Source organism: Felis catus, chromosome C2 (genome assembly GCF_018350175.1).
Source record: "Felis catus isolate Fca126 chromosome C2, F.catus_Fca126_mat1.0, whole genome shotgun sequence".
In the NCBI taxonomy this organism is placed as follows: Eukaryota; Metazoa; Chordata; class Mammalia; order Carnivora; family Felidae; genus Felis; species Felis catus.
Genome location: NC_058376.1, coordinates 79,821,793 through 79,964,973, shown reverse-complemented (window position 1 = coordinate 79,964,973; position 143,181 = coordinate 79,821,793). Strand labels below are relative to the sequence as shown.

The 143,181-nt window shown below is 46.4% G+C and overlaps 3 protein-coding genes and 2 long non-coding RNA genes across 9 annotated transcripts; 2 read left to right on the top strand and 3 right to left on the bottom strand.

Moving 5' to 3' along the window:
• Positions 1 to 5,467: 5,467 nt before the first annotated feature.
• On the bottom strand, positions 5,468 to 6,972 carry SST (somatostatin). The gene is made up of 2 exons (XM_003991805.5): positions 6,730 to 6,972; positions 5,468 to 5,833 (listed from the first exon to the last, which is right to left on the bottom strand). Exons 1-2 carry the CDS (start codon positions 6,865 to 6,867, stop codon positions 5,621 to 5,623), a joined length of 351 nt encoding a protein of 116 aa, XP_003991854.1. The 5' UTR covers positions 6,868 to 6,972; the 3' UTR covers positions 5,468 to 5,620.
• A 19,928-nt stretch (positions 6,973 to 26,900) lies between these two features.
• RTP2 (receptor transporter protein 2) lies at positions 26,901 to 45,687 on the bottom strand. The gene is made up of 3 exons (XM_011286029.3): positions 45,625 to 45,687; positions 30,860 to 31,029; positions 26,901 to 28,212 (listed from the first exon to the last, which is right to left on the bottom strand). The coding sequence occupies exons 1-3, from the start codon at positions 45,685 to 45,687 to the stop codon at positions 27,696 to 27,698; spliced, it is 750 nt and encodes a 249-aa protein (XP_011284331.2). The 3' UTR covers positions 26,901 to 27,695.
• A 9,323-nt stretch (positions 45,688 to 55,010) lies between these two features.
• Positions 55,011 to 107,291, bottom strand: BCL6 (BCL6 transcription repressor). 4 transcript variants are annotated; one of them, XM_045037156.1, is made up of 10 exons: positions 107,148 to 107,291; positions 67,880 to 67,918; positions 66,866 to 67,037; positions 64,433 to 64,654; positions 61,797 to 62,768; positions 61,079 to 61,263; positions 59,484 to 59,651; positions 58,455 to 58,585; positions 58,200 to 58,337; positions 55,011 to 56,234 (listed from the first exon to the last, which is right to left on the bottom strand). In XM_045037156.1, the coding sequence occupies exons 3-10, from the start codon at positions 67,024 to 67,026 to the stop codon at positions 56,091 to 56,093; spliced, it is 2,121 nt and encodes a 706-aa protein (XP_044893091.1). In that variant the 5' UTR covers positions 67,027 to 67,037; positions 67,880 to 67,918; positions 107,148 to 107,291; the 3' UTR covers positions 55,011 to 56,090. The 4 variants fall into 4 exon arrangements, with proteins under 4 accessions (XP_044893091.1, XP_003991853.1, XP_006936252.1 ...); XM_003991804.5 differs by lacking the exon at positions 107,148 to 107,291 and adding an exon at positions 78,519 to 78,654; XM_006936190.5 differs by lacking the exon at positions 107,148 to 107,291 and adding an exon at positions 70,579 to 70,786.
• Positions 71,111 to 73,022, top strand: LOC109503525. Its single transcript, XR_002162554.2, has 2 exons — positions 71,111 to 71,217; positions 72,633 to 73,022. It is a non-coding gene; the product is annotated as an uncharacterized LOC109503525 (long non-coding RNA).
• A 22,329-nt stretch (positions 107,292 to 129,620) lies between the features above and the next one.
• LOC102901789 lies at positions 129,621 to 140,846 on the top strand. Of its 2 annotated transcripts, XR_006585171.1 has the most exons (3): positions 129,621 to 129,746; positions 138,311 to 138,445; positions 138,909 to 140,846. It is a non-coding gene; the product is annotated as an uncharacterized LOC102901789 (long non-coding RNA). The 2 variants fall into 2 exon arrangements; XR_002745314.2 differs by lacking the exon at positions 129,621 to 129,746 and having other exon boundaries at positions 135,005 to 138,445.
• Positions 140,847 to 143,181: the final 2,335 nt, after the last annotated feature.

Genomic DNA, 143,181 nt, shown 5'->3' with positions numbered 1-143,181 from the left:
AGTAGCTTAATGTATTCCTTCCTAAAGTGTGCCATTTGACCTTAATGTAGCGTTACAGCTGAAAATGTACTTTTATATTTTTTATACAAGAAAGATATAATTAACCAGCAATTAACTGAGAATGCATTATCTTCCTAAGCTATTTGAACTCTACTTTGAAAGCTTGAATTTCTTTGAAATATTTCTTATTTTAATAGAACTGTTTCATATCTGGAGAACAATTTTACCGTCTTAATGGATCCTATTCCAGAGACATCTGAAACATGGGAAGAAGAGAACTACTTATGTGACCTAGAATATTTACCTGAGACCTTGAGAGCTCTATCAGCTTCGGTGGCATAAAAGCCTACTTAGCACAAATTGACCTCATTTATACTTTTCAATGAAATTTCTCAGTTCTGAAAATCCCAGCCTCAAGACCACTTTTCATAGGATATACATACAAGAGCAGAGAGGGGGAAGATATGGCCACTATCCAGTCATAAGTGAGGCAGATTCCATGGCCTGTAGAATAAAGACTGAGACTAATAGCTTGTATTTGCTTCAGGCTAAAAATGCCCAAGCCTGAGTCGTACTGAAACCTGGGTGTGAGAGATTAAGCAGGGAAAGGGGTGCTTAAAGCGGAGGTTATGAATTCTATTTGTTTGTTTATTCGTTTACGTAGCAAAACTGAAACGATTATATTAAGTACGTGGAAGGAAAGATTACAAACAGTTCTTTGGAAATAGTACCCCTAATCAGGTCACAAAACCAAATCTCAACCCCAGAGCCTAAATCCAATTCTCCTCTGACGATAACAGAGAAGTAATACCCATGTGTGTTATATACAGAAGAGCTAAATTAAGATGGTCTGGAGCTGTTCTGCTCTTAATTTTCCAGCAAGTCACAATTTCCCTCTAATTCACTTCTTTCCCCTAAGATACAGTGGGGAGTGCACTAGATTGGAAATCAGACGACCTGTTTCCAACACCACACCGGCTGGTGACATCTTTGGGCGAGTTATTTAATCTCTCTGATTCTCAGCCTCTTCATATGTAAAAGGATATTAACACTTTCAAAGCTAACTGAGATTATGTTGCAAAAATGTATCCTACGTCATTATACCTATAATTTATTTGTTCTACCCAGAATAAAATAACTGAGGCTTACAAGCCAAATTTAAATACTAATGAAAAGAAGAAAAGAAAAAAAGAGGGAATTACTGACACCTCTCTTCTTTCCTAGTAGTCTATAAAAACCTCCGTTAGAGCATTTGATGATTTTTAATGAATATGTCTTATCTACTAGACTCAGTTCCCTGAAAGCAGGAACCTCGTCATACAAATTCTCTCCCAGTCTCCAGCAAGTCCTTGACACTGAAGCACAGTCTAGGTAATGAAAAACTGAACTCCTCAAATGAAAGCACTCATTTTCACTTCTAAAGAATTCCAGATGGTCACTGATGTATTTGCTGCCTCGTCCTGTGGGTATGTATCCTGATTTCTCTGAAAACGATCTCTCCAGGTACTACTGTTCCATCTCCTTGGCGTGAAAGTCCCTCTGCTTGCTGGGACAGCCCCAGCACCTCCATTCCAAGACTGAATCATTCTTTGTTTCTTGGGTCTAATTAAGTGAAAGACTATCTCCACTGAGTTTTTTTTTCTTCCTCATAATCAATACCGTTAACTGCTTCTTCCTGTCTTTCTATAATTATGGGAAGCTATTTTGTATCAATTGTCTTGTTCTCTCTCGGATGCAGACCTGTTGTGTAGTGGGACATGAAGAAATTTCAGGGACAAAATTAACATTCACATCAGGTTAATGAAACACACCAGTTATCTAGAAGAGCAGATTCCTTGGGGCAGTGTCGTAGAATAAGAGGTAAGAGAGGGGAGTTAGGCTTTGCCCTATCTCTGCCCCATCTCTGCACCTTTGCTACTCACTGGGTGTCTTGGGCAGATGGCTTCACCTCTCCATATGTCAGCCTTCAGAAAAATGAATAATGAGGACCAGATGATCTTTGAGCCCTCTTCCATGTCTGATATTTGCAATTAAAGGTATATTTTACGTCACCATAAAACAGAATTGTCTGTGTATTGAGAATAGCATGAGCCAAGGCCAAGAACAATGGTCCTGCACTAGGATCAAGAGTGAATTTGCATGATCTTGAAATAAACAAATGTGAAAGAAGTCTTAGTGAATCTTTTTCTCTGTAAGTGTGAGCCCCGTGGTTGGTGGATAGCAAAGCAAGCCCTACTGGGGCTTACTTCATAAGATGGATAAAGAAAGCTGAAATGATTGAAGCTTCCAGTATAAGTGAGTCTGATCATCACATGCTGCCGTGGCAATTAAAATCCAAACCATGTGCTGTATCTTTCTGGTGTCACCTACGCCTGACATAGAATGGCCACTGATGTCATTTTCCCCCGTCAACTGCGGCATTAAGAAAGAATGTGGTCACCAAGTAAATCGAGATTTGTGCCATTTGAGACTACTCACAGACCATTCGTTTATTCTTCAGTGAGCACTGAGAACCTACGCTGCTGCATGACATGCTGAGTGAACTATACCTATGAATTGGATGTACATCTACTCATTGGAAGTTTACACGCAAATACTCTCTTACATACATTTATATAGCTATAATAAATGTTAGGGGGTGGTAAATAAGCACTGTGGAGAAAATGCAGAGTAGGTACTCAGAGAAGACAGCTCTTCCCATTGAGGATGTAAAGAAAGAATTTTATGAAGCAAGAAGAATGTAAAATAAGTCTTGAAGGCTGGTTTAGATTTGGGCCTGTGGAAGTGACAAGACATAGCAAAGGCAAAGAAAGAGAGGCTAGAGGGGCACCTGAGTGGCTCAGTCTGTTAAACATCCAACTCTTGATTTCAGCTTAGGTCATGATATCATGGTTTGTGAGATCGAGCCCCATGTCGGGCTCTGTGTTGGCAGGGCAGAGCCTGCTTGGGATTATTTCTCTCCCTCTCTCTCTCTGCCCCTCCCCTGCTCATGCTATCTCTCTCTTTCTCTCTCTCTCTCTCTCTCCCTCTGAAAAATAAATAAACATACATTTTTAAAAAAGAAAGAGAGGCTAGAAAGCACAGCATATGTGACAAGAAAATTAGTACCATTAATATTCAAAGCTTACCAACTACTTACCACGTACTAAAAACTTGCGAAACAAGGTCTATTGAAGTCTCGTAATATTAAGGGCTTGGTTCCATTAGTGTGCCTATTTTTATTTTATTTTTTATTTTATTTTATTTTATTTTATTTTATTTTATTTTATTTTATTTTATTTTATTTTTTAATGTTTATTTATGTTTGAGAGAGAGAGAGAGAGACTGAGCATGAGTAGGGAAGGGGCAGAGACACAGAGAGACAGACAGAATCCAAAGAAGGCTTCAAGCTCTGAGCTGTCAGCTCAGAGCCCGACTCGGGGCTCAAACCCAAGAACCGTGAAATCAGGACCTGTACGGAAGTCAGACACTTAACCGGCTGAGCCACCCAGGCGCCTTAGTATGCCTATTTTTAGATGGGGAAACTAAGGCCTAGAAAAGAGGAGTTCCTTGTTCAAGCCCTCCCATTAAAAGAAGTAGCAGGTTGTTCAGGATTGCTGAGGTCTGTGGTTGTGGCAAGGAGGAAGGAAAACATAATCTACATGGTTATTTTTGGCTAGATGATAGGCTAGAATGCTACACTCAGTGAATCAAACGTAGGAAGAATGCAGATGAACTAACCAGGAAGTAAAAAATAATACCTTCCATACATTAGAAAAGAGCTATGCTCCATACGTTTATTAAAATGTGAAAAATCAACATTCCTCGGTCACCTTTGTCAGTGTTGAAGTGCAAATTGTCAGTCAGATCTGAAAGGGATATCACTCTCCCTCCCAGTACAACCCCCTACTGATGAAGGTGGGCAAACTGAGGCTGAAGGATAATTAACCTTGACCAAATGCTCCATTCAATTTAGGCTGTAAGTAAAGAATAAATATATATGTGGAGTCATGACTACATAATTCTTGCCAATTATTTTCATACTGCTATTGGGGACTGACAACTGAAGATGATACTAAAAAGGTAAGATCCCCAGGCACTCGTACAATCTATGCACCGCACAGAAAACAATTAAGTTATGTTCTCCTCTGTACTTTAATCATAATAATGTGATTCTATTACTTCACTGAGTTGACTGGTTACCAGATGTCCACAAGGCATTTAACACTGACAGATCCCCTAAGTGGACACACATTAATTCCCTCATAAATGTCTTGTAAATAAAAGGTGCACCAGAACCTCGAAGGATCTTCTGTTTTCACAGAGATGGGTAAAGTGGCTTGGATTTTCTCTTGTTTGATCAGCTGTTCAGGAATTAAATTCTACTCAGCCACGTTCAGATTAAAAGGTATATTATCTAACGCAAATATTTTCTATAAAAGATGAAGTTCCTGTTAGATGTTTTATATACTGCTTGCAGTAAGCTCACACTGTGGGGATTTGCACTGAGTTTTTGTACTTATATTGGGTTTATTGTTCTAGCAGCTCTTCAAAAATGTCGGTGATAGTTGGAACATACATCCCCAACGGGGCATATATTTAGACTCTCTGAGTTACATCAGCAACGTTCTTATCTCTATCTTGAATGGTACTATTTAGTATGTATTATAATACTAATAATAATAGTAACATGTATTGAGTGTTTTTATTATAGTTTGCATTTTTATCTGGTTCTTGCTGTAATCAAATCAAAAGAAGGCTTGAGATCTCTCCTTCATTTATTCTGCAATTACGAAATCGTGCTCTGATACCTTCATTTGGATAGTATTCACTGAGGCGAACCGACATATGTTATTTGCAACCCATACTACTCTCCCCTGGAAACTTATGGTACAAGTAATATTTTTCCCCTGAGAAACAAAAAATTAGGAGCTTGCTTTTAAAACATAGGCACTCTTTTGGCCACATTCAGTTACAGAGAGGGTTGTCAAAGAAGATAGAAAAGCAAAAGTAGTTCTGTAGATAAATGTCCACAAACAAGAAACACATTTTAAAGGCTCAGAATTTCATTTTAGCTTTTAAGCCAGCTTCTTTCCTTCCACTCCCAAATGATATTTCCTTTCCACTTTTCATATATTTTACAGATTAGCCTGGTGGATAGTTGGACACTCCAGTCTGCTTACCCATAAATACTCATATCAATATACAATTTTAAGTGTATGTAATGTGTAATTGATATTTGTGGCAGCCTTTCCCAGTAACGTCCACTGGATTAAAGTTAGCATTCATAGAGTTATCTGAAATTATTTCTGTTTGAAATGACCCAAACTATGAGAGTTTCCATTTAGGACAGAATCTTTATTACCACAGGAAATTTTAAATCATATGTCTGTGAGATTTGGCATGCATACCTCAAGTAACTTGACCGAAATCACAACTGCTAATCACATATTTTTGAGCAGAAAGATACACAATGAGAAACAAATTCTTGTGTTTCATAATGTCATCATAATTTTATTTTGTATTTACAGTCTCCAATTTCTAATGCAAGGGTCTTGCTGAGGATTGGGGAGTTAGGGAAGAGGGATGAGATTTGGAGGAAAGGAACCAGGTCTTATATGGACAACAATAATTAATAAAGCTAACAGGAAGTGAAAGTCTTCCAGAAGAAATTCTTGCAGCCAGCTTTGCGTTCTCGGGGTGCCATGGCAGGGTTTGAGTTAGTGGATCTCTGCAGTTCCAGCCTCATTTCATCCTGCTCAGCCGCCTGGGACAAGTCTTCGGGTTCCAGGGCATCGTTCTCTGTCTGGTTGGGTTCAGACAGCAGCTCCGCCAAGAAGTACTTGGCCAGTTCCTGTATAGGGTAAGAGACAGAGAGAGAAAGAGAGAGAGAGAGGGAGAGATAAGGGATTAAGATGATGGCGATGGAGAAAAAGAAATGGAAAAAACCCTAATTTGGAAAGCAGATTCAGCTACACCCAAAACCCAATGTTCACAGCTGTGCACTTTTGTCACACTTAAAATCAGCTAAGGATGTAAAAATAAGGGTAGATGTTATAATCATCAAGTTACATAGACAGGCTTGAAAAGCTCAAATGTTTCTGCAAGTTTTCTGCCTTTATAGCCTTAACACACACACACACACACACACACACACACACACACACACACAGAAATGGTAGATTGTTAATACAGTTTTGCAAAGATAAAACATGTGCCAACAGTTTGTTTAATTCAATTTCAATTTCCAGCTCAGGAGCTACAAACTGGAATTGTTCTTACCGTTTTTGTTAAGTTAACTGTGGGGAAGGAGACCTTTCAGAATCTTAAACATACTGTGTTCTGTCTGTAGACTGCCCTTTAGGAGCATGGGAAGGAGGCACTGCTGAGGAAGGTAGTAGCTTCAGAGGTCCGCGCTTTCAGCACCTGGGCCAGCACCTCCATGTTTAACACTGGGGGATGCCTCTTCCTCTAGCGCTCAGCTACCCAGGTCTTGAAATTTTCTTTAATGCCAAAGAACTTACCTGAACTGTGGCCAACTGCGCTGATCAGAGGGGAAAAAAGAGGTAAGAGGAGATTCTGGACTTCGAAAGTTTTCCTGAGAGATTTGGGAGCGGAGGGACCCAGAAAAGCACCGACACTCTGCAGGGCCACCTCTTAAATCTACCCCAGGGGGGAAAGGCAAAGCCTGAGAAAAGACTGGGGGATTCAGAAGAGGGGGAAAAAAAGACGTCGAGGAAGTCTCCTTACCTGCTTCCCCGCGGCAGCAGCCAGGGACTTCTGCAGAAACTGACGGAGTCGAGGATCGGAGGGCGCGCCGGTGACACCGCCCAGAGCCAGGACGATGGACAGCGCGGCCAGCGCGCACTGGAGGCGGCAGGACAGCATCTCAGCGGCGCTGGGGAAGCCGAGCCAGACGGTTGGTCAAACTCTAGGAGCGGATCCGCAGGCAGCAGCGATGGCTCTGAAACCCGCGACTCCTAAAGCGGCTTGTGTTCTCTCCACCGGCTCCCCCCCTTTTAAACTCTCTCTCTGACGTCAGACTAGGAGGCGCCCCCAGATCTCACCAGCGCTTTTACGCACCATTACCCTCGTGAAATCAATCACAGAAGTAAGAGGAGGCTACACAATCCAAAGTGGCTTACTTAAAAAAAAAAAAAATAATAATAATCCTGCACACCCACAGGCCCACATGATTTTACACTTGCCACACTATCTATACCACCTTTTATATTCAGTCACTGCTGCTCACATACACATTCCATGATTTCACTCATACACATGCCCATGTATACACTAAATCACACACACACTCAAACACTCAGCCTTGGAGGAGACAAATGCTCCATCATGCACAGCTGCAGAATGTACCCAGACAGCTCTCTCACCATATTCAAACATTTTAAGAGGGCCAGATAAATGCAAAAGTGTGTGTGTGTGAGAAGTGGGGATTCAGAATCATTCTTCCAAAAGCAGATTTGCAAATGGAATGTGGATATTAGGAGTCAATCATTTCTTTCTCCATTATCTCTGTAAAAAGTCTTGTCGGTCAAGGTGAGATGGGTTCTAGCAGCACTTCACTTATCCCTGTACTAGAGGAGGATAAATACCTTAGCCTCACCCTCCATGTCCCTCTTTCTCAGTAGCTGAGAGATTTCCAGTCTACTTGCCTTTCTACTGTGACAAAAAGTACCAAAAATTAAAAAAAAAACTGAAACTGATTTCATCTTGGTGCCTAGAAACTTGGAGCTGGAAGGTGATTTCAGGAACCATCTACTAAAGCTCAGAGCTTGAGCCACTGAGTCTAATAATGGGTAGTAAAGTGCTCTGGTCCATATACTGCACAGCTATATCAGGGCAAGACCTCCACATTTCAAGACTGAGGTTCTTTTCACTCAACTCTAAATCATCTGTCGGATTCCTGGCCAGTAGGAGCAGTTTTAGGTCAGGAACCCCCCAGTCTGGACATGCAAAAGTCCAAGAACCACCTGAACAAATGTTACCATTATTGTTTGTCTATGTGAGCAAAGAATCAACAGACCCTTGGTTAGATCCAGTACTCCCCTGCTCCCCACACACAAAAAGGAAGGTTAAGAAATGCTGTCCTAGAATTCTGTTGTCTGGTTAGATGTTTGGTGTCCAAATCAGAGTCTCAACAGTTTGTTTTTTTTTTTTTCTAAAATAATGTGTTATCAGGGTGCCTATGTGGTTCTGTCGGTCAAGTGTCCTACTTCTGCTCAGGTCATGATCTTTTAGTTTGTGAGTTAGCCCCGCGTCCAGCTCTGTGCTGCCAGCTCAGAGCCTGGAGCCGGCTTCGGATTCTGTGTCTCCCTCTCTCTCTGCTCCTCCCGCACTCAAACTCTGTCTCTCTCTCTCTCTCTTTCAAAAATACATAAATATTTAAAAAAATAAAATAAAATAAAATAAAATAAAATAAAATAACGTGTTATCAAGGAAGGATAAGCTAAAGCCTTGGCATGGACCAGATGATCTCTGCAGGCTCTTTAAGGACTGGCATTTTATGGCCTTCAAGCTCACAAAAAGCTTAAAAGATATTGCATGTCTCCAGAAACCAAGTGAAGCAGAGAACTTGGCCAATCCTGTCACCAGCCATGCATCTTGAATATATTCTCAATGCTTAGGCCATAACCACAATGTTGAGAGGCAGGAGGGGTCGAGAGGTGTCCTGAATGGCTTGGAGAACTGTCACCATTTCCTTTTGTGTCTGTTAACGAAGGCTATGAGAGAATGCACAGCAAGGAGTGTTAGAGCTTCCGGGTTTGGCACGTCCAGGCAAGGCTAACCATAAATGGGGCATTACAAAGTCACTCACATTTGTTGGAATAGTCTGGGAGAGCAATGAATCTGGGCCAGAGGAACCCAACCTAAGTACTACATGTTATTTTCTCTATATATCCTGGAACCTCCTTGGTCCCTGACAAGAGACTCAGAATCTAATTATACCCGCTCAACTATCCACAGGCATTCTCAGGAAAGAACCTCGCATCTCCCCCAGCCAAGACTTGGCCCTTGGGGGCCCCACTTAGTAGAGAAGGAGAGTTGTCCTGTAAGAACAGCCAGCCAAGAACAAATAGCAGTCCCACTCCCTGGCTCTGTGCTCTGGGGCCTCTTGGACCTCCCCTCCCCAGACCCCTGCTCCTCCCCTCCCCTCCCCTATCCTTATTCTCTTCCTTTACCCACACTCCTCATTCTTCCTTCTCCTTTTGCCTAACTTTTCTCTGAATTTCCCTCCAGGATCTTTCTCATTCTATCTTTTTGCCTTCTCTCTGCGCCCCCTCTCTTCATTCCTCTTTGTTGTTTCTCCCTCTCCTCAGTTGTTTTCTGACTTCAGCCTGGTTTGATCTGGCTCCTTCTCTCTTTTGCGGCACTTCCTCCCTTCCTACCCCACCTGGCCTGGCGGAACTTCTATCCCAGCCTCTGCTCTAGTCTTTCCTTCCCTGTGCGGCTCCCTCCTTCTTAGCTGCTTCTCAGGACAAATAATCAAGATCTCTAGCTATTTAAGTACTTTACTTGGGAATAGTGAGGTCTGGGTTGCTTCCTTTCACACCTCTCCTGAAGTACTGGGGCTGTGAATGAGGTGACTTCTGGGGTTTGTTTTTGTTTTGTTTTGTTTTTATAATCCTTGCATTGTTAGGCATCTAAGAACTACCGGAGAAGCCGAGGCAGGACCAAAGGGCAGAGGAATTCTTCCTTAAACCCCCCATGGCTAAGTTTAGCATAAAGGTTGATTTAGCACAAAGGTACCTCTCACCTCCCCAACCTAAGCTCTCTGCAGCTAACCCCCCAGGGCTTCTCTCCCAAGTTCCAAAGGCGGGGAGCGGGAGAGGTTTGTGGTTACAATGGGGAGCTATTTCAGACCTTGGTCGCCAGGAATCACCTCTCCCTCATCCGTATGCAGCCTTCTGTGGTTTACAAAGTACTTCCTCATCTGCACTTGAGGGCCGGCTAGCCTCATCTCCCAAGGAAGAATACTGAAGTCCTGAGAGCATAAGTGCCTTGCACAAAGGCACGCAGCCAGGAAGTGGCAAGGTCAGAGGGACGGTGTTACTCCATGTTAGAAATTTTCACTCTCCCGCCCCCTATCCTTACGATGCCAGAGATACCTGGTTGAGCAGCCTGCAGCCAGGATACAGGTGTCTGTAGAAGGCATCCGGGCCTCGTTCACGCGCTAGGTACACGGATTCCCACCACCCTGTGAAATGTACATTTGAGGGTGATTACCTGCCAAAATGAGGCGTAGAGACTCATCTTAATGAGAACAAGTGAAATTGTGAGCAGATACAGATGGTCAACACCGAGGACTGGAGGGAATTAGAAAGCGTCTGTACTGGCGGTTGAGAGACCTAGGTTCTAATTCCCCTTCGACCACAATCCAGCTTCCTCTCTGGTCTTGGCTTTTCTCTTCTGCAAGATAAAAGGCTTGATAGGTAACTTTTGTGGTTCCCACCCAGCCCTGATAATCCAAGAGTTTAAGTTTGAGGAAGTAAAGGGGCAAACTAGACTACACTTGTAATATGAAAATGCTATTTCCTTCTGAAAATGAGGACTTTATACGGGAAAAGAATCGGGCTTTTTTTTTGTCATACGAAGAAGGAGGCCAGTGCAATGGATATTTCACAGGCCTGTTAGAGAAAAATTGCTCTTGAGTCGTGCTTCTGCTACTGACCAGCCCTTCCCACGCCGGACCTCAGTTTCTCCACCTGTACAATTGATTCACTCAGATTCTTTTTACGAGTAAGTACTGAGAATCTGCACCGCTTGACAGGCCAATGATTCAGCAGTGAACTAGATAGACTAAGTCCTACTGCAGGAGACAAAACATAACCACATTAATTAATTAATTAATTAATTAATTAATGTGTGTTCAAATTGATAAGGATTCAAGCAAAGTATGATGGCTAAGGACCACCCTTCTGAGGAGGAACTGTTTAAGCGGCTATGGGAAGGAAGGGAAGGAAGCGAGGGAGCTAACCACGCAAATATTTGCATAAAGACATTTCCTTGTCGGGTGGAAGGACAGTCACTGGAAAGGCCCTGGGGTAGAAGCATGCTTAGTACATCCAAACGTGAGCAACAAGGCAAGGGAACGAGAACAGAGCAGGTGAACCAGAGAGGACTAGATGAGGCCAGTAAGGCATGCAGGACCAGATCACTTACAGCCTTAAAGGCTCTATTAAAGAAACCACTGGGATTAGGAAGGGGGCGGTTGACTAAGGGACTGGCCTGATTTGATATTTTAAAAGTAATGCCTTCTGCTAAGTGGCAAATTAACAGTAGGAGGGCAAGAGTGAAAGCAGAGAGGCAAGTGAGGAGTCTAAGAACCAGGTAAGAGAAAAAGAGGAGCCAGAAGGAAAGAGACACATTGTCCCTTAAACACCAGCGGCCCAACTGGCTGGCTTAGCATAAAGGCATTTCATTCCTCCCAGGCCTCCTGCAGCCAACACCCAGCCACTACTCCATGGAAAAGAAGGTGGTTTGTGTTTGTTATTGGGGACCTTATTCCCTAGACTAAGTCAGCCCAGAGAAGACGGGGGGGGGGGGGGGGGGGGGGGGGGAGGGGGGGGGTTGGGGCTGGGCTGGGAGTAGCCATGAAGTGGGAACTGATTAGGTGTGAAGGCCATCCTGAAGTAGAGCTGATGGTTTGTTTGGATATCGAGTTAAGGAAATGGGAAGAACAATTGGTAACTCCAAAAGACTGCTGCAGACCTTCCCTAAAATGCCTTAAAATCCCAAAATTCCTGAGGCTACAGGAAGTGGATTTCTGACAAAGACTTCTGGGACATTTTGCAAATGGAAACCATTCGATTTACCAGTCGGAAGACAGTGAGAATTTCAGGCAGTGGAGGAAGCAACATGGAATAGCAGAAAGAGCGCGGCTTAGATGTCTGAGGCCCTAGACTTAAGTGCCCAGTTTTCTCCTGCTTCAAATGGGCCTGATAATCCATGCTTTTGCTAAAATATGATCTGAGAACCGGCTCACACAATGTAAGTGAAGGTGCTTGGTAACCCATAAAACATGATAAAAAATAAAGACCTGTTTTTGCTGTTGTCGCTCAGATGAACACAGCCAGTCCTAAGCCAAGAGGTGATATTAAGGAGTCAGGCTTTGGGACCCGAGTATCCCTGCTGATCCTCTGATCTGACAAAGGAGAGAGGCCTTCCTCACACTGGGGATGTGTGATTGGAAGGTCCCGGAAGATCTCTTCCACAAAAATGTGGTAAGTGGGTGCTGAAATCCATCTGTTAGAAAGTAGTCTCGTTTTGGGGGCGCCTGGGTGGCTCAGTCGGTTGGGCGGCCGACTTGGGCTCAGATCACAGTCTTGCGGTTTGTGAGTTTGAGCCCTGCATGGGGCCCCGTGCTGACAGCTCGGAGCCTGGAGCCTGCTTCGAATTCTGTGTCTCCCTCTCTCTCTCTGCCCCTTCCCCATTCGTACACTCTCTCTTTCAAAAATGAACCAATGTTAAAAATATATATATATTAAAAAAAAAAAAGAAAGAAAGTAGTCTCTTTTCTTTTGTGTACTTTTCCTTGGAGACACAGACATTAAAACTCAGTAGCTATTAACACTTTAGTGTGAATTCGTTTATCAAATTGTCTTTTAGGCTAAAGGTTTGACTTAAGTTGGGAGGAGATCAATTTGGAGTAAGTGATGCACCCAATAGAGAGCAGACTTGGTGTGTGATTTGGGGGATGGTTTTGAGGCTATGGTGAGTATGTAGACTTCTTGCCAAATGACTGCAGAAAGCCTGATGCGGGCTTCAAACTCATGAATCGGAGATCATGACCTGAGCCGAAGTCAGACACTTAACCCAGGTTCTCCTTCCTGTACCTATTCTTATGTGCATGGCCTATCAGCCTGACAGTCATGTTTCCTCAGCCCCTTGAGGGGCTTTCCTGAGACTTTCCTGGTCACTCTCACTCTGGGTCATTTTACACACCCTGCAGTCTCCTGTACCCATTTTTTAAAAATGTTTATTTTTGAGAGAGAGAGAGCGAGCACACATGAGTGAGTTGGGGATGGGCAGAGAGAGAGGGAGACAGGGGATCCGATGTAGGCTTTGTGCTGACCGCAGAAAGCCTGATGTAGGCTTCAAACTCATGAATCGGAGATCATGACCTGAGCCGAAGTCAGACACTTAACGGACCGAGCCACCCAGGTGCTCCTTCCTGTACCCATTTTTATGTGCATGACCCTCCTGGAACACCTTTGATTCATCTCTGACGGTTAAGATCAGACAGTTTATTCTAAGATGGTTAAAAGAGTCTTTTAGGGGCACCTGGGTGGCTCAGTCGGTTAAGCGTTCAACTTCAGTTCAGGTCATGATCTCGCGGCTCGTGAGTTGGAGCTCCACGTCGGGCTCTGTGCTGACAGCTCAGAGCCTGGAGCCTGCTTTGGATTCTGTGTGTGTGTGTGTGTGTGTGTGTGTGTGTGTGTGTGTCTGCCCCTCCCCCTGCTCACGCTCTGTCTCTCGCTCAAAAACAAATAAGCTTTGTTTAAAATTTTTTTTAAAGAGAGTCGTTTAGAATCAATATCACCTTCTCCTGTGCCCCAAACTGTGTCTTTTTGCTCCTGGAAGAGACCTTCACAGGTCATTTTATGTTTCTGTTCCTTGGAAGTCCCTAAGGAGAGCAGAAACTTTGTCTCAGCTGCGTTTGTATCCTCCTCGGAGACCATAAAAATGCGAAGCACAGAGAAATCCATAGAAAATAATGGCTGGGTTGAAGACAAATTTCTCTCTCCTTCCGTGTGAGGTCTGTGTGGATTCTGCAGGTAGGACAAACATCATGAACCTCCCGTAACTGATGACAGTATCATATGACCCCCCCCCAACCCTAGACTGCGGGTACTCTCAAGGACACACATCCATTGATCCCTTAGTCATCTCGGAGCTTCAGAAAGGAAAACCTTTAAACACCACTCAGTGTGATTGTTCCTACATGCTAAGAACTAACTCAAGTCATAATGTGAAAGTGCTAATATGGTCACTGAGAATTTAAGAGATTTTACCTCTTTTGGAAGGCCTAGGGAGGACACATCCATAACCACCGAAGTGGGCATATGTCCGTGGTACAACAATAGAAGCGAATAACAATGCCGGCTCCTGTCTGTGTGGCGTTCCACGTTTGATTGAGTGCGTTAGTATCAACTGGACAAGGGAACGGAGGGCCCAGGTTATGGAGTGTGGAGCTGGGCTGATGTCAGAACTCTTTCTGCCACTCCAGCATTGCCTCTCCTACTAGAGACAAATAAGGAAACGTGGCCCCTAATTCTCCTCTCAATTTCCCTTTCTCTTTGTGGGTCCATCGGTCTCTCCAGAAGCATCCCACTTGTTGATCTATGACTTCTGCTCTGGGCTCCCCACTGAAATGAAATGGAACTGAGCTCTGCCCCACTGTGCCGCCCAGGGGACATCTCTCAGTTCTCTTTACCTACTTGCCTCCTAAAAGCAAGGTGTTAAGTCTGGGATCTTCCATGAGCCTTCCCAGTGCCATCAGCAGCAGAGGACCTGGTCTGAGGAGTGAGGCGAGAAGCCAAGAGCCCTGTCTGTCCCCTGGAATAGAGCGGAACAGACAGAAGCTCCTCTGCAGGTTGATCCTAAGACCTTTGAAACGGAGTGGTAGGGGCTCTAGAAACACAGAGATGCCCTGCAGACAGCTGCTCCCGCTTCCTCACATTCAAAATTACAAGTATTCGTAGAGACTGATGATTCTTAACCCTGGATTCACATCACGACTGCCTAGGACATATTTTAAAAGCACAGGTGCGGGGGTCCCAACTGCAAAGGTTCTGATGCATAGGCTTATGCCTTTTAAGAGCTTCATTCCATTAAATGATGGAATCGTAAACCACTGCCCACCACTTGTCCCTCCCTTATCTCACTCCACTCTGTCCCTTCTCTGTTTTCTTCCCTTTCTCTTCTCCTCTCCTTGCTCTCGCCCCTGTGTACCTTCTCTCGCATCTTCTCATTTATTCTCTGGCTCGCACCCTCTCTACTCAGTCAACTCCACCTCTCCTTTTCAACTGCCCCCCACCCCACTTTGACTGGGCAGCTCCTGAGCACATTGGGCGTGGGGGTGTGGCTTTGCCTTGCCCAGGGCTAAAGCACCTGCTTCATTGGCTTTCCCGACATCACCCCGAGAGTTGAGGGCAGGAGCAGAACTGGAGCCAGAACTGGACCCATCCACAGACCACGGCCCTCAAAATCATCCACTCCTACCCCTCCACTGACATATGGAAAAACTGAAGTCAGGAGAAGGGTCTCTCTCAAGGTCACATAAGTGGTATCAGAGTCACAACCCCTGATTCTTAGTTCTGTCTCCTTGCCATGATACAAGTGCACTGCGAAGTTCCTTGAATCTCTTCCACCTACGTGGTTGAAGTCATATTATAAGCATTGGCAACTCCTGCCCTGTTCTCCACGAACCCGCAGTTAGCCTGAAGCAAAACCCCATTTCCTGATAAGACTGTAACCCTATAGAGAAAGCTTTGGAGATTAATGTATCAGGCCTTCACGCTTTGTGTCTCCATCCTTTTCTGGTTGTGCATTTCCTAATCCCCATAAAACAAACCGATCTGCTTCCCCCTGCCCTGGCTGCGCCTGGCTGCTTCAGCTCTCCGGGGGAGGAAGCTGTCGTTAAACTGAGCTCTTCTGCTCTCTGCTGGCTCCACTGGTACACGACAGCTTTCTCTACAGTTTCAGGACAGGATTTGATTCATTCCTTTATTTATTTAGTCCTCCCAACGTTTTAAGAGCACCCACTTTGCGGAGAGCACTGTGTGTGGGTCCCAGAATTGCAAAGTAGGAGGCAAAAAAGAACCACTTTCTTCAAACACTCTATAATGGAACACTTTGTGCCAGGCACTGTGGGGGGGATTCAGAGATGACCAACATTCAATCCTTGGCTTCAAAAAGAAGTCACGATCTGGTAAATGATACAGAATTTTGTCCGAGCCATAGAATCAAAGAATTCGCACTAGAAGGGGCCAGAAGCGCCTTCCAAGCCAGTGTTAGTCATTACAAGCTTTCCAAATTAGGCCAAGGGCTGGATGTCCATGGGCCTTGGGGATTGCCGGGACAGGGGAAAGGCGTGTCGCGGGGATTCTGTGCCATTGCACACGATTCGGCCACAAAGTTTTATAGCAACACAAGGCTTGAAGGGAAAACGAAGTTTGGAAACCGCAGATCTAATACCAGCTGTCCTCCCATATGTCATCTGAATGCCCTCCAGCCGCATGAACTGTCCTCGCAGTTAATGTCCCAGTTATAGCCCGTCTCATGATCGCCTTTTTCACCCACTTGTGAGTTCCTTTGTAAGGTCCCTCCAGAAGGGGGAGGCCCCCAAGGATATCTCACACGTTTTGAACGTGCCCTCTTGCGGCTATCCACACCATCACTCACTGCGGTGCCTGGCAAGACCCGTCATTCCCAATGTTACGCCCAGAGCCAAGGACACTTCCCTGGACCACTGCTCCCTCCATGATGCCCCAAACTGCCGTGCCCAGGGCTCTTACACCAGTGGCATTCAAACTTTTGACTGCAACCAACATAAGGAAAACATTTTACATCATAATCCGGTGCATACATATACCCCCACACACATTTCTCCAAACAATACTTCCCTTTAATACTTGTAATAAACTCGGGCATTTTCCCTTCTTTTCTATCTCTTTTGCCTTTGATGCTCGTCACGACCCAGTAAAACTGTGTGACTCACTCTGAGTCATAAACCTCGGTCTGAGACGCGCTACCTTGGACCATGGCCCACGTGCGTTGCACTCCGCCTGGACCCCTGGCAATTCCAGGCTGGTGCTCTCCCACTGCCACGCAGCCTCATGGAGCACCAAACAGCAGGCCTTGCTGCCCCAGGGAGCCAATGCTCCCCTCCCATCTCCTTTCTCTCCTCTGTATTCCGTCCTCTCAGAGGGTCTCGCTGCTGTTTTAGCAGCCAGGAGTCGACGCTATTAAACAACTTGGCCCCCGGCTGTAGAAACAGCAGTGTTCATAGGGGGTTGAATGGTAGCCCTTACAAGAATATGTCCACATCCTAAGCCCCCAAACCTGTGAATGTGACCTTATTTGAAAAAAAAAAGGGGGGGGGAGGGATCTCTGCAGATGTAATTAAGGATGTCGATGATCATCAAGGATGTCCAAGATCATCCTGGATTATCTGGCTGGCCCTAGATCCAAAGCCAGTGAGAGACAAAGGAGGAGACACAGGGAAGAAGGCCATGTGAAAGAGAGGCGTAGACTGGAGGGATGGGGCCACGAGGTCAGGAGCGCCTTCAGCTACCAGAAGCTGGAAGAGGCAAGAAAGAACGGGACCCTCAAGCTTATGGAGGAATCGTGGCCTGACCCTTTGCTTCCAGACCTCTGCCCTCCAGAACGGTGTTTCTGCTGTTTGAGGCCACCAGCTTGTGGCAATTTGATCCCGCAGCCACAGGGAACTAAGAGACTAACCAAGGCCCTCCTTTCCCACAGCTCTGAGGGAACCAGACAGAACAGGATTCAACTCACAGCCACTCTCTGGACCTGGACCGCCCCTCCCCCTCCAAACCGTAGGCTGCATTACAGAGTCAGCCTTGTCCTTCCAGACGTTTTCTTCCAAAGGGTGGATTCTCCCAAGGGGCTGTAGCATCCCCTCTTAAAATTTGGTTGCTACTGCAAGACCCCTTCAGACAGACACATCTTGATCAACTAAATCCCACTTATGTACACAGTGGAATTTTTTTCCCTGGTAAGTTCCTCGATGCCCACACATGTATCAGTTGGCGAGACTGGAAACCAGGCCTAGGATGGCGGTAGGCCATGGTAGGTGAGTGTGTTGATGGGAGCCCAGAGGAGTGCAACGATCTGGCCAAACCACACAGTGAACTGGTGGCAGGTGGGTATTTATCGGAACGCGGAAACATAAATGTGAAGAGTCTTAGGGTTTCCTTCTTCCAACAGCATTATGGGAAATCCACTTAGCTTGCAACCTGTTTATACCATTGTCTGTTTCATTTCCTGTCTCCCTCTTACCCTGGCTCGGCACTTCCTAGTCATAACAACTTCCTGGTACACTGAGGAGCCAAGGCCATGCCTTGGCAAAAAATAAACCCTTTGGCTGAGCAACATGTGACAGCAGGGGTCACAGAGAAACACAGTCAGCTTTGGGCTCCTAACAAGAGGACTAGCGTAGCAGGAAAGCTGTGTTCTTAGATCCAAGGAGAGATGGGATGAGTTGCAGCCAGCAACAAGTGCACACCATAACCTTCTCGTCCCCTTTAGTCTTCAGATTCCATGCCCATCTAAAACTGTGCCTTCCAGATCCTTCCAAAGTCCCGTTTTCTTCTTTCAAAGAGATCGGGCATTTCTGCACAGATTTACTCTTGGCAATTCCAGGGGACCGATGCAAACCACATATGCCCTGGTCCTTCTAGAACCCATAACCCAAAGGGGCAGACCCCTACATCTAAATAATTCTGAGGCAAGACAACTATCTGTGTGTTGTTTTGTTTTGTTTCACTGTAGCAATTACCTCATTGTCTAGCAATGCTTTGTTTGCATGTCTGGCTCCTTGCAAAAGGGTTCTCCTCAACAGCAGAGTCAATGCCCTCCCATCTTGGTCTGCCTAGAAGATTGTCTGGAACACATGAAATGCTCACAGAAAGCTGATATTGAATGGATGCTGACCCGAGTGTCAATCAATGTCTTCAATGATCATATTTACACTAATGACGTCTAAATTTACTTCTTCTCTTACCATATTTCTCTCCTTTTCCTTTATTGATTGATTGATTGATTTTTTTAGAGTTTATTTATTTATTGGGAGAGAAAGAGAAAGAGAGAGAGAGGATGAGTTGAGGGGGCGTCCAGAGAGAGAGGGAGAGAAAATCCCAAGCAGGCCCCGTGCTGTCATCGCAAAGCCCGACACAGGGCTTGAACCCACAAACTGTGAGATCACCACCTGAGCCAAGACCAAGAGTCAGACTCTCAACTGACTGAGCCACACAGGGACCCCATCTCCCTTTCTTTTTTGATGGCATATATTTAACTAATCACATCTTGTGAAATCTTTAATATGTTTTTCTTTGCTGTTTCTCACCACTGCTGTCATAACGGGTCATCACTCTAATTCAAGACCATATTACGCCTCTTGTGAACTATTTTAACAACTTCCTGACTGGTCTTCCATTGTTGACTCTCTCTCCCAAACCCCAACCCAGTTCCTTCACATATATTCTACACACTTCACCTGATTCAACTTCTAAAGACACATCTGATGATATAACTTTCTCCCTTCAAAACTCCAAATGCAAATCACTGCCTTCTGAAAAAAGTCCACGCTCCTTATGCATGTTTTTGAGGTTCTCAGGAATGTGGTTTCAACTTCTTCAGGTCTGGTTCCCATGAATGCTTCACCCTCCAGAAAATGCATGTGCCTACCAGTCCCTAAGATGGCCACACTCTAGTCTCTCAGACTGCTGATCCTGTCCCATGTGTCTGTAGTACATGTGGGCACATCTCCTTCTATCAGTCTACTCACTCCTCAGAGAACATTTCCAACTTCTTATTTCACAGAAAGAAGTGAATCCAGAGGGAGAGGCCTCTTTAAAAAATAAACACAAAATTATGAATGCAAAATTCTTTCCTATCATCATGGAGACAGTAAATAAGGATTCATAGAACAAAACTATCGAAACTTAATGAGACACTGAGGTTGGTGCCCTGGAAAATGGCCAAACAGGAGGACCAAGAAAGATAAAGGTAAAACGCTTCTCAAGCTCAAGAAATTCACAGTGCAGCAGGTGATTCAGAGATAGGCTAATAGCCGTCATCCAAGATAGTATGCATTTGTTATGCATAGGTTCAAGAAACAGGTTGTGGGGGGTGCCTGGGTGGCTCAGCCAGTTCAGTATCCCGCTCTTGATTTTGGCTCAGGTCACGATCCCAGGGTTGTGGGATCGAGCCCTGCGTTGCCGGACTCCAGGCTCACATCGAGCCTGCTTGGGATTCGTTCTCTTTCTCCCTCTGCCCCTTGCCCCTGTTTTCTCTCACTCTCTCTCTCTCTCTAAAAGAAAAAAAAAAAAGAAACACATCGTGGGAATGTGCTGGATGGTGTCCTTAATTTTGTCTCTAGGCATTGGAGACAGCGTCTTCAGAGATGGCACTTGTTGTTGGACTTGAAGGGAATAAGCCAGCCATTGGGGACGAATAAGCACCAGAGAATTGAAGTCTTGGAGATCAGTGTGCTGGAGACCAGGGACAGCAGAAATACACGGTGTGTTTGGGGAACAGCCCCTAGTGCTACGTGACTGAGGCTCCAATGTACCGACCAATGAATCGGGAGGCAAGCCTGATGTGTTCATGGTGGACAGGCTCAGCTCCAGTGACCAAACACTCAAGATGGCAGCCGGTGGCTTTAAGAACTAAGACATTTATTTTTTCTCTTGCATAAAATTCCAGGTTGATGATCCATGGCTGATAAGGCACTTGGTGATATTAGCCACTGGGGAACTTCTACCTGTTCCTGTGCCGTGTGTGGTTTGGGCCTCACGACCAAAGATGGCAGCACCTGAGTCGAGGCGGCAGGATTGAAACAAGGATAAAATGAGGAGAGCAAAGGAGACACACGGTTATTGCCTGTGAAAGACTGCAGTTCTCAAAGATGGCTCCAACAGTAGCTCCCTCTCTGTATATTTTAAGATGTGCCTTTGACAAACTCCTGTTGAAAGGTGAGGTCCCTGTCCCATCTCTTTGTAACTGGGCAGATTTTGTGAATGTTCTCATTTGAATATGGTGCACTGATACTGTGCGATTGCCGAGCGAAGTCATAAAAGAAGTTCTAACTTTTGCTTTCTTCGCTGGGATACCCATTCTTTTTGTTTTTAAGTTTATTTATTTATTTCGAGAGAAAGAGTGAGTGCAAGTGGGGGGAGGGAGGGGCAGAGAGAGACAGAGAGAGAGAGAGAGAGAGAGAGAGAGAGAAAGAGAATACCAAGCAGGCTCTGAGCCAGACGTGGGGCTCGATCTCGCAAACCGTGAGACCATGACCTGAGCTGAAATCAAGAGTCACATGCTTAATAGACTGAACCACCCAGGCGCCCCTGGGATACTCATTCTCGATGGCTTCAGCTATCAGGGCAGTCTGCTCTGGCCCTTTCTGAGGTGACCCTGCTGTGAGAAAGCCCAATAGCCCGCATGGAGGAGACCCAGGACTATATAAAAAAAAAGTTACCCAGCCAGACCTACATGCTTCAGCTCCAGCAACCGACTGCAACTGCAGGAGACACAAAGCACAGGGAATCCGAAGTCCTCAGTTGAGTCCTTTCTGACCCTCAGCCGCCGGTGAAAGACAACAAAATGGTTATTGTGGTTTTATGCCACAAAGTTTCTGTTAAGTAGCCAGAAGGAACCTAAACACTGTCTTTTAAGGAAGTTTCTGCAAAGCTTTTCACCTGTAACTTCCGTGTAACTTATAGCCAATTGACCAGGACTCAGTCACATAGTCATACTTACCTGCAAACAGGTCTCGGGTGAGACCCTGTACTCTGTGAGACGTGTGCCCCGCTAAGATCCTATTACTGCGGAAAAGGGGACAGAGGATTTTAGGACAGAACTACGGCCACAGCTAAGAAAGGAACTCTTTGAAGGACTGGAGACACATGAATACAATGTACTGATTAAAAAAAATGATAATTCCTGAAATATCACCTAATATGTATCCAAATCTATATAGGTTCTTTATTTGCAACTATCGTGATCTAGTGAAGATTCAAGTTAATTTACAGGAGTAGATTTTAACATGCAAGTTAGAAGTAGTAGCTTCAGGTTCAAGGTGGTGTGCTTTGGCCAACGCACCTATTTTCCAAACCTTCCTAACTTTCCAAATTCCTTGTTGGCATGATCTAATGCAAAGGAGGGAGAGAGCTGCGTTTATTGGGAACCACAAATGTTGCATTCCCAGCATGCTGAGAATGTATGTTATGTATGTTATGTATGTTATGTATGTTATGGTGGCAAGCCCAATGAGACCGAAGGTGGACCAGTCTGGATCTCCATATGCAAACAAAAGTTCACCGCAGGAATGAGAGGAAAAGACCACCTCCCTTAGGAGAAGAGCATGAACTCATCCCGCCAGGCTTGGAGAAAGGCAAGGCTAGAGATGAAGGCGTGCGATGACAGTCGATGGGGGCAAATCTCCACCCGACCTCTGGAACCACACCAGCTCCCTTCGCAGGAACATCTATCTGGTCACTGCACTCATTTTGTACTGAATTTGCAGAAATGTAAAGCAAGGGGACGCTGCCTAATAAAGTCAACTGCTAACAAGGTATTCATGCCAGCCAGAGAGAGAATGATCCTGTGACTTGATCTACGACAAAATGCAGAGAATTGTTTTGCTATGCTCCGACGGCCATGCGGGGAGGCTGAGTCTGAGGGAGGCTCCCTCCCACCACCCGATGGGCAACAAGACCTCTCTTCTAGTAAACAAAACTTGCGTGAAATAAGGCATTTTTCTTCTCCCTTTGTCTGAGACCAAATAATTCAAAGAGACATGGCACGATCTCTAACAGAACACTCCCCATCCCCCCGCTGTAAACGTCAGCAGAGAATTCATTACGGGTATGAAAAATTGTAGTCCAAACACATGAAGACGATCTAAAGAATTAGAATAAATGCCTCCCTCTCCTCTGTGGACGATGTTACTGCAAGAAATAAAACAAAAGCGGGGCGCCTGGGTGGCTCAGTCAGTTACGCATCTGACTTTGGCTCAGGTAATATCTTGCAGTTCATGGGTTCAAGCCCCGAGTCAGGCTCTGTGCTGACAGCTCACAGCCTGGAGTGCACCTCAGATTCTGTGTCTCCCTCTTTCTGCCCTTCGCCTGCTTGCACCCTGCGTCTCTCAAAAATAAATAAGCATTAAAAACATTTTTGTAAAAAACAGTAGGCAAAATGGTGGTACCTGGGTGGCTCAGTCGGTTGAGCGTCTGACTTCAGCTCAGGTCATGATCTCACAGTTTCTGGGTTCGAGCCCCACATCGGGCTCTGTGCTGACAGCTCGGAGCCTGGAGCCTGCTTCGGATTCTGTGTCTCCCTCTCTCTCTGCCCCTCCCCCACTTGTGCTCTGTCTCTGTCTTTCAAAAATAAATAAAAATGTTTAAATTTTTTTTTAAAAAGTAGACAAAATGAAACAAGCAAAACCTTAGAAACTCTCTAGATTGTATTTTTACCAGAATTGTGAAACTATTGTGCATATATACACACATACACATTTACATTATATCAGGCAATTTAAAAGAAAAGAAATATTAGGCTGATAACAATTTTTTTTTGGTCTCAATAAATTCCAGAAGACATTGCAGTAATGCCTACCAAGTTTTGAGAGGGGAAAATAAAATAAAATAAAATAAAATAAAATAAAAGGATTGTGATCACAGAATACAGTATTTGGCCAAGCTATTTTAGGGAAATAAGAACAACAGAAATCTCAGACAGCCAAACCAAGCACAGACCTTCTCTGAAAATATTACTCACAAAAGGACTTCAAATGAAAGGAAGAAAATAAACCAAAATAAAGACCTCTAAAGTGGAGTGGGCTGGTATGGAGATGGTGGGAGAAATAAATTTGTAAAATGTAAAAGTCAATTCCTAAATTAATATTATGAAACATAATGCATGTGTCTAATATAATTCTCTAAAGAAACCATGTAAGCCATAAAGCATTTTCTTAATTTAGTTATAAAATACTAGCTCATTCTAACAAAACTGAAAATCCAAGTTGGCAGGGAAGAGGGTATGTGAAATTTCTCCGCATTCTACCAAAGGAATTAATGGCTTATGTAACTTCCCTGAAATAGATGTAAGAATATGGGTAAAAATACATTTTCTAAAACCGCAAAGATAATGAGTACTAGAATAGACATTTGTTGTTTAACTTTTCATGGGAAAGTGATTTTTTAAAAACCTAGCAGTACTATCAAATAAATCATTAAAGGATTAAAAAGCATTAAAACAAATAATTTTTACGTGGGGTTGCATTCCTTAATTTGCAAATAAATGCAAATATGTTTATTTCATTTCTATCCTCAGATTTAGAAACACCCTTTTAAAATTTCTTAATTCTTGGGGCGCCTGGGTGGCTTGGTCGGTTAAGCGTCCGACTCCAGCTCAGGTCGTGATCTCACCGTCCGTGAGTTCGAGCCCCGCGTCGGGCTCTGTGCTGACAGCTCAGAGCCTGGAGCCTGTTTCAGATTCTGTGTCTCCCTCTCTCTCTGCCCCTCCCCTGTTCATGCTCTGTCTCTCTCTGTCTCAAAAATAAATAAACGTTAAAAAATTAAAAAAAAAATAAATAAAATTTCTCAATTCTTGACTTTTATTTTACTTGGTCAACTGTTTGGTTTTCTCAGTTAAATATCTCACAGTCAGAGAAAATCTTTCTGCATTTATTTATTTATTTATTTGTAGTTCACTGAGACATCTGGAAGCCTCATGGACACTGGAAGAAGGGCTATATAACCTCCTTGTCAGTTTCCTTCAGCCAAAGACCACGAGGAACACTCGGGTTACTGAACAAAGTTAGGTGTTTAGACTCATTGCAAAGAAGGAGGATGCACTTGGGAACCCTGAGGAATCTCAGGAAGAGGGTATTAGAAAAGACACACTATAGCATTGGGACATGTGCGGGGAGGGGGGTGGGCGGGGGAGGGCGGGGAGGGGAAGGTTCATGTAAATGGCCTGTGCTCTGGAGTGGATATTATCAGAAAGTGGGGATAATTCTATGATGGAGTGCCTTTAGTCTTATCTGGAAGGACAGAAGGTATGACTGGCAAAGAAGTAGCAACCACTCATATTGGTCACAATAGGGGCCAGTTTGGTGATGTTGTGTGGTTTGGACAATGTTCATGCTTCCATTTGTAGTCGGAGACGATTACGGAGTGGTCCTGTGCTTGCCTGGATCCAGCATCGTCCCAGAGGGGTCTGGTCTGAGGTTGGTATGTGCATTGACCACCACAACGTAACCGTGGCAGCCAGACCAGCCCTCAGATGTCCGTGACTGCTCTTCTCTTTCTCATCCTTTATATAAGCACTTTGATATATGAACACACACGCACCATGAAAAGTTTTACGTATTTTATTCTATCTGACGCATTTATTCTTACTTCATGCATCTACGATATGTAATGGATATGGACAGGTGTATATTTAAATCTTTAAGGAAGTGATGTATTTGATTGCAGAAATAAAAAGGAACAAAAAAGCAAAAAAGGAAAATCATTTGCACCGTAACTGCCCTCAGTTGAATTCAACATACGTGAACAATTGGGACCAGAAACAGATTGCCTACTTTCAGGGATTATTAAAATAGTTAGTTGACTTTATTTCGGTATTGAATAAACAAAGCTTTCTGTGTTCCTTGACTGAAGTTAATAGTTTTGTGATTTGCAGGCCAGATTCTCATTGCCCGCAGAACACTTGAAGAGACCATCCATTCTGATCCATGAAGTGAAAGCTGAGACTATTCTCAGCTGCTGAGGCAAGAGAGAAGGCTGGATGAACACTAGAGTGAGGGAAGACTGAACGCTTCCTCTCATACACAGGTGTCGCGAGCTCCAACATCTGCAGGCATTCAAAGGTTTCTAGAAGGCACTAGGAGTAGGATGGCTGTTCAGCATTACCTTTTTGCTCTCTTTCAAAGACAAGTTTTGAAACTGACAATAAAATATTCGCCATAAATCAAAATGCTCCTGCCTCACTCCTTACCTGAGCCGAGAAAACCACCTTCACCCAAGTCCAGCCTACTTTGCTTTTCCACCTATTCCTGGCCCCTGCTCCCAGGTTCCTCTCGCGCTCCATCCTCCTGGCTTCTTCTGATACTTGGTCGCTTCCTGCTTCCTGAACATGAAATGAACTTTGCATCTGGGGACTTCCATTTTCACTCCAACTGGGATGAACTGAGCTGCCTGCCAGCCGTAACCTTGACCTCCTGACCACTTCCATATATCCTTCAAGACATCATGGGTGAACGACTCCTCTTCCAAGAAACCACTCCTGAGGTATGATTAGGTTGTCCCCTTTCTAGCACAGCATTGACTAGCACGCAACACGGGCCCTGCAGGTCAGGCATTGTGCCTGATTACCTTTGTGATCCTGGAACTTAGGACAGGCTAATCAAATAGGCTAGAGTAAATGAATGTTGACTTATGGATGCAAATGGACAGAATACAGCTTTTAACCATAGAATATACTTCATGCCATTTTTTCCCCCAGGGGTGGTAATGGGTTTTTACTGACTCATTCCACTGTATCTTTGAACTGGTACCCAGATCTCAAGTCTTGGCATAGCATTCCTTTGCACATCTTACTGTATTCTTCATCAGGGAGTCCGCAGGCTGCCAACCAATAACCGTGCAGGTACTGTCTGCCTCCACTGCTCATGCTTCCCCTTGCTTGTCACCTCCCCCGAATGGAGACACACAGCCCCACCAATGCCTGAATGATCTACATCCACAGATCTGCCTAATACACCCCTTCTCTCCCCATCCACAGTAACTGGAAGAACCATAGAATTGCCTACAAAGGTATTTTCATTCAGGATGACAGAACATCTCCCTCCATTATGGGTAATTACTGGTGCCATAGCTCATATGTTCCTTCAAAACACAGAAATATATTCTTGAAGCCCCAAACTCACACACACACACACATACACACACACAGCAAGAGCACGAGAGACCAAGAGAGCGTCCCATCACCTTGCAGTGAATTTCAACAGGTCCTCCTTCCCAGGAAATAAGCTTAGACAACACCGGGACCCACAAATTCCAATCAACTGACAGTCAGCAACACAGAGGTTACACATTTATTTGTGTATCTCTAACACACCACACGCCTACCTGTCCCTGCCCCCCGAAGACTTCCTGCTGCACCTTTAAACCTGTGTCCCTCTCTTATTTTTAGGAGTCCACATACGTTTAACTAGTAACTTCAAGCTCTAGTCTAGAAATTTTTATGATGATGTGCTACATCTGCACGGCACAGTATGGTAGCCACTAGCCACATATGGCTACTGGGCACTTGCTACGTGGCTGGTGCAACTGAGGAACTGAATTCTGAATTTCATTTCATCTTAATTCATTTAAATTCAAATAGCCACATATTGGCCACCATATTGGACAGTGCAGCTCTAAATGATTCCAGCCAAGCAGGCTCGAGCACCAAAGTAACAATCTGAAACTTTCAGAAGAGTGGGAGCAGACTCTCCAGGAGAGGGACTGAATGAAAATGCACTGAATATTCGCGCATAGGGTGGGATCACTGCCCTCTCCAAGGAGAACCGCGGCAGGATGGTCAGAGGCAGCTGAAGACGGCCTTGAGATGAAGCCAGGGCAAGACAGGACCTAATGGGGTCCTAATGGGATGTGGGATATGGAAATGAAGCAAAAAAGGAGGGGTCGGGATGTGGAGGAAGTGGAGGGAGAAGATACCTCCCTGTGGGTTTATTTACTACCACCGGGCCTAAATCCTCCCTAGACCCTCTTCCCCTCCCCCATCACTATACATTTTAATGGCAGGACCATTAAGTATCTCCCAGAGCAAACCTCCCATTCCATGGAGGAATAAACTGAGGCCCGGAGGGAGCTGTCCAGAGTCCTGTTGACTCTGCAGAAGAACTGCAGCCAGAACCTTCCCACCCCACGGGCGCAGCTCCACTAAAGGAAGGCAGAGCTGCGGAAGGAGAACTGCAGGGAGACAATGAGCAGGCAGAGGGCGGCCCCGAAGAGGCACCAGCGAAGCGAGAAGAAGCTGTAGCCGGAACCCTCCTGGGCGCTTGGCTTGGAGGCCCCTGAGAAGGTGCAGGTGGTGGCCTCCTCCTCCAGCAGCTTCTCGCTGGGCTTCCAGTGCACGACGCCCTCCTGGCAGGCCTCGCAGAACTCGGGGCGGTGCGGACCCGCGTCCGGGCGGCTGGCCACGTGGATGCGGTACTGGCCGCCGTCTTCCTCGTAGCACTGCTCGCGCAGGCTGGTGATGAGGTTGTCCACCAGGCTCTCGATGTTCTCCTCCAGCATGCTCGACTCGTCCAGCCGCGCCGTGCCGCACTCGTGGCACAGCTGCTTGAAGACGCGCATGCGCACCGAGCCCGCCCGCTGCTCGCGGTCCAGGTACATGTGGAAGAGGATGACCACGTGGGTCGACTGCCAGGTGTGCCAGCACCAGGAGCAGTGGAACCTGCGGGGAGGGGAGGGAAGGATGCAGAAGGTGGGCCTCCCTCCCCGTGACAGCCTGGAGGAGCCCGGAATGGAAGGGCCCTGTGTGCCTGTGCTTAGAGATAGAGGCGGCTTGTTCACTGCCCCCTGGGCTCCTTAGCGCTCGGCAGGCTCTGCCTCCTCCCACTGAACCCCGCTGGGCCTGGAGCAGTGTCTTCAGAAATCTGGCACTGGAGCTATCTGGCTTCCAGCGGGCTCTCCTGCCTGCCTCCTGCACGCCCTTCTGTGGCCTCAGCTCCGCGTAACACAATGCACTCTGGACATGCACCTGTGCACTGCACAGAGCTCACCCCCCCCCCCAATCTGGGCCTTATTTTTCATGCGTGCATTGCAGAGTAATGGTGTCCAATAAGGCTCTTTTCATTCAGACGTCCCCTGACTCGGAGATGGCTCGCTCATGCCTCTCGCCTGCTGTGGAGAGAAAAGGAGATGCTTCTAACTACCGACCATAAACCACCAAGAATACTTGGGAGAAAAACCACCAAGAATCCAGCAGATGGACTGCTGGATGGGTGATGGGGCAGCAGGGGAGGACTGAGAGACTTTGGTCCCTGTACCGTCACAAAGAACATTCTCTTACGCCTTGACGAGTAACCCCTAGACCCTGCTCCAGCCCTGCAACAGACACTGGAAAAGTGGGCCGTAGTCGGCATCCCCCTCTACACACATGCACATTTACATTCAGGCCACTCCGTCAAACCTGGACCCCCTAGAGTCCCAGCCTCAGAAATTGTGGAAGGAAGTGGTCTGGGACTCATCTAGCCGAGCCCCACTCCCTCAGCCCCCACCCAGTGCTTGCACACCTTCAGTAATGGAACACTCATTACCTCCAGGACAGTTTCTTTCAACCTTGAGATGAACCTCTTCCAGGAGGACCTTGTTACATCAGCTTTGTAGTCAGGGGTCCCGTGGACCCCTGACTGTCCTTACTGCTGACCCTCTCTGGGTCCCCGGTACAATGGCTCTGAAGGACCTCTGACAAGGAACTCAAATTCAGTCCAACAGATACCACCTAGCCCCTACTTTATGCCAAGCATCACATAGTCCAGGCCGGGGGGTAGAGATGAGGCCAAGATTGCCCCCGAGGCCTGGAGCCCACCGACAACACAAGCACAGAACAGTACCCGGCATAGCTCAAGGCAGGATTGGCCCACAGAGCAGCCTGACCCCCAGAAGGGGGTCCCCACCCTGCTGGGCCAGAGTTGTGGGGCACCAAGATTAATGCATCTCAAGGCTTACAGGGAGAGTGAGCCTGTGCACATAATAAGCACAGGAGTGGCAGTTCTGAAGGCCTGCCTGAGGCCACCTGGGAGCCACAGGTCACCAGCCAGGATAGGACCAGTTGAGACCTGGGGCAAGGAGGAGCCACAGGCCCATACAGCTCAGCCCCTAATCCCCTGGGCCCGTGACCCAAGTTTCCAGGCCTTTGCACTCCTCCCAACGGCCACCTCAGGAGCTTCATGTTTTCCGTCTCCTCCTTCTCTACCTTGTTAATCAAACCAATCCAGAGCTGTTTCCTCTCCCTCAAGCTTCACCTCAGACCTTAAATTTCAAAATACCAGACCTAGCGCAAGGGGACCATAAGGATCATCTAGTCAACCTTTCATTTTATTGAGATGAAAACAGAAGCGGAGAGAAAGAGAGCCATCCATGTGCACCCAGCTAGTCAGAGACAGAGTCAGGACCCGGTCTCATATTTACAGGTCTTAGCTCCCCACGGACAGCTTCCTACCCACGGTCTGCCTCCTGATTCCACCTTCACCGGCATGCTGCACCTGAGGCGTTACACATACAAACATGCATGAACAACCCGGTGTGTGTGTCCACACCCCCAAAATACAGCCCCTTGTCGGCCTCCCTGGGGGTCTAGGGGCATTATCTGTCCTTGAATCAGTGGACCCAGGGAAGAGGCCTACACAGACCCTGAAGATGAGCTTGAGGCAGCTTGGGCAGGGCATTCTGTGGTCCTGATTCCAAATCACACCCTAGAAGGAGAGGCATGTGCGTTTCAGATGGACATGTCCCCTGAGCCTATGGAACTCCTTGCACTGTGGAAGTCACAAGGGTCCTATAAAGCATAGGACACTGGGCTCTAAGGTCTTAAGGGAAATCATGCCCAAAGCTAAGTCCTTTGGCCGCTGGCCCATAGACAATAGAGCTGGAAGGGTCTTGATTGGCCAACTTCCGGTATTCAGATCAAATTGGACTGAGTTGACTAACTAGACTTAGGACCGGAGCACAGGCCCCAATCCTAAGCTAAAGTTTTCTCAGCGGACCTCATGGCCTCCTCTCTCAGTCCCCACCATTCTGTAAGAGACTACGAAATGTGCAAACATCTAAAATGTCAAAGATTGCAGGGCCATTGTAGCTCTTCGTTTATTATAGAAAACCAAGACCCAAAGACAGAACACAACTTGTTAAGGTCACCCAGGGAGGGAATGATACAGCTGGAATTAGAACCCAGGCCTCTCTGACCCACCTGGAAGTCCTTCTCTGCCCCCTCACCTGAGCTGACCCCAGGACCGGGCTCCATTTGATCTCTGCATCTCCACTTGGAAGGTGCCCCCAGGCAGGCCTGCCTACAGGCCCCTCCTCCCTGGGCCGCTCACCTGCCCGAGGCATGCTGTTCCAGGTACTGCTTCCAGCCAGGGGCCAGCTCGTTGAGCTTGAGGTTGGGATCCATGATGAGTTCCCAGCTGTCGGCCGGCTTGGCCACCTCCATCTTCTCATAGAAGACTTTCTTCCACTCGCAAGTGGTCAGGCTGGTGGTACACATGGTCTTGTTGGCAAGGATGGAAGTTTCCGTTCAGCCTGCGCGAGAACACAGAAGGAGCCCAGGTAGGTGCAGAGCAGTTCCGTCTCTGCCGTCTGAAAATCCTCATCAACCGGACCAGAGGGAACAGGACCCAGCAACCTCCTTTGTCACCCTGGAAGTGGTTACCATGGCAGCTGGGCAGGGAGCCAAGAGCCAGGGCTGGGGAGGAGGGAAGTCCCAAAAGAGAGTTCCAGGGCCCCGAGCTGGGCTTGGGAGGCAGGGCTGGGTAGTGACACCGAGAGGAAGAAGCAGGCTGGAAGGCTCAGGCCCGGGTCGGACCTATCCAGGCCTTCCAGGATCTCCACCCTCCTGCTTCACCTACTGCTCTCCCAGGCATTCTGCACAGCGTGTGCTATGGTAACTGTGACCCCCTAGGGAGCCAAAGAGAAACAAGGGATGGGGGGGTGCAAAGCCTGCAGGTCGTACACCCCTGATGTGTGGGAACCATCATTCACCGTGCACCAAGCACCAACTGCTTGACCTGTGTGCTGGCCAAGGTGGGAATTCGTTCCCCCTTCAGCCAGATCAGGAAACCGAGGTTTACACAGCTCCCAGCGGCCTCATTCTACATTCACATCCAGGCTTTCCAACGCCAAGCTCATTTGCTCAAATGCATACTGCTCAATGCAGTACTCTTGAGCTCCTGACACATAGGGGTGGGGACAGAAGTAGGATGCCCTTTGCTCAGAAAGATCTCAAGCCAGCTGTGAGATAGAATGCAGTTTAGCACGCCGTAAAAAAACACAAGAATAACAGTCCAGATGCAGAGAGTCATAGAATTGTTAAAGCACATATTTGGCTCCCGGTCCCAAGCTGCACTAAGAAGCTTCTGGAGGAAAAAGGTTGTTCTGTGCTGCAAGCTGCTGCTGCATCAGCTGCTACTGAAACAGGCCAGGCAATAGGGTACCCACAGCTCCCTCAGGCCCAATTTAAGTACTTCAGAGACTAGGAGGGAACTTGACTCCAAATTTGCATAATCCAGACGAAGACACAGACACCTGGGGGAAGCAGCCCTGGAGGGGAAAAGACCAGGTGGTTGGGCAGCTTCTCCTGGCTCTGCCTTGTGTCTGCTCGGCCTCAGAATCCAAGAGTTTCCCTCAATGGACTTCTGTCTACCCACCTGCACAGGAGAGGCCGGCTAGATAGCATCTAGGGCCTCTTCCAGAAGTAATCAGCTCATTCTTTTTATTTTTAATTTTTTTAAGTTTATTTATTTATTTGGAGGGGAGAGACAGAGAGAGAGAGAGAGAGAGCAAGCAGGGTAGAGGCAGAGAGAAAGGGAGACGGAGAATCCCAAGCAGGCTCTGTGCCATCAGCACAGACAGAGCCCGATGTGGGGCTCGAACTCACCAACTGTGAGATCATGACCCGAGCTGAAATTAAGGGTCGGACGCTCAACGAACTGAGCCACCCAGGTGCCCCAGCTCATGATTTTTTTTTTAATGTTTATTTATTTTTGACAGAGAGAGAGAGAGAGAGAGAGAGAGACAGAGCATGAGTGGGGGAGGGGCAGAGAGAGAGGGAGACACAGATTCCGAAGCAGGGTCCGGGCTCTGAGCTGTCAGCACAGAGCCCGATGCGGGGCTCAAACTCACAGACTGTGAGATCATGACCTGAGCTGAAATCGGACGCTCAACCGACTACTGAGCCACCCAGGCGCCCCATCATGATTCTTTAACCTGGAAATCGGATCCCTGGGAATGTGGAGGTGATGAGAGAGCAGAAGGCGGGCTGAGGACAAAGTGCAAGTTAGCACACACCCTCCGCCCCAGGTGGGATGTGTGTGATATTCCTCAGGCACTCCTGGCTGCCCAAAAGCAAAGAAAGGAAAGAAAACAAATGTTTAACTCATAGGGATCATAGAGTCTCCATCAATTTACAAATGTCTTAGTAAATTACAAGAAAAAGACAAACTTATCAATAGCCTAATCTCCGGAAACCCATAGACTCAGTTTCCTGGAACCCCAACATCACGCCTCTATCGTGATACGGGGAACAAAGGCAAGAAGGCAATGGCAAGTAAAATTAAATTTCCTTATAACCTGCAGCCTGCTGACAAACACTTGAGGCAAATACAGAGTAGAACATTTCTCTAGGAACCTCCTACCGTCCTACTGTCAACGCCTTTAGAGGGAAAACAACCTTAGCTTGACCATAGCAAGGCCTCAAGTATCTTTTGCATATCAAAGTCCTATTGGAAGCCTCCCTTTTGACTTTACCTCCCCAACTCCAAAGTATATAACCTGTCAGTCTTCACAACCCCAGTGCAGCTCTTTCTGCCTCAGGGTCCTGTTCCCGTGCTTTTATTAAAGCACCTATTTTGCACCAAAGAGGTCTTCAAGAATTCTTTCTTGGCCATCGGCTCCGGACCCCGCCATCACCCCAAAACCTCATTAGAGGCACAGACCGGGAATACAGCATTGGAAACATTTCTGGGAACTGGAAGAGACTTTTCAGTGCTGAGTTCCAGTCTTGACACTTGTCTCCAAGCGGTTTTTGCGTTGGATGAGGTCTGGGACAATACCCTTGGGTCATATCTTGGAATGGGAAAGTGTCCCTCTACCAGCTTTGTGCCAGAGATCTCAGAAAGGGCAAAATTACTTGACCGGGAGCTCTAGAAGAGACTATTCTTTTTTTTTTTTTTAATGTTTATTTATTTTTGAGAGAGAGAGAGAGCGCGCGCGCGAGCATGAGTGGGGGAGGGGCAGAGAGAGACACACACACACAGAATCCAAAGCAGGCTCCAAGCTCTGAGCTGTCAGCACAGAACCCGAGGTGGGGCTCGAACCCATGAACTGGGATATCATGACCTGAGCTGAAGTCAGATGCTTAACCAACTGAGCCACCCACACACCCCTCGAAGGGACTATTCTTAAAAATCTGATTTCTTCATTGAGCTCTTTATCTCTTGACATTGAAGTAAGACATCTGAAGCTCAGAAATGGGAAATGACCTGGCCGAAGCTTTAGCAGGGCCGCTCACACCTCCTCAGGGCCAGCTGCCAGCGGAGGTGAGACAGGTCAGAGGACCGGTGAGTTCCCAGGAATTGAATGAACTGAGGAGCTTATGGCCCAGCCTGGAGCCACCTGCCAGGAGTGAATCTGAAAAATATTGTGCCGTTGTTGCCAGAACAAATGACAAAGAAGGAAAACCAAAAAGATAGAGGGTGAGACTTATCCGGGTTCATCTGTTTGTTTTTACCCAAATGATGCAATCCCCTTAGGCCTAGCATCAGGTTTAATTTAGAATGGGAGCCCTCTAGGCAGAGACCAATGTAATTCATCTTTCTATATAACAGCCCTGTTTTCTCTCAAGAAAAAAAAACCGTGCTTGAGATACAACCAATGAACACAGATATTACCTCAATTTTCTGCAAATGGCTCTGGTTTGCTCCAGAAGCCACAAATTAAGAGCTCACTAATGTAAAAATGTGTACAGCTGTGGCCACATCACGCACTGGCAGTTTCATTATACGTTACTGCTGTATTTTTAATTTAGAGAATAATTTTTATAAAGGAATTTTTATTCCTTTATAAAATAAATTACTATGCACCTGTATTCTGCAAACAAAATTGGCCAAGGGGAGAGGGATAGAAGAACCAGTCTCCTCTTCAACTTGGAATGTGAGTCAATACATATTAACAAATACTTTTTGCAAGGTGCCTGGGTGGCTCAGTTGGTTGAGCATCTGACTTCGGCTCAGGTCATGATCACACGGTACGTGAGTTCGAGCCCCGCATTGGGCTCTGTGCTGACAGCTCGGAGCCTGAAGCCTGCTTCGGATTCTGTGTCTTGCTCTCTCTCTGCTCCTCCCCCACTTTCACTCTGTCTCTCACTCTCAAGAGTAAATAAACATTTAAAAAATTCTTAAAAAAAATACTTTTTGCAAAATGTCCATTACTGAAATGTTACTTGTGTGAATAACACAGGGGATGACAGTGCAGAGTCTAAAATATAAAAGTAATAAAGAGTTGGGGAGGTGAGTATGGTGGGGTTTTAGAGTGGTGGGAGTCCGGAGTCAACGGCCAAGAAAGAATTCTTGAAGACCTCTTTGGTGCAAAAGGTGATTTTATTAAGCACGGGAATAGGACGCTCAGGCAGAAAGAACTGCACTGGGGTTGTGAAGACTGACAGGTTATATATTTTGGAGTTGGGGAGGTAAAGTCAAAAGGGAGGCATCCAGAAGGACTTTGATATGCTAAAGAGGACTCCTAAGATACTTGAGGCCTTGCTGTCATCAAGCTAAGGTCGTCTTCCCTCTAGTAAGGCATTAACAGAGGGGGGTTAACAGAAGGGGGTTCCTGGAGAAATGTTCTACTCTCAAATATTGGTCAACGGGCTGCAGATTGTAAAGAAATTGAATTTTACCTGCCATTTTCATCTTGCCTTTGTTCCCCACATCACGATGGAGGAGAGGGTGATATGAGGCGCTCCAGGAAACTGAGCTTCTGGAGATTAGGCTATTGATAAGATTGCCTTTTACTTGTAATTTACTAAAGCCTTGGAAACTGATGGAAACTCCTGTCCTGCATGACTGTGATCTCTGTCAGTTAGCCATTTGTTTTCTTTCCTTTCCTTTGTTCTTGGGCAGCCAGGAGTGCCTGAGGAATGTCACACATACCCCACCTTGGGGGAGGGGGCCGTGCTAGCTTGGGCCTGCCCTCAGCTTGCCCTGGAGGAGACATCACTGGCGGGTTTTTGGAAACTAACTATAAGTAACCCTTATCCCAGAGATTTCTATACAGTCTTGAGGGGGGGATATACCCCCTCTACCCACTCTAGGCCCAGGAAAAGCCCTTGTCATTGCCAGACATTATTACTGATGGGAAAATGTTCCAGAGGCGTTTGAGGGCCAAAGAAAAAAAAAGAAGGTTAAATAAAACCGAGTTCGCGGTTCAGGATATGTCTTAACTAAGCAACAAATCCAGAGGAAATGCAAGCTATGTCCTGTCTTCCCCTATCCCTCCACAATTCAAAGATCCATGGAAGGTGCTAGAGAACAAATCCAAGGTTCCCAGGGAATCTTCTTCAAGAGTGGTTAGCAAGGCCTCCCCATCCCCAGGATGCAGCACTTGGAGGCAGCACGGCCCAAACTCCACGCTCTGAGTGGGGGCTGACTCTGAGTCTGGGGGTGTTCCCATGGTCAGAATGGTACACAGCTCTCAGGGGATACAGTGAAGCTACTTCCAGGTAGCTTCCTGGAATTCAAGGGTCCAGCTTCTAAGCTTCAGGCACCTCGAAGTCTGTATTAAGGGCGGCCATATCTACGGTCACTGTTTTCAGGGCCTTATTCTCCGAGGCAAGAATTTCATGCACAATTGTCACACTATGTATGTCAAGTACATGCATAAAAAGAGTAGGGTGGGAGCAGAGAGTGCTCCCTGCTAGGAAAAGAAAAGATAAGAGGGGTTGAGTAAGCAAGTTAGTGGCTCAGGAAGAAAGACTATAGAATTCTCTGCTGAAAGGAGACAGTCAAATTCAGAGTGTCTGGAGATAACTTTCAGCAGATAAAGCCTATGCTGACTTCTGTCTAAGATGAGGGCCTCCGTCAATGTTCCTTAGCTATACTCAGAGAACCTGGCAGTTTCTGATGAGCTGAGGCTCAATACACACACACACACACACACACACACACACACAGCCATAGCTCCTCTCTGGGACAATCCCATGCATCATGACATAGTGATAAGGAAGCATGAGGAGCTCATGCCAGCTCTTAAAGCTTCCATTCTAAAATGACATTCACCACTTTCCTTCACGTTCCATTGGCCAAAGCAAATCATACAGCCAAGTCTGCAATGGCGCAGGGAAATATATCTTGGCAAAGGTGGAGTGTGGAGGGCATTTTAGGGAGTGGCACTGACTGTCTAAAGTTCTCTTTTGTCTAGCAAAAGAGCGGATGCAGGATTAAAAAGAGAGATGGTTACTGTCCAGGAAAAAGACAAGAGCCCCGAATAAGGGTCCTTGCCCCATATTTATTCAGATCAGAAGGCTTGTAAACGTGATGGGAGTGTACAAAGAGACAAAGAAACTAGCGACATTAACTTGTGGATGTGAGAGGGGAAAAGGGGGTTTTGAAGACATACAGTGTTTGGGGTTTGGGTAAATATAAAACAAAATCCAGGCACTGGGCAGATGGGTAGATGGTCGTTAACGGCAGACAGGAGGTGCTGTGCCTGTTTATCTTTGCCAGCCTAGGGGATGAGACAGATGGGGGAATAACCACAGTGTTGACAGGACACCTTTTCTTTTGTTAACCATCTCCTCTCCGGGCTGCTTTGCCTGCAGCTCAGCAGTCTAAAGTCCAATTCACCAATTTACCTGACCTGGCCCTATTCTCCTATGAGAGCAGCTTTCTGCTGTAGTACTAAACTTGGGGTGCTTTCACCCTGAATATCTAATCTTGTTATTCCTATGTATATGGCACCTTTGTGCCAATTCGATTTCAGGCCTTTGCCTCTCTCTATTTTGGGGGTTTCAGCACCCCCTCCCTATTTTGGGGTGCCTTTGCACCTCCCTATTCTTGGCACCTTTGTGCCTTCTTATTCTTGGAGTGCCAATCTGGTTACCCAAACTCGGGTGTGAGCATTTTATGACTTGGTGTTTCTTTATGCCTTATTAACCCATTGGTGTAAGCCTGGGGGATTCCTAAGCTTACCCCCACAACTGACTCTTATAAACAACAATAGAATCCATCACAGCACCCACCTGGACAATGAATGGGCACTGCCTGGAACAATGGAGCTGAACAGCTTCTATGGTACAGGGTAGTTATATATATGACATATATTTTGTTTGTTTATAGAGAGAAAGAGCGAGTGGGGGAGAAGGAGAGGCAGAGACAGAGGGAGCAGACTGACTGCTGCCAGTGCAGAGCCCCCTGTGGGGCTCAATCTCACGACCTTGAGATCACGACCTGAGCCGAAATCAAGAGTCTCGGCTGCCCAACTGACTGAACCACCCAGGCGCTCCATGACATATCTTTTTTAAAGACCAAGAAAATGATTGTCCTAATGTCAAGATAGTAGTTATCTCTGTGGGGAGGGGGGAGAGGTGATAGGAGATTATTACATATTATGGATAGGAGGGCTGGCAAAGATTTTTCTGACTGGGTATGTGTTATGCAGATTTCCATTGCATTGCGTAATTCTTTAAATTGTATATGTATGCTTTCTGTACTCTTCTGTATGTGTGATCTATTACACAATGTAAAACAAAATGGGTATAATCCCTGCCTTTCCCCATTGCTTAGATTGTCCCAAAGTACCAAATCTAGCAATAGGCCTTTTGAACATTTTCATTAAGATGGTCATAGATCATAAACTGAAAGAGGCCTAGAGAAACCATCATGCCCCTACCCTGAGAAAGGTATTAGGCAGATGAGCAAAGAAGGTGAAAGAAGAAAAGTATGGGAGACAGTGTCTGGCAATAGGAAGCTCTTGGTAAATGTTCTAGAACCTTGGACACCCATCTTCTATAGCACCTGCCATGCTGTCATTCCATTCCCTCCGCAAGACTGTCTTCTTCATCTTTTATGTTTTCTCCAGTGAGTAACAAAACCTCAAACTCATAGTAGGCGCTGAGTATTATCTTGTTTAATGAATGAATAGCAGCGAGGCTTTACTGTGTGTATCCTTTACAATTTAGACTTACTGTGGATTCCAGTAAGACAAGAACCATATAATAAATCTCCACAGACACCATCGTGTATAGATTTGCCCATTATAGAAGTACAATAGGTGTGAATTTCATTCAGTTCATAGCAACAAAGATTCATGTAATATCCAAGACGTGCTCGGATGAACAGTAGTGCAGAGAGGGACACACATACATGACCTGCCCGCGAAGGTACCCCTCAAACGCTGGGATTGAAGGGGAATTCGAATACTCATAGCTTCTTGGAATGACTTTTGTAGTTATAGGTCTAGAATATCATTTTTCCTGGCACTATAATCTTAACAATGCCATTTATCCAAAAGTAGGGGGGGACCCTAAATCTACCTACCCTCAAGGAGGATACCTAATTTTTAAATAGACTTCTTACTTCACTCGGACATATCAGACATGTTGGTCACCGTTTTAAGAAATATCAGAGACCATTATCTGTATGCTAGGGCTGAAGACCAGTCGTGTGCTGGGGGTGATGCTATTCGTAAACTGCTTAAGCAGATGAGCCTGAAGAGACATATTTCATTAAATCATAAGTCCATGCTGATATTTTCCAATGGAGCTTTAACATTATTGCAACTGTATTTTTACTCCAGTAATTTCAGCCTTTCTTCATATAAAATGATGTTATAAATGAATTAAACTAATATCAATAATTGTTTTGTCTGTCATCCCAGAGTTCAAGATGACAATACTACTGTTAGCCCTGTCAAAGCACTAGACAATTAATTAGATTAAATCATTAATTTTTTGTACGTCCCATTGGATATGCACACTCAAATTAGTTTATTTCAAGTGAAGAGTAATACATTACTGATGCCTTGATGACTTAATCACCTATATGACATATTGTATGCTTTAGTTGTATTTATTCATTCAACATTCAATAAATATGCCTCGAGTTCTTGTTATGTCTGGTTCTTTTCGAGGTGCTGGGAATAGCATAGTGCAAATAAGTTAAAAATCCTTCCTTCATGGTGCTACATTCTACTGAGAGAGATAAACAACAAAATGGTGCTGTGGTGGATGCTAATAGGACATGGGTTTTTGTTTAGTTTTGTTTTGTATTGTTTTGTTTTAAATCAACAGAAGAGGGAGATAGAGAATGGATGGATGGAAAGGGTTAGGGAGGGTCACAGTTTAGACAGTGTGGGGAGAAGGGGCGTCCTGCCAATGGGAGCACCAGCATCCCAGGTGGGGCAAACAGCAAGTGCAAAGTCCCTGTGCTCATTTCCTGAGGTCACCGGAACAAATTACTGCAGACTTGGTGGCTGAAAATAACAGAAATGTATTCTCACACGGTTCTGGAGGCCAAAAGTCTAAAATCAGTATCACTGGGCCAAAACCAAGGTGCAGGGCCACACTCTGTCCGGAAGCCCCAGACAAGAATCAATCCTTGGCCTGTGACCTCATCATTCCGATCTTCAAGGCCAGCATCCTGGAGTCTCCCTCTGGTCTGTCTTCCCATTCATTGTCTTCTCTGCGTGTGGTAGAATTTCTTTCTGCCTCCCTCTTATATATGTGATTGCATTTAGGGCCCACCCAGATAATCCAGGAAAACCTCCCCATTTCAAGGCTCTTAACGACATCTGCAAAGACCTTTTTGCTATGCGTGGTAACATTCCCAGGTTCCAAGGGTAGGACGTGACTATCTTTGGGGGCCATGATTCAGCCCAGCCCAGCCCCTCCAGTGGGAGTGCACCTGCGTGTCCAGGGAATAGTGAGCTGGCCAGCGTGGCAGAGTGGCTTCTCCCAAGCCAGCGTAGGACTAGAGGAGATGGGACACTGCACGAGAGCCAGACTGCACACGGCCTGCTCGGCCATTCACGTGAGCTGGTAAGAAGATTTCGATCAGCAGAGCATCATGCTGTAACTTAAATTCGAATAGAATCACCCGCGTGCCAATTTAGGAGTACACTGTGGGAGACAAGCAAGGATGCAGGGGGAGAAGTTAGGATGCTTTGCCAACATAAGAGAAGATCGTGTCACTGCAAGATGACAGACAGATGGGGTCAGACTCTGGTGATGTGGCCAGAGATTCTATACATACATTTTTTTTAAAAGTTTATTTTGAGAGAGAGAGAGAGAGAGAGAGAGAGAGAGAGAATGCAAGTTGGGGAGGGGCAGACAGGGAGAGAGAGAGAATCCCAAGCAGGCTCCATGATGTCAGAGCCCAACGTGGGGCTCGAACCCACGAACCACGAGATCCTGACCTGAGAGAAAGTCTAACACTTAACACACTGAGCCACCCGGGCGCCCCCATGCTAGACATATTTTGACAGGATGTACCAAAAGGTTGAATGTGGAGTATGTGTGAGACAGAAAAGTAGAAAGCGCCCCCTGGGTGTTTGACCTGAGCACCTGAGTGGCCATCAGAGAGGTAGGAAAAAGGAGGAGGAGGCTGGTGGGGAGATCAGCAGCACAGCGTGGAAGATGTTAAAATCTGAGAAATCCAAGCTGAAATGTCAAGTTGATATCCACATGTAGTTTAATTGTCTAAGTTATTGTACTATAAAAGCTGCACAATTTTAACTTGTAATTCTTACATGGCAACAGCTTCCAGTTATTGCTTCTTACTCAGTAAGAATTCAGCATTCGGTTACTGGAGGGTAAGGAAAGATGCTTAGAAAATACAGGCAGTCCATCCGCATAGTGATGTACGAGCCTTTTACACTCCTTGTCTGCAGTGACTCGATGTACGTTGACATGTCCAAGCTTTATCTATGGGAGTCCTTACTAGATAAACCCCACCTGGTTCATTGTACACAGTGGACCTAGAATTTCGGGTATTGCCATTGAAAATCTTGCAGATGGGGGCACCTGGGTGGCTCAGTCAGTTGGGTGTCCGACTTCGGCTCAGGTCATGATCTCGCGGTCCGGGAGTTCGAGCCCCGCGTCGGGCTCTGTGCTGACAGCTCAGAGCCTGGAGCCAGTTTCGGATTCTGTGTCTCCCTCTCTCTCTGACCCTCCCCCGTTCATGCTTTGTCTCTCTCTGTCTCAAAAATAAATAAACGTTAAAAAAAATTAAAAAATAAGAAAATCTTGCAGATGTAGCTCTTGGTTTTAAATTTGGGGCAAACTACCCACTGACCTCAATGTTAAAATGCAAGACATATATGTTCTCGAAACACCCCTTTTTGGATGTATCCAACTCAACCTCAGATTTATGAAATCCTTTTTCATCTTGCCTTAATATGAAAGCTTTTACATTGATCTCTTCTCCTTTGCGGCACTACCAAGTTTTCCCTCTGAGCACAGAGTGTATTCGGATGAATATGTGTACCACACATATTTAAAAGAGGCTTCCAGAAGGGGTGACGCTTGCATGACCCTTGATGAGTCAGCAATTGACTGGCTAACCAAATCAGGGGGATAAGTGTATTGTAAGCAGGGGGAACGAGCAACAAATATTTCAAGGACAAAATAATCTAGCATCATTTTGGAAACTCTGTATCATTTAGTATATCAGCATCACAGGGAGCAGTGATAAAGAGGCCGGGGAGATATGTGGGAGCTGGATTACGAAGGATTTTTTTTAATTATTTTATTATTTTTATTATTTTTATTTCTTTCTCAGTTTTTTTTTTCAGGTTTAAGTCCAGGTGTGCAGTGTGGCCATCTGGCTCACATATATTGTGAAATGATTACTGGTGTCATTGCACTAGGCAGCCATCATCTCATGGAGACACCACAAAAAAAGAGAGCAAAAAAAGAAAAGACCATTTTTTTCCTTGTGATGAGAACCCTTAAGATTCACTCCTGGGGCGCCTGGGTGGCGCAGTCGGTTAAGCGTCCGACTTCAGCCAGGTCACGATCTCGCGGTCCGGGAGTTCGAGCCCGGCGTCGGGCTCTGGGCTGATGGCTCAGAGTCTGGAGCCTGTTTCCGATTCTGTGTCTCCCTCTCTCTCTGCCCCTCCCCCGTTCATGCTCTGTCTCTCTCTGTCCCAAAAATAAATAAACGTTGAAAAAAAAAAAGATTCACTCCTAACAACTTTTCTATATATCATACAGCAGCGTTAGCCATAGTCGTCAAGTTTTACATTCCCTCCTTAGTCTTTGTTTATCTTCTCACCGCAAATTTGTACCTGTGGACCCTTTTCCTCCTAGTTCCCCCTCCCCCGACCCCCTGCCTCTGGTAGCCACAAATCTGATACCTTTTTCTATGACTTTGTTTTTCTGTATTAGTTGTATTTGTTGGGGGATTTTTTGTTTTATTTTTGGGGGATCCACATATAAGCGAGATCGTACAATATTTGTCTTTCTCTGTCTGACTTACCTCACTTAGCATAATCCTCTCAAGGTCCATCCAAGTTGTTGAAAATGGGACAATTTCCATATATATATATATACACATGTATATGTGTATGTATATACACATATGTATATATATACATGTATATATACATATATATGTACATATATACATATGTATATGTACATATACATATATACACATGTACATATACATATACATATGTACATGTGTACATATACATATATACATATGTACATATACATATGTACATGTATATACATATACATACACATATGTGTGTGTGTATATATATATATATACATATATATATATATATATATATATATATATATCACAACTTCTTTATCCATTCATCCATTGATAAACACAGGTTATTTCCATGCCTTAGCTATTGTAAGTAATGTTGCTATAAACATAGGGATGCAGATGTCTTTTCCAGTTAGTGGAAAGATCCTTAAACACCATTCAAGACTTGAGATTTTGTCTTAGAGGAGATGTGGAATCACTGAATTGTTTTAAGACTGAGGTTTGTGATCAGATTTGCATATTGGTAATGGGCCATTTAAAGCCAATGTTCTCTCTCCCTTTTCGCCATAAACTGGCTAGTGTTTCCAATGCTGTTCTCTTAACATTCTAGCCCTGGGTGGTTCTGATCTACTAAGCTTCTTGCAAACCCAGACCTCTCTGTAGGAAGATGGGAAGAACCTTCATTCTATCACACAAAACAACTCCATAGAGCGTTCTGTTGTGTACAACTAATTGAGACCTACTGGATTAAGTGTTGAGCAAATGGAGAAATAAATAGTTTATAGTGCTTATATTAGGAAGCAACTAATACTCAGAATTTGAATATTAAATGTTTTTTAATGAGTTTATATTATCAGTAAAGCTTCTATGGACCATTTTCCCCCAATGAAGTTGATATGAACAAGCAATGAATAGTCTGTATTTGTCAAATGGACACGGGACACCCTCAGGCTATAACCATCAAATTGTCTTAAATCTCCTACCTAGTTTTAAAAAGATGATACAGAGGGACAGGAAACTCTTCCTGTGAATTTATGCCGGTAGATGGGAGAAAGAGGAAGTTTAAAAAGAACTTAATACATGATATACTGGAGAGTACATTCTATGATACAGTAGAAAATGCAGTTGCAAGAGACATAACAGTTACTTAATCTGTGTTGCTCTTTGCAAAGGCAATTAAGCAAAATCCAAGAGGGCAATGGAACTCTGAGATTCAGTCCAGAGTGGTTTCAATGTCCAAGAGGACTTACTGATGGAAACTGATCAGAGTCCAACACGAAGCTCACAGGTAGCTGCACTTTCCACATGGGAGTGCAGGCCATTCTTCCCAGAGGCGATATGATGCAAGAAATAGCAGAAGCTACAACCCACTTCTTGAGGCCGCAGAAACTGGGCAAAGAAACAGCAGATTACTTCCTCATCCTAAAAATTAACTGGGAAGAAAATCGTAGTAAAGAATAGTGATAGAATGCTGCCTTTGCCTCGTAAATATTTCTAAGTACTTTACCTATATTAATGCACACAAGAACTCTATGAGGTCCATACTGTAATTCCTATCCCTTCACAGGAAACTGAGACACAGAAAGGCTAAGTCATTTACTGGTGGTCACATAGTTACTAAGTGACAGTGCCTGGATTTGGACCCATACAATGTGGCTCACTGACTACATGCATTTACCCATTAAGCTTTTCCCTATATCCAGTTTTAAAAGTAATAAAATCCCCAATTTATGGATGAGGAAACTAAGGCACAGAAGGTATATTGTTCAAAGTTACCCAGTAGAGGGACTCCTGGGTGACTCAGTCGGTTAAGCATCCGACTTCAGCTCAGGTCATGATCTCAAGGTTTGTGGGTTCGAGCCCCTCATCAGGCTCTGTGCTGACAGCTCAGAGCCTGGAGCCTGCTTCGGATTCTGTGTCTCCCTCTCTTTCTGCCCCTCCCCCACTCACAATCTCTCTCTCTCTCTCTGTCTCTCTCTCTCAAAAATAAACATTTTAAAAAATTTAAAGTAATAAACTCATTGTAAAATTCCAAGTGATAAAAAAATATATTAACAAAAAAAAGTTCCACATTCTCTTTTCCCCACTTCTCCCTGCCTTTCATTTTTGTGTCAAGTTATTATGGATAAAAAGTTAGAATCGGTTTGATTACAGAACATATTTCATTAAAAATGGATCATAATGTTTTGGTGTGTATCATTTTGATTTAAAAAAAAAAATTAACGTTTATTTGTTATTAGGAGACAGACAGAACGTGAGGAGTAGGCGAGGGGCAGAGAGATAGGGAGATGCAGAATCCAAAGCAGCTCCAGGCTTTGAGCTGTTGGGCACAGAGCCCGCCCGATGCAGGGCTCGAACTCACAAACCGCGAGATCCTGACCTGAGCCAAAGTTGGTCGCTTAACCGACTGAGCCACTCAGGCACCCCTGGTGTGCATCATTTTAAGTGCTACCTCGCATCGCTATCTTTTCCAGTTCAGTACATGGTGACGAATGGGCCCCAGAGCCTTACTGCGAGCCTGTGTGAGTACTGGGCACCGAGCTGAGGCCAGCCCCACAGGTCACCAGCTGCCTCACATCCGGGCTCACCTGCGCTCCTGCAAGACAGTGCCTGATGACACCGCCACGATACGGCCTCTGCAGGAAAGCCATCCTTCATCAGGAGAAGGCGGAAACTGTTAAAAATGGGAAAAGCAGTTAATTTTGTGATGTGAGGCCATAGCTTGGCAACCCGTCATGATCTCTCAGTGTGACTCCAGTAAAAACCAGAAAGCTTTTGTAAACATTGCCGAGTTTTTGACTTGGGATCTGGGAAAAGGGACGCAGTATCCACTATGGGGTCTATCTCTTAGTCCATTACTAAACAGTTATTGACTCTGTTAGCGCAGTGTCAGGTGAGGCTCTGAGGCTAGTGGGATGACGGAAACACGGTGCCTGCCCTTCTGGGCTCAGTCCGGGGCAGCACAGTATCTCCTTTGTTCACAGCCCTGAGACATTTGCCCCTGCATCTCCCGACATCCTGACCGTGAACCCTTGCTCCCTTGCTAGAGTCAACTCCTGTCCTCTTCTTCCCTGACCCGCAAGTTGTTTAGAGGTAAAATCGTGTTTGTAATTTACAGACAAATCACATTTTCCAGCTCCTTTTTATTATTAATTTTTCCCTTAATTGCATTGTCTTGAGAAAATGGGGTGTATATGGTAGGAATCATGGGACATTTTCTGAAGCTACTGTTGAATGATGGTTTTCTGCGTTTAGTTTTGAAAAAAATATATTGAACTTATTTAGAAGGATAGCATAATATTATAAATAAAGGTTCGTACTCGTGAGCAAGATACGGATTTTAATCTCAGCTCTGCCAGTTACTATCTGAATAAAATTAGGCGATTATCTCAGTCTCCACATCTGTGAAGGGGGGTAATAATAGAGATCATTGTAATGGGTTTTTGAGGGGAACCAATGAGCTCCCAGTCGTACAGAGCTAGAAATAATTCCCAACATATACTGGACACTCAATACATGTTGTTTGTTATTATTATGCCACCATATTATATTGCTATTATCATATGCCATGTGTACAACTTTCTTTGAAAAAACTTTTTTAATCTTTAATTTTGAGAAAGAGAGAGACAGAGTGTGAGCAGGGGAGGAAGAGAGAGTGAGAAAGAGAGAAAGAGAGAGAGAGTCACAGAATCTGAAACAGGCTCTAGGCTCCAAGCTGTCGGCACAGAGCCTGATGCGGGGCTCAAACTCACAAACCACAAGATCATGACCTGAGCTGAAGTCGGACGCTTAACTGACTGAGCCACTCAGGCACCCCAGAACATTCTTAAATGACAAAATTATACAGATGAAGCACAGTGGTTGCCAAGGGTTAGGGGGTGGATGGAGGGGAAGAGAACGGAAGTGAAAGGGTAGCACGGATCCATGAATGTACACACGAGATAAAATAACGTAGAACTACACATACACACACGAGTCCATGTAAAACCGGTGAAATCTGATTAAGATCTGTAGATTGTACCCACTACGTCAACTTGTCGGCTTTGATACTGTGTTGTGGTTACGTAAGGTGTTACCACTGGGGGAAACTGGGAGAAGGGTCCATAAGACTTCTCTGTACTACTTTTGTAACTTCTTGTGAATTTATAATGTAAAAATAAAAAAATATTTTTTTAAACATCCTGGAACATCGTGATGTTCAAGAAATGCTATTTCGTGTTATTAATTTTGTCATAGCAGTTTTTCAAGCTTTTATGCATTTAACGTACATTAATTTTGAAATTAAATGCGATTTTTACAAAGAAAACATTTTTGCCTTGGCAAAGGGATAAATTGTTAAGTACAGAGGAACTTTGAGCCCCTTGTGAAGTGTTAAGTAGGTTGGCCTTTATGACAACCCCAACCTTCAAAAGCCCCTTTTGAATTGTGAAAATGCCAGAAGGCATGTATAGGGAAGCCCCAAATCCAGGATCTGTGAATTTGGGTCTAGTGAATGCAGAAACACTGGGAACAATGGATGAGAAAGGGCTGGCCTCCGGCAACTAGAACTCTATGATCTCCATGAGTGATTTCTATTCCCAGGCCACCCCCAGCAAGAGCAATGTCTATCTCCCAGTGTACCTTAGGCTGGACAAGTCAGGGTCAGGGTTTCCAGAAGGAGCCTTGGAGATTATCCTGTGCAGTGTTTTCATTTACTGTCAGGAACCAAGGGCCAGGGAGAAGGGGCTGGCTGACCAAGCAAGTGACCTTGACTCAAGGCCAGAGCTGCTTGCCTCAGATCTCACTGCTGGGGGCCCAGGCCAGCAGGGATTGGACGATGCCCTTCCCCTCTTGTGTACGGAAGGTCACTGAGTGTGATGGGGAGAGGAAAGCTGAAGAGGCAAGCCCCAGCCCCTCGGCACTAAAGGGCAGTGACCAGGTGCGCAGGGTATGGCCAATCCGTATCAGTACCAGGCATCCAGAGCCCAGGACACTGTCACAACCCTGTGACACAGATATTGAGCTACATGACATGCCCTGGTGGCCTCCTCTCTAACATTCAGAGTTTCCAGTTCTAAGCATCTACACCCTCTCCTTAGACTATGTTGTGCAGTTGGAAAAGCCACACGCTAGGGTGCATGAAGAAAGGGGCACCTTTTTGTTAATTCAACAGCCGACACACTAGTTCCATCGGCGCTAGTCAGAAGGCGAATGTTCCATCCCCTGCCTTGCCACTTACTCGCCATCCTCCCTGAACCTCAGTTTCTTCATCCGTCAGATGGGGATTTTTTTCTTCCTTAAGTGGCAAGATTGTGGTAAGGGTTCAGTGAGCTCTTGGAAATGAAAGCCCCCGGGGACCTGCCAATTCAATTATATGTGTTGTTAGTGTCATCTCATGAGCCCCTGCCTCCCTCCAGGGTTCTGTAAGGGATGGCCTGCTTTTGCCCGAGGACTGAGACATGACCTCTTTCCGTCCAAGGAGAGCTGCAAACCCGAAACAAAGGAATGGCTCTCAGAGTGGAAATTCACACGCCCAAATAGGTCTCTTAAAGAGAGATCTGGGGGCCAGAGGACCTCAAATCACATCCCCCGGGCCACGAGCCAATTCCATTGGATGGCTTTGCAGAGATGAAGAAGAGGGTTATAGGAAGGGAGCAGGTACAAAGCACAGGAAGCCAAGTAGAAAAAATAGCACTAACCCCATTTACACGCTCCCACGTCCCTGGGAGCCGGAGAAAGTGGCACCTGTGGCCTTCACTGCTTGGCGTACTCTGCCACCTGGTGGCTGTCTGCTAGACTGCTTCAGAAATGCAGGCCCTGGAAGAGCTATAAAGCCAACTGGAACCCTTAATCACACCTCACTCTCCCACTCCATCATTTAACAAACCCGGACAGGTGTTTTAAGCTGAGGAAATTCATGGGTGGCTGGTCCTGAAGGAATTCCCTGGGGGGCAGGGGTGTGGGGGTGGTGAGAATAAAAGTTAGGGAAAAGACATGCTTAATGAAGGCATGGTGCATACAAAAACCGAAGACTGGTATGTCTGGGAAATGACACGTTTCTCCATGTGACTGAAAGAGAGGGCGGAATACTGACAGATGAGGCACAGTTCCACTATCAGGAAATGATGTGTGTGACACCCCAAGCCAGGGTGTGCCCAAACCCCCCCTGGAATGTGGCTCAGTTCAGGGCTACTCGAGCTGTCCCACCTACATGCACAAAGTGGTCCCAGACTTGTGTTAATTGTGCCCTTCTTTCTTGAGAGTCATAGCAGACCCGTACTTCCAATATCTTCCCATGGTCAAAATCAGTTTAGTTTTTGAATTTAATCTAATTTTCGTAATGCTTTATTTATTTTTGAGAGAGACAGAGTGCAAGCTGGGGAGGGACAGAGAAAGAGGGGGGCACAGAAGATCTGCAGCGGGCTATGCACTGAGAGCAGCAAGCCTGATGTGGGTCTCGAACTCATGATCTGCAAGAACATGACCTGAGCCAAAGTCGGATGCTCCACCGACTGAGCCACCCAGGCGCCCCCAAACCAGTTTCTAAATGGGATAGGACCTGAGAGAATCTCAAGCTTGAAAGGGGAGCCCTTTCCCCACATGGACATCACTGTTAACTTGCCCTGCATCTTTTTTTATTTCTGTGACACTCAATATTTTAGTTTTTTATTTTTATTTATTTTACTTTATTTTTTTAATTTATAGCCAAGTTAGTTAGCATACAGTGCAACAATGATTTCAAGAGTAGATTCCTTAGTGCCCCTTACCCATTTAGTCCATCCCCCTTCCCACAATCCCTCCAGTGACCCTCTGTTTGTTCTCCATATTTAAGAGTGTCTTATGTTTTTGTCCCTCCCTGTTTTTATATTATTTTTGCTTCCCTTCCCTTGTGCTCATCGGTGTTGTGTCTTAAAACCCTCATATGAGTGAAGTCATATGATATTTGTCTTTCTCTGACTCATTTCGCTTAGCATAATACCTTCCAGTTCCATCCACGTAGTTGCAAATAGCAAGATTTCATTCTTTTTGATTGCCGAGTAATGCTCCATTGTATATATATGCCACATCTTCTTTATCCATTCATCCATCGATGGACATTTGGGCTCTTTCCATACTTTGGCTATTGTGGATAGTGCTGCTATAAACATGGGGGTGCATGTGTCCCTTCGAAACAGCACACCTGTATCCTGCGGATAAATGCCTAGTAGTGCCATTGCTGGGTCACAGGGCAGTTCTATTTTTAGTTTTTTGAGGAACCTCCATACTGGAGGATTGGACTGGATAGGATTCGAGGTTCCCACCCCTGGCTGCATGCGAGTGTCACCTGGGGAGCAGTCAGCAGCACATTTAAATGTCCTCCATGGCGAGAGCTGCTGGGTTAGACTACTTCCGGGGTAAAGCTCCAAAACTCCACGAGTTTTGAAAATACCGTTAACTAGAATAGTCTCCAGTTCTTGTTAAGAGGCTTCTATCAAACCTGTAATGGCCTGGTATCCACATTCTTGGTGATCTCTATTCCATACGGACCTGCTTGGACCTAGATTCTTCTCCCTTCTGTTTAGCCAAAATGTGGTTGCTTTGTCCCCTCATGGTCTCGTAAGGTGAGACACATCAATGATACGAAGGACACAGTTGGGTGGCCGAGAAAAGGAGAAGCATGGCCTGACCTCAGCCAAGAGACCTTTCCCTGCCATGGGTTCAGTGGTGTGCCTTCAAGAGAAGGGAAGGGGGAAAAAAGTTACAGAGAAGGAGGGAGGCCAACCATGAGAAACCCCTAAATACAGAGAGCAAACTGGGGGGGTGGCTGTGGGGAGGGGGGAGAGAAGGAAAATGGGCGATGGGCATTGAGGAGGGTCCTGGTTGGGATGAGCCCTGGGTGTTGTCTACAAGCCAATTTGACAATAAATTATATTAAAAGAAAAAGAATCGTGCCCCCTCAGAGTTCCTATGTTGAAATTCTAACCCCCGGAACCTCAGAATGCGACCTCAGTTGGAAATGGGGTCATTGCACATATAATTAGTGAAGATGAGGTCATTAGGGTGGGTCTTACAGCAATTTGATTGACGTCCACATAAAAACGGGAAAGTGGGACACGGGGACATGCACGCAGGGAGAAGGCCATGTGAAGGTGGTGCTTCCCCCAGCAAAGGAGTGCCAAGGAGTGCCAGCAAATGCCAGGAGCTAGGAGGAAACACTGGAGTAAGATTCCCCCACCCAGCCCTCAGAAGAAACCCACCCTTGCAACATCCTGATCTCAGACTTCCATCCTCCAGATCTGTGAGACAACACCCTTCTGGTGTCTGGGCCACTCGGTTTGTGGCGCTCCTTAAGAAACCAAGCCACCTCCAGAGATGGCTCCTATTGGTGACATCAGGGAGGATAGCTCTTTCCAGACAGAAGGAGGCACTGCAGTTCTACCGAAAGGAGAGAGGAAGCCCAGAAAAGGCTCCTGCTTGGCCTCCAGCTCAGCAGGCTGCCTGCCTCCTATGGCCCTGAAGGAGCAACGTGCCGTTCTGAATGTAACTCCGCTCAAGCCCCTGAGTGACAGGACTGTCACTCATTAGCCATCGTGTTCTATCTCTTCGTGTTTCTTTGTGATCTTGCCTGCATATTTGTCCATGTTTTGTTTTCTCAACTCGACCGCCCACTCCTTGAAGGCTGGGTTGATGTTATAAACCCAAGTGGGAGTCAGGAGTCATCTTTGATAAAAATTCTTGGTGTGACCTTAGGGGTTGTCCCTTTCCCCCTCTGCGCCTAGCTCCTTCACCTGTCAAATAGGGACGCCATCTCTAAGGCTCCATCTAGCCCCACTATTCTGCGATTCTCACTCTAAGGAAGCATCCTAGTTCTTTAACCCACCTGCTTGCTTGGGATGCAGAAGGAGGGGGGACTCAGGAAACTCATCTTGAGATGTGCTGAGAAGCCAAGCATTTGGGGGTTAAATGTGTCAGATTCCTTTAATGAGAGGGCTAGACCCCCAGGGCTTAGGGGTCAATATTGTAGTGCAATAGCCAATATTGTAGTGCAGGGACTCCCGGCCCCACGAGGTTCCCTTCCTAGACCCCAGGGCCTCTTGCTTCGGCACCTGCCTGTCTATAAGGCCTCTTTCTTAGCGATTGCTGATGCTTCCTCCTCTTTGGGGGCTTGGAGGAACAACACTGTCTTTCCAAGCGGTTCCAGTATTTTGACTTCCTTCTGAGGGATCACAGCCTGCCTCAGCCTCCACTTGTGAGAAGCCTGCACCCCATCTAAGAGTATTTAAGGATCTTCCTAATGGCGGATACCCCAGTTGCCTGGGAACCTGGGTAAATTGTCCTCTTTTGGTTCTGGGAAACAGGGACGCACACAGACCAGCCCAAGTAATGATGGGTAGTGTAGCAGTAGAAGCAGGGACCTTATTAAAAAGTGGTTATAAGAGGGATGGAGTCTTTTAGAAATCTAAGACCAGAAACGACTACTCAATGACAAGCTTCGTAGAACCAGCTGCTAGAAGGTTATTTTGCTTCCAAGCTTCTTCTGGGGACCTCACTCCAAGGCTCTGCCATTAATGCGACCCCGCTACTCTGCCGGATCCGCTTCTTATAGGCATCTCTCTGCTCAGAAGGCATCGTCTCCCTCAAAAATAAATAAACAGTAAAGAAAAAGAGCACATAAACAATCAGAGCATGATGCAATGGCAAAAGTCATGGAGGTGGACCACAAATGACTGAAGTCTGAGAAACACTGGATTGGCTGCTGCGTCCATATTTCACTATAAATTCCCAGGACACAGCACTTGAGTGTCTCAACTCATTAGCAGCCCCCATTTACATAACTAACACTTTGTAATGGGCCACAGGCCCTTTGCAAGTGGGCTGCCCTTGGATCCAGTGTCTACTCTTAGACAAATCAGTGGTCAGGGAGGTAGGGTGGCACGATGTGGGATTTGGCTGCCCAAGTTCTGGCTCTTCAGCGGGGGCTGAGGATAAAGCAGTTTCTTTGGGAAAATTCTGGGGGCAGGTGCAGCCTGATGTGTTATTATGGACCTCTGGTTCAGCTGTAGCTCTGGGGGGCACGGCCACTGTCGGGGAGTTTCCAAGGTGGGCGTGTGGTTTCCGTCTCCCTGTAAACTTTCCTCGGGGTGGTGGTTGTGGAAACTGAATGGGATCTTTGGTACGAAGGTGCTTTGAAAACCACCGTCGGCACAGAAAGAAGTGACGGTAGGCAACTGTGCTCATCTCTCCTGCCTCTGTCCCTTCAGCAGTCGGTGACAGATTTGAGCTGGGTGATCCTTACCATCTCATCCCTTCCAGATCCTTAGTGGTCCTTGATTCTCAGTTCCCTGCCTCTCCAGATTTATCCCCCAACCACCAACCTGGTCCCCAGAAACATTTCCTCTAAAGTTCCAACAGTAGAGAAAAGGACATCGTGAGCCCCCTGTCTTGCAAGTTACGTGTTTATAAAAATTGGCATTCACGGCATACTTGTTTTTGTAATAAGAATTCTGCATTCCCTTTGTCCTGGCTTATCCGTTTAGAGATGTTTGCTTTTTACTCATTATTGATTGTCAATTGGCTCCGGTTACTCTTTGATCTTCCATGTTGTTTGAACTTGAACGCCACCCACACTGTCTGCCCTCGGCCCATGGTCTCTCTATTAAACAGTAATGACACATAAACAAACTCGGAGGCCCTCGGGGAGCAGAGGGGCCCTGGGCCAGCCTCCCTCGGGCCTGTGAATTCTCATTTCTGAAGCTGTCTGTTTTGTAAGTTCTTTTGCCAAGTTTCTATGGGAGCAGAGGGATCATTTTCTCCCTTTTCAAAGAGCAGGGTGAGCTGAGGCCTCGAGCTGGCAAGTCCTCTAAAGTCATTTTCAAAGGAAACCTGAACCAAAAGGCCATGTGGCTGGCAGAGGGCGGTGTCACTTTGTGAGGCTCTCTCTGGGGCTTTGGGTGGTCAGCCCCCACACGCTTCTCAACACGTGCCCAGGGCCTGCCGTAAGACCCTGCCAGAGGCCGCTTCTGTCCAACCCATGGCCTGAGAACCCGGGGAGGGGCTCCACTCCACAGCCCCGCCCCACGGCCACCCAGGACCTGGAAGGGGGCAAGGGCGGCCTTTCTCCTCTGGGCCAGGGGCCAGGACCGCACTTGTCCTCACTGTTCTTAGACCTCATCCATCGAACTTGATCCTTGGGGTTTTTTGAGGTGAAAGAAAACTAGGTGCCAAAGCAAGCCAGGGTGAACTTATGTCTGAATCATGGAATCATAAATGATCTAGTTAATCTAATCCTCGCACGGACAGGTTGGGAAAGGGAGCCAGAGGGGAAATGGTTGTCCCAGGTCACGCAGGAGGAAATGGGGGCCTTCCACCAGAGTTCTCTGGACAAAGAGCCCTTCTCCAGGGTAGGGTTTGCTTGGCCGGAAGCCGTTCACAAAGCTTCTGAGTCTGTAGATACCTGTCGATCACCCAGCAGGCACCAGAAAGACTCTAAAGGCACCAAGGCTGAGAAATGTATGTTGGGGTCAGACCTGCCTTCATACTTCCCCTGGACCCCAGCAGAGAGAAATTGCTTATGAAGCCAGGAGGCAAGATGAGCCTTCACAGGATGGGCAAATTCTCCAAGACACAGGGGAGGCAGGGACGCCCGTACCTTTGCGTCAGCAGGGCTAGAACTGAAGTCATTAGAACTCGGCCTAGAGGGCTGAGTGAAGAAACAGAAGAGAACCAGCCAGACAGAGAGGTGAGAGACCCATCTCACCTCCCCTGCCTGAGCTCCTCGCGGCCCCGGGTCTGGAGCCTGCGGTCCTCAGTCCATCCTGGTCTGGGGGCCAACAGCGGCTCCGGGCCCAGCTTCCAGGAACCAGCCCCAGCCTCGGCCCCTCTGAGGCCCCCCATGGCCAGCAGCCACTCCTGTCCTCGAGCATCTCCCACTAGGTTACGAGCTGAGGACACCAGACCCATTTGAGTCCTGAGTCCCGATTCGAACACAAGGAAAGACCTCCGGAACGGAGCCAACTTGACTTTTCAACGTTTTATTCTTGTATTTGTACAGCTATATTTTACAACGCGGTAATGCAGTTTAGACACAGCCAAACCCTGTCTCCGGAGTAGTTCTAACACAAGCATGACGCAGAATGTGATGAGACAAACATTCCCAAAGAGAGCTTAGTTAGCGACGACTTCAAGTCCCTGTGTCTGCCTACACCTCAGAAGGGATGGCGTGCTCGTCCATCACTGAAAACTTCCATGAAAAAAGGCACCGTAGGACACGTTGTACGGGTATATACAAACCGAGAACTAGAACAAAACTACACATTTTTCCTTCGGTAGCTTTTTTTGTTCTTTTTGTTGGTTTTTTTTTTTTTTTTAATACACACTTTGTAAATTGTAAACCTTCACTTGCAAAAAAATACAAATACACTGAGGCATTTTAGACAAAATATTTTCTTACTTATACAGATGCAATACTTAAAATATTCTCTTAAGTGCTCTTTCTCAATAAAGATTCTCAGATCCGTGTCTGCCTGCAGATACAAAATCGAGCCTTTAACACAGTTTTATATTTTTAATATATCTTTTTTAGGTTTATATATATTTATTTTATATATATATATATTTATATATTTACAACTCTGCCATATATTCCTTCACCTTTGGTTAAAAAAATTAAAGCCCTCTCTTTGATAACATACCGAAGTCTCTTCTTTTAAAAGAATGCACATTTACATACAAAAGAAACAGCTGTTCCCACAAAACATATACATTCCTCATTTTGCAGACCAAGTCAAGTCAGAACTTTTGCATACTCCCCCCGCTCTGATATATAAAATGATTTTGCCGTTTGCTGACGTGGTTTGCCTTACACATAGGAGAAGAAGCAATATTATTTTCTTAATGTTTTATGGCAGTAGGGGAAGGGGAGCTGCCTTGGCTCCCGGTCCCCCCGCCCCTCCCCCCCCACCCCAGCCCAGCTATGATTTGCACTAGTGGATGAAAGAGGCACTACGTCATGGGATGAGCATCGTAAAGTGTTACAGTATCCTTTGGGTAGATTTCTGAGAAGGGACTCGAATGGAAAGCATCAACACTCCATGCTTCAGCAGGCCTTGGGGAGCTCCGGGGGCAGGTCAGTGGCGGACACACGGTACTGCACCTTGGTGTTGGTGATGGCGCCGTGCTTCTGGCGCAAGTGAAGACGCAGCTGGCTTTTGTGACGGAAATGCAGGTTACACTTCTCGCACTGAAGGAAAACCGGAGGCAGACTGTTAGCTGTCACCAACCCAGGGCACGTGTCATTGCTCAGAGACCCAGAGAAGGAGGGTCTCCCTCTGGGAGATCTGGGTAGCTCATCCCCCTCCAAGGCCAGGTGGAGAATTCTGGCTCCAGCTAAGGGACACATAAGCTTTGTGCAAATGGCCCTTCCCTGTCTTCTAACGTGTTCCGATGCCGCTCGCGCTTTTCCCCGCCCAAGCACATCGTTTCTTCCGTGTGCCTTGGTTTTCCTTTCTGTAAAGGACTGAGGCAGTGCACTCTGAAGGTCACTGTTACCTCGACATCTGTGCATCTAAACTGCTAGCACATATTTATTGTATTCTTCCTGTGTGCCCAGCACCATCCCGACCCTTGAGTGGATCTGGTAACTGAGCACAACAGCCCCAGGAACACAGCTACGTCCAGGCTCATGTTGCAGATGAGGAACCAGAGGCACCGAGAGGATGAACTAATTTGCCCAAGAACAAAATGCAAGTAAGAAGGTTCTCACCCTGGGACTGATAAACAGTGGGTGAAAATAACCACATGTTGCCGGCTCACATTTGTGACACGGGTTAAGCACTCATTGGTTCGTTCTTGTGCCCAGCCCTACCTACAGTGACGCCATAAAGCCACCAAAGTCAGCATCACCTATCAGAGTAGTTTCCACACTTGTAAGCCGTGGGACTCTCTTTTCAAATTAAATAGAAACTCAAAAGGCAAAAGGGACGGCAGGATTCAAGAACCTCAGTGTTGTAAGGGGATGGTTTGGAAACTGCTCATCTACAGCATCCTTCTCAGGAAAGAAAATTGTGGTCCACAGCGAGGGTCTGGGCTTGCCTATGGCCCCAAAAAGGTTGGTGTCAAAGTCAGAATAAGAACCAGACACCCCAGCTGCCCAGCCAGTATCTCCCCCGTCGGTGGCAGAGATTGGCAAATGATTTCTAACTGGTGAGGAGCCAGATGGTAAATACATCGCGATGACAAGACTGCCCCTGTAGTAGGAAAGTACCCAAGGACAGTACGTAAACAGAGGAGCACGGCCGTGTCCCAGTAACACTTTCTTTATGGACGTTGAAAATTAAATTTTATATAATTTGCACGGGCCACAAAATATTATTTCTTAATTTTTTAGCCATTTGAAAATATTAAAACCATTTTTAGTTCGCGAAATGTTCAGTAATAAGCCCGCAAGCCATGGTTGGCTGAAACCTTGCTCCAGAACACTATGATTCCAGTGGCCCATTCACGGCATCGTGTTGTGTAGCTGGCCACCTGCTCTTTTCTTAAAGTGGCCTTTTCTCTTTTTTTTCCTTCTGTCACCACATTTTTTTTTTTATTTGTTTCTTTTGAGAGAGGGACAGCGCAAACAGAGGAGGGGCAGAGAGAGAGAGAGAGAGAGAGAGAGGGAATCCCCAGCAGGCTCCGCACTGTCAGCACAGAGCCTGAAGCGGGGCTCAAACCCACAAACCGTGAGTGAGATCATGACCTGAGCCGAAATCAAGAGTCGGATGCGTAACCGACTGAGCCACCCAGGGGCCCCATCACCACATTTTTCTGATTCTCTTCCCACTCCTATGGCTGTTGTTTCTCAAACACTTTAGGTCCTCTTAGGTAGACAGGTAGCCAGCCCAACATAGACGCAAATTGTAAGAAGCCAGTTAGTTAGTGTGGAATGAAGGAATGACTCCAAAGTCAATGGATCTATAGTCTGGACTTCTGTCCTAAGGCCCAGATCACCTAGCCCAATACCCTCACTTTAAAGACGAGCAAACTGAGACATAGCCAATGTCAAGCAGGGTGTCTTTGACAGGCCCAAACCAGGTCTCATGACCTTTAGTTCAGTGGTCATCCCACCGTGTGCCTGAGACTGACACAAACGGCTCTGCTGGCTGCACCTCTACCCTCAACCCCTCCCAGGCCAGCCCACGGGGGTGACAAGAGGCTCACATACATGGTAAGGTTTCTCTCCCGTGTGGATTCGCAAGTGGCTCTTCAGAGTCTGAAGGTGCCGGAAACGGGTGCCACAGATTTCACAGGGATAGGGCTTCTCTCCAGTGTGGATGAGCACGTGGGCACGGAGGTGGGCCACCTGAACGGAAGGGCAAAGCATGAGAGGCTCCGCTGGGGCGGGCCGCGGCCCCTGCCCCCGGGAGCCCCTCGTCAGCACGCGGAGGCTGAGGGGTCCTTTCCCCATGGCCCTGCTCACTTGTACGAATCTGGCTCCACAGGTTTCGCATTTGTAGGGCTTCTCTCCAGAGTGGATTCGAGTATGGGTTTTCAGGTTGGCTGGCCGGTTGAACTGGGCTCCACAGATGTTACAGCGATAGGGTTTCTCACCTATTACCGAAAGGAAGGGGATAAAGAAAGCCATATTTGACAGAGGTCCCCGCAGTCCCGGGTCCCTGGATCTCAAAGCAAACTGCCCTTCCGGGGGGCCACCCTCAGCGTTATCTCACTTGGAAGACGTCTGAGAGAGGATCCAGGGGCCTGCTTCCTGGCCACCACCCCCAACACGCGCACACACACCGGCACAGGCTGCAGGCGGCCAGGGTCAAGAAGCAGGCGGGGACAGAGCAGAAACAACACAGGCGGTGGGAGAGGGAGGGAGGGAGGGGGTTCCTCCCGGGAGGCCTTGAAACCGGCCATGTCATCAGGATTATCTAACTGCCGACTCAGAGAAGTCACTCTGCTCCTCTGGACCTCAGTTTCCCTCTCTGGAACCTGAGGGGTGAATTTAGACGCCGTAGGAAGGCTCTTCTCGCTCTCGCCTTGGCCAAGACCGATACAGGAACCGAACCATTCGCCAGGAAGATACGATCAGACTGCTCTAGTTTGTCTTTTGGAGAAGACATGCTTTTCTGCTTATGGCAGCCACAGCTGGATTCCATGCGCGAGAGGGCCGGGGCCTGAGTCAGAGTAGATGCTCAGGTGGAGGAAGCCAACAGAAGGGCTGAGCATTGGGATTAACTTTTCTGACTCCAGCGAAGGGAGAGACACAGGACAGAGCTTCTCAGAGAAAAGACAAACAATACAGGGAGTGGAATGAGTCACCAAGCAAAGACGTGACAGGGCTAGGCCCACATTCGGGTCAGGACGGGGCCTGCTCCCTGCCTCAGCCCGCCGGGGGCCAGGGCCCCACTCTGCTTTCTCTACGGTTCTCTGCCCATCCTGGTCCCAGGAACCCTGACCAGCCGAGGTGGGGTTGGGGGGGGGGGCGGGCGGGGCAGGGCCATACCCGTATGCACAGTCTTGTGGCTGGCGAGGTTGCCCTTGTAGCGGAAAGAGGCCTGGCAGCGGTCACACTTGTAGGGTTTGTCGCTGTGGGTCTGCAGCGTGTGTCTCTTGAGCGAGGCCTCCTCAGAGAAGCGGCAGTCACACTCGTTACAGAAGAAGGCCCCGTTCTCTGTTGGGAGGCGGGGACGGGGACACCAAAGTCACAATGAGGAAGGGAGGCAGGGCTCCGAGGCCACTTCTTCCCTCTGCGGCTGCACTCAAATTGATCCCCAACCTCCATCCACCCGACGCTCCCGAGAACCCAGAGCCAGGGGCCTGTGGCGTTTTCTTTTTCTTAGCATTTAGAGTCCCAGTCGTGGAGGACAAAGGAGACAGATTTGAGTATTAAGGTACAGGAGGGAAACAAACCAACGGGTATCTACACGGCCTGTACCAGCTTTAGGAAAGCTCAGCCGGCTCTTCCTGTCTAGAGAGCTCTGACAACTGACTTTTCTTATCACTGCATAGTTTTCTTGACATTCATACATGGGAGCCCTCGAGCAAAACCCTTCACCTCTCTGAGCCTGTCTGTGTCTCCATCTCCAAAGTCAGGAGAGCAACCCCCCGCGGCCTATCTCACGGGAGCATACTGTATCACGCAAAGCATTCTAGGAATGTAAGATATAAAATCCAATGACACTTGGAGGTCATTACGTGAGGAAGTAATGGTGAACAGGGTCACCCTGTATCTCTCTCTGGATTTCATGTCCCCCAAACACTTCTGTGAGATTGGGAGAGCCAACAAGGACAGGAAGTAGAAACAGCGGCCTAGAGAGAAGGGACGGAATGCAGAGAAAAGGCAAGCGGCCAGGGGGACAGATGGGGACAGTCCCTGCTCTCCCAGCTATACATCCATGACCCTGTGCCAAATCCCTCAGTGTGAGGGACTGGTTTCTTTTCCTTTTGCGCTAACGTTTTGAAAATGACGTGTCATGGCAGGCGGTTCACCCCCGAGTAGGTATTACTGGGCTATCCTACTCCAGCCAGAGCTTGAGGGAAAAGATGGGCTTTTATCTGATAAAAACTGGGGATGCCAATCACAAAGTATCCAACACTTCAATTTAATAATTCAGTTCCACGAATCTAATTCCGCTAACATTAGCCGAGTTGCCTACTCCATGCTAGAAATTCTCTGGGATCTGTGGGAGACGCAGGAATGATTACAGTCGGCTGCTTGTCCTTACGGAATGCACGGCCCAGCGGGGGGGAACTAACACAGGTCAGGCCGTTGGGTCCCCAGCAGCCGAGAAAGCTCTGGGAGTTACAGCCAGCCCCACAGGTTACCTTAGCTGGAATGCAGCTGAAAAGGCTGTTTGGTCATTCTCTACTAGCCCAGAGGAACTCAAACACCCTATCCATCGCTCCCGTCTGCCTGGTTCAAGAGGCCAAGAGTGGGGTGATGGACTGGTGACTGTCAAGTGCCAGTGACCTTCCAATCGGGGACTTCTCCCAATCGGTAACAACAGCATACGTGAAATGGAAACGCAAACCCCACGGGCAGAGGCAGGGGCCTTCCTTCTCCCCGGCAAGGGAAGGGAAGGAGGGAAGGGGCCTCACCACAGCTGGAATCCGAGTACTCAGACTGGGTCTCTCCCATCTCCTCGGGGAATGTGGGGCCGGCGGTGTGGAGGCACATCTCCGCGTGCTGCGGGGACTGAGAGCCGCAGGATGTGCACTTGGGGGGGTGCAAGTAGAGAGGCGAGTGGCTCTCGCTGCTGCTGCGGGGGGAGCCGGTCAGGGACCTGTGAGCAGGAGGAAAGAGAGCCTCAGCAGCTGGGCAGCGTAAAGCACCCCACTTGGCCTGGACGCTGCCCCCTCCCGTCCTGTGCTCAGGTGAGCCCAGAGCCGGGCTGCCTCGCTCTGGATGTGGGGCCACAGAGTTATCCTCAAGCCTACCTCTAAACAACGTACGCCCTGAGACCCCTGACAGGGTCACACTGGGCCAACACCCCGACCCAGGCCAGTCCCAGTGTGCAGGCTAGCTCAGTCCAAAGCGGGGGCGAGATCGCCCTGCCCTGCCAAGACCATAGAAGCTGCCCTGGGGATTCATGAAATGCTCTTCTGCCGCCGAGGGGATTTTCCCGCTCTTGCTCTGACAAAATAGATCAAAGCTTAATATGCTTCCTTACTGAGGCGAATTCGATCAGTGGGTGCTCACTGCACACCTCTAACATACTCAGTATTCAGGCAAGAAAAGAACACAGCCCCGCCTCCATCAGAAGAAGTGACCGCGTGGGAAGCCCTGACCCCAGGCCCGGACTGCCTGGGAAAGCACCTGTTGACGATGTTATTGAGCCGGCTGGCCTGTGGGATGGTGGAGTCCTCCCCGCTGGCGCTAAGCTTGGTTGGGGACTGGAGGTCAAGGCTCTCGGGCTCCATGGGCGGCTGGCAGGCCGGCGGGGCCGTGTAGGCTCGAGGGGAAAGGCGGCCCAGCTCCGCCTGCTCGGGCCCCTCTGGTTTGGCATTCTGGTTGAGGCTGTTGAGCACAATGAACTTGTACTTCTTCCAGTTGCAGGCTTTGGGGTCGGTGGGGCTCTTGGCCGGCGGCGAACCGGAGGTCTGGAGAATGCAGGCGTTCTTGCTGCTGCAGGACTCCGTGGGCGAGTTGGGCTGGCAGTCAGACTTCTGCGGGCTCTGCGGACTCACCAGACCCTTCCGGTTCAGGGGTGCACTGGGGGGCTCGAAATGCAGGGCGATCTCATCCTCGGAGGAGGGCCTCTCTTCCTCCTTGCCGGCCTTGTCACAGGGGAAGTATGGGGCATTCCGGGCCGAGGGGGCGGCCGGCTTGGGGCCCTCGGCCACGCCGTAGTGCATGTCACTGCGTGCCTCCTCCGGGGCGGCCTCCTTGGGCGAGTAGATGCTGCTGTGGCACACACTGGGGGGCATCTCCATGGCCGGCCGGCTGTACTCGCCGGGTACGGGCCTGGCACTATCACAGGGGAGGGCCCGCTCCTTGGGGAAGGGGTTGGCCACGGGCATCCGGGCATCCCGCAGCTCCTCATCGGAGAAGAGGAAGCTGCTGACCGGGAGGTGGCTGTACACGGGGTAAGAGGCTGGCGGGGTGGACAGGCCGCTGTACAGGCTGGGGGCAAACGCCCTGCTCTCACACCCAGGGGCGTTCCTCAGCGGCAGGTTATTCTCCATCACCTCACGACCCCGATAGGCCATGATGTCTTGGGGCATCAGCATCCGGCTATTCAGAAACTCGTCACGGGGAGGCTTGATGGCAGGAACCATCTCGGCTTCACTGCAGGGGAAAACAGAGAAGGGACATGGGCCTCCAAATCAGAGCTGTTGAACAGAGGGCTTTCCCACTGACCCCGGCGTCCGTAACCACGTTTGTGCTTGGGCAGCTTAGATGTAAGGGATGTGGCTCTGGAGGGGGGAAGGACTTCAGTTACAAGGCCGTTATGCTAGGAACCCAGCAATCTAGCCCGCAGCAGGGGCCACGAGACCCACAGAAGGGCAGCGAGTTAGCCACACGGTCTGTGCCTGCTTAGACGTGACATCTCATGTCTAGTCGCACCAGTATACATGTGTGTGCATCTGTAAGTCCTCAGATATCCTAGAAGGGAAAGCAACTTTGCCAGCCCTTATCTCGTCTCACCCAGGCAAAATCCTGCAAAGGGAGAAAGGTATCATTGTGTCCATTTTACACACACAGAAACTGAAGCTCAGGGAGGGAAGGATTCACGCAATCCTGGTGCCACGTGTTCCGAGGGTCCGGAAAAAAACTGGTGCCCTGCTGAAGACAGGCCTCAGCCTCTGTGCTGGCTAGAGTCCTGGGCAAGTTGACTTTGGAGGACGGGTGGCGGACGCCCGTCCTGGAAGCCGTGGCTCTGAAGCGGCCAGACCTGCTTTCCAATTCTGCCGTGCCACTCAGCAGCTCCGTGAGCTGGAGCGAGTTACTTAACCACTCGGAGCACGAGGCCTGACCCAGCGAAAGCACTGGCAAAGGACAGCAATGATGCTCCTGCGACCACGATTACCCACAGGAGACAATGAGCTCTCACTGCCCGTACTTGAAGGGACATTATGTGGGCGAAAAATAGGCCAGCTCAACATGCTCATAGTTAACAGAGCTAGAACCAATGAGCAAAGGTTAAGGGAGCCACATTCCGGCTCGCCATAAAGCAGAGCTTTCTAACCGGCCAGGGGAGACCGTGTGGCTCTGAGAACACTGGGTTCCTGGCTCCTGGAGGTGTTCAAACAGAGGCTAGCAACGCTTCTGTGCGATAAGGGGTGCAATCACCCTAGAACGGCTGAATCAAATGCTTCTAAAAAAGTCAAGCCCTGAGTCTCTGCTCCACTTAGCCAAGCCCTTCACTTGATTGGCTCTCAGGTTCCTCACCTTTAAAGGACGGTCATGTCTGACCGGCCCTCAGGTAGGGGATTAGACCCAGTGAACTCAGGGTGATTCAGTAAATGGTCCTCTCCAGTAGGAGCCCGGCAACGGCAAGGTAAAAGGTGAGTAAAGCAGCCCACGGTCTGGTAGGGGAACTAAGGCGCCTATGTAAATCATTGTGACGGAAGTCTAAAGGAGAACTCAACTACATATGCAAATGGTTAAAACAGAAGGAAGGTCTGAAGGACAGGCCAAAGGCTTAGGGACACAGAGGAAGAGCTGGGGGAGGAAGAGTGGCCATTGCAAAAACACCCGTGGGTGGGGGCTGGCATCCAAGCTAGGCCTGACAGGACGGGCGGGAGGAGAGGACACGTCAAACGAATAGAAGAAAGCAAGGGGGAAAGCACAGGGCTTCTCTGGAGAGCACCACCTGCCTGGAGCCCAAGAATTAAGAAGGCGGAAGTGTGCCAAAAATTGTGGAAATGCAGGTCGCGCATATCACAGAGGATCCTGTACGCAAGCGTGACCAAGGCTCTCTGCAGGCCTCCAACCCCGCGCCAGCTCACCTGGCCTTGATAAACTTCCGGCAAGTGTCCACAACGTGCTCCATCTGCAGGTACATAGCCGTAGCCATCACGGCCATGATGTTGCCCTCCCGCAGATTGAGCCGAGACGTGTACATGAAGTCCAGGAGGATGCAGAACCCCTCGGGGTTGATCTCAGGATCCAGGTTGATCACGCTCAGGTTACATTTCAACTGGTCTGTGAAGATGCTATAGAACAGGCCGCTATAAAACAAACAAATGTCTCACTACCACAGACAGAATTCGCCATCAGTTACAGTCAGTGTCAGGGCTCCGCTCTCTCCCCTGGGCCTTGCTCCAGAATTTCTGTGGCAATTAATAATAACTGCCATTTATGGAGAGCTAACTAAATGCCAGACAGTCATTAAGCACTTTACATACATTATCCTGTGTTCCTCACAACCTTGCAAGGTAGATATTATCATTCTCCCCTTTACGAATGGGGGGACAAAGATCAGAAGTTAAATGATTTTCTCAAAGTCACAGAAGCTATTTTCCTTATGGTCTTAAGTGCATGGATCATCAGAGCGAAATTCGGCACTCAGTTGCTGTTCCCATTTTTAGTCTCTAGCTTTGAGATAAACATTTCTCTTCCTATGATCCTTATTTTTAAAATGCCATTGTATGTTTTTAGAAACAAGTTGCGTGTCGATGAGAAATAAATAGAATGCTGCCTACGTGTACAGTCTACTGATCTGCTAAACGTCTATAGACTTCCGTAAGGTCAATATTCCTCGAAGACACAAGTGAAACTTCAGGCCATGACTCCGGCTACCATGCTGTCTGATGGAGGAAAGAGCACTCAATCACAAGTCAGGATTCTGGGCTGTCGTCTGGATTCTGCTCTTTCTTAATGGGTTGCTGGAAGCGAGCCAGACTTTTACCAGGAAGTAGCTGTGCAACCTTGGGTGAGATACTTAACTTCTCTGCACCCTGCTTTCCTTATCTGCAAACCAGGAGCCACGGTGTCCACCCGACAGGGTTGCGGCAAGGACGAAAACATAAAGGGTACATAGAATGATGCCTGGCACACAGTAAGCACTTGGTGAGTATTTTCTATTACTTTCCTTTCTCTACAAATCTCTGTTTTTGCCACTGTTAAAAAATAGGGGCTTGGGATGCCTGCGTGGCTCAGTCGGTTAAGCGTCTGCCTTCGGCTCAGGGCATGACCTCACGGTTCGTGGGTTCGAGCCCCGCGTCGGGCTCTCTGCTGTCAGCGCAGAGCCCGCTTCAGATCCTCTGTCTCCTTCTCTCTGCCCCTCCCTCTCTCTCAAAAATTAAACATTAAAAATAACAACAACTGGGGCGCCTGGGTGGCGCAGTCGGTTAAGCGTCTGACTTCAGCCAGGTCACGATCTCGTGGTCCGGGAGTTTGAGCCCCGTGTCAGGCTCTGGGCTGATGGCTCAGAGCCTGGAGCCTGTTTCCGATTCTGTGTCTCCCTCTCTCTCTCTGCCCCTCCCCCGTTCATGCTCTGTCTCTCTCTGTCCCAAAAATAAATAAACGTTCAAAAAAAAAGAAAATTAAAAAAAAAATAACAACAACAACAAAAACCAAAAACAGGTGCTTGCTGTAGATGTTGAGTGAGCTCTCGGCTAGCGATAGAGATCCCTGACTTTATATCGGCTCACCTATCTGCGTCTTTGTTTCACTGTCTGTAAAATGGAGGTAATGCCTCCATACCACAGAAGGCCACTGCAAAGATCCAGGGAGAAGATATAATATAGAATCGCTCTGGGGGGCCACTGGGTGGCTTGGTCAGTTAAGCGTCTGACTCTTGATTTTGGCTCAGGTCATGATTTCACGGTTTGTGAGTTCAAGCCCTGCGTCGGGCTCTGTGCTGACAGTGTGGATGGAACCTGCCTGGGATTCTCTGTCTCCCTCTCTCTCGGGCCCTCCTCTCTCTCTCTCTCTCTCAAAATAAATAAATAAACTTAAAAAACACAGCTCTGTGTACGTGAAATACTTGGCAAATACGAAGAATCGGCCGGCTCACTCTTCCTAACTTACACATATATACCCTGAAACACCCATGGAAATACAGCCACAGGATTAAACGCATATAGTTACAGAATGAAAGGGCAAAAGATATCAAATTCACTTGCTTACAATATTGTCAACCCCCCTCTGACTTCTTCTAACTGGAGTTATTCTCCATGTTATTGTCCAAACGCATCCTTTCTTGGGACAGTATATGATTTCTTTTCCCTCCCACAGAACAGAAACTCTTTCTTCCCCAGAAGCGCATGCATTCATTCGCTCCCTGGGAACCTACTCTGCCAGGCCACGGGCTGAGGTCTGGAGACAAGTGCCATGTAATGCCGAACGCAGCAAAAGGCCCGCCTGTTCTGCCTCGCTGCCCACCCACCCTGTCGGCTCGCCTTTATACATCCGTCTTTCCCCTCCAGACCCCTCACCTGCAGGCCATGAGGACTGTCTTATGGGCTCTGAACTGCTCGCGGCTCACCACGATGACAACATCGGTCAAGATGTCACGGCTCCGCAGGCGGTTAAGGTTGAGAAGCACGTCGCTGGCATGGCGAGTGAACTGGATACAGCTGTCAGCCGGCGAGGCCATTTTGTCTTCACCTGGAAAGCAAAGGGTCAGAATCTTGTTGGTTCCCCAGCACCCGACTCCTGTTCGCCAGGAGTGTGAGAACAGGAGCCTCGGCCTGCTAACATGCGGCATGAAAACCGAGGTCCCGCGGGTTTGGTCTTGGACCAATTTGTGGCCCATCTCCGGGCATCTGTAAGATGGGAAAAATAATGTTTATCTAACAAGTGGGACTAGAAAAAAGCCTTTCGGGGAAAGCGGACGTGAATGAATATCTGTGGAGCGCTTTTCCCACATACCAAATACTCGGCCGGGCACTGAGAGGCAGTAAGTGTGTTACAGGGGAGAGAAACCACGCTTGGAAGGTTAGCAAGCCAGCTGTACCTTTTGCTAGCTGTGGGACATGGGGCAGGCTGTTTATTGTTTCTGGGCTTTGGTTTCCCCAAACGGGGGGAAGTAATACCTATGTGTTTGTAAAATTTAGAGATATGTGCCTGGGCTATAGTAGGTTCTCAAAAATCACAGCTATTCTTGTCCGAATCTCAAGAATCCCAGCCACCATCTGTTCTCTCCTCTTTTAGGCTTTAGAATTGTCTGAATGTACTTCAAGCACCCAGCGTGCTGCTGGAGCATAGTAGGTGGCTACATTGGATCCGAACCAAGAAATGAGACAGGGTGTGAATGATCACACGACGGTGAAGATAGTCTAACACAGGGGTGAGTGGGTGAGGCCTGGGAACGATGCAGAAGGGAACTGGCTATTCTTTATCTCATCTAATGAAAAGTGGCCAAGTTCACAGCAACACATGCATTGGCAAATTTCAAAAGAAACAGTTTGTCCACAAAAGTTTTAAAGCATATAATTAGATTTACTTACCCAATGCCTTGATTCACAGTCCAAAATGTTGCTTAAAATCTGCAGGGAAGAGAAAAAAGCAAAGAGAAATTGATTTCATGAATGTTAGATTGTCCACTACAGTCTTATTTTAGGACACACGTATTTGGTTCTACTTTGATAGCTGCAGCCTGCCAGCTGGAGCGGTTTTACCACAAGCCAGCAAACATTTTTCCAGGTCTGCGCTTGCGGAAACAAAGGCACCCAAAGCTACGCAGTAATAACGTTTTTATCCTGACTACCGGGAACGCAATGGCACACATTAAATACACGTACGTATACACACACCGTTCCTGTCTCAAAGTAAAAAATGTATACCAACCAAAGCCCGCCCCCGTCCCCCGCCCGAGTTTATGGGAAAGAAAAATACAAGGAAAGTGGTTCTTTCAATATCAATGAGAATGATCCTTCAGGGGGGGCCTTAAAGATGTGGACGGTTTTCAAAACCTGCGAAAATATTATCTTTCAAGTCTTAAAATGATTTCTCAACGTCTACTGGGTCGATATCGTTTATCCCCATTTCGCTGCTGACAAAACTGAGGCCCAGGAGTTCAAGTGGTTTGCTTAGGACAAAAAAGGTATTAAGAAACACTTAATAACCACAGGATCTGCAGAATACACCCCGAGATGGCTTAGCTATGCTTTCCTTGAGAATCTTTGTCTTTTTCAAAGTTTCTTCTTCTTTCCCTCCTGGGTCTGAGACCATAGTACTACAAACTTCCAAGCTTGTGCTCCCTCTGCTGGGGAAAGATTTAATTGTGTGCTTTGGCTGAGAACTGGCCAGGGAGGACTCATGGAATATGTACCCGCTCCAAATCGGTTTCTCTGAAACAAAATAATTTTAAAGCACAGGTGTAGGACTCTTATTTATGATCACATGTGGGCTGCAACATAAAACAGTATCTGAATCCTTTTCAGCTCCCCCACCTCCCCTTTCAAAATCATAGCCCTTTAGAGCTATTTTCCGGGTAAAGGGGCCTGAGGCCAGGGAGGTCATGTTGGGCCACGTAGATGGTTAGTGGCCCAGCCCTAGGTCTTCTGGCTCAAGTTCCTGTCCCTTTTCCAAATCAGCCTACGTGCTGTAGAACATGCAAGACAGCACCCTAATGTGGGTGAATCTCATTCTTAAGTTCCTTCCCCCACACAAACACTTTGCCCCCATTCCAGGCTGCTGAATCTTACCAAATGAGCACTCTAAAATGAGAGGTTTCCTTGAGTCTGTAACCAAACACTCTGACATTTCTCTGTGGTCCCAAGTGCCAGTCACTCAATCCCATCGGCTTCAAGGTTAGTGTGTGCATGTGAGTGAGGATAAGGGAAGGGAGTGGGGAAGGGAGAGGAAAAGAAGGAGAGGAAAGAACCTATTTCCTCCTCTCCCCATCCTAACTCAAGACGGGCAAAGAGAAATACACTGAACCGTCCTAACCAAAGTTCAATGATTGTCTCTGTTGAAAAAAGAACACTGGAGACGCGGCGTGAGAGGTTCATTTACAAACCATCTTCTCTTCTCCCGGTGCAAAACATCCCTGAACACTTCTGGAATATCTAAGGCTCTCCTTTAGCCAGCTTCAACCACCAGCTCGCTTGTGGATTTCCACTCACAGATTTTTGGAACCACAGGAAGCCCAGATCTGCCATTTCACCTTGACAAGTGGCAATGACTCACTCCATATGCAGATCGAAGCAAACAAACAACACGTTCCCACCTCCTGCCCCCTGCGGGTGGGGTGGGGGTGGGGGTGGGTCTGCCAGCCAGGCCCTGGGGCTGGGCACTTTTCATCCTAAACCTCTGCCTGGCTTGGTCAAAAACAAACGCACACACACTGAGGCTCATCCTTATTAAGCCCACCTCTTCTTCAGCTGGGTCTATCTTAGGGGACCTCACAGCTAGTGAGTGCGTGTTAAGGTGGATGTGGGAAGCCATGCCTCCCTCTATTTGCAGAAAGTGTGGAAGGACCCCTAGCAGCTGCTTTGTTTCCTACAGACCACTCAGGCCTTCCCCATCCATCATCGTCTGTGATCTTTATAACAGCCCTGATTTACTGGGGAGGCCACCGACGCTTCATGGGATAAGCCTTGCCCAAGACTGAAAGCTAATCTCCAGCAAAGTCCTGGACAAACTCTGTCTTACTAAGCTTCAGCCGGAATCCCATGGACGCCACACACAATACTCATTACACAGAAACAACCGCCAAAAGAACAGGGCTGTCAAAGAGAAACTGACAACTGCAAGGGCCCAGACGTGGGCTCCCCCCACCCCTACCCCGCCCCAGCCGCAGTAACCACGAAGTGAGACCTAAATATTGTCTTTCCACCCACACACTTTCTCTCCTCTGCCTTTTCCCTCGGGATTTTCAATTCGGCACCTTGAGGAGAAGGCAGATCTTTCAGAGGAGCTGGAGAAGAAAAACGAGGGACCCTCTCCCTGTACAAAAGGCAGAGAGGGAAGAGAAGGCAGCCGAAGGAGAAGGCGGAGAGACAAGAGAGGAGGGCAGAAAAGAACGAGAGCCAGGTTAAGAGAGAGAGAGTGAGCCAACACGAAAGCCCCCCATTCACCCTTTCCCTGTCTCTCCCGCTCGGCGGGCACTGCGCTTCCTCTCACAGGCTCACACGGGCACAAACCGGAGCCCTGCGCGCCACAGCAAGCCCGGGCAGATGCGCCCACCCCGACCTTACCGTACCTGCCCGCCAGGGACCGCCCACCCCCGGGCGTTCTGCGGGCGCCGCGGCCCATCTGCCTCGAAGCCCCCGCAGGCGCGTCGGAGGCCCCGTGGTGAGATCGTGGCAACCTTTAATTTGGTTACATTCAAATAAAACGTTTCGTACACTTCGGTAGCTAACATTGTGTGTGCCTTTTTTTTTTTTTTTTTCCTGTTACGCCGTCAAGGCAGTGGGCAGTGAGGGGAATGGCACAGCCCTCTCATTCCCGGAACATAGTCGATCTCAGCTCAGCGGATTTCACAGAACACTCTCTGCCTATCGCCGTTTCCAACGAGAAGTAACTTTCCAGGAAGCTGCCGGCCCCCGACGGCCGCCAGGATCGCTGCCTGCGGCGCGAGGGCCGCCGGGGATTCACCCGGGGAGGGGGGGCCGCCCAGGGAGGCTCGCGGGGAATAGGCACACTTTCCCCTAAATCCCTCGCCGGCGCCCGATCCAGGATTCTAAGTTCACGCGGTCCAACCCTTCCCCCACAAAAATTTTATACATGGGGAAAGTCGCGCAAGTGAGTAGCAGAGCCGGTCCAGAACCCAGGAATTCGGGTCCAGTCCGAAACTCATTTCAGGACTTAGAATTGCCTAATTCTCGTGTTTGTTTGCCTGGTGCGTCATTTATTTATTTATTTTTCTCTCTTTTTTTTTCCCTTTCTCTCTTTTTGCTTGCTCCACCCCCCCCCCTCCCCTTAAGGGGCTGGTTATAGGCCAGGCGTCAAAGTAGAAAGATGGGAGTCCCTAGGACTGAGGGTCTCCAGCCAGTGCGCACCAGCCGACCTGGAGCAAAACCAAACCGAAAGCCCCTTCCGCCTACGTTGGCAAGTAGGGGAACCCTGCTCAGCTCGGTTTCCGCCCAAAGTCTTTAGAATAGGAGCTGCCAGGCCAAACCTGGCTAGGTTTCGGGATTTCGGAATCCGATTTCTCCGAAACACGTAGAGACGCGGTTAGGATTGCGCAGGGACCGGGGCGCTGACCCCAGCGCGCGCATGGGCGAGCTCCTGGATTGCCTAGCTTTCTCATGGCCTTCCTCGGAATTATAACCCCTGGGCGCCCTCTCCTAATTGGTCCTAGTAGTGGGCTCCGAGAGTAATTTTCCGGGGCGAGGGGCACGAAAGACGTAGCCCCTGAGGCCATAGTCCTCTCCTAAAACCCGCGGGTGGTCTCTCACTGCGTCGCGCATCCCATCAGCGGCGGAGGCGGGGTCCGGGCGGTAGGTAAAGACTGGGCCTCGTCCGCCTCATAAAATCTTACTTGGAGGCTTTCTCATCCCTTCGCCCGGTGGAATAAAGGTGAAAGCGAAGGTTGAAATTTAATATGGAATGGGGTGAGTATCTAGGAAGGGAAGTTAAAATTAAGTACATGCACTTATTGGAAATTAGGAGTCCCGTGGTTCCGGGAGCTAAAACCTAATCATGTTTTACCGCTGCCTGACACTAGAGAGAGCCCTCCATCAAGGCTAGAAACCGACAATATCCATGTAGCCCCGCCTCTCCTTCCCATTGACCTACTTTAGACACAGGCTCCAGATTCGGAGAATGCCTTTCACATCCCCACCCCACCCCCACCTTTCTCTATCCCGGCCGGCCTTTGGATTATTGGTAATCTAATAACACCAATAACTCTCTGAGAAATCCAAAGGAGAATCTGAAAGTGCAACGCACTGTTTGGGGCGGGGGGGGGGGGGGGGACGACGAGGAATTTTAATTAAAGCTGGAGCTGCCGTAGTGAAACCAGCATCAGGGCTCTTGCCCAAGCGCTCCCTTTCCGCGCAGCTTCTCAGCTAACTGGCTGCTCCAGTTTAGCCACAGTGGTCCAGCGATAGGGGGTGGGGTTAAACCGCGCGCTTGTTTTCGTTTTAAGGGAGAAACACTGTTCGCTCTCTTGACTGGGGGGCGGGAGAGTGGAGTAGACAATAAATGACAGCGAATTTGATAACGCGGTAGCCTCGGCAGGCGCTTTGGATGACCGAGGTGTTCGGGGACATTATGTCCTGACTTTATTTCTATCACGTTTCCTGCCAACAGCGCTCTTTGAAGCCTGCAAGCTTCTAGGAAATGCAATAAAATAGAGGGATGTGTTTTATCATCAAGATCTGAAGAGGAGCTGCAGAAGGGACGCTCCCCATGCGCCCAGCTCGCGACAGCCTTCCAGAAAGAGCCGGCAGACAATGCCAACAAACTACGTCCCTAAGCAGAGATATCTCGGTCATCCAGGCTGGACTGGGCTCTGCCTTTGCAAAAAGGCTGCCGGGGGAGGGGAGCGGCATGATGTCCCCAAGCAAACAATGCCTTTAAAAATCCGATCTGGACAGAAGTCAGCCAAGGTCTTTATTCACCTTAATGAAGATGGAAGGCACTAACTGTCCTTGGAAAGCGATGAGTCAAACTTGACCGCTCTTCAAACACATCCCCAGATTCGTTTCCAACCCGAACAGAGGCGCGTTTCTCCGACGCGGCCTCCTGACAGTTCCCGCAGTGGGAGAGGCTGAACTCGATTTCCTAGGACCAGGGAGGTGGAGACGGCAGCACCTCCCGCGGGTGTGCGTCGCCGGCGGCCGTCGCTAGGGGTCGCCGGCACCCGTACGCGCGCTTTGCCATCTTAAGTTTTCAGCTCCAAGAAAATAAAACTTTTGCTTAAGAAGAAACTATTGTGGCCAAAATTCTACAGGGATTACCCCCCTGCTTGTCCATATGACCCCCCCCCCCGCCATCTTCCTCACCCCCCTCCACAACTGATTTCTGGTCAAGTCACTAAGCAGCGTGGAAGGAAGGGGAAGAGAGTTATTTCAGTATCCAAATGCGAGCCTGGGGCGCAGGGAGGTACATCTCTGCAAGTCTAGGGACTGGGACCTAATCACCCGCTAACACAAGCACCCTCCTCAAGATCTGAGACCACCACCCTCATCAGTACATTAGGCTGTCCGTACCTGTCACTGAAAATACTTTCTGAAACTCCTCCAAGGCACCTGGGTAACTGTTTCCAGCTATGCTGACCTGAGACATTAAAATCATGGATCTCACTGCTGCTGCTTTCTCTTAGGTACTCCAAAGGAGCAGAGATAAACTCGCCTTTGACTTTATTTAAGTCACTGACCTGGAATTCAGAAAGTAAAAAATCTGTCCCAGTTAGCGTACTAACTCACCGGTAACAGACCACCCTCATGAGGCCTGTTTCCTCAGTTGTCAAGAGCTTTATGTCCTAGAGCCCCCAAGGCTTCCCGCCACCCCCCACACTTCACCCGGGGAGAAGCCACGGAGACAGAGAGATAGTGTATTCAATACGGATTATCTTAAGGTTCTCTTAGTGGAGGCTGATGCCCCTCGCTGGGGGACCGTGGACAGGACAAGCATCTGGAGGATTCCTAATCTCCATCCATCTTACCAAAACTTTGGAGGCCGGATGTCATCCTCACTGGATGGTCTCCTCCTCTGTCAGTCCTAGTACCTGATGGGGATACTTGGGAGACCCGAAGGTGACAGGGGCTGCCCACCGCCCCAGACGGGGAACTCGGCTACGATCTACCACTAGGTGGCAGACTCAGTACGTTCGAAAATTACCGCGCCTCCGCAGCCTTCCACAACCGACTGTCCCCGGCTTTTCTTTTTTTTTTTTTTTTCTTCCTTTCCTTTTCTTTCTTTCTTTCTTTCTTTTTTTGATCTGTTAGGGGGAGGAGGTTGCCTCTACAAGCAACTCTGCAAAACATTTAATTTACTGGATGTAATTCCGTTCTTCCCGATGCGCACTCCTCTAGCAGCCACAACACGGTATCTGGAGCTGCGTTCACAAATTATACGGTGATTTTTTTCCAGCCGGAAGGGCTGAATATATTAGAAGGGAGGAAAGGGAGCGCTTGTCTTCAAAAAGCAGAGTGGAACTCGAAGGTATTAGCAGAGTTTCTTGCCAAATACTGGTCGACCCGGGAATCAACTCCTGATCCCCACGGAGAAAAGGGGCCCTGGAGGCCAAGAACAGGGTTCCACCCAGGCTTACAGCTCTCGGCCAAAGACCCCACCGAATTATGGTCTTTTGGTGGGGCTGCTGGTCACAGGCTGGGAGGCTGGGAGGACGGGGAAGAGCCATTCCTGGCTTCCAGTGAGTGGGAAGAAGAGAAAAGGGCCAGCTTCACCACAACACAGCACCCTCGGCCGGATCACTGCGGCGGCATTCCCACTTGTTGCGCAGTGCAGGAAACCGGCACGCGCCACACTATTTCAACTCCCAGAGAGCTCCAAACCCTGCTCGACTGGCCTACCATTGCCCCCACGCCGTCCACAAACCTGCGTCCCCAGCCCAGCCCCCATAGACACCACCACCATCACCGCCAGCAAAACTGCAGGACTTCCAATCACTGGTTTGTTTTTACACCAACACATTCCTCCTTCTGTCAGTGTCAGACTGGCAACAGAATTCAGGTGCTCTGAGAAGTCAAGTCCAAGGGGGAAGGAGGCTACCTCCGTCAGGAGAACTCACCTAAAAGCGACCCTCGCGGGCGCGCGTACACACACACACACACACACACACACACACACACTCGGAACTTCTTTGCCTGTTATGACACTATCCTAGCTGGAAAGCAACTCTTTTCCTTCCCATTTGAGAGATCTACTACAAAGTCCTTTTTGTTTTTAAAGGGAGTTTTATCTCCTTTTTCTAAAGAAAAAAAAAATCCTCATAAGGTCATTTCACAATGGTTTTCAAATATTTGACTTTCGCAAATAGAGTTTCACCCACCGAGGGGTGGCGCTGCCGCACCACCACCTCCGAATCTCTAAGTTTTTCACAATAAAGTGGGTTGTGAGTGTGGCTACCGGGCAGGGGAGAGAGGGAAGGAAGGATTTTGACATCCAGTCCTGGCTACCCTTTTACTCAACCAATAACTGGAACTCTTCAGGGCTCAGCAAACGACAGCTTAAGAGTTTTGAGTCCCATTCCTGTCCACCAAACCCAGAATAAATTGGAGAGTCTTTTCAAGAAAGCATGGGGTAAAACCCTTCAGAACAGCACAGACGAAAAGGCCAATTGGAGAATTCCCTCTTCTGGCCTCCTTCTCCTTCAAGCTGCCCCGTTTACCAACAGCTTCTGGCCTTATTGTCACTATCAACAGACCCTTAAAACCAGCCAGCGCTTGGGCCTGCAGTATTGGAGAGTCTTCCAAATAGGATATTGGAAACTTCTATTTATAAGTGGGGGGAGGGGGAAATATTTCCCATCTACAGGTTTCTATTTCAGCCTGAGGACTCAATGCCCATCTTCTGGCATACTCTTTCCATTTCCTCCTCCCCTCTGAGACAATATCCTTTCTCCTTAAAAAGAAAAAAAAAGGTATATATTTTAAAGCAAGAATGTGATTTCACCTCATTCCTTTGAGCTCATGTTTGCTACCTCCAGGAATAGCGTGTGGACTAGGGCCAGATGAACTTCAACTTGGGCTGCAGATTTACGAGGTTCTGTTCCAGTGCCAAAGGCTCTTGGTAGTAAATAGTGAGCAAAATAGATACCTGTCTCCTGACAGATCTTGCCGGCCCCCCTCTTATTTTTTAAAGTTATTTATTAAAACCACACACACCTTGCAAAGAAAAAGGGAAACTGACAGTCTCTGTAGAGGAAGCCGGTGGCATCGCTCAGAGCCACAAACTGTATTTCTAAACAGCCCTTTCCCTGGTTCCCTCTGTCCTGCCCCACTTTTTTTTTTTTTTTTTTTTTTTTTTTTGGACAGAAAAAAATGCATGTATTGACACTTAGAAAAAGTAAAGAGTGACAAGATTTTCCTCCTGGAAACTATAACCTGAATGGAAAAAAAATCCATTAAAAAATTAAATTAGTTTCCTGTAGCTGGTGGTGGTGGTGATGGGGATGTCCAGCTTTCTGTGATCATCAGTGAGGGACCCAGTAACAGCTCTGGACTTTCGGTATCCTCTTTGGGGTTTTTCTCCCTGTTCATCAGTCTGGACCCTCACCACCAAGTCTTAACCATTGCAAAAAGGGGCACCCTATAGAAAGGTCTTGTCTTTTCTTTCTTTCTTTCTTTCTTTCTTTCTTTCTTTCTTTCTTTCTTCCTTTTTAAAATCTATTGGGTTGTGTTTTTGTTTTCCATGGGAGAGTTTTAAAACTCATTATTGTAACACTAGTTCATTTTTCGCCAGAGTTCCAATAACACAGCATCATAAAGGCAACGCAATCCACAGTTCTCAAGACACTGACCACGGTCACTACATCCCGCAGCGGGGTGGCCCCTAGCTCCCGCTGCCCAAGAGCCCAGCCGATTTCCGAGGCTCCAACTCCCCACCCGCTCCCGCCCCGGGCCGCCGCCGCCGCCGCCTTCCCCCATTCCTACTCCCTCCAGGAGAGCCACAGGTTGCAAATCCAACCAACCTCGCAATCCGTTTTTGCAAAATCACTCACAAAGATCTCCCTTTCGCGCCCGCGCCCCCTTCTCCCGCGCCAGGCCCCCCACCCAGAGCCACAGAGTGCCCTTCTCTCCTCCCGGGTCTTGCACGTAGGAACGCGGGCTGGGGCTGTTTGTTTTTCCCCTCGCCCAGTGCAAGGACCTCGAGAATCTGAAGCCTGGTGTCGGCTACTCTCCGGCTGGCAGTTGTCTTTTTACAAAGCTCGCACGATGGGAAAAAATAAGACAAAATTTAGGAGAGGCGGGGAACAGCCATTGGGAGCTAACACCGAGTCACGCAGCGCCCAAAACACAAACACCGCGACCGCCAGAAATCCCGCCACCTTCCCGCTCGTCTGGGCCGTCCGGTGAAGGTTCCCGCAGTCCCCGCACGCTAAACGGCACCGCAGGTGCAAACGCGCACCCCTTTGCCACCCACCCCCCAAATCCCTGTCCCGCCACCAGCCGCTCTCCTCGGGATGGGGAGAGGGAGTGAGCGGGGTTCCTGACTCCCTCGACTGCAACATGAAAGAATAATTTTCAAAGTATTCAACATCCCCGCCCCCAGGCAAGCTAAACCTCCCCCAAAACACAGGGTAAGGGGACACCAAAACACTCGGATCTCGTTAGGAAGATCGCGGCTCTAAAAGGAAATAGTAGAAACGATACTTCAACTGGGTTTATGGGGAGGTGGGGGGAGAGAAAAACAAAACCCGAGGAGTTCGCTTGCATTTTTCCTCCCAAATCTCGGCTCGGAGGCAGGGAATCTAGAGGAGCGAGGCCGATGGAAGGGAGCCAGCGGGGCGAGCGAGCGGGCAGCCTCCCTCCCCGTCTCCCGGAGTCACCCAGAAGGACGGGAGCGGAGAAGGAAGGAGAGGCGAGGGAGAGGAGGAGGGAGGGAGGGAAGGGGAGGCAGGAGCGAGGGAGCGAGGAAGGCAGTTTGCAAGCGAGAAAAGAGGGAAAAAACACAGCCGCCCGAATCCAGCGAGATCACAAGCCGTACGCAAGCAGCAGCAGAAAGAGCGAGAGCGCGAGCGCGCGTCCTCTCCGTCGTCTGGGGCCAGACAGCCCCCAGACTTGCCCGGAGCACCCCCCCAAAACACTGTCTCGTCCTCTCGGCTCCGGCCGCCCCCTAATTCCCCTCCTTCCTCTCCTCCACCTCCTTTTCCAAAACCAAAACAACACCAGGGAGGGTGGCAAAAGCCTCCCCAAACCGGCCGATTCACTCAAAGACAACAAGAATAAAATAATAAATATATAAAAATCTATATCCTAGAGTGGGAGAGACGTGGGACTAATCTTCGGCATTTATTTTAACACCTGACAGCTAGAATAAATAAATATATACATTTATATCAATAGATACACATAGGAAACTTGGAGCCAAAGCATTTGGCAAGAGCGGAAAAAAAAAGAATTAAAAGGTAAAATAATGATCATGAGCAGCGGCGGCGGCAGCGGCACCAGCGGCACCAGCGGCGGCGGCGGCAGCAGCAGCAGCGGCAGCAGCAACAGCAATAATCACCTGGTGTCCGGCCTTTCCTAGAAACTTCTTGCATCACCACTTCTAAGAACCCCAGTTCTAAGAATCAACAGAGCTCAATTCTCGGAATTTGAGCTGCGGACTTTACCACTGCTACGTGGCAGGGGAGGACTCGGTGTCAGCTCTCCGGGACTTTTGCCTCTCCTGGCCCATGGAAAGCCCTCAAAGCCACAGTATTTTTCCAGTTCCAGGAAGATTTCGAATTCTTCAGCGTCTGGACGTCTCAGATTTGGGGGTTCCTGTTGGAGGCTGGAGGGGCCAGACGGCGTCCCTCCCTCCCCGGACCCTGCGCGTTGGTACAGCCTGCTCCGCCAGCGTCACGTGGGCGCCCCCTCTGTGACGTCGGCGTCTTCGCTGTAGCAAAGCTCGGCCTCTGGAATTCTGAGAACTAATTTGCTATTCGGTGACATAAGAGGGGGAGTGCGCTTTTGCTTTCCCGGGGTCTGGGGCTAATTCCTCGTCTCTTACCCTTAAACTCGGCTCCTCGAGCTAAATACACAAAAGGGAGCGAGAGGTTCGACCCGTTGGAAAAAGTCTGTTCTGTATAGTAGCTTTAGAGGCGAGTAAGAGAAAAAAACAATAAACACCACAGCTCTTTCCAGCTAGAATATTAGGCACCACGAGAAAAATATTTGCCAAGCAGTTTTCGGTGGGTTCATTTGCTTTATTTTATTTGGGTCGGATTTTTTTGGTTTTGTTTTGTTTTGTTTCCTTGTTGATGTGGTGGCTTGGGATTTTTTGGTTGTTGTATTTTGACGATTTTCGGATTTTTTTGCTTCTGATTTTTGCCTTTTTCAAGTTTGTGGTGTTACGTAAATAGTAGGATCCCGCATCGGTTGGATTTTGGTGTGTGTGTGTGTGTGTGTGTGTGTGTGTGTGTGTGATTTTTTTCCCCATCTAATCTCTCATGCGTTTTAAAGATGTGTTATTTTAATATTGATACTATTGAAAGCAGCTTAAATATTTGATCGCATGTAACAACCCAACCCCCACTTTTTGGGGGGCGGGCGCGGGGCGGGGGGGGGGGGGGAGGAGGCTGCAATTTTCCTCTTTCCCTTGGACTTTTACTGAGAGGAGGCACTCCAGCGCTTGAGGGACATGTTCAAAGGATTTGTTTTGGTTTGGTTTGTTTCTTTCCAGGACAGCAAGTGGTGGGTTTACTCTTTCTGTTATTGTTGACTGTTAGGAAATGTCTTGTTGAAAGGAACGTGTGTGTATTTGGGTATGTGTATGCATGTGTCCTACAAAATTATGTGAACCAAATACAGGTTTGTGTTTTCCTTTTTCTTAAGGTCTTGATCCCCCGCAACCCCCCCCCCCCCCCCCGCCCCGGCTCGTTTCAAGGTCGTTGTAAAAAATCTCTTCTGTCTGTGTTTAAGAGATCAGCCGGAGGGAATTCTAAAGGCCTGCGGTGCCAGTATCACAGATACTGCGTGTATTTAGAACAGACTGTGCTACAACTACAGCGCTCTGCACGCAGCACAGTCTTAGCTTTCGAGCCTAGTTGGGAGGAGGAGGAGGAGAAGGGGGAAATCTTTCTTTCTTTCTTTCTTTTTTCCTTTCTTTTTAAAGGCAAATGCAGTGCAGAATCATTTCACTGTGGGCCTTGGTTTGTTTATTCAGAACTGCCAGTTTCCCTATTTAAATGTTGGTTGGGGTTTTTTCCCCTCCTACTCATCCCCGAATGAGGGAGACTCTTGTTTCTTTTATGTCTCTCTCTTAAAAGAAGGGTGTGAGGGGAAAATAATATTTCAGATTCCTCAAGAATTAACCCAAAATGTTTGGACCAGAAGCAGCTTTCAAAGGTCAGGCTGTTCTGAGCCTTGGCTAGGAGAGTCCTTCAGGCGACTCATTAAATTACAGATGAGTTCTTAAAGGTTCCACAAAATTTCTGCACATGTTAATTTCCAAAAAAGATATGTCCCAAAATAATCTACCTCTCCCAACCTCAAATTTGAGTTTATAATGGAGCAGTGAGCAGAGCTCTGAAAGATTGCGGGCTGTTTCCTGGGATATTTGGGTTCCTTTTCCCAGGAAAAGTCCACGGGAAGTTCAGATCTATTGCTGAAAATGCTGTTGTCAATGCACCCCCGCCCCACCACCACCTTTAAAAGGCTGTGTTGGGAATTTTAGAACCAGGAGAGGTCCAAAGGGGTTGATTATTTTCCACAAGGTCTGAGGCTTAGGAACTATGCGTAAGTATCTGTTTCTATGAAATCTGAATATTTTAATACTTATTGACAGATGGATTACTGCAGCCTCTGCAGAAGAGCCTGTCTTGTAAAGGATTTTTGAAAAATATACATAGGCCTAATCCTGTCACTGTTGTTGAAATGAACATTTTACCCCCAAAGACTGTCAAGTGCAGATTCATTCTGCCAGAAGGCGGACTATCTGCTTTTTTATTGTCTCCTTCCCCTTCCTTTTCAGAGTTTTAAATGAATTCCACTGGATTCAAAATGATACCCCGATTTTGCTGAAGTGATTTTCTCTGTGCATTTATATGTGTTATATTTTTTCTATCTTTACGAACAGCGAGAGTTTCAGGGTTTCTCGGGTGTATCTGTATGGTTTGGAATGTGAGATGTATGCCTCTGCCCTATTACTGATCCTATGATGGACATTACTTATATGATTTTTCATGGCTTTTCTAATCAAAGTTGCCATCCTGTGTCACTGGTCCCCTGCCAGCGCCCCTGACCAACCCAAACCTTAAACACCGTTTGTCCCTCCTGCGTTCTCTTTGCCACTCCAATCTTAGCCCCATGGGGGCGCTGCAGAGCAGAGGGAAATCTGCTCCCACTGGCTATAGAACCAGCCAAAATGGGGGCTGGGAAGGAATTCACCCTTCTTGTACCTCAGCCCTTTTTAATTCTTTGCAGGGAGCCCTTACAGGGAAAACTTACCAGGCCTGGTTTATAGATAGTTAACCCCACCACAAGGGACCTCGAACCTTTTCAGCACATTATTTCTGGGACCAAGTGCCAGAGTCCCACATTTCTACGACTGTTTTGTTTTTCTGTTTGTTTGTTTTGGTTTGTTTTTGGCTTTGTTTTTTTGCCAAATCAGTGTTTACGCTGAAAGAAATTGATCGGAAGGACACCATTAAAAGAAAAAAAATATTGAAGATATTCTAAAGATAGAGACTATGTTCGGATAGATCCCTTTCTCTCTACTGAGTGAACAATGAGGAAAATTGTGCACCCACTCCTCAATCTCTTTTCAATTCCTGGGAGCGTAACTGTCAGATTTTATACCAGTTGAATTTCTTCCAGAATGGCCTTCTTTCCCTCATTCTTGATCTCTCCCCATCGGTAGCCAGTTGGCATCACTGTGTGGGCTCCCTCACTCCAGCAGTGCTGTGTTATATAGGATTAAAGAAAGAATGTATTCAAATTCTTTTAAATCATCCTTAAGAAGCTCTAAGGAGAGATTCCATGTCTGGGGTCTTATGAGTGATTCCTGTCGCCTTGGAGGGACTAGGTATCCATCAGTCCTATCATTTAATTGTCCCTGGCTATTAATACTCAGAAGACCAGGTCAGGCCCTTTGCCCAGGGGATGGGCATAGTAATAGGTTCCTAAACACAACTGCTGCGTAAATATAAGGTTTGTTACAAATCAAATAGCCTGGTCCTAATATTACATTTAATTAACGAACAGATTTTGCATCCAGTTCCCCACAATCCAGTCATAGCTGAAAAGAAAGCTATCCTTGGAATAAACACCTTCTTGTCCTCTTTTTAAGGAGGCTCCAAACAGGAAGTTGATTTCACCTGTCAGGAACTTCTGACACCTTGGTAGGTCTCTAAGGTTTCACATCTCAGAATTAGAGATTTTAGAACTGGAGGGAACGTTGCAGATCAATCACTCACCTCCCCCCAGGTTTCACTCTTTGAAGAGGGGAGGTGGCCCTCACCAGAGGCATGCGTGACGCCAGGACAGAACTGAAAATGGGTATTCCTTTGAGGGGCCTGCATCATTTCAGGAGAATGAGGGTGATCTGCCTACCTGGCTTTGGAGGAGAGTATCCTGTTTTCTGGCAGAATGGAGGAAAGCAAGACTGCTCTGGGCTCCTTATAATCTGTAAATTGTTTCTCAGAACGAAATCCAGGTCCTGACGATACTGCATTTTGATGGGCATTGGGTTTGGTTACATTTGTCTCTGGCGCTGTGCTATTCTACGTGACTTCTGGTGGGTGTGGGAGACACTGTCCAGCTGATGCATAAAATTTTACCTATTCCTTTTCTTTCAAATTCTTCATTTAGACCTATTGTAAACGAGCTCCGTGTATTCTTGGAGAAAGAAAGGAGTTTTCTTGGTATATTTTAGAGAAATTGAGCAGAAAGTTTTGAGGCATTAAAAAAAAAAAAACCCAGAAGATGATTTCCAGCTACTACCTTCTGAAAAAGAAGTGTCAACGTTTAATTTTGATCCATATGCTGCCTGCTTTCAGCCTGTTTTATTCTGAGATTTTTTTTTCTTTAGAAACCTTTTCAGCCTAGCTCAGAGTCCCCCCCCCCCCCCAACAACACTGATTTTCCGCACTTTTCTCACTTATTTAAAATGGAAATAAATATCGGGAGCTTAAAATAGAGAAGTGATGGGGGGGGCGGGGCACCTAATCATTTGTTTATTGCACTGGATTGCACTGGATCACTGTTTTGAATAGCAGGGTTTTCACTTCCTATGAAACTTTAGCATGAAGGAAAGCAGCAGCTGGACCAGGAAGGGATGAAGAGAGGAAAGCACTTGAGTGTTTGTAAACTCTGGGTAGCTGGCCCACCCTGCCTGCGGCCGAGCTGTCTTTACTACCTAAGGCCAGAAGTGGAAAAACTTGATTTGCGTGTTGTGCCTGCATTTTTTTTTTTTCTCCTTCTTCTCCACACCACCCTCTGTACACCTGGCTATGCAGAAGCCTATCTGAAGGCCGGCTTGATGGCAGGCAGAGCTGGAGAGCGGAAGAATGTGCGGAGGGAGGGAGTGCTTTCGGTACTTTTCCATTCACATCTCCACAGTGGCTTTTCTTGTTTATTTCAACCTCCACCCGCAGAAACCTTTCAGCTGCCTGAAATTCGAGTCATTAAACTGTTCCCTGAGGTCAGACTACAGATGCTTGGTGCATGTTTTCTACATGTCCATGACTGTGTAACATATGTACATACAGACACACACACAAAAACACGTTACCTCCTCAGGGGCATGGTGCGAGGTAGGGAGAAAAAAACAACAACAACCTGGATTCGTTGCCAAAAAACCCTGGGTTTCTAATTACAGTGCTGCCCGGAACTCTGTTCTAGAACCTGGAGCAAAACCACTTTGTCAGGACTCAGTTTCCTCAACCGTGTGAAGAAATAACCCGGGTGATTTGCATGGTATCTATCTGTTCTAAATTCTATACCTTTATATCCAGATACATATTTACATGACTTTAAGATGGGGGGATGGAAAAGGAGCTATATCTATGTGTGTACCTGGCGTGGGGGAAGGGGTTAAAATTTAAACTTCTAAGTAAAGAAGGCAGTCCTAGAATCCTCCCCTCTATCAATTTTTAACCAATTGTAGACCAAAGTCTGGGGTTATGCTGAGTGGGTTCAAAAACCAATTGAAGATTTTTAAAGTTGAGTTGGAGGAGACAGGTTCTGAGACCTTGTACCTTTGATCTCCAGCATTCATAATCAGCTGTGACAATTCTCAAGTGTATTTTCAGTACTGTAGTTCTTTTTTTTTTTTTCCTTCTGTTTGTTTTTGGAAACTGTCCCAGTCAATGATAGGAAAGAGATGACACTTGTAAACTGGGCAGTCTTTAAGCCACTGGGCCCCATGTGGATGTGAAAAATATGTCATAACATTCACACACACACACACACACACACACACCCCACACAAGAAGGAAGGAAAAAAAAAAACCTAGAGAGAGATTCCTGGTAAGAAACTTAGAGGTAGCTCAGCTATCACTGCCTTAAAGGTAATTATTTGAAGTGAGAGGAAATAACAGATGAGGAGTTTGCCCTTACAAAAAAAAAAAAAAAAAAAAAAAAGCCTTGATCTTCCAGAACAAACTTGAAGGCAATAAAAGACATACTTTCACTCAGTATTTCCTATAATTTTTTGATCTCCATTCTTATAAAAAGAAACGTCTAAAGTTTCTCAGGCCTGATTGTCTAAGACGAAATAGGGTCTTTAACAGACTTCAGCATCCTCAGGAAGTGATAAAGCAGCTCCTACTTATTAGGAGTGAGCTCCCCATTACCACCATTTCTCCTTTGGCTTAGACTTTCTGCAATATTATTGCCCATGGATGAGCAGACATGGAGCCCATTAGAGTCTCTCAATGTCAAACTACTGGGTTACAATATGCTAGAACTGAAAGGGTCCTTAGCAACAAATTAATCCAATGCTACTGGTGTTACATAAATGGAAACTGAGGCCCAGACAGAAGGCATTTTCCACATACACTGAATGGCTGACAGAGCCAGATCTTGAACCTTGATGCCCTGGTTCTAAATCCACTTGTTGTTGTTGTTGTTGTTGTTTTTTCCATAGATTGTCATGGAAAGCGAATATAGGGTGGGCAGCCCTGCAAAAGAGCCATTTGCTGTGGCCTTTCTTTGAGAGAGCGCTGAAGATTTGGACATTTGATGTGCTCTCCACGGAGGTTCTGTTCAGTCTTAGGGGCACACTGACAGGATAGAAAGAAGACTGTCCTGCGCAAGTTTTGCGTGGAGGTCTCACTGCAGGACGCAGGATAGGAGCCTCATAATCTCCCACAGTGCCATGACTTCATATTGTTACCAAGTCTAGAATTGTCTTAAGGATAGTGCAGTTGTATCGTGATTGTATGCATGTTGGTATTTACAATATCACATGTTAAATATATTTGGCCTAGAAGCAATGATGCCACAGTAGCCATGATCACCCCTAGGGCTCAGATTGTACCATAAAATAAAGATTCGCTAGAAGAAGAAGAAGAAGAAGGGGAAGGAGAAGGAGGGAAATCAAGATAAACAAAAAGTCTCTACATTGATGGGGGATATTTCAGAGCCACTGGAGCTGCTGAAGTGCTCCCAGTGGCCAAAGCTGGAAAATTTGAGCAACAAAGTAGAGTCATATTAGATTATAACCCGAAGTATAAAATAAGTACCCAAAGATCACACAGATATAAATAAATTATGGGGAAAATGAATAAATGGAAGAGAAGAGCCCAACTTCCCTGGCAGAATTCCAAATAATTTATGTAGATACTCTATCCTCAAGGAGGGAGAATATAATTCCTTTCTCCTTAAGTATAAGCTGGGCATAGTGACTTCCTCCCAAAGAATGTGGTATGGGAAGGGGGTGGGGAAGATGATTTTACATGGAGAAACCAGACAAACGCTACATCAGCCAGGACATCAAGGTCAGCATCAACAATGATAAACCATGTTGACTGTGTGGACCTTTGACAGAAGGTGGGAAAATGGTTCTTTACCTCTGTGGTCTCCCTCCCATTTCCCAGTCTATTTATGAGGAAAACATCAGACACATTCCAGTAGAAGGGCATCCTACAAAATGCTTGACCAGCACTCCTCAAAACCGTCAAGGTTCTCAAAAACAAAGTCTGACAAGTTGCCACAGCCAGGAGAAGCCTAAGGAGACATGATAACTTCATGTCAACAAGTATTTAACAGAAAAAGAGAGAAGGTAAATCTAAACAAATCTGAGCACATGATGGATGTTAGTTAATAATATTGTGTGAATATTGTTTCCTCCATTGTTACAAGTGTACCATACTAAGATGAAATGTTAATAATGGGTGAAATTGGGTACAGGGTTCTCCATATTCTTAATTTTTCTGTTAAAAAACACAAATTATATATATATATGTATATATATATGTATATATATATGTGTATATATATGTGTATATATATATGTGTGTATATATATATATATATATATATATACACACACATATATATATATATATCTCATTTTCCCATACTAGGATCCTCCAAAAGGTGACCCAGGCTTCTCTTGAAATCTGAAGAGATCCTGCCTTTCACTCAACAATGCCCCCAAAATAGAGTCCAGAAAATGAGAGAACCTGCATTTATTCTTTTAGTTTCCTAAATTGAAAGCAATTTAGCTAATTTCTATATGCCATCATTTAGATAGAGAATGGTCAGGAGAACACTAAGGAGGCACCAAAGGGCCAAATGTCATTATAGCAGCAGATGATTCAAGCCACCTCATCAAGCTGCTGATTCAACATTTCTCTGAGGAGATTCTCCGTGGAAACAAGGCCCAGAAAAATCTTTGCCATCAGTCCATATGGGACATACAGATCCTGAGGCTTCATAATTGAGGTTGGGGGAGTCCCGAGAGCTTCCTAGAATGTCTGCTATTTCATTGTACAACTCTGATGGAACCGTGGGTCTCATCAGAGTTGTAACTCTGGGTGTCTAGAGACAAATAGCTTACTGGACCCCATGACTCTGTGAATTTGTCTTCATCATCTGGATTTGACACTATAATCTAAACTCTCCTCAGCCTTCAACCTATTAGTTCTACAGTTGAGAAAGATCCAGAGAGGGAAATGGTTTGCAAAGACCACCCCCCAAAATTAGCGGTAGAGTTGCTTCCCATCAACCCAGGCCACCCTGAATCACTTATTTTGCTGCAGTATCCACTTTGGTAAACCAAAAGCCGCTATTACTTTGATGTGTATTCAGGAAGGCCTCATTAATTTCTAACCAATTGTCAGTTACCAACGATGTCTTGTTCCCATGCTGTACTTGAATCTTAAGTGTCTCTTCCTTTTTTCTGTCTTTTCCCACATCTATCAACGTCTCTGCCAAGTGCTTGTAAAATCTTTGAACCAATACTTATGTTCACTATGGAGGCTGACATTTAAATAATTGGCTCCTGTCATACTACATTTTGGTGAGCATGACTCTTTCAGTGATCTATTTGGTCACATGTCTCAAGAATCACAAACACAGTCATGCCCTTTGAGTCAGTACTACTTCTAGGAACCTATCTTTGAGGCGCATACAATGTACAGGGAAAAAACTCAAACATATAGGGCAAAAAAATCTTTGAATGAATATCTGTGTCTAAGTGTTATAGCTAACAACAAAAAAAGTGAGGTTCCATCATCACTGGGTTGAGGGAAAAGGTGTTGGATGGAGAATGATCAAGTATAATATGACTAATTAAAAAAAAAATAGAATTGAAAAACACCTATGGTAACAGGTAAAGTGAAAAGAAGTTTTATATATATATATATATATATATATATATATATATATATGGTAGATTAACAACTATGTTTAAAAATACTCTTCATAAAAAATAGACTAGATATAGGGGCGCCTGGGTGGCTCAGTCGGTTGGGCATCCAACTTTGGCTCAGGTCGTGATCTCGCGGTCCGTGAGTTCGAGCCCCGCATCGGGCTCTGGGCTGACAGCTCAGAGCCTGGAGCCTGTTTCGGATTCTGTGTCTCCCTCTCTCTCTGACCCTCATCTGCTCATGCTCTGTCTCTATCTGTCTCAAAAATAAATAAATGTTAAAAAAAATTAAAAAAAAATAGACTAGATATAAACAAGAGTATACAATACGCAGAAAACATTTTGGCTGCTTTGGGTAATAGGATTACAGATGCTTTTTTCCTCCCTTGATTTTTTTCTTTATCTTCCAAATTATATAAATGTGTATATATTAGTTTGATATCTGTTTATCTATGTATCTATCTATCTGTCTATATCTGTCTCACAAGCACAGCTGAAGACACTGAAAAGCCCTAGGTGAAGTCTTTTAAGTGCAGCCAGTCCCCTAATTCACAATTCTGAATGTTTGGCCTAAAATTTATGCTGCCCTCATCTTTAGGACTTTCTAGCAAAAGTGAGAGTGGCCCACTCGCTCTTGGAGAAGACTTTTCATTCTGGGAGACACTCGTTTTCACAATAACAAAACATCACCCTTTCTGAGCACATTGACCCAAATTAGGTAGACCTGTAAATCTTTAATCTACCTCTGCCCCCTTGGTCTTAGTGTGCTTATCTTGTTTGTTGGTGTTTTATAGCATTTGCAAACGTCAAGGGTTTCCTTGTTACTTTGCTGTCTCTGTGAGGCCACCCAGGAGCTTTCCTGGTAGATGGACTGCCTTTGGGATTCTTCTGGAACTAGAGGACATTAATTTTTTTGTTTTTTTTTGTTTTTTGTTTTTTTAACATTTATTTATTTTTGAGACAGAGAGAGAGAGAGAGAGAGCATGAACAGGGGAGGGTCAGAGAAAAAGGGAGACACAGAATCTGAAACAGGCTCCAGGCTCTGAGCTGTCAGCACAGAGCCCGAGGCGGGGCTCGAACCCACGGACCACGAGATCATGACCTGAGCTGAAGTCGGACGCTTAACTGAGTCACCCAGGCGCCCCAATTTTTTGTTTCTTATAACATGTTTGGCTAGTGAATGCTAAGGAAAAAAAAATAAACCTCAAAAATTTTTTTTCTTCTGAGAATCACAGGCTGTTAGGAACTTTGGGGAGTATACTATTATTTGAACTACTGGATTTTGAAAAGTGGCCTGGGGGTAGACATCAGAATCTAGGCAGCCAGGGTGAGGACCATGGTTCTGATAGGCCCCTCTTCCCTGAAACCACTAATGTAATTCTTCACACTCAGCTCACTCACTCTATTCACTCACTCACGCAGCACACAGCTCAATGAAAGTCTTATGAAAGAGACGCCATCATGCTAGATGACAGGAAACAAATATGAATACAATAGGGGACCCTGATCCCAGGTAGCACACAAACTACTGAGGAAACAAAGGCCCAGAAAGGTGCTAAAACTAGCTTTAGGTCAGGCAGAAGAGAGTCCCTGAGTCAGGACTGGGCCCCAAATGTCCTGATTCCGAGCCAAGCAAAACTACATGGCTTCTTCTCAGATGCTGTGTCCTACCTCCCACTCTGACGTCACTCTGAGGCATTGGCACCCTCCTTGGGCAGGTTCAGTCTCCGAATTTTTCATCCAGTCTCGATTAGAACAAGATATAACCCAGCTGTCTCGAGGTACCATCCAGTAATACCCAACATCCAGTGCAGGAAGATCCCCACGAGTCTCGGCTCTCTTCCCAGCCACGATCACCAGGCTAGCTCAGTCTGCAGGCTGGGGCTTTGCCTGGACCTGGGCTTTGTACCTTCTTGTACCTGACAGGTTCTACCGGGAACAGTCAGGTCACCCAGCCTCATGCTCTCCGAGAGCACACAGCCTCCAGTAACATCCGCAGTCTGGATGTCAGAACCTAAGACCATCCCTGGCAGGAACTGCACACCTAATAGAGCTTGATGCCTACTTAACTAAGCCCAAGTTCACCTCAACCCTCTGGGCATCCCGGACCTGTGGGTAATAAACTGGCAGATGATATCTCCAGGTGCCAGCCCTGTATCCGGACCAGTTTCCATAGCACCGTAGTCAGCAAGGCCCAGCCTACCTAGCGTTGGGCTTATCTGCCAGCAGTTATAACCATTTCCTCTCTGCGGCCAAGAGGGTGGACTGGAGATAACGATGCGTGCTCAATACCACCAGACAAGATTTCCGAAATCTTAACAATTACTTAGTCGGGCAGCTTTCAATGTGGAAACATTAAGTTGCCAAGAACAGCCTCATTCTTTGGAGGCCCTGGCGCTAAAATGCCAGCGAAATGCTCAGAAGAAAATGAGACGGAGAAAGATGAATTCTGACATTAATAAAAGCCATCCTTTGGGAAGGCGTATTAAGACTTGGTGGCAGTGAGAACGGAGAAACAAGTGGCGAACGGAGTGGCGAACGGAGAAACAAGGCCCTCCTGCTCTTTTCAGTCTTGACTCTCGACAACAGTTTTCTACACCAGACTCCGAGGACCCATGCACTTACCTCCGCCCCATAGCCCTGCCTCAAGTTCTTTCTTCCATAGGCTAGATGTTTCTCAAGGAGAGTGCTTCATTTTTTGTCTTCTTAGACTTGTGCCCAACACATTGCTCACTTAGGAAATGTTGGCGAAATTGAAGTTAGGTAGAACTGAAAGAGAGTTTGATGTGAAATCTGATGATCTGGGTTCCAGTTAAAGTTCCACAACTGACTAACTTCTGTGGGTCTCAGTTTCTTGTTCTCTAAAATGGTAATTTCTGTTAAAAGACTACCTCTCCGTGTTCTCAGGAGAATCAAGGACAGTGCAAGAGAAAGCACTTTGGGTATTATAATATGCAGTTCAAAGTCGTCGTTGAATGCCAAATGAACACACAAACTAATGAGTGAACTATCATAGTTGAGGACAGCTTCCAGGTTATTCCCTGACAGATTCTGTGACTCAGGTTGTATCTGGGGAACGGTGATGTAGAGTGCCCTGTCTTGACTTTGTAACCATCCTTAAATATATTAATTTCACTTCCTGAAACATTTTAACCTTTTAAATACAGGAAGACATAAATTAACTGCTAAGGATTCATACTGATCCAAAGAGAATAAAAAAGATCATCAGAAAGTCTTTTTGTTCTTGAAATGCAGAATTGGAAATGAACCTTTTCCCAGTAGTGGGAACTGAAATCCAGTGTTAGATCCTCCTTTTTGGTACCTTCTTCCTCTTTCTTCCTCCTCTTTCTACCTTAGCCCCTCCCTAGCCCTCCCCTGCACCCAAAAGGAAAAAAAAAAATCATTTGTTTTGAATTAACTTCAGTCTTAGCAAATGGCATAAACAAAGTCCAAATTTATCAGGGCTGTTTTCTAGGATCAGCAAGGTGGATTTCTACCAATTTTTCCAGGAACTGAGTTGCTGGGTGAGTTACGAAAATGAGGTTGGATAACTTTCTACCAAAGGCCTGACCTGAGTGACAGGAAAAGCCATGGGCCAGTGCTGTCCTCCTAAGAGAATTCCTGCATTTATCCCTTCTGTCTCTGCAACCAGAGCCGAGTGGACCCCATGAATATTGAGGTAAATATAAAAGGGATTTAGGGCAAGTTGTTCTCGACAGGGAGGAAGAGAGAAAATAGGAGTACGGGTGCTAGAGAGAAGATCTTTAATAACAGGACAAAGCGATAATTCAGCGGATGAAGCAACAGAGCTTTGTTGACATTAAAAACAACCCAAGAGTCCGTATCCTACTTCCTGCAATCTATCACAGTAGGGACCTAAATGGGACAAAGTACCCAGCAAACTTAGTAGATGGGTGCATAACAGTCTCAACAGGGGCCAGGGACAGCAGGCGGTAGTGGCAAGAGGAAACTTCTAGAATTGGGAGCCTGTCTGCCCGTACTTGCCAGGTTTGCCATCACCAAGCCCTTGATCAACAGCTCACTTATTTTTAGATTCCTAGAGGTGGGAAGGAGAGAATACTGGATGTATACGGCAGTAAAAAAAAACTCCGATGTGGGTGAGCTGGGACGATGTCCAAGCTGTGCAAGGGCAGCCACCTCCCCCATATGGTTCCTTTTTTTTTTTTTTCCCTCTCCACCCCTCCTGTTCCCAACACCTCTCACCCAACCACACCTGTGGAAGCCACATTCCTGCACAAAGCTAAATGTGTCCAAGGGGAGCAGAGCGAAGGAACATAACACCAAGACACGTCCCTTCTCGACTCTGAAAACTGGGAAGTGTCAGTAAGAAAATGGAGGAGTGCTGGAAGATTCTAGAGGTCAGGAATGAAAAAGTTTGGAGAAACGGCACAGTCGACTGTATTTCATTATTTTATCACCCACTGGGTTAGACTTTTTTAGTATGGGATACACATATGTTGATATCTTCAGGTCTGACTACCTTGCAGCCACAAAAATTATCTATTAAGCACCTACTATATGCCAAGCACTGGGCTGGACTTTGCATATACAAAGAACAATTACAGACTTGTCCCTGGAGGAGCCCATTGTCTAGTTGAGGACACAAACATTACACAAGTACATCCACAGAGGAGTATTTATTACAAATTATGTTAACGGAGCTGCAGAAAATAAGTAAGGTACTGTGAAATGGGGGAAGGATGTAATTTACTTAGGATACAGGCCCCTCCATGCAAGTAAGCTTTAAGCTGAGATGTGAAAATGGAGGATGGATTAGCCAGGCCAAGGGTGAGGGGTGAAGTGCGCGGGGCAGAGGGACCAGAGGCCAGACAACCCTGTAAACCCATGGCATGGTCAGAGACCTGAAAGAGGTCGGTATGGCACAAGCAGAGACTGGCGGTAGATGAATTTGGGGGGAGAATCAGGAGCCAGACGATGGAGGCCTTTGTAGCCTATGGACAAGAATTTAGAGTTTGTTCTAAGTTTACTGAGAAATCATTTAGGATATTTTAGGCTGGGTGATGACATGATCTGATTTTTTTTTTTTTCAACGTTTTATTTATTTTTGGGACAGAGAGAGAGCATGAACGGGGGAGGGGCAGAGAGAGAGGGAGACACAGAATCGGAAACAGGCTCCAGGCTCCGAGCCATCAGCCCAGAGCCCGACGCGGGGCTCGAACTCCCGGACCGCGAGATGGTGACCTGGCTGAAGTCGGACGCTTAACCGACTGCGCCACCCAGGCGCCCCTGATTTTTGTTTTAAGAAAAGCACCCCAGCTATCACGTGGAAGATGATTAGAAATGGGCAAGAGTAGATTCTTTAAGAGGCTCTGGTAGGAGTCCTGGTGAGAGAAGAAGGGAGCTAGCAGTGCAGGTGGGGAGGTGTGCAAAGATTTGAGGCACACTTTGATGGTAGAATTGACAAGATTGAAAGCAAGATTGGATTGATCGGGAGTGGGTGGTGAAAGAGAGAAGGATATTAAGAATGAATCCCAAGTTTCTGATTTGGGCAATTGGGTAGATGTGTTTCCGTTTACTGAGTTAGAAACACTTCAAAGTAGAAGTTTGTAGGAGGGGCAGATGCCGGCAGTCAAGAACTTGGCTTTGCGCACGATGTGTCTGAGATGTCTCCGATGTCAAAGTAGACAGTTGACTCTGCAAGACCTGAACCCGAAAGATAGGTCTGGTTTGGAGATATAAATTGGGCTTCAGCAAAATAGACATAGTATTTGAAGCTAGGAGAAATGATTGGTTTTCCCATCAAGCCAGGCATTAAAAAATAGAATTAAAAAAAAAAAATAGTAAAGGCAGAATGATCCTTGGAACTAGTCCAGTCCAAACTCATTTCTCAACTGATAGCAAAACTGGGACCTCATGAAGTGAAGCTATTGGTGGAAGGAGAGTTGGTGAGAGATCAGGTCTTCAGGTTGGTTGGTTGTTTTATATACTGTTTTGTCAACATTTGACATAAAAATGGTTGAGGCTAAGAAATCTAGGTCACTCTATAGACGTGGCTCATGGCGCCACCTCCCTTAGCTTAGGGTCTCACCTGCTGCGTGTAATCGGCCACACCCCGGTTAGTGATTTGCTCCCCTCTTCCTTTATTCGATGTAGGACCTTCTCTCCTCATGCCCTACTTCTTGAGATAAGGTGTAGCCATCCCAAATGAACATATCTGTGCATTTTAATATCGAGGCAGTGCAAGCCTCAGAGCAGTGACGGAGGGGCTGAAGGCACGTTCCTGTAACACTCCATCCTTCTCAGCTTACCACCTATGGCCCCTGTAATTATTTAGCAACTGTACTGCCTGTATCTCCTCTGGAATATGAGTACCTAAAGTCAGGAGCTACTTTTCTTCTCCTTGCTATCTTGAGCCGGCCCTGGCACCTAGGACAAGTGGCTTACCCATCTGATACATGTTTTCAGTAAGAGGGACTCAATAAATTGAAGCCTTTCATTGGACTCAATATACGTTTAGTTACCTTTCCATCCTTCCAAGTAAAGATATTTACTGAGCGCATACTCTGTATCAGGTATGGTGCTAAAGGTTGCCGTTGTGTTCAGTCTTTAAAATGCAGTTACGCAGAGGTTGATATTAGCTATTGTCCAGTATATTTAGGTTCATTCATGTGTATGTATTTGCATTCCTTCCACCCGATTCAGTGAATATTTAATGGGCATCGACCATGCGTACAGAGGTACAAGAGGAAACCTCTGTCACTCAGGGCTCTAGGGCTAGCGCAGGCGAGAGATATCAACGAACACATAAGCAAAGACAATGGCTATCACCGAGCTACAACTGGTACATTTTGGGTGAATATGGGAATATTTCGGGTGATTGCTTCAAGCCAAGAGATCTAGGAAAGTTTCTTGGAGGGGTTGACTTTGAACACAGTAACAGAAGAAGGTAAAAGAATGAACGTATTCTTGAAATAAACATCAAATTAATAAGCATAGCTTTGAAATAATTAACAGCTAACATATATATGGTACTTAGTACGTGCTCTTTTAAGTACTTTACACTTGTGAACGTATTTAATCCTTACAACAACCATATGAAATGAGTGGTATTTTCATCCCCACTTTACGGACAGGACGCTGAAGCACAGAAAGGTTAGGTAACTTACTGCCGCTCGAACAGCTCACAAACAACAGAGTTGGGATTTCAACCCCAGCGATTTTAAGTCTTTGACCTTGGCCGTATGCTCTGTCTAGAAAGCTGTCTAGTTTGCAAAGAACTTTTTCCGCCATTCCTTAATGTGCTTTTAGTCATGACCCTGTGAAGCCACGATTATTATTCTAATTAGAAAGACGAGTCAATTGGAACCCAGAGTGGGAAGACACCAGCTGGGCTAGTTAGCTGGAGCTTAAGGTTCAAAACCTGGTCATTTAACCTCAGACAAGTGCCTTTTCCTGGGTTGAATTATTAGCAAGTAAATATGTTCATTGCTCCTACTCTGAGCAAGGCCCTTGCTAGCCTGTTCATATATGTGCTAATTTCATTCCCACAACAGCCCTGAGAGGTAGGTGTTGTTACATTTCAAAAGAGGAAACAGTTCAATGCAGCCTCTACTTGACTTTTTTTTTCTTTTTCGAGAACACTAGTGATTTCCTATGAGGCATGTTGGTTTTCAGTTTCATGCTTTGCCTACTCTTTGGTCCCTGGGAACCCCTGAGGACAGAGTATTACCTGTGCATTAACACACGCAGCTTCGCTGAGAATGGAAAATCCCAATTAATCTCTTTGCCAAAACCTTCCAGTCACTCCTGCATTTGGCCAACCTTTCTTGCGTGCTGAAAGTCAACATTTAAATATGAAACTCAGCTTTGGTTTCCAAAAATTTAATTGCATTATTAAGAATTGGTTGAAACTGGGCTTTGTGCGTCTAGGAGGGAAAGGCTGGGAACAAGGCTGACCAGACACTCCAGGCTGGTCAGCAATTCAGTGCAATTCCTGACAGGCTCGATGTAATCTGGGACTGGACTGGCCGTCTCCAGCTCGCTGCATGCCCACCGTATAGGGCATAATCTAGCCCCTCTGGGGGGAATATAAATCAGTGGCTAGAGAAAGAGACCGGCTTTACCAGGGATCCATTGACAAGTATGTCAAATGCCAAAGAAAGACACTTAGTCGAAAGCCAGCAAAAATTCATAGCCAGCGCCACAGCCTGAGGCAGCAGAGGCTGGATTCCCAGGCATCAGCTTTGTTTGTGCATGTGCTGTCCGAGCACCAGGTATGGAAGTCTCTGTGTTCAGCCCTGTTGCCTCCCGGGGTTTGATGAAGGCTCTTAGGAGGGTCATGATCTCAGCCTAGAATGGCAGTATTTAAAAGGGACAGCAAAGAAGAGAGGGAAGATGACTGATGCTTTCAGTGCAAGAAGAAGGAGAATGGATGGAGTGAAAATTGGGAAATTTCCACTTTCAAGGCTGGGGTTATAATAAAGGGCTTTGTTGTTTTGCTGTTGTCAAACCTTTCCAAAGAGTCTTCTCTGCAAGTGGCTACCGGAGTCCTAGTACGATTTCTCTCTATGCCTCTTGCCTTGGTTTGCTCACTTGTAAAAAGGGACAGCAACCGTCCCCTCCAGGTATTCTCTTGAGGATTCTATGTAATAAAGCTCAGTGAGTGGCTCATTAATATAAAATGTGTAGAATGTAGGCTGTGTATCATGCACTCTCCTGCTATCCCAGCTGTACGGTAAAAAATAGAACTAAACAGTTAATATCGTTTAACAGAACCTTAGAGATCATCTGACCCAACACCTAAGTGGGGTAGAGGACGGGAAGGGAGAAGGCAGTAAGTGTCTTTGCCCAAGGGTGTCAGGTTCGAGGCTGATGGAGAGTTTGCCGGTGCGGGAAGGAGGGAGTTACTGACAACCGCTGTGAGCTAGCTACTCTGCTGAGCCCCCTAAATGTAATTTTATTTCCTACTGACAGGAGACATGGGCAGGTGCCTTCATCTCCTAAATCAAGAGCCAGAGGTCCCGAATGGAAATAGCCTCCCTGAGATCATAGAGCTAATAAACGGATGAGGGGGATTCAAGTCCTGGTTGAGTTAAATCCAAAGCCCATGCTCTTGACCTGACACCATCTCACCAAGTTTTCTGCTTCTTTGCAAAGACACGCTTTTCAGGGTTTCCATAGCACCTACCAAGAACAGTGGTGGCTAGAGAAGGGGTTGTTTTTGGTTTTGTTTTTGTTGTTTAAGTAGGTCTATGAATCACAGTGTAAGCCTCCTTTATGCAGCTCGATTTTGCAGTCTACAATGGCTAAGTGCACTGGATGACAGTCTGACGTAAAGCTCGAACTCAAGAACCATGAGACCATGACCTGAGTCAAGACCAAGAGTGGACGCTTAACCAACTGAACCACCCAGGCGCCCCTCTGGTACACAAATTTTTAAAGAAGTATTCTGTCAGCATCCTATACACCGTTATAGGTGGGGGTTTTTTCTTTTTCTTTTTCTTTTTTCTTTTTTTTTTGCATTACTCCAACCAATCGGCCCAGTATCCATCCACCTGTATACCACCATTGATCCCAATAAATTTACATACATAATTACCAAAAACCATACCCGTTACCACACACGTTATACATACATATATAGAGAGATACCTGCATATCTTCAGTGAATGTTGATTAAACCCCACTATGTGACAGACAACAAGTGAGTTGCTGCAAAATGTCACCAGTTAGAATCTAGTCTGGGAGAAATCAACCCGTCCTTGTATGGTCAATTAATCTACAATAAAGGAGGCAAGAATACACAATGGAGAAGAGTCTCTTCAATAAATGGTGTTGGGAAAACTGAAGAGCTACATGCAAAAGAATGAAAATGGACCACTTTCTTACACCATAACCAAAATAAACTCAAAAGGAATTAAAGACCTATGTGAGAAGGAGACCATAAAACTCCTAGAAAAAAAACATAGGCCGTAATCACTTTGACATCCGTTTTTGGCAACATTTTTCAGATGTCTCCTTAAGCAAGGGAACAAAAGCAGAAATAAATTATTGGGATTACAGGAAAACTAAAAAAGCTTTTGAACAGCGAAGGAAACCATCAACAAAATGGAAATACAACCTACTGAATGAGAGAAAATATATCTGATATGGGATTAATATCCAAAATATATGAAGAACCTATACAATTCAACAACCCCAAACCCAAAGAATCCAATTAAAAAATGGGCAGAGGATTTGTATAGACATCTTTCCAAAGAAGACATACAGATGGCCACAGGCACATGAAAAGATGCTCAACACCATTCATATTCAGGGAAATGTAATTCAAAACTACAATGAAATCGCATCTGTCAGGACGGCTAGAGTCAAAAAGACAAAACATAATAGGTGTTGGCAAGGATGTGGAGAAAAAAGCACACTTATGCACTATTGGTGGGAATGAAAAGTGGTGCAGCCATGATGGAAGAAAACAGTATGGAGGTTCCTCAAAGCTTAATTCTAAAGATTTATAGATAGATAGATAGATAATGGGATATTACTCAGCCATAAAAAGAATGAAATCTTGACATTTGCAATAACATGGATGGATCTAGAAGACATAATGCTAAGTGAAATAAGTCAGCGAGAGAAAGACAAATACCATATGATCTCACTCATATTTGGAATTTAAGAAACCAAACAAATAAACAAAGAAAAAAAGAGACAAACAGAAAAAAACCAGACCCTTACCTCTAGAGAACAAACTGATGGTTACCAGAGAGGAGGGGGGGTGGGGGGTGGGTAAAATAGGAGAAGGGGATTAAGAATACGCTTATCATGATGAGCACTGTGTACTGTACAGAATTGTTGAATCATTCTTTTGCACACCTGAAACTAATATATAACACTGTTTGTTAATTACATTGCATGTTTAAAAATGAAACAAACAAACAAACATGTCATGAAGATGAAAACACCAACTTGAAAAGATACGGGCACCCCTATGTTTATTGCAGCATTATTTACAATAATCAAGATATGGAAGCAGTCCAAGTATCCACTGATAGATGACTAGATAAAGGAGATGTGATATATATATATATATATATATGTGTGTGTGTGTGTGTGTGTATGTATATGTACACACACACACACACACACACACAATGGAATAACTCTGCAACATGGGTACAGACCTAGAGGGCATTATGCTAAGTCAGACAGAGAAAATCCAATACCCTATGACTTCACTTATACGTGAAACCTAAAATCAAAACACATGAAGAAGCAAACAAAACACAGGAACAGACCCATAAATACAGAGAAGAAACTGATGGTTGCCAGACGGGAGGAGGTAGGGGGATGGGCAAAATGGGTGAAGGGGAATGGCGATACAGACTTCCAGTTACGAAATAAGTCATGGGGATGAAAAATGCAGCATAGGGAATACAGCCAGTGGTACTATAAGAACCCTGTCTGGTGACAGATGGTAGCCACACGTGTAGTGAGCATAGCACACTTATAGTGTAGACTTGTCCAATCGCTGTGTCCTACACCTGAAACGAATGTAACATTAGTTACGCAATACTATACTCTATGTGTCCCCTATACTCTAACGAACAAACAAGCAAACAACTAAATAAAACCTAGACTAGGATGCTAATCATCCCCAAAGTCGTGCCATTGCTTATGCCACTGGTTTTTTTTAATGTTTTTAATTTACTTTTATGTTTTTACATTTTTATTTATTTATTCATTCTTTTTTTTTTTAATTTTTTTTTCAACGTTTATTTATTTTTGGGACAGAGAGAGACAGAGTATGAACGGGGGAGGGGCAGAGAGAGAGGGAGACACAGAATCGGAAACAGGCTCCAGGCTCTGAGCCATCAGCCCAGAGCCTGACGCGGGGCTCGAACTCACGGACTGCAAGATCGTGACCTGGCTGAAGTCGGACGCTTAACCGACTGCGCCACCCAGGCGCCCCTATTCATTCATTCTTGAGAGAGAGAGACAGACAGACAGAACACAAGTGGGTGAGGAGCGGAGAGAGATGGAGACAGAATCAGAAGCAGGTTCCAGGCTCTGAGCTGTCAGCACAGAACCCGATGTGGGGCTCGAATTCATGAGCCTAGAGCTCATGACCGAAGCCGAAATCGGATTCCTAAGGGATTGAGCCACCCAGGCGCCCCACCCCATTAAAAAAAAAAAATCTGATGTTTAGGAAGACCAGTAGGCATTGTTCCCCAGCTATATTATTCTTATGCTCTTACTGGAAGTTTAGCTCAAAATCCAGGTTTCTTCTAAATTGTTACCATGTGCTGCTGTGACAAAACCACTCACAGCACAAGCCAGTGCCCTAAAAAAGGGTTTGGATTCACACTTGCTTGGCACATGGACCTTCCTTTTCACCTTTTTTATGTTTAATAGCTTAGAGCCTGTTAATCTGTGTGGGCTCCCGAATGTTTTATTTATTTCCTTGCCCAAATTCGGGCCACTCAGGCAGCACTGTCAGCTGCTCAATTCATTGCAACAAGGTCTCTGAAAAGGCAGTTTATGGACAGGACACAGAGACTCTTAGAACAAAGCTGGTTTCTTTGGACCCTAACACAAATACCTGTGTGACCCTGGGCAAGTTACTTGACCTCTCGGAACCTCGGCTTTCTTATGTCTAAAGAAGGCGGTAATAACACCCGACTCACAAATGTACGTAAGGATGAAAGGAGAAGTAATCTCCAGAACCTGGTGCACGGGGAACAAATAACACTTCATTTGGATACTAGCCATGTCCTCAGGAAGGCACATCTTCCAATCCCTCCTCCCATGCCCCTCCTGTATTCAAAAGCCCAGATGAAGTGTATCTTGAATTAGTCACCAGGTTGGAACTCCCTCCCCTCCTTTCCTTGCCACTGAGTTAGATAATCTATATGAGAGTCAGAGTGACTATTTCAGTGACACACACTTGCGTTTCACTAATCCCCACTACACGGTCCAGCTTTCGAAGTGTGAAGCACTTTCTCACCCGTTACCTCATTTGATCTTTACAACAGCCCCATGAGAACCCAAGTCCGTGTTGTTTTCCCTCTTTGACAGATGAACAAGCAGAGGGTTAGAGAGGTCAAGCACCTAGTCCCGGGTCACACTTCTAGACTTAGGGCTATGGCTCTGAATTCCATCCATGAGCTTTCTATTATATCAAGCAGCCATGGGATTTTTGCTACCTACTTGAAGAGAGACGCTAGGTGCTCTGGAAGAAATAAAACCAGGTAAGTAAAGGCTGATGAAGAGTAAGTCAGTTAGTCCGACCCTATCCATCCCATGAAGACCCCACTTGGCCTCTGCCCAGTGTCCCTCCATCCTGAGCACTCCTTTCTCAGCCTCTGGTCACTCAGATCCTCCTGTGATTCAGAGGGTCACTCAAACTTGGGCTTCTCCATAAAGCCTTTGGCCAACCACCCCACCCATTTCTTCAACCAATATTTACTGAACGCCCATCAGTGTGCTCCACTGTCCTTTGGAGTTTCCTTCTAGCAGGGAGAAACAGACAATACCCTGGATAGTAAGTACGAAATGGCTTTGGTGATAATAAATACTACAAAGGGGGGAAAGCAGGGCAGAGAGGCAGCAGGGTGCAGTGTGAGATGGGGTGCTGGGGAAGGTGCCACCAGATAGCTTACACCAAAGACTGACGAGAGGTGAAGGAGAGAACTATTTGGCTATCTGGGGTAAGAGGTACCAGGCAGTGGGAACTGTAGGCACCAAGGCCACGAGCCAGTGCATGCCCGTTGTGTGAGGAACAGCAAGGAGGCTGCCCCTGAAGATGCCACTAGAACAGAGCGAAGGAGGGCAGGGCACTGACAGAGGACAGAGAGGAAAGGGGAATATGTCATATACACCCCATTGGGCACTGGAAGCTCTTTCTATTCCCCTGGAGGAGATGGAAAACCATTGACGGCTTGGGCAGGATCCCGAGTTTATTGTCACAGAATCCCTCTAGCCTCTCTGTGCCGACGGGCAAGATAGGAACATAGAGACCATTTAGGGAACTATTATAATAACCTTGGAGGGAGGTGATGACGGCTTGGACTAGGAAATGGTGAGGAATATTCTGTATGTAATATTCTGTATATAATTTTCTGGTAGTTTGTGGGTTGTGGAGAAAAAGGAAGCAAGCCCGGCTTCATTTTTTTTTTTTTTTTTTTTTTTTTTTTTGGTCTGAACAACTATAACAGATGGAATCGTTATTTACCGAAAAGGGAAAGACCACAGGTGGAGCAGATTTGAAGGAGTTCGGGGCACATGAGGAACTCGAATTTGGATGGTTCAGTTAGAGCAGCCAAATAGACAGTCAGAAGATGGGGTCTGGTCAGGAGCTGGATTCCTGAGTCTGGAGTCCCAGAGAGAAATCTAAGCCAGAGATAGAAATCCACGAGTTGTCAGCGGTAAGATTTTATTAAAACTGTGGAACTGAATAAGAACCCCAGGGAAGTGAGTGCAGAACAAGAAGTCCGATGGCTGAGCCTTGGGACCCTCCTCAGTTAGAGATCTGGGAGAGGAGGAGAGATGAATGAGGCATGGTGAGGGAAATGGGGGAAAAAACCCTCAGTTATCCTTTCTGTGGGATCCTAACAAGACTTGTCTACGCTCTTCAACTCTTGGTTTATGTTTCCTTCATGGAGGCCGACGAGAGGCATCTTTAGCGTGAGACTGTCAGTTCTCTACTCCCCACAGGGCTTAGCTTCTAGGAGCCCGCCAGTGAAAACCCAAGTGGTTGTCTTACACTGAATCGTTGTATGATTCAGTGTAAGAAACCCAAGGAATCGTCCGGCTTTGTGATTTCCCAGCTGTATTCCTTGGAGCAAGTCAAGGAGTTATTTTCTCTCGTCATTCAGAACATTATAAAGCTGTGGCCCTCCTTCCCTAGAAGGGCTAGTAAAAGCAGTCGCCACCCCACCCCTTCTTTCTAAGAAATATTTGTGACTTTCGTCAGGTCTCAGACATGTCACAAAGCTCCAAGTGCCTGGCTCTGGTCGAGAACAGGGCAGAGGGGCCGAGAAGCCCATTGTACTCAGAGAACCTCGGCCTCATTTGCGACTGATACGAGAAAGGAAGACACCGTGTGCCACATTCCTTCCTCTAAAGACCAGTGAAGGCCCAGCTTCTAGACAGGGTCATAGAGATCATCTAGTCCAGCCACCTCTTAGATGAGGAACTTGGGCCTAGAAAGGCCCCAGGATCTTTGCTCAAAATCACACGGCAAGTGTGTTTGCTCTGAGACTAAGAACCAGGTCTCAACTTGAAACTTTCTGCTCAGATTCAGACTCTCTTAAATTCTACTAGCGTTTGCTATTTGCCTGGAAACACACCAGGCGCTTTTACGTGTTGTCATTCTTAATCCTCGACACAACCTTTAAGACTAATACTATTATCTCCCTTTCGTAGAGGAGAAAGAACACTGATGCTCAGACTGGACAGTGACGTGCCCAGGGTCACATAGCTGGCATGTTGGAAGAGTAGGATTGGAGCCCATGTCTGTTTGACTCCGAGTCCAGTGCTCACTCCAGCACATCTGCTGCCTTCCTCAGCGGAGCTCATCTCGCCAGGTTATGTTTACGCACAGTGTAAGTGGCTGCCCCAAGACCCTGCCCCCCTGCCAACAGGTGAGTCCTCTCCAGCTTGGTGTGTTAGTGAGTAATTTAACGTTGAGCCCAGAGTATGGACTCTGGAACCAACTGCCTGGGTTTGAAGCATGACTCTACCATTTATTAGCTCTGCAACTTTGAGCGATGTACCTTCCCTAAGCCCCACGTTCCTCATCTGTAATATGGAAACAATAATCTACTTATCCCCGGGGAGTTAGGATTGAGTAACATAGTATCTGTAAATCACTTAGCACAATGTCTGACATGCATAACTGATGTTTAATCAATGTTAAATGTGATAGTCAATGGGTGACTTTTAAAAAACCCTGGAGCTGTTTTGGAACATACTGCCAAATGCCTCAAAATTCCTTTTTGGAGCCAGTTCCAAAATTCAGGCCTGATATGTGTTAGGAGTTTCAACAACATACTCTATCAATCAGGGTTCAACTAGGAAGGATAACCACCACAATGATATGGAATTATAGGAATGAGATTGTATACAACAGATAGAAGACCAAAGGTGTAAAGTGGTAAGTCCTAAAACCCCTTTGAAATACCAATGAAAAAATATTGATAGTGAATATACTCGCATATGTATACAAAAAAGGACTGGAAGGAAACTCACCAAAATGTTCACAGTGGATATTGCTGAACGAGGGATCACGAGAGGTTTTATTTTTACCTTCACTTATTTGCTTTCTGATTTTGTACACTACACTGATAATTCAAATCAGAAATTATTTGTTAATGTCTATTGCTCATTTCTTTCTTACTTTACCTGATAGCTTTCCCTGCCCCCCTCCCCCCGCCCACTAAAAAACAAGGTGGAAGGAGTTAGAATAGACATAGAATAAGAACACAAGGTAGATAATCACCGGATTTGAGTTAGTAAACTCAGTCCTCTGGACTCTGGACTCTGAGAGTCATGAACAAAAGGTATTACCAAGTGAGAGCTTGAATATCTATCTATCTATCTATCTATCTATCTATCTATCTATCATCTCCATCTCCAGCATGGTAGTGCTATGGAACAGGCACTCAACTGGGCTGGAGTCCTGGCCCATCTCAGGGACTGACTGGGTCTTATACTCCTCGTCTCGCTTTTCTCCTCTCTAAAATAAGAGCCCTCCATATCAAGGGTTCCCTGTTGTGTCTGCGTGTTTCATTTGCCACTGCTCAAGGTCATTGGCAGAGGGAAGGATTGGGTTGGATGCTAGGTGATCGCAGTGAGACCCCTCAATACCATGGGGAAGAGGGGCAACTCCCCTGCTTGCATCATCCTGCCAAGAGAGAGGCAAATTAAAGACAAGAAGCTTGGGCATCCTTTGACATTCTTGGTTAAGCAGGTTTAGACCAGAATCTGATGGTCTAGAGAGAATCCTAGAATGTCAGGCCTGGAAGTGTCACAGACCATGCAGTTCAACTCCCCTTTTGAGAGATGGAGGTGCTGACACTCACAAAGTCAAATCACTCATCTGAGACCACACAGAGCCTGGAGAGAAGCAGAGACTTCACAATCCCAGACAAGTATGCCTTCCACCATATCTTGATCTCTCTGAGGTCTCATCCATGGTTGATTTTATGATGCTAATAATGAGTGAGAGAGGAGGAGAGAGGGGAAGAGGGGGTCCTCAAATCTCAGTCTTTTTGGTAGGAACTAGAAAACAACAAATTGGTTGGTTTTCTTTAAGATCCTGGACTTTCAACAGTAGTAGACCTAGCTTCTGATCAGCGGTCACTATTTCTTCTCCCAGGATTCCAGAGGCGATCCAGGTGGTCATCAGTCTAGACTCTGCTGGACAAAGCTTATGGGAAGAGCCAAGAGGCTTATTGTGTGTTCCATATCTCACCTTCTCATTGATAACAGATATGCACTTGTCTAAAGTTACTACCTGGATCTCAACAGAAACCTCCTAGCCAGTCATTGCTCCCAGAAAACTTTCCTACCAGTCAACTCACACATAGCTGGCCATTCAGCTAAGACAAGTAATGAGCCAAGAAAAAACAAAAAGAGAGTGTGGTTTTGATATACAGGATTTTACTACTGGCATTAGTCAAGTAATCGTGGGCCAGCGATTTTTCAAAGCAGCCTTAACAAATAATCCTTTTCCTTGATATTCAGACACTGTGCAGAGAAAGAAAGATGAGAGTATAATCTTCTCAAAGTTTCATTTTCTTAGTCCTTTGAGTAACACCATAAACCCAACTCTCGAGTCTAAAGACTTAATCTTAAAAGATTCTTGTGTGGGAAGAGGCAGCAAGGTGTACAAAAAAAAAAAAAAAAAAAAAAAAAGGAAAAAAACCATGATGAGCCTGAAGTCAGAAAAATGATTCTGTTTGGGTGCTTGTCTATCAGGTGTATGACCCTGGGCAAGGAAGGAATTTCCGTTTCTGACCTTGATTTTCTCCATGAAAAACCGGGATATTGTCCATACTTGTCCTCTTAAACCCTACCGTGTTGTTCATAGGATCAACACAGTGGATACGAAAATGTTTGGATATTGGGGCACCCGGGGGCTCAGTCAGTTAAGCATCTGACTCTTGACTTCAGCTCAGGTCATGATCTCATGGTTTCGTGGGATTGAGCCCCAGGTTGGGCTCTGCACTGATAGCAAGGAGTCTGCTTGAGACTTTTTCCTTCCATCTCTGCTTGTCCCCACATCCCTTGTGTACATGCTCGCTCCAAACAAACAAGCAGACAAACAAACATTAAAAAAATATTTGGATATTGCTATTTTCATTAAGTGTGGTTTTCGTGTTAGCTTTCAATAATAGCATTAGACCTCTCTACGTAATGAAATTGGTCTCTGGGTATCAAACGCTTATATTTCTGAATGGATTTGGAAAAGAAGGGAGAAGAAGCAAAAAAAGAAACATCACTCTTTTCCTGGAAAGCTCTCTTGTTTAATCCTCTTCTTGGAGTGAAAAATCCCAGCCACACTGTAGGGAACAGCACAGGCTTCTCTTTGATGTCACCACCCACCCAATGGCCAGGATCACTTCCCCTTCTTTCACGAACAGACTCAAAACCCTTATGTGTGGGCTTCTCTGGTGACCACGTTAAACATTCAAATCCCCTGCTTGAACATGTACCATTACCTAAACAACCGCAAGGAAGACAGAGGTGAGGGAAGAGGAGAGAGGGCAGAAAGAGAAAGCTAGGACTGTACTCTTTGGAAGGAGCATGGTTAACGAGACTTATATTAGTGTAGAGCCAAATAGTTTTCTTCAAACAAAGAAGGTCACAGCAATCTCAGACAGGAGCAGACAGGAGGAGAAACATGAGCCTTGCTTTCCAACTAATGGCGTAACCACCCATTTGTGGTTCTTTAGAGAGAATGCTGGGATGAGCCAGGCCTTAACACCCTGCCCTGCAATAACAAAAGCATGGACCCGGCCTTTCAGGTACAATCCTTCTAGGGATGGGCCTACCTCGCCCGAGGCCTTGGGTTCTTCTCTCTAAAGCCAGGGTTTTCTCCGGAAAACATTCTTAACCCTTCAGATCCACACACACCAAGCTGCTATGTCTACCAGTGTTGGATAGCACTACTCCTTAACCCAGCCAGCAAATCAACACAAACCCCCGGCGAGTAGTGGGAATCAGAGAAGTGAGGCGGTGTGGGTGCCCAGCAAGAGAGTTAAGGTGGGAAACCTCCTCACTAGCTCCTTTACTATGCCATTCTTTAAATCTTGTCTCACTATGCATACCCCGCAGTTCAAAATTCCTCCAACTTACCAGATCTGGCCAGACGCTGCCAAGGTTGTCCCTCGAACGACTATGACAGCTTGACACGGTGTTCTCCCAGTTGCATTTCAGATCTTCCCATGTGCCTCCTTTCAAGTGGTCAGTTCCCAGCTGGATCAAGAGAGACCATCCTGGTGTAAGACAAAGCTAGCGATCGTTAGCTGGTGTTTAGTCTTGAGCAGTACATGTATAATTGTACTAATCGGTTGATTGATGCAGGTTCAGTTGGGAAATACTAAATTTTAAGGAAGTGCAACCTTTTAACTTCTGAGCTGGAGCAGGCGGTATGCCAAAATGAGAAGGACCGGATTAAATTATAGAACAATGCTTCGAGCGATGGGCACTGAGCTAGGTACAACCTGGGTCTCTGAATTCTCAGAGGATCCAGTGAGAAGTAAGCAGGCAGGTAATTGTCAGGTACCATAACAAATACTGGCAAGGTGATCTTGCTCCCTCCTGTTTGCCAGGTCCAGGTTTGGGCATGTCAGTCACCTCAGCTGAACTTTTTTTTCACAATGCCGTCATCCATATTTAGTTGACCTTTGTTACCCAGAACCCCATGGCTCAGAATCCTGGAATACTGGTGCCTTTAGCATTAGAAGACTCAACTAGCTCATGTGCAGAGTTGGTTTTTTCCTCTTCCTCAACAGGTTTGAACAACTCATTTCTCTCTCTTTTTTGATATAAAGGTAAAACCCAGAATCAGCTCAGAATCAGCCTGGTAAGAGGGAACAGCACCAGAAGAGTCATAAAGTCTGGAGTTCAGGTTCTTTAGAGATCACTCCATACTTGAGTCTCCAACATAACATGCCTAACAAAGTGTCCACTGAACTCCTTCTTTGTTGAACTCCTTCTTTGATAGCTCTAGGCTGGGATCTCTCTGACTCCCAAGGTAGACAATTCCATGGTTGGTTAGCTTGAAAAGAGGAATAGTTTAAACTTGGATTTATTTTCTGGTCCAGTTATAGGAAGGGATCCACCACAGCAAGAATGCACTTACCAAAGATATTTGGGGCTGTGTGTGATTGGTGACCTCTGTGGATCCATGACCACAGACTATACCCCAAATCCCAGCCCGTATGTAAGGCCTTGGTTAGGACTGTGAACAGACAAAATTGTACACTGCATGTAGTATACCTCTATTGCTAAGACTAGAGAAACATTTTCAACATTTCCCTGTCATTCTTGGTCACAAGGAAAGGAACTTGACCTGATCTACTTTAACTTTAGCTGTTAAGAGAGCATGTAAAAATCAGGTCACTATCACACCTTTTCAGACACAAGATGAAGGGTCAATCTCTCCCAACACCTTGGTCACGTCTACAGGTTTTCTTCCCTTTGAACCTCTGCCTGAGTCAGAAAATCAGAGATCTGAATACCTAATACAGTTTTAGAACTAAAAGATTTCCAGATGACTTCCTCATCTTAAAACTAGGAAACTGAGGTCCTGAGAGAGGAGGCAACTGAGCCAAGGTCATAGAGCCCTTCCAAGATGGAGTCAGGACTAAATCACAGGTCTCCCTACATCTAGTCGAGCACTCTACTCTTCATTATCAATGATAATCTGTTGAGTATGCCCAGAGAGTGATGGTCTCTCCAGTGTGATTTGGAGTAGGTACCACAGAAAGTTTTATGGAACAAGAGAATGTGTCAGCCTTCCCTCAACCCATGTAGCAACCTTGTGAAGGATTGCTAACATGCCTTTTAAATATCCATACACTACAAGCACTGTCTAATTATATCTGTATGCAAATATACCAAAATTATCCCCATCATAAGACCGCTAGTTATGGAGCATCTACTGTATATTAGAATGCTCCCCGGGACTCTGTGACATTGGGGTTAAGATGATGGTTTTCCAGGTGAGTAAACTGAGGCTCAGAAGGCAGATGGCCAGTGAGGTAGAGTCAAGATTTGGAGCCCAGTCTTCCTGGCTCCATATCCTGTACCATTTTCACCACAGCCACCACCTTCTGTAGCTTATCTCAAACCCACTCCTGTGCCCCACGCACTGACAAGCCCCATTTGATGTGGCTGCCTCAGGTGTGGAACAAAGTTGAGATGGGTTTTTTTTCTGTTTGTTTGTTTTTTTTTTTTTTTTTTGAGTTCCTTGATTATTCAACTTAGTTATCTCATCAGGCAATTTGGGAAGTATCTCCTGCATTTACTGCTGTGTTCTTCCTATCTAACGCATCTCATCAAAAACATGGCAAAGGAGGACACCAGCATTTGGTAGTAAGTTGTGATGTTTGATATGTAAACATAAGTAAATAAATAGAAATAAATAACATTCTGAACGTATTTATTCATTAGTCATAATTTTTAAAACTGTTGTCCTAAAACATGTTTCTATTAAGAGAAAGTCTGGAAATCTTTTAAGTGATAACCTCTGAGTTGTCTAGTGTATGATTCTTATTCTTTACAACAGAAGTATTGAGTTAACAAAACAGGAAACACCTTATTATCAATGAAGGAAAAAAATGTATAGGATGAAAATCTTGTACTTTCTTTGGCAACACTTCGAAGAAGTCAAAAGAGTTGTCTTGCTACTTTCGAATTTATGTCTTTGTAATTAATCTTGGCTATTTAAGAGTTGCTAGTGGGAGAGCCATTGCTTCTCTGATCAAAGCCCATGTAAAATGAGAGATCCATTTTTGGGGTACGATAGAACCAATGGTTGGGAAAAAAAACTAAAAAGACCAACTGCGAAATTTAACATCAGAACTTTTTTTTGCAGTAAAGCTCGATCTGTTTATAATTCTTTGCATAAATAAACAATTGTAACACATATATTTTTAAATGTATTTTTGGATTTTTTTAATAGGAAAGAAATACATGTATTAAGCTAACGTTTGCTTTAATAAAGAAATGCCTACTTTGTAGGGTAGAGTAACATTTATATACCAAAAATAAGACATGAATTCTGATAGGAGCAATAGTCTGGTAAAGTAAAAGAAAATGTAACTGTGTGGCTTTAGCAGAATCACTCGATGCTCCTCTTAATGTCTTGTGATAAAGTACACAAATCTGAAAAATCGTGATCCATTTGGACTTCTGTTGCAGGAGACAACGATATGGCAGTTTAGAGAAGCCAGGCCCTGGGTTGATGAGGGAACTATTATCTTACAAACAAAGTTTTCACGAGATGCAAGATGTATGTTTATACTCTTATTTCATACCCAAGTAAAATGTAAGCATCTTCTCTCCCTTCTAGAATTCACTGGGTATTTTTCACTTTGAAAGTACCAGCATTTAGAGCCAATGATGGAAGCACAGTAAAAATAGCTAACCTTTCGTGAGGGCTTTCTATGAGCCTGGCATTGTTCTATGCACTTGACAACTCGGTGAAAGAGGAATTGTCAGTTTCCCCGCTCTTACATGTGCCCAAATGTGCAGAGTTTCTTTCTACACGAAGCGTTCGTTCGGAGTGAGCCAGTGACCCTGAGATCCTGGGCTCTCCTGCCACAAGGCTGCACTGCCTCCCTCCAGCCCTGGCCAGTGAACAGGTCCTCCACTCCACACACAGTAGCCCAAGTAGCAAGGGTGAAGTCTACTGTGGTTAAGTGTTGGAGCAGGATCTTCGTGGTTTCTGCCACCTCGATGCGACCATCTTCCTTACCAGACAGACACAGCTTCCTATTTTGATGGGTGAGTCATCCAGTTATCTTCATGATCTTCAGCTGAATTTCCTCTTTAAAGGAAGACTTCTTCATATTCAGCATCAGACTTATCCTCACCAGTCACCTCTGAACGTTATGTTGGTCATTCCCTTCAGTTGTCTTTACTCTGCCAATGCCTGTTTTAGACTTGGAAAGCACCAGTCGATTCTCATCTTATCAAAATGTAAACACCCAAAGACCAGGACTCATGGCTGACTTATTGTTCATTCCTATACCATCGGCTCAGTACATAGCAGCCTTTTAATAAATGTTGAAAGAATGAATGAATGATGAGTCAGTGCTGAAGGAATGGGTGAATGACTCCCCTTTGAGATCTTTCTGGACTCAGCAGCCCCCCAGACATCTGTTCTAGAACCGCTTCCTCCAGTCATTAATTCAGCAAATGTTCACTGAGTGGCCACTACCTGAAAGAGAAGGTGAAGTACTGTGCGTGGAATGGGAATGTGTATGCTTGAAGATTCGTGCTTTCTTTGTTTGTTCATTTACTTCATGAATAGGCATCTATTGAGTCTTTTCTATGCTAAGAACAGGCAGTCATTGAAGGCATGGATATGAAAAATAGATTTAGACTGGAAATCCCCATTTTCTAACTTGACTTTACCACTTAATGCTGTGTGCTTGGGCAGCTTTCTTAACCTCTCTGATCTCCCATTTTCTCATTTGCAGGCCGAGGGTAGATACAAGTATCAATATCCTCAGTTAGCTGTGAGGGTTAAGGGAGGTCACACACGTTAAGTGCTTGACCGATCTCAGTCACTAGCTAGTATTATTTTCTTGGTAAGTGAAACAAAGAAGAATTAGACATAATCCTTCTTCTCAAGGAAATTGACAAATCACAAGCATATAAATCATTAGAATATGAAGTGCAAATTAAAATGCCGGGGGTGTTTGGATTAAGTAGGCATGACTTACAACAGAGAATATCAGAGATAACTTCTTTCCTGGAGGAGGTTGCATTCAAGCAGGTTTGGATGTATAGCCATTTAGGAGAAAGGTGTTCCAGGAAGTGGAAGTAACACAACACATAAATGAACACAACACAACAAATAAATGAATACAACAAATAAAGAACTGGGCTCTTGAATCACTGGGTGGTTACTATGATAGGACTGTGAGAGACATAAAGGGTACATAGAGAGACAATTATAGAGAAAAGGGTTGGGGATATTTTGGGGAGGACTTTGAAAACCAGTCAAGGAGTTCAGGTTCCATTCTAAGTAGACCAGGTGTCTATCTGTGAGTTCGTAGGCCTTATTCACTAGCTTCATTTTTGTTTTCAACTGTGGATGGGTATGGACATCTGTATTCAAATCCTTTATATTTTAAGCTATTTCTTCCTTCACGTTTGGACATTGGATCACTTCCCAATGTGTTTGGCATTTTGTCGTGTCACCTGAGTGACCAAGTAGCCCTGTGAAGCAGGCCACATGGCAAGATGAGGAAATTCACAGGTGAGTTAACCTGCCTGTGGCAAGAGCTACTACTTGGATAGACAGGGATGTGAATGTCAAGGCTTCTAATTCCAAGGCTTTCTGCTTCCTGAGGAGGGGTAGTGCAAAGATACTACAAGAGGGAAGCCAACGCTATGTTGCCTGAGTGGTGGAGAAGAGACGTTTTGACGACAGGGTCCACCAGCCAGGGGACACTTCTGCCACCATTGGCTGCTTTGTCTTGCTGTGATCTGCAGCAGTAAATGCTATGCAAAGTGAAATCAGCTCTAGATATTTCCCTGTTCTCCTGGATTGGCCTAGTGGGTACCTCTCTGCTGGCTTCATCCCAGGTTTCTTAAAAGGCTTCAAAAGAAATTGCTATTGACTGAACTCTGGGGTTATTTATAATGGAAACTTAGTCTCTCATTCCTCCTGTCCTCCACGGAAGAGTTGGGCTCTTAATCTGAACCTTGGGGAATCAGAGGCCCAGTTTGCCTTATTTAGCTTTTGGGACATTGGATTTTTTTTTTTTTTTTTTTTTTTTTTTTTTTTTTTTTGCAAAGAGCTCCAAGTTCTACTGAAAATAAAAGTATCTATGTCCCAACGTCTTCACCAATTTAAGTAACTCACCTTCTTCTCCTAATCCTATTTTTTTATTTCCACATGTTGGACATTCTCCTTTATCCCTTTCCTTAAGCAATTGTATAAAAGAGCACTTCAGATAAGGACCAACTTTTGAGCACACCCCAGAGGCAATTTACTTAAGTGTTACACACAATGATTTAAGTGCATTTATCTGGCAATTTATCTAGGAGTTCATGAGGTCCGAGGAGGAGGTTCTCTGAGTTCGTGTTCTTAACCTGTAGACTTGAACACTTGTCCTTGTACATAGTAAGTGCTCAGTCATTTGGGGGTCAATGAATCAGTTTGTAGTGTGCGATATCTCTCTATGTGAAAGAGTGCAGACCTAGACTTTCATTTCACAGTGGTTTTCTTTTCTTTTTTTTTTAATGTTTGTTTGTTTGTTTGTTTTTGAGATATAGAAGTCGGGGGGAGGGAACAGAGAAAGAGGGAGAGAGAGAGAGAGAGAGAGAGAGAGAGAGAGAGAGAGTCCTAAGCAGGCTCCACACTGTCAGCGAAGAGCCTGATGTGGGCTCGAACTCATGAACCGTGAGATTACAAACTGAGCCGAAATCAAGAGCTCGATGCTTAACCAACTGAGCAACCCAGGCGCCCCCCCAGCAGTCTTCTTTAGCTTAAGTTTTTGTATGCTTTTCCCCCCTGTTTCCCATGTCTCTGCCTCTCTCTCTCTCACACACACACACATGAATTACTAGTCAGTTTTTAACATTTTCCTTATGATCCATTTTGCTAGATACCGTAACGGCAAGCCACTGAAGTTTTTGACAAGTTTTGTTTTGACAGATGTGGTAAAAGTAACGTCAAATATATTGCGTAGCCTCTAAAAACTTGTCATTTTCACTTAACAGTTGTGTGACCTTAGTTAAGGCACTTAGATGCTTTGAGCTTCAGTTTCCTCATCTATAAAATACAGATCATAATGGTACCTCTCTCTCTATAATTAAATGAGGTAAAGAAGAATAGAGTATTTGGTCCAATCTTGGGGCACAAAGCATGTGTTCAGTCAATGTTTGTTAAGGTGACAACAGTGATCGTTTTGTTTTTGTTTTTGTTTTTTTTATTCTAAGAAAACGGAATGGCACCATGGTATGTATGCATTCACAAGCTATAAACCAACTTCTTTTTTGGCAAGAGGTGAGACGAAAAAAATCCGATAAAATACTTTAATTATTCATACACTTATTATCTTAGACTACCCACTTAATCAAACTATTTGAGAAGGCTTATAATAAACTAGTGTAAACAATATCATCATTAACATTTGGATTACGAAAATCATGAGTCATTTATTGAAACCAAATAGTTCTATAGTCCTTTACAAACTACCCGGTGCTTTCTCAAACATTATCCATTCTAATCCTCAGTTTTCACAACTCTTGTTAAGGAAGCATTATTACTTACCCTATTTGAGGGGAGTAAAGTGACTCACTCTACTTCTCTTTGCTTTGTGTATAGTTAAAAGATTCAGAAATGTTCAGGAGTCCAGGAGTCTCGGGCCATTTTCCCACACCAGAAGAGCTGGAAGCCAAGTACCCCTTGGTATTTCTTTCCCAAGGTCAGGGCTGTGCTAAAGGGGCAATAAGGCAATAACCAATTTTGGTACTAGATCTGATGTAAATCCTGGTCCTACTCCTTTCTAGCTGTGTGACCTGGGGCAAGTAAGACAGTTCTCTGAGCTCCAGTTGGCTAGCCTATAAGATCAGAATAATGACACTACACCAATTTTTTGTGAAGATTCAATGAGACCGTGCTTACTGTGGGGATGGAAATGTGGAGCACAGGGTACATGAAGCCCGGCTATACACGAGCCCAACTTTGAGACTTGAGAGTCTTAGCTGTCAGAAGCATGACTCAAGAAGAAGGGGTGTGTGTGTGTGTGTGTGTGTGTGTGTGTGTGTGTGGTGGAGGTGGTTAGGGCAGGGGAAGTGGGAGGAATGTCCCAAACCTAGGGAAAGAGAAAGAGGGGGAGCGTATAGAAAGAATAAGAACCTGCGTCTCCACACGTCATGGGACCTAGAGGCTGGCCCGAGGGGTAGGGGGACAACATGGGATGGGAATCCGAAGGTCTGAGTTCTAGACTTTTTGTTGCTAATTCAACTGTATGACCTTGGTCAGGTAGATCTCCTTTCTGGGCCTCAGTTTACCATTTGAAAAACAAACAGGCATTCGAGTAATCTGATCTCTAAGATTTATTTCCAAGTTGATATTCTGCCATAAATTCTAAGGAACTGAAGTTTTTGCTGGATAAAGGAAAGGGTTGAACCCAGAAGTTGTGGGTGTGCCTGTTTTGTTCCTAAACGCTAACTGATTTGAAATATTGAGCACTTTACATTTTGTATCTAAACACCTCCCCCACCCTCAGTTGTAGTCAACCCCTTGGGAAATAAAGGTCATTATGCACCTGGATTCAATTCTATACCCTATGTACAGCAACAGACTGGGAGGTGGGAATGTCATCTAAGTCAGGCGGGGGTCAGATCCATTAGCAACTCATAGCTACCATGTGATACAATAAGGAAACATGTTGGATCAAAGATATCCAACTGGGCTGTCATTTTAATGATCAGACTAGATCCAGCTAATTGTGAGACTGTCTCAGTGATGCACAGTGGGGCCCCTATCAAAGCAAAGAGGGAACAGAGACAAGGAGCAAGAGGGAGAGAAGCAGAGGGGGCGGAAGGAAGGAAAAGAAAGAGGAGGAGGAGGAGGGGAAGGAGAGACAGAAGAACTGATTCTTGGATGGCAATTCACAGTTTACAAAGCACCTACACAAAATAATATCCTATCTCGATCTTCGTAATCAGCCTGTGATTATTCTACTTTTGCTGAAGAGGAAACTGAAGCCCAGAGAACGAAGTGACTGGCAAGCCCGTGAGAATTGATTTCACTCCAGGGGTCTTTCTTTTGACAAACCTCTTTCTATGTTATAGTAGAGATTTGGGGGGTTTGTGTGTGGTCTTCCCCACTATTCTATGTGAGTGCCTTTAGGAGAAGACTGGATTATATTCAAGTCTGTTCTCCCTACAGGAGCTTGGGTTCAACACCTTGCCCATGGTAGGCACTCAGTACATGGGTCGTGGGTGAATGAACAAATCCCCAAGTACGGCACCGAAAATCTGATGCCATAAAGCTGGCCTTCTCCCTTCCTGAGTTCCATTCTCTTGGGGATAGGCAGGACAAGGTGGGACTGTTTACCTAGACATGCCCGTTTGTCTTTTCAGGAATCAGCCTGAGGACTCAAGTAATGCCATTTAGTCATTTATGGAGCGGTTAGCATGGAGTCCTATATACTTAGAGAAATTCTCACACTGGTTATTTCAGGCCATGAGGTGGCAAAGCAGGAATTGTTTGTGACTCATATCTTGCTGAAGAAAAGACTGCGGTCTGGGGAAGTGAAGTGGCTTGCCTGGGCTCACCCAGTGTGGAGTGGCAAAGCCCACATTTGAAATCTTCCACAGAGGCTCTGGGCCCTGTTCTCAGGGTTCTTTCTCTGTGTGTACTTTTTTTTTTTTTTAACGTTTATTTATTTTGAGACAGAGAGAGACAGAGCATGAACGGGGGAGGGTCAGAGAGAGAGGGAGACACAGAATCCGAAGCAGGCTCCAGGCTCTGAGCCATCAGCCCAGAGCCCGACACGGGGCTCGAACTCACAGACCTCGAGATCGTGACCTGAGTTGAAGTCGGATGCTTAACCGACTGAGCCACCCAGGCGCCCCTCTCTGTGTGTACTTCTGACACCACCCGATGTCTCAGCCAACTGAACAGGGATGCAGCCTGCTGGAGCCCAAGATATCTGATAACGGGAACACTCATGGAATCAAGATAACGTGACCGCCTTGCTATAGAAAGAAAGATCTTCACATCAGTATAATCACTTTCATGGATCACACAGTTAGCACCTCTGTCTGGAAACTTGCCTAAGTTTCCCAGGAGGACAGGTAGATGTTGGTTATTTGTAGGTGCTCTACACCTTGGTGGAAATGGCCCCATAATTGGTGACGGCATAGGACTTCTGGCCCTTCGAGTCTCCTGGACTTCATCCATTCAACTGCTCACCCAACCCTTCCACAGGGCCCCGAATTTGGCCATTTTCAGCAATGATCTCAGGAGGACTTCAGATATCTTTTGTGGTCATCATGTCTATAGCCGAGAAAAAACAAATTTTTCCTTCTACAAATTATTGAGTCAGAGAGACTGCACATTGTCCAATAAAATAAAATGGCCTGTGATGAAAAAGAGTTATGCATATTTTTAAATGAATATTTGTTGAATGCCTACTCTATGTCACACACACTTCTAAGCACTAGAGATACGAAAAAGAATGAATCAAACAGACAAAACCTCGGAGCCCGTAGATCTTATATTCTAGTGGGATAAAATGGACAGGAAAGACACAAATAGGAAATATAACAGGGGGTGCAAAGCCATGGAGGCAGAGGGTCACTATTTTTTTTTTATGAAATTTATTGTCATATTGGTTTCCATACAACACCCAGTGCTCATACCAACAGGGAGGGTCACTATCTAGAATAGGTAAATAGAATAGGGAAAGGGAAGAGCACACCTTATTGCCACCTGGTGGGAAAGTGTTCCAGATGGAGGGAACATCACTTGAAAGGGTCTCTTGGTGGGGGTGTGCTTGAGTGTCCTGGGGACAGCAGGCAGGCCAGTGTGACTGGAGCAGAGTCTGGGAGGGGAAAGGGTCGGAGATGAGGTCTGAGAGGCAGCAGGGGGCCTGCAGGGCCTGTCAGGGCCTGCAGGGAATTAGGGCTCTGACTCTGAGTGAGACAGGAAGTCACTGGAGCACTCTGGGCAGAGGCGTCACATGACCTGACTTAGGTTTCAAATGGATCCTCTAGCTGCTATGTGGGGAGTAGGCTTGGAGGGGTGGGCGGGGAAGGAAGGTGGGGGTGGGGGAAGAGAAGGGATTTGAATCAATAGACTATTCCAAGAGTTTAAGCTTCAAATGATTGTGGCTTGGACCATAAGAGTCTATGCTGTTGACCCAAAGTAAAGAGAAATCTCTGGCCTAAATCTAGGGATAATTTGTCTTCAAAGGCTTGAACTATGGAAGAGAGAGCAGGAAAATTTAAACTCAATTTAAAAAGTATGTGACTATTTCTACCTCTCTAGAGTCATGCAAGTAAATATTTTCTTTGTTAAGTATATGGGCAATTTTCTCTTTCAACGGTGAAAAATAAAGTAACATTGTATATCATTTCTCTCGGTTCTTATATGACTTGCAGCATTAAATGGGTTGTGAACTGAGTAATTTAGCCAGTTGTTAAGTGATAAAGAAGCGAAAGGAAATAATTCTCAGGACTCTACAGAAGCTAATGATAAAGTGGAGTTAACTGTAGCCAGAGAAGCTGAATTTCTCTCAGGAATGTAAATATTGTTATCTTATACATCTGAAAGAGGCAAAGGTCACTAGCTGTGGAAGAGATCCCATTCTGTTGATAAAGAAACTGAGGCTCTGAAGGGAGATAAACTGTCCAGGTGACACAAAGTTACTAAATTTGGACCAGAATCTGAGCCAACATGCCCCACAGGTTGCCTCCTCCATAGAAAGTCGTCCTCATGAATATACCTTGTTGCTAATATGTTAGAGGGGTTCAAGTAGATTGTTTATGGCTGCTCTGATTAACACCCCCCCCCGCCCCCCCGTCTTCTCCATTTCTTCACCACCTAACAGGAACTGGCTCCCATCCGTGCTCTCCTGACTGCGCCATTTTGATTTCCTCTTTCTCTGACTCATACTCTTAGCCTCACGTAGCCCTGTGGGAATTCAAGTGTTTCTGCTCTTGTCTGCTTTTCCTTGGGGAATCTGCCTACCTACTTTTTTCCCTGTCACTCTACGGAAAGGGAGAAGCTAAGGAGATAATACCTGGATGTTCTGCTGAGTTGGGAGAACCCCCCCCCCAACTTTATTCGTTTTGTTCCATCATAAAAAGGATTTCCATCTTCAAGTTTCGGAGTTTCAACGTGTGACTTTGCTCCCACTCCCATATAGTTATGTGCGCATTAATTTTCCGAGGAAAGAATACAATGTGAATTTGAATGTCAAACACCGCATAGGATTCTTTTTACTATGTTTTTGGATACCACAACTTTGAAAAGCAAATTGAGGATAAGCATCAGCTAACTTGGAAAGGCGGGAGAAAGCTAGCCAGCTCTAGGACGCAGTAGCTTTGAAACTTTTATCAATGCCATTTGCCCCCAGGGCCTCTGTTTTCTGACCTGTGCCCTGAAGGGAAGAGGAGACTGGGATTTGCTGGCAGGATCTGGGGGGGGGGGGTATCTCGGGAGCTCATTCCTAAGACTACCATGCACCTGCCAGACTTTTTCTTCCCACCAGGCCCTTTATGCAGTCCTATCGTCATCCACAATCCCAGCATCCTCCCTCATAGTCTCAAATTCCGGGACTCCTGTTCACACTGATAAATATTTATAGCTTCTCCGGTGCTTACTGCCATATTGGCCCCCAGGAAGCAATGAGAAAGAAACACAAGACATCATTTCTTCCCTTAAGAAAAACTAACTAGAAAGGAGGCCTGTTTGCGTTCGTGAAAAGTTTGCATTATAGATTTTTTTTTTTAAAGGAATGACACTTTTTTAAAGTGTCTTTATGCACCTTGAGTAATTCAAAATAAGCCCAGAAAGTGCTGCCTAGGAAAGCACTTAAAGGAATGCTTTAATTAATCCACCAAAATGCTTTAAAATGAACAAATCAAGGGCTTCTTTGTAAATGGGGAGATCAGAGACTCAGAAAACAATTGATTCTCTTCAATATTTTAAACATTTTTGTCATAGTTTTACAATATTAATTTGTTGTGTTACAAGGGGAAAAATAACAGTCTAGAGATTTCTTAAGGGATCACATTTTCAGAATGATTGGAATCTAAAATCTGAATGAGAAGTACAATCCCTCTGCCTGGAATGCATTGTTGCTCATTTCTACTTGTCAAAAGTCTAACCATCTTTGAAAGTTGAGTTCAAATATGGCCTCATTCAGAGTAACAGTCATTCCTTTCTTTCGATCCATGCGGTTGACTTTCTGCACTGCCTTCAAGCACTCATGACCTGTACCTTGCTTCACAGTGAGTCGGGTACATGACATCTTTGGTCCTGGGCTGGGCTCCCGGGAGCAGGGAGAATGTGTAATTCATCTGCTCATATTATGTGTCATAAGTAGTGGGTTTGGGGATGATGTTAGAGCAGCAGTCTCGTTGCCATTCTATGATGAATGACTCTATTAGTTAAGATATAGGTTCAGCTTTTTTTTTCTTTTATTTTTTTAAATGTTTATTTATTTGTGTGTGAGAGAGAGAGAGAGAGACAGAGCATGAATGGGGGAGGGGCAGAGAGAGAGGGAGACACAGAATCTGAGGCAGGCTCCTGGCTGCGAGCTGTCAGCACAGAGCCTGACGCGGGACTCGAACCCACGAACTGTGACATCATGACCTGAGCCGAAGTTGGACGCCTAACTGACTGAACATCCAGGTGCCTCGGGTTCCGCTGTTTGTAGCAGAGACCCAAAATGATAACGGCTGAAATAAGTTAGAAATTTCTTAGTTGTTTGCATTAAAAAAAAAAAAAAAATCGCCCACGAGGAAACTAGGTCTACCAGGTAGCACTAAAATATTTGGAATCCAGGCTCCTCCCATCTTGCTGCTCTGCTCTCTAGAACGTTGCCCTTACCTATGGAGTATAAACTAGATTATCTGCCATGTTTCTGTCCAGACCATCGGAAAAAGAAAAAGGGGAAGCAGAGGTCCCCCACTTCCATTTGAGGCACGACTGGGACGTTATACACTTTACTTCCACTTATATCCCATTGAGAACCTCATCTTAGGGTCCCAGCTAGCCAATGGTGTGCCAGGACCCACTCGTAGGGCACGTGAAAACACGTTGTGAACATTTCCTCCTAACTCCATGTTTGGCGAGTCATGCGTAGTAGCTGCAAATTAGCTATGGGCGAATTAACACTACAGATAGTAATTAGGACTTTCTTTTTCTTCCAGAAGAACTGATAAAAATTTACCAGTAATCCACTGCACCTAGCTGCAAGAGAAGCTGGAAAATGTGCTCTTTTTGTTTGTTTGTTAGTTTCTTTTTCTTTTTCCCCCCCGGGCAGTCACACTTTCAACTAACCATTGTGTATCCGGTAACTAGGAGTTGTATTTCTATAGAAGCGACAAATGGATATTTGGAAACAATCAGAAGTCTCTATCAACATGACATCATCTGGAAACAGGAAAATGAAAATTGGGAAACCTGTTTTTAACCGTGAGAGAACAGATATACCTGTAAGAGTGTGTAGGTGGGGCTTATCACTGCCATCTCCAGTCTTGGAGTGCCAGGTGAGACAGAAGTTCAGCTTATATGTGTGGACTCAAGTATAGACATCAGGGTGGAGGTTCCGGGAGTCAAATTCTACCCAGTTTGACTGCTGTCACTGTCCAAAAACGCAGCATTGGCTCCCACCACCGTAAGTGTCCCAGGCAAGAGCCGAGCCATCATTTTACAAAGTCTCCAAAGAGAAGAGTTCATTTGGGGTGGAGGGTGCCCCACCCATCTCCAAGTGCATCCTTCAGCCTCAAGGACGCTTCTCCTGACCCCTCAGATTCTTAGGGCTTCCAGGAGTTTCCTTTGCTCCGCTCACCACAGTTGTAACTATGAGCACCATTATTGGGTTCATGTCCGTCTCCTCAACGGGATTGTAGGAGCAGGAACTATGTTGTCCCCCCCACACTGTATCTGCTGCGTGGGGCCGAGGCCATGGCCACAGTGGGCACTGGTGAAAGGCGAGGGAACGGAGGACGGATGCTGTGAAAGCACCTTGCAAACCGCTCACGATGATTATTCTTTAAAAACGAGGTACTTAGGGGCTCCTGGGTGGCTCAGTCGGTTGAGCGTCTGACTTTGGCTCAGGTCATGATCTCCTGGTTCGTGAGTTCGAGCCCCGTGTCAGGCTCTGTGCTCACAGCCTGGAGCCTGCTTCGAATTCTGTGTCTCCCTCTTTCTCTGCCCCTCCCTCACTCATGCTCTGTCTGTCTCTCTCTCAATAATATAATAAATAAATGTTAAAAAAAAATTTAAAAACAAGGTACTTAGGTATAAAACAGAACAGAAAGCAAGTGAAGGAAGTGGTATAAAATACTACCAGACATTGAGGGGAACTGAATTTGATTCCAAGCTTCCTGGAAACAAAGTATAAAAAGAGAACACGCTGGGTTACTGAATTTTCTTTTTCTAACGGGCAAAACACATGAAATCCTCTGCAGAAGGCAAGTTTTCCCAGTGATTGATTAAAATGAGACTACTCTTTGCTCCCAGTTAATGTGTAAGCGTGATCAAACCTCTCCTGGCTCCAAAAAGACAGAGAAAGGACACAAAAGCTCCCTTCACCCCCCTCAGCAGCTGTCCTACCCCCCCCCCCCCCCTTTCCTTTCTACCCAGTCTACGCTGGCTTGTCTTCTTCACCACCCATTGGTGGATTGCCGACCGCACCTTGTTTCTGCCCCCCCCCCCCCCGCCGCCCCCCTTGTACCTGAGCTGCCATCATGTCATGAAAGGCAACAGCAAAGCTGTCCCGGTCTGTCTAAAGCTCCCATCTTTACTGCAGTAGACATTTCTTAATTATTTGAAACTCTTGTCCTCACTAGATCATGTCCCTTGGTTGTGTGACAGCAAACTATACTGGTTTTCTTCCTGTCATCCTAAGTGCTCGTTCTCAGTCCCTTTGTAGGTCTGTTCCTCTATTAAGGTTGGCATTCCTCAGGTTTTCAAAGTTTTTCTCTTTGACCCCATGCATTCCTCCCTCCACATACTCTCCAAGGCAAATGTTATCTGCTCTCATGGCTTTAGTTACTGTCTAGATTCTGATGACTCCCAATTTTAGATGGGATCAGATGGGATTACTGACCTGAGCTTCAAACTCACGTCTTTAACTTCCTTCTGGATACCTTGTAGGCCCCTCAACCCCAGCTGGCCCCGAATGGAGCCAAGATTTTCCCTCCTCTCTAACTTTATTCCTTGTGTGTTCCCCACCTCAGTGAAGGGCCCTGCCTTCCACCCAGCTTCTCAAGACAGAAATCTTGTCATCATCCTTAACTCCTCCCTCTCTCCGACCCCTCATCCCCCCCATTGTCAACCACCAAGTGCTATCAGCCTAACTCCACTGATTGCTATCATGAGAGTCGCTCCCTTAGTGTAGGCCCCTGGGTTTCTGCCACAACTCTTACTTAACCAGCTATGCCCGGGGCCTGCCCTCCAAAGTGGTCTTTCTGAAGCAACACTTGGAACTTGTACCTGCCTTGCCTCAGACTTATCAGTGGCTCTCCAGGACCTCCAGGATAAAGTCCCAACTCCATAATGAGGCTTAAATATGCCTGGTCTGACCCCTTCTGCCCCTTCTTACCTTCCAGACTTTTCTTTTTCTTACTCCCAAGCCCCAGCCCCCTCACCCCCACAAGCTGAACAGCAACTGCTCTCCACGGCACCTGGCTCTCTCTTGCCTCAAGGCCATTGCACATGCTGCTGCCTTCCCTACCCATTCCTCCACACGTGTCCCGGATTACTGCAATCACCCATTTACTCACAGCTCAGACCAAGTGACTTTTATTCTTTCAGGCCTTCAGTAAATACTTGCTGGGCAACAAACCGTGTGCCAGGCACCGTACAGGCACTTGTAATATAGCAGCAAACAAGGCACATGTGGCTTCTGCCCCTATAATCCTAGTCCAAGAGGCTTTCCTTGATTTTCCAAGACTGTGTGGGTCTCCTGTAGAACCCTGTCCTCACCCCACAGGCCACTCTCTCCAGGGTATTTTAATGCCTTTTAAACCAGGGTACAAACTAGATCAACAAACTTTTCTGTAGAGGGAGAGATGACAGATAATAACTATATTAGGCTTTGCAGGGAATCCAGTATCTGTCAGAGCTACTCAACCCTGCAGTTGTAGAGGGAAAGCAGCCACAGATAATACGTAAATGAATGGGCGCGACTGTGCTCCATGATTTTATTTACAAAAGCAGATAGTGAACCAGCTCTGACCATTGGGTATAGTTAATTGAGCGCTCATCTAAAGAGCTAAACTAGGATGCTCTCTTAAAAAAAAATTTTTTTTTTGATGTTTATTTTATTTTTGAGAGGGAGAGACCAGAGCGTGAGCAGGGGAGGGGCAGAGAGAGAGAGGGAGACTTGGAATCTGAAGCAGAGTCCGGACTCTGGGCTGTCAGCATGGAACCCCATGCGGGGCTCAAACCCGTGAACTGTGTGATCGTGACCTGAGCTGAAGTCAGAGGCTTAACTGACTGACCCACCCAGGCTACCCTCAGCTAGGATGTCCTTATTCCCCTTTGGATTCACAGTGCCGGCATGGGGCTTGACATAGAGGCTTTCCTACAAAAGCGTGTTGGGTGAATAAGTGAATGGCGGTAAATGAACAAATTAGGACAGACCTGTTTACTCTTTCTCATGTGGCCGTATCTCCTTGGTCACATTGTGCTCCACATTCACTCTATGTAGTCAGTGAACCCTCAGTGAGATGGCTTTCGTCTATTGTGCTCAGCTCAACCCTTGTGTTGTGCAAATATCATGTCAGAAGTTTCAGTTCCTTTGATGGTAGTGGTCAAGTTTTGAGTCCTTTGTCACTACCCCCCTACTATTGGCCACAGCACCCTGGTTTGTTTGTTTGTTTGTTTTTTCTAGATATGATAGCTAAATATTGGAATATCCGGATATGCTTCATACCATTCCTTATAGACTTTAGTCATTTTGTTTGTGTGTGTGCAGATGTATTCATCCCTCTGTTTTACACATATTGATCTAAACCTACTTTAAAACGTTGCTGGAGGGGCACCTGGGTGACTAAGTCGGTTGAGCGTCTGACACTTGATTTTGGGTGAGGTCATGATCTTATGTGGGATCGGGCCCCGTGTCAGGCTCTGTGCTGACAGCATGGGGCCTGCTTTGGATTTTCTCTTTCCCTCTCTCTCTTTCCCTCTCCTCCCCCTCCTCCCCGCCTCTCTCTCTCTCAATAAATAAACAAACATAAAACAAAACTTTTCTGAAGAAGGTAAAATATTAGGAAAAATTTAATTACATCTATGCACAGAGCATCTATTGTGCCTAGCAGAAGCTTCTGCATGCAGTGGGGACAAAGATAACTCAGATAACACTAAGAGGCTTATATTGCAGAGAGGATATAAGAAGGTGACTAAATAATGTTGGTTCAATGTCAAAGTGCTAAGTTTTTTGAGAAAGGGATCAGCAAAGCTCTGGAACTTGCATAGGAGGTGACATTTATTTTCAGCCAGAGATCAAAGAAGGCTCTGAGGGAGAAATATGCAACCTGGACATGGGAAGGCAAGTATGTGGATACTCATATGGCACTAAAGGGCCTTCAAGACAGAGGAAAGTATAGGCATACCCACAAGTTACTAGAAAGCAAGTTTTAATGAAGCTATGTCCAGGCACTGGCTGATAAAAGTGCAGCCAACCCCTTCAAGAAGATGCCAAGTCCATTCTGGTCTGGAATGCATTGATAATTGGGACATTATGCTCAGAGGCTGCAAATTGACATTCTGTCGTCATCCCTCTTGGAATAGAAACCCTGATCCTTTAAAGTAATTAGCACCAATTTGGAGCATGGGTGCAAAAATAAATCACAAGTGTCCAAAAACAGATACATTAAGATCAATGGTTAAGAAGCCAATGTTCTTATTAGCTCCTCCCACGTAAACAAAATCAGAAGCAATTAGCATTTAAAAATAGAAAAGGAGAGTTCACAGTGCCTACTGGAAAATTAGTGTTTATATAGATGTCCACAAGCATGATTTCCACTCACCTTTCCTGATCTCTGTCAGGTTTCTTCCACGGCTAGAGGATCAGTGCTCTTTCTTGGGGGGTTAGGAGCGAGAACCGCGACTTTGTGCGTGTTTTCCTGGTGGGAGCGGAGAGCTGTGTGTCTGCTTACAAACAAACAGGTGCGGCTTCACCTCCCCAGCCCTACCTCTTCATCGTACCTCACTGCCTCCTCTGCATGGACGAGAAGGGGATTTGCTGTGCCTCAAGACTGTCAGCAGATCTGTCCCCAGAAGCCCACTTGCACAAAGCAGAGTTAACCTTTGCTAGTGGGACAGCCACCTGTTGGAGAAAGCCTCAATGTCCCATCCTGAAAAGGTAGCAGTTCCCAGGGACTGACCAGGGCATATTCAGGAGTGGCCCTTGTCATGCACTCTAGAACACAGTAGGCCTCGGTCAAGGATGGTGCCTCACTGCCGATACCCGTTGTGAGTATGGGGAGGCAAGCTGGCCGTGGAGCCCTCGAGTCACTGAGGCAGAGATGGAGGGAGGTTTGGTGAAGTAAAGCACACTGGCAGCTGGCTCACGGTTCTCCCTCTTAAAGACATAACCCGCATCTTCTGTCTTCCTCTTTCTATCCGCTTACTTGGAAAGATGTGGTGAATGGAAGAGTGGGGGATGGGGGATGGGACGCAGGTATTTTTCTGCCGCTCATTTACAAAGTGGGTGGAAACTTCCCCCATTCTTTCTTCCCCCAAAGACTGTGGCTCTAGGAACACCGGACTACCATGGAGAACACAGACGCTCCGCTTGGCAGGCACAGCAGAACCTACCCAACTGCTATCCATCTGAGAAATGACCATCACACTTGAAGTTGGTGGGACCTTGGAATAATTAAGGGCTAAAGGAGAAAGCATTTGTGCAGAGTGGCGTGGTAAAGACAACCGCGATTCAACCTCTTGGGTCTGCATCCTCTTTCTGCCTTGCCTTTCTTCCTCTAGCTTTGGGACGCCTGACCTGGAATCGGGGTTGAGGGGTTGACGAATTTACATCCACTTCAGATACAAATATCAGTAGAGTTTTGTAGTGGAGGGAAGGCAGGGAGTGGACTAAATCTTTGACCATTCGTTTTTGTTAGGGCTTCACTCATTTTTTCATATTTTCTTTTCCCAAATTATTTTTTCCCCTTGTGATTAATACTAGTCCCCACTGACCAGCTTGCACCTACTTTTTTTTTTTTTTTTCAAAATGTAAGAGCTTAAATATCTCCTTCTTGTGTATCTTCCCATCTGCCAGTCAGTCTATATTCCAACACCTCATCCATACTTTCCTTAGCAATTACCTCAAGCTTGTCTACTTTCCCTGTGTACAGGCCCATTTCCTCTGTTAAGCTATAGCTATTTGAGAACTGGGAACATATTTAGTATCTATTAGTATCCCAGAAATTCTGCTCAGTTGTTTATTGAATAAACAGGTACTTCTTCTGTATCCAGATTGTGTCCTAGAAGCCCCCTCGAGTGATGATAGGCTTAGTGGTGGCCTCCATTTTCTCCTTAACGGGGAACAAGGAAAGGTCAGAGAATGGGAAGATCTGTCTTGGATGCATTGGATCCCCCCTTATGTCTCTATGGTTGTAAACTCAGTGCTCAGCCATGACCACTCATGTGTGATCAGAGTATACAAGAGGGATTCTGCCCAGGCTTATGGGATGGGGTGAAAAAGCAAGAAGTCGACTCCTAAACTTGGGTTTGCCAGTCTCAGCATGAGGGAATACCAGAACCAACCCCCCACTGGCTTTGGCCAGGAGCCTGAGTGTTTTCTGTGCATCAACATTGGTCAACCTGGCCTTTGGAACGGGATGCTGGCAAGGGTTCAGTGCAGGCGTGGTACCTGAAACAATTTTGGATAGAGCGGGAGACTGTATGGCCTCTTTGCTCAGAGCTTGGACGAGGAGAAGGAGGGGGAGATAATACAAAGAGTTATTTGACTTCTGTCCAACAGTGCAGGCAGGAGAGCAAAGGGGAGGCTTCTCAAAAGTTGTTGAAAGAAGAATTGGCATGGGGATAGGGAGCGAGAGGAAGTCCTTTTGGACAGGGGAGAGAGAAAGAGCCTGGCCTGAAGGTGGAGGAATGAGAGACAGAGATATAAAAAAGAGAACAAATCAAGGAGGGAATGGAAGGAAGGAAGAAAGGAGGAAGGAAGGAAGGGAGGAAGGAAGGAGGGAGGGAAGGAAGGAAGGAAGGAAAGGAAAGGAGGGAGAGAGGAGGGAAGGAAGGAAAGGAGGAAGGAAGGAAAGAAGGAGGGAGAGAGGCAGGAAAGGAGAAAAAGAGGAACAGAGAAAGGCACAGACATCCAGAGAGAAAATCAGAACTAAATTGGAAATGAGAGACAAATTGGGGGAAGGAAAGAGAAGTGGGGAAGCAGTGAGGGAGTGTGGGTACACACACAAGGTACGGGCAGCTGAATGCAGGCCCGACCTGCTCAGCTCAGGAGACTTTCTTTTGTGAGCCTGGCACAGGGACGATCTGTACACAGAGGAAAATGTGCTGACTCTTGCCCAAGGCCTGTGGGAGGACAGGACAGATCAATTAACCTGGGTGGGGCTCTCCTGTGCCAAGCCTGGCACTCTCAGTTCTCAGTGCCCAGCCAGGCCAGACCAAGGGCTCTCACGTGACCACTAGCCATTAAAGGGCCGTCAGCTGCAGGGAAGAATCAGCCTGGTACTCAGAAAAACCCTCTCCCCGTGCCGATGTCACCTCCACCGGCCCAGCTATCCCCAATCTGCCAGGCCCAGCCCCGCACCCAGGTCGACCATGCCCCTTGGCCTGGGGAAACCGGCCACTGGGAATCTGAACTGACTTTGAGGCCCCTCTGGGGGCCAGCAGGGCCCGGTACCTCCAACGGATGGAATGATCCTGGAGCATATTTGTGAGTGGAACAAGAGGCTTCTGGAGCAGAATGTTCCCACAGATCTTAGCTGTGGGGGGGAGGGGGGCATGACTGATTCCATTTTAAGGACAAGCAAGTTTTCCAGGAAGGGCACATTTGAGCACAGCGTCAAAGGTTGGGTAGGATTGCCGGGCAGGCAGAGAAAGTGGAGGGATCCTAGGTCGTGAGAAGCACAGGTAAGAGTGGAAAGGTGGTATATCTGTGCTTCAGGCTCATCGGGAAGATCAATGGGAGCTGACACGCAGGCCTGGAGGAAATAAGGCTGGGATGCAAGCGGGCCCAGATAAGGACAGACAAACATAAAGGCACAGAGACAGTTGTCAGGAGGGAGCTTGGAGGTGATACAAATCTTTTTCTCATTGTATTTCTTTTTAATGTTTATTTATTGTTGAGACAGAAAGAGACAGAGCATGAACAGGGGAGGAGCAGAGAGAGAGAGGGAGACCCAGAATCCAAAGCAGGCTCCAGGCCCCGAGCTGTCAGCACAGAGCCCCGCGCGGGGCTCGAACTCACGAGCTGTGAGATCGTGACCTGAGCCAAAGTCGGACGCTCAACCGGCTGAGCCAGCCGGGAGCCCCTCACTGTATTTTTATTTTTTTATTTTTATTTTTTATTTTTTTTTTTTAATTTTTTTTTCAATGTTTATTTATTTTTTTGGGACAGAGAGAGACAGAGCATGAACGGGGGAGGGGCAGAGAGAGAGGGAGACACAGAATCAGAAACAGGCTCCAGGCTCCGAGCCATCAGCCCAGAGCCTGACGCGGGGCTCGAACTCACGGACCGTGAGATCGTGACCTGGCTGAAGTCGGACGCTTAACTGACTGTGCCACCCAGGCGCCCCTTTATTTTTAGCTTTGTATGTGTATGTGTATGAAGTAGAGGAAGAGGATGTGACAGCAACTCAAATCTTTTTGACCTACGTACGCTGTTCCTCTCAAGATACTGACTGCTTTACCTTGTGTGGTGGCCGGTCTTCTGTCTTCTTCGGAGCCTTCCCTCCTATCTCAAGTCCTCATCCACCCCTCCAGATGGCCCCTGGCATAGTCCACTGGCCCTGCTGGGCCTCCTCCAGGCACTGGTATGTATCAGAGAACATTAGAGCCTTCTATCCTGCTTCCTCGGTAGGCAGGTGTTCGTTTAAACTTGAAAAGTTCTAAAGGCACCAAAAAGTTAAAATTTCTCTCAGGGAGTTTTTTTTTTTTTTTTTTTTTAAATTACATAACGAAGTGAAAGTTTCCTCATTTCGTCTGTTAACATTTATCAGTCAAGATATTTTCCTCAGTTAAATCAAATATATCTCCTTCTACATATATATGTACGTGTGTGTATATATATACATATACTCACACACGTATTTATAGAAGAGAAATTATGCTTTACATATTGATCTGTTTTGTATTTAAAAATATATTGTGAAAAAGTTTCCAACTTCATACCTCATACGCGGTCTCGTCCGCAGACTAGATATACCACAAGTTTTCAACTATTTTTCGTGTTCATAGACATTTAGGATGATGCAACCTTTTTGCCTTTACAAGTGATGCCTCTGCAAACATCCTTGCACATGAACCCTTCTGTACTCTTGCCATGATGTCCATAGGATGGACTCCTAGAGGTCAGGTTGCTAAGTCAGAGCCCGCACATTTTGCATCTTACTAGGAATTACCTCATTCCTCTTTAAAAAAAAAGGTTGTACTGGGGCGCCTGGGTGGCGCAGTCGGTTAAGCGTCTGACTTCAGCCAGGTCACGATCTCGCGGTCCGTGAGTTCGAGCCCCGCGTCGGGCTCTGGGCTGATGGCTCAGAGCCTGGAGCCTGTTTCCGATTCTGTGTCTCCCTCTCTCTCTGCCCCTCCCCCATTCATGCTCTGTCTCTCTGTCCCAAAAATAAATAAACGTTGAAAAAAAAAATTAAAAAAAAAAAAAAAAAAAGGTTGTGCTAAGTTGACACTCCAACAAACCGCGGAATGGAGTGCCTCTTCCGCACTCGCTCTCCTGCCCTGGAACTGCCTCGTCGCTTGGTGGGTGAAGAGATGCCACAGGGAGAACTGGCAGCTGTCTAATAATACACGCATAGGTATCGGCAATGCTGGCGCCGAGATTTCGGCTCTGACGTCACCATGCAAGGAAATGCGTGTGAAATATTAAGAACAGTGCCCGGCACAGTGTAGGTGCTCACTAAATGCCGGTTGTTGCTATCATTGAAGCATACTGCCTCGATGGCGATTTATCAGAAGCTTGAACAGCAGGTTCGGTGTGGAAGAGAACCGGAGAGGAGAGAGAACAGAGGCAAGGAGGCTCCAGGTGGCTCTGCCCAGACTGGGCGAAATGCCCCTTCTTTCTGTGTCCCCAGCACTGTGCCTACCTCTTCACACGAAATGTGATTAGCTGATTCATTGTCCACCATAACACTGTCCCTAGAGGACAAGAGGTACGTTCTCTGACGTCAGATGGTGACCACCTATGGGCCGGGATGCGGTGGTCACACTTAAATACCTAAAGGGAATTTGAAGGGATAAACTTCTGAGTTTGAGACTCTCTCTATTAGTTGCTTAATGCCTGCAAGTTACCAAGAAAGAGGCACTTATTGTTACATCATAAATTACCATGTGATTTTTTTTTTCCCATGTGAGTCTCCTCTCCTCAATTAGGATGCGGCCCCTTTAAGGAGGAATCATATCTTAAACTTCTTCGATCTTCCACCATGACAGCTAGTGGGCTAAGGAGGCACGCAGGAGGCACTCAATACATACAAAGTGGGGAAAAGTAACGGAACTGGTTTTGGGCGTGGTTTGAGGAAGCCAGTCCCTTTGCTTTAGAGCCAATGCTTCATGTTGGTTGATTAAATCACCATGTGGCTATTTATCTAAAAGTCCATTTCACCTTTGCAAAGAGATAACGGTATTCTCAAGCCTTCCCTCCAAATGGCCCCTCTGCTGCAGACATTCACCAAGGCATGTTCCCCATTCTTAAGCTACAAGTTGTGCATCTGGGATGGGCCAGAGACCAATGTCTGGGGAAATGGGATTATAGAAGGTAACAGCCACTGGGAGGATTTGGCCCCAAAGCTGAGGACTCTTCAATCAATATGTATGACTTTCAGAATTCCTATTTTAATCAGCGAAACGGAAATGAAATTCCAATGTAGCTTTTAGTTTAAAAAAAAAATTACAAGTGGTATATGATATTCATGCATACCATTTCCTCTGAAATTCTTTTTAAGAATTGAAGAAAATAACCATATAACATACTGGAAAGAACACTAGCCTAGGCATCCAGAGATTTAATTCCATGCCCTAAATTTATCACCTAGTAGCTATGTGATCAAAAGCAGTCACTTCCCCCATCTTACCTCATTTCACTCATATATAGAATGATATGTAAGCTCCCCTTTAGCTCCAGTAATAAAGGAGTCCATAATTCCCTAATTAGTGTTGAAGGCCCATCCATCCATCTATCCATCCATCCATCCATCCATCCTTTCCATAAATACCTACTTGATTCCTACTTGTGCTATGGCCATGCAATTCAAGTCTTCTGCTTTGGGTTGGTAGACTGATGGCATCATCCCCCTTCCAAGCACCCGGAGTCAATATCTTGTATAAATTCTGACCCTCTTACTCTCTCATCCACTTCACCTCCAACCAGTCCCAAGTGTTTATTCTTTCTCTGTGTCTCTCTGGACCGTCCCATTCTTTCCATGCCCGCTCCGCTGATCCTCTTCCAGCCTCCCCAGCTCTCACTTGAGCTTCTCCAAGACTTCCTAAGTGATTTCCCAGCCTTCAGACTCTTCCTTCCCAATCCACTCTACATTCTGTGCTTATAGTTATCTCCAGTCTTTCATTTTAATCAACATCTTTTGAAAGTTTGTTGAATGTAGACCCTGTATCTGAACCCTTAAGGAGCTCACAATCAGGAGAGGAAGGCAGACAAAATCAAAGGTTGAGGACAATATGATGCCCGGCTGCCATGGTGGAGGAGTGCTCAGACGGTTAGATTTCTTTGCTTCTTCTGGTAAGGGCTTCCTTCCCAGTTGTTCCCTCTTCCATGCATCACACAGCGCTTTTTTTTGCTTCTAGCATCCCAGTCATCAAATCCTTTTATCATTCATTCTCTACTCTCTCTTCTTAACCAGACTGAGCTCCTGATGGCAGGATCTAGTCAACTCAAGCGGTCCTTCTAAGTCACAAGCCTTGGGTGGCTCTCTTTTGCCTTCAGGGGGAAGTCTAAACCTTGATGTTGGGTATTTAAAGCCCTTTAGAGTCTGGATCTATCTTTCTAATTGACTCTGCTAATCAGCCCATATTGGGTCCCATCCCAATCCCAGACCCCCTTCCTCCTACCCAACCTCTAGAATATTCTCTGTTAGTGACACACCGTAGCTTGACCACACCCAGTACTTTCACATTCACTGCCTTTGGGTAAGCCAGTCCCTCTTCTGAGAATACCCAATACCCTTTCTCTCCCTTGCTTCCCTGCCTCCAGGGATTCACCTATCCTCTGCTTGAGGCCTAGTTGAAATTCTGCTTTTTCCAAGAACCTGCAGAGAATCAGGCCTACTCATTCAGAATTAATTTTTACCTTTCAAATATTCCTTACAGCAAATGCTCTAACGCATGGGTGGCCCATCTTCTGCAGAGATTTTTGTGAACCCTCCTGGGTACTTCCTACGTTATGAGCTCCCGGGAAGAGGTGCCCACGTCCCATGGGTGTTGGGATCCTTTGTAGCACAGATCACACAGCCTGTACCGTACTGTACTGAGGCTCACTCTGTACTGAGCAGTCGTCACATGCCGGGTACCGCACAGGCTCTATGACATTTCATCCTCACAACAGACCAGGAAACTGGGCTCAGAGAGATGCTGAGTAACCTGCCCAAGGCATCAGCAGGTACGTAACACAATTTAGATTTGGACACAGGCACCTCACAACAACCAGCCTACACTGCCTCTCTACAAGGGGGCACAATAAGTGCTGACGGGTTTTACAGCCATTTAAAGGAGAAGTGGAAGGTATACTTAACGAGCATATCCTGATTCCCTAGGGAGATTTCTGAGAGTTCTCTCTCTCTTTTTTTTTTTTTTTTAATGAGTTGGCATCTGATACTGCCCTTGAAGACTGAATAGAAGGTTGACAAAGAAAAAAAAAAAGTAAGAGCATTCTAGTAAGAGAATAAGATTTGCGTTAACTCCCTGATAAAAGTGAATAAAGGGTGTTTGAGGGGAAAAGATGTGAGCTACATACGGACTCACTTCCCCCATCAGACTATAGGCAACTGAGGGAAGGAAATGTCCCGGTCGGTCGTCGTGCTTGGGGCTATACTTCTACTGCCCTTGGCAGAGTCTCATACAGAACACGTGTTGAATACGTATTTTGTATCAGTTTAATATTTTGTATCAATTAACCAAATCTTTTGTATCAATAAATACTATCCAAGCGTTCTGTGTTCATATCATTTGACACTCACTCTTGGCTAGAATGCCGCAAACCTTAAGGGCCTTTGTGAAGGCTTGAGAAGTCTAAACCCAAGCTTTCAGACCCTGAAAGTGAAACCTCCAGGCACTAGAAATTTCACTGACCAACCCAGTTTCACTGACTGACTGAGTAAAAAACAAACATTAAAGTGACAGAACGAGCTATGAAAAATCAAATATGAAAAAAATGTTTCAGTTCCAAGAAACTTAGGTATTTTCAGTAATGTGCCTCCTGCAGGGAAACCTGACGCCTGGGGTGGCATGTCAGTTTCATTTCCAGCTTTGACCTTCTGTCTTCTAAGGAGAGAGGAAAAGCCCCTCCACCCAACAGCTGTGCAAGGGGCCTGGGTCTGAAGACACAAAGGGAACTGAGGCAGAGTCTATGAGGTTCTTCCCACATTGTACTGTTTTCTATTAGAATAAGCTGTAGGCAGGTCTGTGTCTGTGAGCACATTCAGATCACAACATTTGTTGAATCAGTGAGTCAGAAAATGGCTTAAAGCGGAGCTACTGAGTGGGGAATTTAGCATGATCAAGTAGAAAATGCATTCGACTTGGGGCCGGACGAGCCTGTTTCTTCTCCGCCACATAGTAGCTGGGTGATCCTGGGCCGTCTGGGCCTCAGTTTCCTCTTTCAGTTCTGACGTATTTGGCAGATCTTCATTATCGTAGGAGGAAAAAACATGCAAACACCTGGAGTTGTTTTTTAAAAGGAGACATTTCTTGGGGCGCCTGGGTGGCTCAGTCGGTTAAGCATCCGACTTCGGCTCAGGTCATGATCTCACGGTCCGTGAGTTCGAGCCCCGCGTGGGGCTCTGTGCTGACAGCTCGGAGCCTGGAGCCCGCTTCGGATTCTGTGTCTCAGTCTCTCTCTGCCCCTCCCCCATCCATGCTCTGTCTCTCTCTGTCTCAAAAATAAATAAACATTAAAAAAAAAATTTTAAAAAGGAAACCTTTCTGGAAAGTTCTCCAGGTACTCGGGAATCTGGGAATTGAAGGTTTTTGCCTTTACTCTAACCCAAGGCTTACCGACCTTGGCACAGTTAGCATTTGGGGCTTAATACTTCTTTGCTATAGAGGCTGTCCTGTGCATTGTAGGATGGTTTGCATTGTCTCTGATCTCTACTCACTGATGCCAGTAGCATGCACTTCCCTCTCCCCAGCAGTGGCAACCCCAAAACGTCCACAGACACTGCCAACCGTTCCTTGCAGGCAAAATGATCCTCTGTTGGGAACCGTAGCCCCTGAGTTGCATTCCCAGCTCAAACTGATGGAGTCCTTAGAATAATGTAGCTGGGGATGGAGTGGGAGGGTGTGGAGAGCAGACACAGAGCCTCCCTCCACTTCTTAAAAAAAAATTTTAGTGTTTATTTATTATTTTGAGAGAGAGAAAGAGAGAGAAACAGAGTGCAGGCTCCAGGCTCTGAGCTGTCAGCACAGAGCCCGACGCGGGGCTTGAACTCACAAGCCCTGAGATCATGACCTGAGCCCAAGGTGGATGCTCAACTGATTGAGCCACCCAGGAGCCCCTTCGCTCCTAAGAACCTAGGGATGGGGTGTCCCTGGGACCTAAGGAAAGTCAAAAGCGCGTGTAGTCTGGAAGCAGGAACTTGGCATCTGTGTTTCTGCATTATCACTGACTGCCTGTGTGACTTCCAACAAACTGCTTAACTTCTCTGAGCCTCAGTGTCCTAATGGGTTCCAAGGAAATGATACCTCTCCTCTATGAATCTTCCACTAGCCTCCCCACCTCTCCACACCACGGAAAAGGGGAAAAGGGGGTTCAGAGGACTAAACGTAATGCACGTGAAAGCTCTGTGGGCTAAAAGCACAAGACAAGTATGTATGTCGTTCTAAAGATGTTTTTTTAACTGAGGAAGCACCAAAAAATCACTTTCTTCCTGGATGACTTTTCTGTCCAAAGCAGTAATGGTAACCTTGCAGGCACCACCACAGCGGTAGTGAAAACAAATAATGGAGAGCAATTCTCAAGGAATACTGCCATAGCTTCCAGGCTTGATTTCTACTGGGCCATGAGTTAGCATTTGTCTGATAAAAATGAAAGACCTTCTCAAAAAAGATAGCATGCTATCAGGCCCCGGTGAGAATGTGCCATCTGGCCGTTCACATACCCAGAAGTAACTGGGCTCATGCTTGTTCCTTCTTCAACCAAGATACCAACGTGGAAGATGCCCAGGTGACTTGTGTGTTCAGCAACTAAGAACTTCAGGACCAAGAGGGCCCTCTGAGCGGTAGCTGGTTCCTCAGAGCGGGAGCTCCGGTCACAATCAGGCCAAGAGCGGACAGCCCTCCCAATGCGTCTCGCCAAAGCCAAATCACGCCTGGTCCAGGGTTTGACGGTCCTCTCCAGCTGTGGGAAAGCTCACGCCTAGAGCAGCATCCTCCCAAAGCAGCCAGAGTGCCAGGTCAACAGGCCGATGGCTGTCCGGGATGCCTAATTGGCTCAGAAACGATCTCGAATTTCGGATCAGAGACCTCTAGGGTCCAAGTTGGAAGGGATGATACAACTCCGCTTGTAAACGCTTTGGTTTACGGACCACTTCTTCATCCTTTGAGGGTGGTGCAGAATAGTGGCTAAGGGCATTCTCTGTTGAGCCCCGAGTGTGTGTTCCTCCTCTGCTCTCCGCTAGCTGCATGGCTGGGGGCACCCAGTGGGTGCTGGGCAAATGCTAGCGGTACATTCGACGTGCTACATGACGTGCTGCAATCTCCCATTGCAGATGTGGAATCTAAGGTTCGGACAAGTGCACCCCTACACAGCATCCCCACACCCCTTTGCCCTACTCTTTCTATTAAGTCGCTCCTCCTTGTGTTTCTGCTACCTAAATGACATCGGTCCCTCGAGTCTGCTCAAATGCTAGCTGTTCTATAAATTCTGCCTCCAGAACGGAGTTCATCTCAGCTTCCTCCGAGCTGCATAGCACTTTGTTCATAACTCTATCGCGCTGTGGAGCTCACTGGGCCACACTAGGCAAGAAAAAGGACCGAGGCGAGGATGTGACACACTGCAGACTGCGGTAAAGACCAGAGAGAGACGGACACAACGAAGGCACGTTTCGCCCCTGCAGCAACGCGTTCCCTCCTTCTCCTGCCCCACAGTCGGACGCACCACGGGGCCTCTCAAAGCCCTCACCACGTTCTGTTTCCAATCAAAGCTAACTCCACACACACTCTCTTCCCAGGCGGACTACCTTAGGGGGAGGAAACAGCTCAGTGTCACCTCCGCACCCGCCATGGCACATGGCCGAGGGTTGCAAGTGCTGAAGCACGCCTGTTCCACTGATCTGAGAAGAGCTGGCTGATAGTGGTGATGGTGCTGAATGGCGGCAAAGATGACAGTGATAACAGGGAGGTTACCTGAACCGAAACCCAGCCGTCACGAAGGGTGATGTGCGCACGATGTTTCGCTATGACCGAGTGAACAACAAGGGATCCACGAATCAGACCTAGAAACGTAGCCTGCTCGCTGGCCAACTGGAAAGCAATGGAAAATGGAAAAGGCATATGGGCGGCGCCTATCTTATCAGCTTGAGCCCGATCCATAGATTATGTGGCGTAGTGGTGGCATGTGGAAATCATTGAAAAGCCCTGTTGTTACTGTTCATTGAGGAAGATGTAGAAAAGATCCAAAGGTACAGGGAAGAGAAACAGTCACAGTACTATGAAATTTCATGACAGTTCTCTCGCACCTGTCTGATTTGACACAGCTGAGATCAGGCTGATCCTGTGTGTCTCACAATATGTTTTATTTATTCTTTTTGAATAAATAACACACGCTGAAAGTACAAAGCTCAAAAGTCACAAAGAGCCGGGAGTGAAAAGGCTCTCTCCTACTCCTGCCTTCTGCCCACCGTTTTCTCCCAGGTCCCTCATAGATCCTTCCCGAGGAGTCCTCTGCCTACCTCTGAACAGTTGTTTTGGGTGGGTTAATAGTCAGTCCTCAATCCTTCGAGGTCCTCAGAAACCAAAAATTGTCTGTAAGTACGAAGTATGTCCCTAATGTAGCGTGTCTGTGCTGATAAATGATAAAATGTTACCGCCTCTATGACAGTTACACAACCGGAAGCAGATAGTGCCACTCTTCCCAAAGACTATTCTTAGCTGACAAATGTGGTTGGAGGTACTCAACCGAGATACAATCCTTCAACAGGCCCCTGTCCCAAAGATTTCCTGAGATGTTGCCAGGAGCCCACGGTGGCCTAAAAAACGGAGAACTTGAAATCAGAGTCTGTGTGTGTTGGGTTGTCGCAGCTAAGACATGAACGCCAGGCCCGCGTCCCGAAAGGTAGGCCTCTCCTCCTCCCCAGACCAGACCTGGCAAGGACTTCCCTCACACTTTGTTCTGCCCGAGGGTGCTGGGCTTCGAGGTGTGGGAAGAGTGGGTGGGGGAATTCTAGTTCCAGTGAAGCAGTTGAAAGAAAGTCATTTCCACAAAATGTAGCTCAAAATAGAGGAAGCCGTTCTATACTTACCCAAACTTTGTCCCCTGCAAGCTCACCTCCCCACCCCACAGGCAGGGGAGTGGGGCAGCGGCTCCCCGGATTTTCCTTGAGATCCGGTGCTGTGTGCTGCCCCATGGGCTTACGTTGTCACAAATCCTCCCACTCTGAGCAAGCACGCCCACCACCTCATTGTGGATCTTCTTCCCCGTAGGCAGTTTCCAGAGTTTTTCAGGAATCGGGCTACAGTTTGGAAGTTTATTTACCAGTGAAGTGAATTTCTCTCTGCTCTCCTTCCTCTCCTCCCAGAACCCATCTGAGAAAGTTACAGAAGGCATCTCCGATTCACAACACGCCCCCCGCCAACCCCCCACTGAATAACACGTCGTCTGGCAACAGGAGGCGTTTGATTACATTTGGATGGAACGCCTGCATCAACTCCAGTTGTCCCCGAATTGGAACTGCTGGGCCTCACGTGCTGCAGCCAACAGTTTGCCTTCACCCACTCCCCTCTCTGAAATGAACCTTTCTCTGGGAAAACAAGAAACCTACGTGCCATCCTGGGTGAGAGACGAACAATGGCTGCGTCCCAGCATCGCATCCCAAGCGTGACAGGCAAGAGCACACTGAGGGGTTTCCAACGACGAGCCATGCTTCAAGCATCTCTGGAGATGCCCTCTGAACCAGAGGACCCAAATGTTCTCCCCGGAGCCCTGCGGTCTCTGTGTTTAATTCAGTGCGTGGGCCTTAAGTTCTCACTGTGTGAGGTCTAAGGCACCCAGCTTCTGTCCCCTTTAGCAAGCCTCCATAACTTCCCTCCCCATGCTCTGACTTTGCTTAATTGCTGCAGCAGGCAGAGTAATGGCTCCCCAAAGACACCATCACCCTAATACCCAGACCCTGTGACTATGCTATATTACATGGCAAGGGGCGGGCGGTGGGGGTGGGGAGGGGTGGCTAAAGTCGCAGATGGAATACATCTTGCTGATCAGCAGACCTTAAAAAATAGACTCTCCACAGTAGTCTCAAAAATAGAGAGACTATCCACAATATGGTGGCCACCATATTAGTGCAAAGGTCTCCAAATGGGGAGGAGGGAGGCAGAAGTGTCAGACCCAGAAGAGTGACATCAGGAGAAAGACTCGATTTTCCAACTGCCACCTATGAAGATGCAGTAAGGGGCCATGAACCAAGGAATATAGGCAGAAAAATCTGGAAACAACAAGAAACTGGATTCTTCCCTAGAACTTCCTTGGTGTTAACCCAGGGAGGTCTATTCGGACTTCCGACCTCTAGAACCGTAATATTTGTGTTGTTACATAGCAATAGGAAACCAAGACAGTCACTGTGGACTTGCCATGTGCCAGGCCTGGTACCAGATGCCAAGGGAACATTCCCACAGCATGTGGTTTGTACCGTGTATCCGTCATCAGAGTCCTGCAGGGAAACTGAAGCCACGGTAAGAGTTTAAACACAGAGAATCCAATGCAGATCACTGGCTATGTAGGTGATAGCAGAAGTGAAAAAGTCAGTCCGGCTGTTAGCAATAGCAGAGGTTGCTACTAGGCTGGGCTAGAGGGATATAGAGAAGAAGCCATATTGCCAGAGTGCAGAGGTCAAGGTTGCCAGGTGGAAGCTGGATCACGGTGCACCTATCCAGCAGGAGCTGGATGGGACAGAGCCCTGCTTTAGATGTTCCTGAGGCAGAAAGGGAGAGAGATACCTTGCTTTCTCCCTTTCTCCTGCCCTCTGATTTCCTGTCCAGGCCTCCCATTGGCTGCTTCCAGACAGAAGCTAGCTGGCGAAGGGCCTTGGGATATGCAGAGGTCAGCCCTCCTGTAGTACAGAGGGGAGCTGGGGAAAAGCAGTCCGTGAATTAATGGATTTGAAGATGAATAAGCCCAAGACACCTCCTTTCTGCATTGATCATCACGAATCTCGAAGCATAATTACCGTTCAAAATGCAAATTCTTTATGTGACTCCTGAGACCCTCCATAAGCTGGCCCTTCCCTAACTTCTCTGCTCTCACTCTCTACAGTTCCCCCCTTCACTCACAGCATCCCCACCGCACTGGCCTTTGCTCTGTGCTCCACATGCCAGAAAGTCTCACCTGGGACCTTGCGCTTGTGGGTTGTAGCCGCTGTTAGAGAACAAGAAATAAATGTGTTTGGGACTGAGTCATTACATTAACCTGCCTGAACTGAAACAATTTGCAGTGATAAGAATTCTCAATGCCTGGTCCATAATTGGCCCTCGATAGTTCTCAAGAGTTATTATTAAGTGACTGGATTTTAGACACTCGGTAATTTTGGGTTCAGGGGTGCAGTGTCTTTTTCTTATCCTCACTCCTCCCCCACCAAGTTCCCTGAGGACAAGGAAGTCTTATGTTATCTCCATACCTTTGAAGACTTCCATTGGACCTAAACCTTAGTAGATGCTCAAGATGGGTATGTGTTGCTTTGAGTTTCTAGGCAACGTGAGGCAGACATGACTGGCACAGTCCAGTCTAGAAGTTTGACTCATAGGAGGAGTTCAACATTGCTGTAGCTACCAACGTTCATGTAGCTCTTGAGCATTTGCAAAGGGCTCTCCACTTGGTCCTTATACCAGCTCCAAAAAAAAAAAAAAAAAAAAAATTACAATTATGATTCCCGTTTTCCAGAAGATGAATCACTCTGAGCTCACAGGGGTTCGTTATCTTACTCAAGATCTTGCTTTTTCAAGAGAGGAGGCTGGAATTAATTCACTGTTCCAAAATAGTTATGGAGTCCTGACTCGAGGTGCTAGACCCTGGCTGCATCTTCTGCATTTAGTAGGGGCTCAGGAGATATATATAGGAGCCCACAGGTGCAAAGAAAGTGGAGTTAGCTCCCGGAAGATAAAAGGGAGGCCCTCAGTTCCAGCTAAGGACCGAAGACCAAGAGAATTGCCTGTGTCCTACAGCTTGTGTTTAGTGGGGGCCGCTGCCACTGCTCTGTGCCTTCCTGCAAATTTCTGGGTGGTCGGCCAGATGTGCCTGGAGGCAACGGCACCCCAGCAAGCCCTCAGCAGCTCTCCCACTTGCCCAGGCTAATGGCCTTGGCGTTCTAAGTCTGCCCTTTTCCATACATTCTTTCCTCCTTCCCGTGCCAAGATTTCAGTAGACGATTTACAGCGGGTTCCAGGCCATTTAGCTCCGTCGAAAATTTGGGTGAAAGTTTCCTCCCAGCCATCCCAGGCCACAGATAACCCATCGGGGTGTGACAGCCAGGGCGAAGGAGGGGGAAGAAGTTTCTGCAGCTGCTGTGTTCATCCACTCCGATCTGGCTGGGCTCTACAAAATGTGTCAGGAGAGGTTTGGTCGGAAAAATCTGGGACAAGATGCCGAAGAGACAAAACTTGTCCAACCAGAGATGGCAGAGGCCCCTGGAGGGTCGCCTGCGGATTGGGTTATGTGCCAGCGAGGGTGCAGGAAGGGGCGGGTGGGTGACCAGAAGGAGGAAGGCTAGGTGGCCGGGGCTTGGCTGGGACGCGGCCTTGCCCAGTCTGACGTCGCTCCTCCCGTGCTTGGGCGCCTCTCTCCGTAAATAAATCCAGGCCGCTCTTACGGCGCAGGATGCCCCACATACCGCACATCTGAGGTGGGGCGAAATACAAATATGCCTTTTCATAATAGCTTTACACCTGGGGCAGCAGAGGACCGGTTTATTACCTTGGTAAACAAAAGTTAGAATTCAAGCAGAGTACAAACTTTGCCCCAGGCCCTTCTGACGGTGCACCTTGTGTTTGTGAACTCGATATATATACAATGTGAAGCAATGGGAGGCTGGGCTTTCTCTCCCTCTCTCTTTTCTCCCTCTCTCTCTTGTCTGATTTCCAAGGTTTAAAAGTTCATGTGTGTGTGGGGGGGGGGGGGGAGCGGGTGGGGGAGGTGCGGAGAGAGAATTTACTTTGGCTCTGGGTGTTTTTTTTTTTTTTTTTTGAGCGTTTTGAAATCATGCTGTTTGGTGTGAAAAAAATATGTGAGCCAGTTTATATTGTTTCCCAGAGAGCGTGTGCTTCTTGCTGCCCTGATGGTGACAATTAGGGTTTGTGGGTGGCAGACAGGGAGAACCAGTTTTGGGAACACACAAAGGAACTAGGATTTGCATTGCCCTTAAACAATAAAAAAAATAGTAAATATTTATTTGCGCCTATTTTGTGCCAAGCACAGAAAGAACCACAAACGTTTGTAAACACAACCACCGGGAATAGGAATTCTGGGTCAAAGTGTCCATTTTACAGGTGAGAAAACTAAGGCTACAGTTGCTAAAGAGATTCAAGCCCCAGTCTCCTAATTTCAAACTCAGGGCTTTCTGTACTGCCCTCTAATCTCGATATGGGGGTCATAGGACTACGTCCTGTCCGGTCGCCTGGCCTGTCCTCCCCACAGCCCCTGTTTTCCTGCCTCATTCTCTGCCCGTACTTGGGGCAACGACTGATCTCCACTTTTGGATGCATTTCTGCTTCGAGGATTTCCCTGCTATGTAGCAGCCACCTGGCCATCTGGACCACTCTCTTACCAACCAGTACCTCCATGCATTCAAGTGTAAGGGACACATA

Coding starts and splice junctions, on each gene's coding strand:
- SST (XM_003991805.5), bottom strand. CDS start 6,867: ATGCTGTCCTGCCGCCTCCAGTGCGCGCTGGCCGCGCTGTCCATCGTC. Junction 5,834..6,729: donor CTGCTGCCGCGGGGAAGCAG/GTAAGGAGACTT, acceptor TACCCTATACAG/GAACTGGCCAAGTACTTCTT.
- RTP2 (XM_011286029.3), bottom strand. CDS start 45,687: ATGGCTTTCCTGCAGAGGCCGTATCGTGGCGGTGTCATCAGGCACTGT. Junction 31,030..45,624: donor ACTGTCTTGCAGGAGCGCAG/GTGAGCCCGGAT, acceptor CTTGCCAACAAG/ACCATGTGTACCACCAGCCT. Junction 28,213..30,859: donor GAACAGCATGCCTCGGGCAG/GTGAGCGGCCCA, acceptor CCCTCCCCGCAG/GTTCCACTGCTCCTGGTGCT.
- BCL6 (XM_045037156.1), bottom strand. CDS start 67,026: ATGGCCTCGCCGGCTGACAGCTGTATCCAGTTCACTCGCCATGCCAGC. Junction 61,264..61,796: donor CTCAATAACATCGTCAACAG/GTGCTTTCCCAG, acceptor TCCTGCTCACAG/GTCCCTGACCGGCTCCCCCC. Junction 56,235..58,199: donor CGGGAGAGAAACCTTACCAT/GTATGTGAGCCT, acceptor GTTTTCCTTCAG/TGCGAGAAGTGTAACCTGCA.